This window comes from Sander lucioperca, chromosome 7 (assembly GCF_008315115.2).
Source record: "Sander lucioperca isolate FBNREF2018 chromosome 7, SLUC_FBN_1.2, whole genome shotgun sequence".
In the NCBI taxonomy this organism is placed as follows: domain Eukaryota; kingdom Metazoa; phylum Chordata; class Actinopteri; order Perciformes; family Percidae; genus Sander; species Sander lucioperca.
In genome coordinates this window covers 26,143,333-26,287,511 of record NC_050179.1, presented here as the reverse complement: position 1 = coordinate 26,287,511, position 144,179 = coordinate 26,143,333, and the positions used below count along the sequence as shown (strand labels likewise).

Below are 144,179 nucleotides of genomic sequence, written 5' to 3'. Positions count from 1 at the left end.
TTTATGACGTTACAATTCTATGGTTAAGGTTTCATTAGATTTAGGCACTAAAACAACTTGGTCTAGTGAAACATTATGGTTTGGGTTAAAATTTCATTAAGGTTAGGGGATCTTTGTCGATGTTTCGTTGACCCATCCTATACCCCACCAACCCGGACCTCTGCTATGCAGACTTTGTCACACTTAAAGGGGTGGTTCAGAATTTTGGACATAGGACCTCATTTCCAAGTTAGCCAGTGTGTTATTTATCAGTGGAGACCGTTTTCAACACTTTTCATCCAGTCCTTCCAGTTGCAGGGTTTGCTGGTGCTAGGCTAGCGCAAGTCAACAGCATCTGCCAGTGTGTTACCCACTCCACAGTACACCCGAGGCAAATAAATTATAACGCCAGACTATCGATGTAAATGTCTATGTTGATAAAATAATGTTAGAAATAAAACTACCCTTGCATCTCAATGATCACATTACATTTTGAGTAACTTAGTTTCTCAGCAGTGGCGGAATTTTACTTTGCCGGTTTTTTTTTAGTAGCATTGTGGCGAAAAGTAAACAGAGAAGCGCACTACAGTTGGGACACCTAGTAGTAGCCTAGTACATTGGTATTGAAGCATTGGATCGGAAACTAAAGACTAGGCAACATGGTGATTCAGTGTGCATTTAGAAATTGTAAAAATAAACCAAACAGATGGGCACCACAAAGTTTCCACAAATTTCCATTGGGAGATGCAGAAAGGAACCAACTGTGGCTTCTTGCTGCTGGCTTGGACATTAAGGCGGAGACGCTACTCAAGTGGCAAATGTGTAGTGATCTTTTTAGACCAAGCGACTTTGAAAAACCCTGCAATCTAAAGGACCACAAGCCACTGACAACGAATGTGGTTCCATCTGTCTTTCCAGATGCAGCAACAGCTACTGATGAACAGGTAATAACTTTTGGTAGTCTACTCTAGCTAATAAAGCTAGCCCATTTCATAACGTTAGCCTAGCTGCTACTGATAGATTGAGACTGACAATGTTAGTGGAGATAACGTTACAGTTCAATGCATTGTGGAAAGTGACAACGTTAGCTAACGGTATAGCTACACTCTTGGTAGATACCTGGCTGGGCTAACCGCTAACTTTAGGTAATTGCTGACAGAAAAGTAATGTAAGCTTGGACAGTTTACATGCAAATTGCAACGGCAGGTAAATAAACTTGTGTGATTGTCATGGAAACCGGCTTTCTCAGTAGCCTAGGTAATATCACTGCTGCTGTAGCCTATGCTACCAACTACAGGGAATAAAGTATAACTATTGCAATGCGATGCAAGGGTAATTATTCTATCAACACAGACATTTACATCAATAGTCTGGTGTTATAATTTATTTGCCTCGGGTGTACTGTGGAGTGGGTAAGACTGTTTTTAGTGGAAGGCTTGCAGATACTGTTGTCTTGCGCTAGCCAGGCACCAGCGAACTCTGCAACTGGAAGGACTGGATGAAAAGTGTTGAAAACGGTCTCCACTGATAAATAACACACTGGCTAACTTGGAAGTGAGGTCCTATGTCCAAAATTCAGAACCACCCCTTTAAACATCACCTGACTTCCTCCTTTGCTCCTATAATAATTTCTACAGCGGATAGAGGGCTTCGTCACTTGTAAAAACATGTTGTTTTGGGGTACTTGCTGAAACGACTGTCGTTCTTCCGGGGAGGACAGTCTCAATCCAAAAGTAAGTCTTAATGGAACACAGTACATTAAAAACACATTGTAGCCTGTAACCTAAACAGATATGATGTAGACATGACGTCTGGCATAATTCACTATGTGTGTTGTTAGCTGGCATAGCTTGCATTTAGATAGTGACTGCTGTGAATAGGGCAGCTGACAACATAGGAAAGAGCAAATGCCAGTCTGTGTGTCTGCAGACAGCCTCACTGTGTTGCCTTGAGTTGGATCTTCATCCGATAAGGTTTGGGAGTCAGCGTGACCCCATAGACTGGAGTGTAGTCTGGCTTTCCTGCATCCTCAGGCCAGATGAACTTAAACTTCCTCAGCAGGGTCACCATGATGAGGAAGAGCTCCATACGAGCCAGACCCTCTCCAAGACACATACGAGGACCTGGGACATAAAAAAAGACCTCAAAGTCATCCACAACAGTTTGATTAAACTAACCCTGCCTGTGCATGCCACTTCAGCTGTGATACAACGAGTTCCTTAGCGGTGTTTGTTTTTTATGCTCGTATACCTGCAGAGAAAGGCATGAAGGCCTCTGGTTTAACAAACTCTCCCTGGTCATTGAGGAAGTTTTCAGGGTTGAATTCATTGGGGAATTTCCATTGTCCCTCCTCATTCAGCACTGAGGTCAGGTTAGGGATGATCAATGGGCCCTGAGGAGAAAATGAAGCAAAAGAGCAAAGGGCAGAAACTGTTCACACAATACAGTATGTGAGCTATTTAAATTAGCATGTCTAAACATGATTTGCTCTAATCGCTGCATGTACTTTGTCCATACTTGAACATGTACAAGAACAACCTCCGAGCTAGCAAGCTAACGTAGCTTGCTAGCTCGGAGGTTGTTCTTGTTGTTTCCCGTAGCAAAGGGATTTTGACACACAGTATAGCAGTAGGGGATGGGCTTATCCTGGTAATGTACTTCCGTTGAGCCTAACTAGAAAATCTGTAACCAGCACTGAAAGACACAAAACCTTTTTCTTACAATAACTCAAATCAAATGAGAATTCAAATTTGCAGAAAAGTCATGTTTAACTTTGTTCCCTACAGAGGTTACCATACCTTGCCTCCACAATAAGGTACCGTGCTGATACAGTACAGTGAGGTTTCTTTCCACAACACTTCACTATAGTGTTCACTATACCAGTTGCTTCTTACCCTGGGAATGGAATATCCCATGAGCTCTGTGTCTTTAGTTGTACAGTGAGGGATGCTGAGTGGAGCAGTGTTGGCTATCCTCTGCACTTCATGGATCACAGCCTGGATGAAGAGAGATTTAAACATGTTCTTATGCTTTATGGGACTTTATGGGACAGAAGAAAAACAATTCATGCTCTCAGAAGCTCACCCACAAAACTGCAAGTAGACTTGCAATATGGGAATATGGGAACCTGCCAGCAATATGCTGACAACCAGGCAATAAAGGTAATGATAAATGTGGTTCAAAATCAGTGATTATAATTGATCTACCCCAAGGACCCCAACCTAAACAGATTATCTCATCAGATTTATTGTTAGAAGAGTTTGTGTCTAGCTCTAACAATTACACTCAGACCCAAGTGTACACATACAATAAAAATAAAATTATTAAGTGAAATCTGTCAAATTATTTACCTGCATGTAAGGCATGTTGTGTCTGTCATCAAAACTGGCCTGATCCTTCCCTTCCAACACCTTGTCTATCTCCTGCTGACAACGCTCTGACAGATACAGCAGAGATAACAATAATTTGCAATATAATTTTACTAACATAAATTGGCACACTTCTATGGCACTGTTACCTTCCAAAACGGACCCTAAATCAAAATATAGCCATTATATTACCCCATCAACAATTCAACAATGAATATCACAAACTAAGCATACAGTAGTGCTGTCAAACGATTAAAATATTTAATCGCGATTAATCGCATTAATGTCATAGCAATTAATCGCACATTTTTATATATTCTAAATGTCCCTTGATTTCTTTTTGTCCCATTTTTTTTCCTCATTTTAATACTCTTATCAACATTATACGATACTTTTAAAACGGTGCCTGAACTGAAAGATTTATATATATATATATATTTAAAAATATAAAACAATTTAACTTTGGATGCACCACGAGGCTGGCGAGACGAGGCTGAGTCTGTGTTTTTCAGACAACGGCAGCTACAGTTTGGTGTTAGAAGCCTCTCCAGTGATATACATTCACACTTTACACCGTTTAGCTGTCAGCATTTTAACCGTGTTTACTCCAGCTGCTAGCTAACGGTAGGCTAACGTTACCTGATGTTAAATGTAATGTTGACTAGCGTCCCGTGCGACGATGTTTCAGTTCCCTTTAACGTCCATTTTCGGAGTATCAGAGAGAAGCGCAGGCATTTAAGTGGCACCTAAATAAGGCACCGAAATCCGCGTTGCTATTCGGTCCGGTAGATAACGGTTGTTAAGGCACCGGTGCCGTATTAGCACCGGGTCTCGGACCCCATTCAAAACGGCGATTTTTGCCGAAAAGCGACTAGTTTGCTGGTATGGACTACTCTTCGGCCGGCTCGCAAGCCCAAACAAGTAGTGCAGTGTGCCTGTTGTTTTGTTTCCGGTCTAGCTAGATCCGGTGTGGTGTTGTAGTTTCTCTAACGTTACTAGTTGTTGCAACAGCATGTGAAAAACACTACAAAGTTTGCTAGGCCAGAAAGAACATAAATCTCGTGATAAAAAAATGTACGCCGTTAAAAAGGGTTTGCGTTAACGCCGTTAATAACACAATTAACTGACAGCACTAATATACAGACACTACTCTGACTTACAGGATGTACACTGTTGCACCGTCTCTGCATCCGGGGCTTAGCACCACTAAAGACTATTGTGATTGCTTTAAAGAAATACAAACAAGTCCAGATGTTTTTTCCCCTATCCCAGAATGTTAACTTGTGCAGACAGACGGGTTTGTAAATTGGGTAGTTTGCTTGTCACAAACTGGCTGTATCTCCAGCGGTGCTTGCTTAGCTGCTCCATTGCAGGGTAAATCACTTGAGGAAGTTCACAGTGCCTTGACGCTCGATCAGCAAGAGCTTTGGGGTTAGTTTAAGAATGCCTTCAATAAGCACAGTTCTGAGCACCTCCTCTGTGACTGTTTGTGTACAGACTTGACCAAACAGATTCTCTTTCTCATGCACCACCAAAGTGCTAGCCCCTGTTGTGGAAAATCTCTTTGGTGTTTAGTGATGAAGCTGGAAATTAAGATTGTCTGACACACTGGTTATCTAGGTTATTTTATTTAATCTCTTTTTAGTAGAAGGAGACAATTTAACAGAGTGTCAAGCCATCTGCAGAAGTGGGTCGAGGAAACAAAGGCTTCCACAGAGTTTTTATGGGTGAGCGTGCAGGGGGAGGGACTGTATTCTTGTTGACTCAGCAGTCGTGGTCCAATGGCTCCTTTAAACGTCTCCTGAGGGGCGTACAGATACCTCCTCCTTTGTGGTTCCCTTTTGCTGACTGTAAACTTGTTGATTCTGCTCATTTTCCTGCTGAGCCTGTACTTTTCAGAAGCTCCAAGCTATTGAAATTGGCCTTCTGCTATGTGCTGCAAAGTGTTGTGCAACACGAGAGGGAGGGAGCTGTGTAGACTGGGGCGATGGAGGCAGAAGAAGCTGACAGATAAAACTACACCCCTTTTCATTAGATAGTGCAGATAGACAGGAATGTGGAGGAGAGAGAGGGAACGACACACAGCAAAGGGCTGTGGGTCAGATTCAAACCCGACCACTGCCAAGGACTCAGCCTAGATGAGGCGCACACTCTACCGGGTGAACACTCTAACCCGGCGGGTGGATTAAAGTGGAAAGATATCTGTTGTTTGGCCAGTTAGTCTTTCATCTTGGTCTAGGCTTAGGTTGACTCAGGTTTGTCTCAACTTTTTCTCCCCAGCCTTGAAGATTGTACCCGATCTGAGAACAATCCTGTCGTGGTTCCTCGTGGGCAGTAAATCTCAGAGCTATGAGAAATTAATCCACGTTGATGTTTGTCAGGACATCTAGTTGATCTAGTTAATTTTGATGAAGAATGGCCCGGAGCCCCGAGTGGAAGTGTGGCTTTGAGAGACTGAGCCTTGTAGGTGGTAAATCAGCCATTTTTGGAATTGCCATTGCAATGGTACTGATGTCTTCATATTTCTTCACTGGCACGCAAACTCTACTTACCAAAGTTTAGAGTGTTAATCCTGGAACAGGAGCTCGGGTATTGGATGACAAGAAGGAAGGACTGGATGGACAGCAGACACCTTAGTAAGGTTTTACAGTCAGCACAGAGGGTCTTGAGCATCCCAACCAGGGTTCAAACTTTGAGAGCAAATCTCTTAAAGACCTTGACCTCTGTGGATATCAGAAGCATATATCACTGTAGCCATCTTCTTTAGTGCAAGCTGGTGAGACTGGCCAAATGTATCGTTCAAGGCAGCTTAAGATGGTCTACTAAAAATGGTATTTGAACAACTCAGTCCCAAGACACGAAAAATGCCTTTTCTGTTCATGACTTTCATAGAAATAATTCTAAGCATGAAATGAATATGTATTTTAGATAGAAAGACAATGGTAAAACTATGGAGCCGGTGGCAGAAAAGCAATTTACATGTGCATGCATACCTTGTATGTGTGGGTAGGTCATAAGGTAGAGGAAACCAGTAAGCAGGGTGTTGGAGGTAGTGTCTGTCCCAGCAAAGTGAAGATCTAGAGCGTACATAATCAGTTGCTCTTCTGAAAAGGAAGAACCATCATCGCCTCTCTAAAAAGAGGAGAATGGTTGTTTTAATACAAACAGACATTAAATGCAATTATGCATTACTGATGCACACAAAATCCCACTGTGGGGCATGAAAACTACACAGACTGCGTACACGTGGGCTAAAGATACATGCAGACCATGCATACATTTGGTTGTAAGCTGATATCTTTTGACACGACACACACACACACACACACATACACACACACACACACACACATATACACACACACACACACACACACACACACACACACACACACACAAACACAATAGTCTATATCCTCGTGTTCCACTTCCGGGATTGCTCCGGTGTTGCAGGAAATTCCGCCCGATTATGACGCCCAGCAATGTGACATTATGTGGTTTAATAATGTATAGTTTGAATAGTTGGCATATGTATATTGCTTCATAAGGGTCTCATTTCTTTCATTTGGTGTAAATTCATTGTGTAAGCTGTATTCCAAATTTCCACCATAAGGGGGCCTCGCCTCCCAGCGAGACGGCATATTGTGGCTGTAGCCGACTCTTGTCTTTAGTCTGGTAGAAGCGAGAGAAGGAAAAGCAATACCTGTTGCCGGTCTCATCATTTTCCTGTTCTTTTCAGGTTAGTCGCTAGCAAAAAACACACACATGTGGTCAAAATAATGTCAGTACCCAGTATGAATGCTTTTCCGTGTTTTATACTGGATGAAGATTGTAGTTAGAAGGTATTTAGATGAACACAGAGTAACGTGGTTGGAATGCTACAGCTAAAGCCGAGCAAGCTAGCTTCACTTACAGAACGCGTGTGTCACGTCGGTTACATTGTCCTATTTTGAGGCCCCTATGTGATTTTATTTCGCTAAGCCCTGTCATGTTAAATGCTGTTTAAGCAAGTGTGTGTTTGAAATACTGTTAAGATGTATAGAGTTAACTTTTGCTTGTGTAATGTCTCACGCCAGCTGGACTATTTTGTTAATAGAATTAACAGCATTCTGCTAATATGTTAGTATTCAGCCTGTGCGTCTGGTATGGCGTTATATTAGAGAGAGCTCAGTGAAACATCTTCACGAGCAAATAATATTAATTCACACGCGCAGACACAGCAGCGAGAGAGGAAAAAACAGCAGCAAGAGAGGAACAAACAGCAGCGAGAGAGGAACAAACAGCTGCGAGTGCACATAACAACCACTGGGGGGCATACGCGCTCTCGAAAGTGAGTTCTGCTCCTGTGCTTTTGTTCTGCTCGCTCGGAATGGTGTTTTGCTCGCTCGCGTTAGTCGACCTCCAATTTTGACAGGTTGTGGGAGGGAACAAACGCTGACCCTCTTGTGATTGGTCATTTCCCACACGGAAGCCCAGGAAGGGATGGGCCTTGGTCTTGGTCTTGACTCTTGACCATAGAAAGCCAGGGAAGAAGAGACCTTGACCAAGACAAGACGGTTTATGAGGTAAGTCGCTGTTGGCTAAAGCTAAAGCTGGTCATATCTGCGGAAAAAACACAATTCGTATCAAAGTGTAGCTATATTTAGGAGATATGTTAGTGCAGGTGACAACGACGTTATGTTTTTTGCATGCGCTAGCTAGCTAGCTACCATTAACGTTACCATCGTTATGTTATAAAGTAAACTGCATCTTAATTCGTATCAAAGTATAGCTATATTTCTAAAATATATTAATGTAGGTGACGGTAACGTTACTTATTTTTTAGCTTAACGTAATATTAACTTTAGTTAGCTAACGTTAGCAGGCAGTCAAACGTTAACATCAGTGTTTAAGTAACGTTAACGTTAATTGCCGGTAACGTTAGCTAGCTAGCTCCCTATGTCTGCTGGCTAGTAGCTAAGTTAACCTAACGTTAACGTTATATTAGCTAAGTTTTAAACTGCAGCATTGTTAGGCTAGCATGAATAGTCTAGCTACGCCACAGAATAAAGCAACATTGCTAGACTTTGTACGTATATTGTAAGTATTAACGTTACATTACTTTTTGTTAATGTTAGCCACAAGTTGAAGGTAACGTCAGACCTCCCTATGTCTTCCAGGTAACGTTACGTTATAAAGTTTTTAGCTGCATCAGAAAATGGGGGACCAAAATGAGGTGAGAACCTTATTCTCAATGTTCAAAATGTAGTTTTTCATTTGTTTTAATCGTTAGTTTGTGGCGTTGTTTGTTTCTAATGAGATGTTCTAATTTCTCCCTAATCCTCCAGGACAATTTATACAAGATGGCCAACAATATAGTGGCCATGTTAAGGACCACCTTGGGCGGTAAGTTAACATAACCTGGCTACGTGTGGTCAAGGCATCAGTGAACTTAGATGTTTAGTCGGGCAACATATTTGCATTGTGTAGCATATTAGCTATTCTTGTAAATCATGCGCTGTCATACAGCACATCTATTCATTAGTGTGTATATATATATATATATATATATATATATATATATATATACACTAATGGTGTAAAGTAATAACTCTGAAACAGCTGCTATGTTTTCTACAGAACTAAACCCTGCTAATTACATGGGAATTGTCATATATATATATATATATATATATATATATATATATATATATACATACACAGTGTACGTGCAGTTTAATGCCCCAAGTCCCCCATGTGAAAAAAACGACCACATTCTCCAGAAAATATTGTGAAAATGTATTTCTGACACTGAACTGCACATATACCGATATGCATAACAGTGATGTGAAGTCAGTGAATTAATTAAGTAAAATGTATTGTAACTGAAGTTCAGGGACAGCCAAGGTCAGGTAGTGAGGAGCAGAGACCACAGGGACCACCAGGGACGGCCAGTGTACATGCAGGTTCAGGTTCTTCTGTGCAGCAGAACATGTCCAGGTTTGGATATTTATTAATTCATTTTGGCTGACAATATTTTTACAAAGCAACTAACATATATCAATTATTAGAAGGCCAGTCTCCAGCGAGGGTAAAGGTGCCTTTCAGCCCGGATATATATGTATTTGGCCTAAACCCTCTAAATGTTTAAATGAAATGAATGTGTCTGTCGAAATACACTTTTCCAACTGTTTTGTGCTCATCCCAAAAAAAGAAAAAAATGGGGACAAAAACTAATACAGACATTCAGCAAGAGCCCTGCACACCTCCTCACACAGTTTTATAGCGGAGATCTTAAATAGATTTAACTTTCATCTACACACTTTCTCGCAGGTCTTTCCCAGGACTTTTTAGAGAGAGACAGAATTCCCGTGTCGTACGGACAACAAAAAAAAGGCCTGCCAGCAAAATAAACCCTGTGCATTTTTTCTTGTTGGACCGTCCACGTGATAAAACCCCCAAACAGTCTGAAGAGCTCGCCCTTTTACAGGCCGGGATGGGGAGAAGGACCATTCAGGTCCCTGAGGGTGCTTGCCACAAGGAGGTACTCTATGTGACCTTATTTTACACTGCTGTAGGAAGCAGGCTAATACGTTGTAAAAGAAAACATGTTCTACAATCAATCTTTTATGAATCCTGCAGTCTAATTTGAAGACCTTTTGGCTAGTTTTACTTGAATGCTTGCTTTGAATTCACAGATAACTTATCTTCTTTGTGAAGTCTACTTCAAAATGAATGAGCTGGAGGGGGCATGGATGCTCCATAAAGCCATGGGTAAAAAAGCATTTAATAGCGTTTTTCAAAGCTTAAAAATGTAATGAATTCCTTTTAAATGTCTACTTGAGAATGATGACCAGAGCAACATGGGTAATATCTTCTCCCAAACAGGAGGGTCTGGTCAGAGGCGGTTGACCTTAGTCTCCCCAGATGAGATGGGTTACACAGGGGCTGGGCTGTTCAAGTCCTGGGGAGGCAAGGGCTGTCTATATGTAATGCCTATACAACACCGACTGGACATGTCTCCTCTGCCTTACACTGCACGGGAGTTTGAGGCAATGCCAAAAGTCCGGTGTGTGTCGTGCAGTGAACATGTGCCGTTGCAGCTATTAAGTCTGCATGTGGAGACCTGTACGACGCCGGAAGTTGATGAGGTATGACATCCTGATTCAAAAGGTGTAGTGCTTATTCCTTATATAAACCACATTCAGCCTTCTCTATTCAGTGTACAAGTTGGTATTATCTTTAAAACTGTTAATTATTGAAAGAAAAAAATGTAATTCCTCTGTGTTCATGTTTATGTATTTAATAGATCCACTCTGACAATGATGATGTTGATGAAAGGGTAAGCTATCAAAATCTTTGTCTTCAATCAAGGTCATACATGGCTGTTATTGAGAGACAGATTGATTATTACATTTCTGAAATATGATGTGAACGACACAATGATGTTTTACAGGCTATACTGCAGCAATCTAATTTGGAGAGTATGGTGAGCAGACTGCAATCTCCTCTTCACCAATCCCCCCTTGCGTATTCACATTAAGGGCTACACTAAGTTTCTAACATGTATCCTTTCTTTTCAGGATTCCACAGAGCTTCCATCCTGTTCCCAAGTTCCTGATGTTAAAGTAAGAACAAAACTCTACAAACCTTGAATGCAATTTCCCTTCCTGTAGTAATTCTGTTCTTCAAAATTGCTGTTTGTCATGTCGGTCTATTTTACTTAATTTTAAATTGTTACATTGTGTTTCGTTAGCAGTTATGAGAAGCAATGTTAACCATATTTTGTTTATATCAGACAACCTGTCCAATATGTCAGGAGTGGATTTCCTCTGACATTGTGGAAATCCACGCAAGCATATGTGGTGAAAGGTATTTCTCAATTTGCCTGGACATTTTCTGAAGTACAATTTCTGTATTGCACAGTTCTTTTATCTTGCTATGCAGTTGACTAAGTCTTTGCCTTTAGTATAACCACAATGTGTTGCATATGTTTACACAGAGTTTGTAATGAAACTGAGGAGAGCCAGACACATCCGACTGAAAGGTACATACAAATAAATATTCCCTCTGAAGATATGATAAAGTTCACATGAATTAGAATTATCTGGACTGATCAGTGTTTCGTTTCTCTCTTTTTCCAACATTTTCAGCATTTCTGATGTCAGAGCAGATTCTTTGTGGGAGGGGACAATGGCAAAACCCCCAAGTATTCAATGACCGACATGGACAAACACCACTTCAAGTAGGAGATGTGTGTGTGTGTGTGTGTGTGTGTGTGTGTGTGTGTGTGTGTATGTGTATATATATATATATATATATATATATATATATATATATATATATATATATATATATATATATGTGTATGTATGTATATATATATATGTGTTCACATGCACAAAGGTGCTCACATTGATTGTGCATGAATACTTTTTTATTATTTGTTTTCTGGATGGAATGTAGGACTGTTGGAGAGATATTGGCAGTGAGCATTGCTCAAGGTGGACCACCACCAAATTTCTTCATGGACTGGTGTTACAACTACATGTCCACTGGAGAACTGGACCAGGAAGCGATCACTGAGACGGCTGTTACAGATCCAGAACTCATTGATTTAATACAAGAGGTAAGCATGTCTTTTATGTGTGGGTGGTGTAAATCGTTGAAGTGTTGTCATTATTATTAATTGCACACTTTTCTGACCATTAGGATGCTTAATTTCATTTTTTTTTCCTCTAAGATTCGGGCAGCTGACAACACATCCCTGATGGAGTGCACAGACAGGATTTTGTCATGTGGATATACAGGACCAGTATCCGTTGAAAAAAAGGAAGACATTTTGCGGTAGGATATTTCCTAAAGTTTAATGTAAGGTCAAACTTCAGAATATAATTGGACTTGTTTTTGAACCTCTTTTATTTTACAGATCTATTGTCCTATACTCAACAGTGAGGTTACTTCCTATGCTCCAGCAAATCTGCTCCGGTATGAAGCTGTATGGCCTCCTCAGCTTGGTCCAGAAAGAAAAGGACATCTGCAGACAGCTCTTTGTCCTTGGATCGTTTAGCAGGGTAAGCAATACATATTGAAGAATTCTACACTGAATATTGTCCAAGAATTCTACATTAAGCAATTGTGTTTGTTCTTTTTGGTGAAATTAAGGTGGATGCTGATTTCTTGGTGAAGTCACTATCACCTGTCTTCAGTGAGAAGGGTACAATGAGGCGTCAGAGAGAGTGCAGAGTAGTCAATTTTCTGCAGGACTTCATACAGGACATGGAGGACGAAGGTAAATTTGTAGTAATTGTTAACGTATAACAGAGTAGGTAATAACTTATGTGGCCAATTTTGTTTACTCAATTATACCACTCAATTTATACTTCATTTCCATCTGTTTTCTCAGAAGAAGGAATCAACACGGTTTTGCCTGAAAGCGTTGCCGAGGGTGAAGGTGACAAGGCAGTGCTAATTAATGTGGGCAAGTTCTGTCAGTGGCTGACAGGGCAAGCACACATACCCCTCAGTCACGCAGACCGGGAGGGTTTCAGTATTACAATAGAATTTGATCATGATTGTCAGGTGCGTTTTGGGACCCATAGCATCTGTTATCCAATTGTGAATGCCTGCTCGTGCTCAGTATGGACTCAATATTGAAGTCCAGATTAAAGACATGTTTTAGTAGTATTAATTGAAATTTGTCGTCAAATTGAACATCTTGTATTGGCATTGTCTGTCCAGTCAGAGCTTTTGACTCAGTGCCCAGTAATTGTCCCGTTGAATGTTTTTTGCCATCAGTTCTGTCACAATGTGTTTGGCATGGAAATATTTATTTCCAACAGAATGCAGTTTGTTATTTTCAATATTTGAATGATGTGATGCTACTTGTCAGAAGAATGCTGACTGAAATAAAATAACGTCCTCACGGTGAGTGTAAATGGTTCTGGGTCATTATTCTAATGTTATATTCAAGTTATGCTTAACCCTTTGAACTCCAGCCATTTTTTGCAGGTTTTTGCATTATGTTTTAATAGGTCTCAGGAGAGTGCAATACTGACTCTTGTGTCCTTTTTTCAGGACAACCTATGCAATATTAAAAGTATTGTCATTTCATTTTAACCAACTATATACGCAAAAAAATCTTTTTTTCCGCCCTTAATTGTCTTAAAGCAAAACTCAGGTTTTTTAAAGGCGTGCTGCTGGAGTTCTGAGGGTTAACTATAATAATGATGATTGTAATAATATTATCAAGCTTAGTATAACAATGTCACAATCCACAAATAACCAACTTTGATGTATCCATGATTGTCTTTATTTACAAACCTTTTAAAGTGCCCATATTATTACAAAATCACTTTTTCTGGGATTTGGGGTGTTATGTTGTGTCTCTGGTGCTTCCACAAATATACAAACTTTGAAAAAAAAAAATCTATCCATGCTGTTTAGAGTGAGATACGGTTTCTGAATGTGCCCTGCCTTCAGTCTCTGGGTGAGCTGGTCAAAATCGGCACGGCTTTTTACGTAACTACCCGAAACGAGCTGGTTAACCACAACCTACCTCGTTCTCAATGGCAAATCCACACACACACACACACACACACACACACACACACACACACACAGTGTGCGCCCTCGTTTAGAAGAAATCTCCTGGCTAATCCTGCCTTGTAACTGACCAAAGTTGGAGAAACAGCCTTTCTTTTACTGTCTATGGAGCTAGCTGACATGATCTACAATCTGAGCTACTGCGCATGTGCAAGTGGAATCAAAGATAGTACAGAAGAAAAGATGCCTCATTCTCTAGCTAAAACTGAAACCTGAACACAAGGTGAAAAGAGGAGCTGCAGCAGTAAGAGCTGTGCAGTACAACAAAAATGTTTTTTTTTTTGGAAAATTAAACCATGTAAACCTATTCTAGTACAACCTTAAATACAATTATGAACCTGAAAATGAGCATAATATGGGATCTTTAAGTATTAACCTGTGCCAAACAAATATTCACGGCATAGCAAGTACAGTTCCCTTGCAGGTGTAACTGGGTCATTGTCTTGAATGAGTGACTAAACACCTTCCCTTTGTTCCTCACTCAAAGGACACTCAATTTCAGGAACCACAATCGCCCCTTCCATCTCACCATCGTGGTCTGTGGCAATGTCCCAGTCAATGTCTGGCTCCTCAATGTCCTAGCACAGAACAATATCCAAAGATTAATGAATTACACAATCATTTAGATTCAACTTTATGCAGTTTGCGTCGGTAGGTTAAATTGTCACCGGGATGCAAAGCAAGAGTTCAGTAGGGTGGTATTAGGAGAACATACCTCAATATTTTCAGGCTGTTCAATATCGGTGTTCATCAAACCCAACTGCCATAACTGCTCGGGAGTCCTGTTATTTTCTGTCCGGATTGGATGGTGGTTCCAACCTTCCACAAATTGTTCAAGGTCCATCTCCAATTTTGGGAGGAATACCATGTGGACGCAGAAAAGGTCTTCTGTCAAGTGTAAAGAGGTATGGGTAAGAGTTCAGCAAAGAATAGACTAACCTAATGCGTACTGATTTATTGCTATTTAATATGACTTTTAGTCATATTAAAATCATGCTAAATTTATATTGAAAGGTTAATTTTCCCCATTCTCAATAGCCTTCAGTTATAGTGATTTGAGTTCTAACCTGTGGAGGAAACGTCAAGTAGCTGATCCCACTCCAGACTCCGAAGCGTGTTGTAATACTTTGAGGTGACACAGGTCCTGACATCCCGCCACAGACGTTCAATCCTTATAATGCAGAATAGTTTTAATCTGAATCAATTTTCAAAGTAATGTCACCCAACACAGGGTATGTATTGGTTTCTTTTTCTTTAACACAAATGCGATGACAGTTTGAGTAATGACAAAATAGCCTTCAAATGCCTGTGAAAACATGACGAACCTTTGATTATGAACACTTTTCCCTGACATGAAGCTTCCCCTGTCAGTTCCCCGAACGCTGAACATGAATCTGGCAATGTCAACATTCTCAACGCCTTGATCACCTCTGACTCTAATGCACAAACAAAACACAATGTAATGTAAAGTGACTATCATAATACATTGTGTAGCAATGTGTAAAAACATATTGCAAAATGTTTACCTTGAGGGAATGCCATGCCGCTCAGTAGCCTTCTTGAAGGCAGAAAATGCAGTGGATGCCAGGTTGTTGGTGGCGGCACTCAGGCACATCACCTGTATTATGAAATTACAACAAACAGTCCTTTTAAATAAACAAGTGTCACTAGCTAGTTCACATTATGGTGTGCTGTGCATGACAAGTTATGGAAAGGGGCTCCTCAAGTTTCAAGTCTAGTCTGATGCATTACCAGAATTGAAATTGAACCAATGTAAATGCAATCAAACCAAATAATAACTAACCTTCCTGGAGTACCCGTCCACTGCACCAAACAGTACAATGTTGTACCTTTGGAGCAAACATGAGTTCAATTAACACAATGTAATTACAGTAAAACTAAAATGTACAGCCTATTGATGTTTATCACTATAGACCTCTGAAGTTCTTTGAGATCCGGTATCTTGTGATTTTTCCTATGGGAAAACAACATGGGGAATTTGAATTATCGCAGCTGTTAAACTCTCGCCGGGACGACGAAGTCTAAAATGCAGACGTTTTGCTCAACACACTTTTGTCCTCTGCCTTTGAGTGGGTACTGTGATCTTCGGTACATTAAGACGGCAAACTTAGATTTTTGCTACCCCAGAAGGAACTTGCAATGCAACTTGCCATAGGTAGTTAGCTTCAATTAACACTCAGATATCCTTATATGGGCAAATATGGCAGCTTTGGTTCCTTTTTGTAGGCGAACTTCAGAGGTCTATTTATAATCACTAACCAGATTAATTTGTGGTTTGTGTCCACATGCTACAGAGAAAGGGGTCCTCTGACAGAATAGGTCCTGCGTATGATGCAGCCTAACCCAGCAAGTCTTGAGAGGATGCCCACAGAGTCCACACGGTGTAATGATGCAGCCACTCTCCTCCACTGGACATTGATCCCAATAGATCGTAGCCTCCCCTTGACCATGCGGTAGCCTGCAGTTGGCATTTCATCTTTGATCTGTTGCACAACATTGTCCAAGTCATCATCATCTATAACACTGTATCTCCTAGCTGAAAGTTCAAATTCCTTCAACCTCCTAAATAAGGTTCTCCTCGACACACCCAGCATCTTTGAGATGCAGGGCACAGGCAGGTCCAATTCCAGGAGCTCCTCAATGCTGTCCCTGTCGACATCAAGCATGGGACGCCCCATCGCTCCAGGTACTGTGTTTGGTGTAATATGTACATCAGCCAACTCCAGGCGCTCCTTTACTGCTTTAAAAAACTCATCCAGGGCCTGCAGTATCTCTGCAGGTACATTGAAATGGCGTGACAATGCATTGCAGAGATATAGCTCTTGCCTACATGTAAACTCAAAATAATCAAGGTCTATGGGCTGTCTGGCGAGTCCCATTTCAAATTTGGAAAGCAGCCTCAACAAGACCTGCCTTCTGAGAGTGTCCTGTTGAGACAGAAAAAAAAATAAATTAGAAAAACTCACGTTTAAATCAACTTAATATGCGGCATATGCTAACATTTTCAGTGAAGTATTTTCATAGGTTTTCAAATAAACAAGCTACAAGCTGTAAGCCTAACGTTTGCAGTGTTTACGTTATTCCATTCACATTAACGTTAGCAGCCAGACATAGAGAGCTAACTTAACGTTAGCATAACTAACACATTAGTTGTAAGGCCGACCGCCAGCTGACTAACATTACTTATTAAAAGTGACGTTAGTTAATTAACTACGCTAAAACTGTTTCATAGAGTACAATAGGCATAGACGTTTACGTTAGCCTAATAATGATGCAGCTAAAAACTTTATAACGTAACGTTACCTGGAAGACATAGGGAGGTCTGACGTTACCTTCAACTTGTGGCTAACATTAACAAAAAGTAATGTAACGTTAATACTTACAATATACGTACAAAGTCTAGCAATGTTGCTTTATTCTGTGGCGTAGCTAGACTATTCACGTTAGCCTAACAATGCTGCAGTTTAAAACTTAGCTAATATAACGTTAACGTTAGGTTAACTTAGCTACTAGCCAGCAGACATAGGGAGCTAGCTAGCTAACGTTACCGGCAATTAACGTTAACATTACTTAAACACTGATGTTAACGTTTGACTGCCTGCTAACGTTAGCTAACTAAAGTTAATATTACGTTAAGCTAAAAAATAAGTAACGTTACCGTCACCTACATTAATATATTTTAGAAATATAGCTATACTTTGATACGAATTAAGATGCAGTTTACTTTATAACATAACGACGGTAACGTTAATGGTAGCTAGCTAGCTAGCTAGCGCATGCAAAAAACATAACGTCGTTGTCACCTGCACTAACATATCTCCTAAATATAGCTACACTTTGATACGAATTGTGTTTTTTCCGCAGATATGACCAGCTTTAGCTTTAGCCAACAGCGACTTACCTCATAAACCGTCTTGTCTTGGTCAAGGTCTCTTCTTCCCTGGCTTTCTATGGTCAAGAGTCAAGACCAAGACCAAGGCCCATCCCTTCCTGGGCTTCCGTGTGGGAAATGACCAATCACAAGAGGGTCAGCGTTTGTTCCCTCCCACAACCTGTCAAAATTGGAGGTCGACTAACGCGAGCGAGCAAAACACCATTCCGAGCGAGCAGAACAAAAGCACAGGAGCAGAACTCAATTTCGAGAGCGCGTATGCCCCCCAGTGGTTGTTATGTGCACTCGCAGCTGTTTGTTCCTCTCTCGCTGCTGTTTTTTCCTCTCTCGCTGCTGTGTCTGCGCATGTGAATTAATATTATTTGCTCGTGAAGATGTTTCACTGAGCTCTCGAGATTTGGCACTAATATAACACCATACCATAGTCTGGAATCTTATTGGTAAGGAGTAATGTTGCAGTTATTAGTCATTAGTACAGTTATGAAAGCTGTAAGCAGCAGACCAAAGAAGTTTGGGAAAAAGTGTATTTTACTTTCATTTGGATATGAAGACAAACAGCACCCATGGATTCTGAAAATGATGTTTATTTGGGAAACTGAATTCAAGTTACGTAGTGATGATGGTAATTTCATGACGTTCTTATGAGAAGGAATGTGAAATTGAGAACATATTTAAAGTGAGAAGAAGCGAGAGAAGGAAACGCAATACCTGTTGCCGGTCTCATCATTTTCCTGTTCTTTTCAGAACGACATTTTAATCTGACCACAGGCCTCACGCCTGGGGTCTGTTACACGATGCATGTATTTTCCATCTCCTTCCGCTTTCTATGTGTTGGAATTTTAAATTCTGTGGATTTATAAGGACTATTGTTGACTGCTCCTCAGATCTCTGCATGGTAAATTGAGACATCTAGCTAGAGTTTCGGTCCAATCTGAGTTTTCTCTCGCACAGCTATTTTGCAGTGGCTCTGCGCGGAGTTTAGCACCGCCCATAACGATTCTGATTGGTTTAAAGAAATGCCATTAAACCAGCAGGTTTTCTTCCCATCCCCGAATGCTGTGTGGAGTAGCCAGACTCTCCTTCAGCGCGCTTTGGAGGAGGGTCTGGCAAAGCGAGACTATAAACACACAGACCTTATTCAGTTCATCCAGATAGCAGTCAACAAAGTCTCGTGGTTCTCCATGGACTCTGGTCTTCTTGTGCTCGTTCATCAAACCAATCGCAAGAAGTCTGAAAAGAATTCAAGTCAACATTCATAATTTGTGTTAATTACATGTTTTTCTTCCCACTGATAAATGCCATGTTTAATTCTCAACCCAAAATATTTTTTATATTTTTGTATATTTTTAACATACCTCAATATTCTTAAAGACCTTAGTGAAGGGCAGTGGCAGGCCACGAATAATGGGAAAAGAGTCATACAGCTGTAAAAGAAGATAAATCATTTGTTTATTTCAATCCAAACTGTAGCCTGTATAAAATATTGACGCTAGTCTCCTTGACATCAGCCATAGGTTTCTAAAGAGCCAAGATGAAGCTCAAAGTGTGTGGGTCCTGGTGACTGTGACCATCATTGTTTTGGCAGTGCCTAACTCCCAGCTAATCCAAAAATGGGGAAAGAGGTGGAGCGTGGATGGTACGGTGGCCGACAGGGGCAAACGCCCTGCAACTTAAGAAAACACATGCAAATAGACAAAACACAAGCAAATTAAGAAAACAACTTCATTAATTTGACAACACATGCGCAGCATTCAGCAAACGCGCTGCAAATACACACAACACAACCAAATAGATAAACGCGCTGCAAATATGAAACGATGCAAAAAGAAAAGCACACAAACCCAGAAAACAAATGCAACAAAAAAACGCTGCATCCAGATTACACAACGGAAGTTCTCCAGACCTCTAGAGGGAGCAGCTAAGTGGAACAGCTGGATTTTCGACCGTTATTAACCGATATTAAATTCATATTATTATTATTATTATTAATAACATAATATATTATTAATATACAGTCTATGCTCCCGTCTCATGCCCTCCCGGCTGGTGCTGTCCCCGAGCTTCAGCTTTTCAAAATAAAGGCTCGCGTCTGGTCCGCTATGTGTTTGTACTTTGGTGTGTTGGATGTTTGTGAACTAAACAGTATGGCATCATGCTGATGAATACAATAACTTTTTCAGCAGATGTCTTACTTACAACACGATGGAGTTAGCAAAGCAGTTTTGTGTTTATATGTGCAGGTGGGATTTATTCAGTTTGATAAATCCCACGGTAAATTGGCTGGTTTACTAACAGGGAGGGACTATAAATCCTGTCTGTTTTTTGTATTTCAAGAGCGAATTGCTCCACAATATGAATACAGATTGATCACTTATTTTGTTGGTAACCGTTGTTGTATAATCACAATATTACACTTGAGGAGGCCGACACTTCAGTAATTTCGGACCTCGAAATTAAACCCTCTCATGTGGCTTAAACAAACGTCAACGTTAAACACTGATGCAGTTTTAAATGTTTTATCACCACGAGTTTACAGACGTCTCTGCTGATTGAGTATCACCTGTGACCTGAGCCGAGACACACCCACCAAACGAGAGAAAACATATCTCAAACATAGATTTAATATTTACAGTCTATGCAGTCTATGCAGTTTCTCTCTCTCTCTCTCTCTCTCTCTCTCCCTCCCTCTCTCCCCGTGAGGTCGAAAATCCAGCTGTTCCACTAGCTGCTCCCTCTAGAGGTGTGGAGAACTTCCGTTGTGTAATCTGGATGCAGCGTTTTTTTGTTGCATTTGTTTTCTGGGTTTGTGTGCTTTTCTTTTTGCATCGTTTCATATTTGCAGCGCGTTTATCTATTTGGTTGTGTTGTGTGTATTTGCAGTGCGTTTATGTATTTGGTTGTGTTGTGATATTTGCAGCGCGTTAGCTGAATGCTGCGCATGTGTTGTCAAATTAATGAAGTTGTTTTTCTTTTTGCATCGCTTCTTTTTTCGGGGTTTGTGTGCTTTTCTTTTTGCATCGTTTCATATTTGCAGCGCGTTTATGTATTTGGTTGTGTTGTGTGTATTTGCAGTGCGTTTGCTGAATGCTGCACATGTGTTACAAATTAATGAAGTTGTTTTCTTAATTTGCTTGTGTTTTGTCTATTTGCGTGTGTTTTCTTAAGTTGCAGGGCGTCTGCCCCTGTTGGCCACCGTAGTATTGCCCACTGTAGATTACTGAGTTAGCGTTACGGGGAGGTCATACAGTTGCAATGAATGTTTTGCTCAGACAGAAAATCATTCATTTACAATAAGAGGATAATTTACAGATGCATCGTTGGATTTTAATTGTTGCATACGGTAACTTAGCCTACTTTGGATGTCTCGTGAGATGAAACTGCTATTAGTTGTAGAGGCAGTGCACATTACATGGTTTTGCTCTGTAAGTGAAAATAGGTTAGTTATTCATTTTAGCAATATTTTCCTGATAACCTGAGTAGGCCTACCTCAATATTTGGTCTGTACTGTACTTTATGTTCATGTTACAAGGCAAAATACAGTTATTAACTTGAAAGTAAAGCATTCCTGGTGTTTTTTTGTTGCAATAGCCTGTTTACACTGATTATATACCAAACAACTAATCAAATCTGATACCATCCATCCATCTTCGTCCGCTTATCCGGTCTCGGGTCGCGGGGGTAGCAGCTCCAGCAGGGGACCCCAAACTTCCCTTTCCTGAGCCACATTAACCAGCTCCGACTGGGGGATCCCAAGGCGTTCCCAGGCCAGGTTGGAGATATAATCCCTCCACCTAGTCCTGGGTCTTCCCCGAGGCCTCCTCCCAGCTGGACGTGCCTGGAACACCTCCCTAGGGAGGCGCCCAGGGGGCATCCTTACCAGATGCCCGAACCACCTCAACTGGCTCCTTTCGACGCGAAGGAGCAGCGGCTCTACTCCGAGCTCCTCACGGATGACTGAGCTTCTCACCCTATCTCTAAGGGAGACACCCGCCACCCTCCTGAGGAAACCCATTTCGGCCGCTTGTACCCTGGATCTCGTTCTTTCGGTCATGACCCAGCCTTCATGACCATAGGTGAGGGTAGGAACGAAAACTGACCGGTAGATCGAGAGCTTTGCCTTCTGGCTCAGCTCTCTTTTCGTCACAACGGTGCGATAAATTGAATGTAATACCGCACCCGCTGCGCCGATTCTCCGACCAATCTCCCGCTCCATTGTTCCCTCACTCGCGAACAAGGGTAAGGACTCATTCCCTACCTGGAGAAGGCACTCCATCGGTTTCCTGCTGAGAACCATGGCCTCCGATTTAGAGGTGCTGATCCTCATCCCAGCCGCTTCACACTCGGCTGCGAACCGATCCAGTGAGTGCTGAAGGTCACCGGCCGATGATGCCATCAGGACCACATCATCTGCAAAAAGCAGCGATGAGATCCCCAGCCCACCGAACTGCAACCCCTCTCCACCCCGACTACGCCTCGATATCCTGTCCATAAATACTACAAACAGGATTGGTGACAAAGCGCAGCCCTGGCGGAGGCCAACTCTCACCTGAAACGAGTCCGACTTACTGCCGAGAACCCGGACACAGCTCTCGCTTTGGTTGTACAGAGATTGGATGGCCCTGAGAAGGGACCCCCACACCCCATACTCCCAAAGCACCTCCCACAGTATCTCCCGGGGGACCCGGTCATACGCCTTCTCTAGATCCACAAAGCACATGTAGACCGGTTGGGCATACTCCCAGGCTCCCTCCAGGATCCTTGTGAGAGTAAAGATCTGGTCCGTTGTTCCACGACCAGGACGGAATCCGCATTGTTCCTCTTGAACCTGAGGTTCGACTATCGACCGAACCCTCCTTTCCAGCAGAGAAGTGTGATACCCCTATAATTGGCACAGACCCTCTGGTCCCCCTTTTTGAAAAGGGGAACCACCACCCCGGTCTGCCACTCCTTAGGCACCGTCCCAGACTTCCACGCAATGTTGAAGAGGCGTGTCAACCAAGACAACCCCTCCACACCCAGAGCTTTAAGCATTTCTGGACGGATCTCATCAATCCCTGGGGCTTTGCCACTGTGGAGTTGTTTAACTACCTCAGCAACTTCCACCAGGGAAATTGACGACAATCCCCCATCATCCTCCAACTCTGCCTCTACCATAGAGGGCGTATTAGTCGGATTTAGGAGTTCCTCAAAGTGCTCCTTCCACCGCCCTATTACCTCCTCAGTTGAGGTCAACAGCGTCCCATCCTTACTGTACACAGCTTGGATGGTTCCCCGCTTCCCCATCCTGAGGTGGCGAACGGTTTTCCAGAAGCACCTTGGTGCCGACCGAAAGTCCTTCTCCATGTCTTCTCCGAACTTTTCCCACACCCGCTGCTTTGCCTCTTTCACGGCAGAGGCTGCAGCCCTTCGGGCCCTTCGGTACCTTGCCACTGCCTCCGGAGTCTTCTGGGATAACATATCCCGGAAAGACTCCTTCTTCAGTCGGACGGCTTCCCTGACCACCGGTGTCCACCACGGTGTTCGTGGGTTACCGCCCCTTGAGGCACCTAAGACCCTAAGACCACAGCTCCTCGCCGCAGCTTCAGCAATGGAAACTTTGAACATTGTCCACTCGGGTTCAATGCCCCCAGCCTCCACAGGGATGCACGAAAAGCTCCACCGGAGGTGTGAGTTGAAAGTCTGTCGGACAGGGGCCTCCTCCAGACGTTCCCAATTTACCCGCACTACCCGTTTGGGCTTACCAGGTCTGTCCAGAGTCTTCCCCCACCCCCTGACCCAACTCACCACCAGATGGTGATCAGTTGACAGCTCTGCCCCTCTCTTCACCCGAGTGTCCAAAACATACGGCCTCAGATCAGATGAAACGATTATAAAATCGATCATTGACCTTTGGCCTAGGGTGCTCTGGTACCAAGTACACTTATGAGCATCCCTATGTTCGAACATGGTGTTCGTTATAGACAATCCATGACTAGCACAGAAGTCCAACAACAAACAACCACTCTGGTTTAGATCAGGGAGGCCGTTCCTCCCAATCACGCCTCTCCATGTGTCTCCATCATTGCCCACGTGCGCGTTGAAGTCCCCCAGCAGGACTATGGAGTCCCCCACTGGAGCCCCATATAGGACTCCACTCAAGGTCTCCAAGAAGGCCGAATACTCCAAACTCTTGTTTGGTGCATATGCACAAACAACAGTCAGAGTTTTCCCCCCCACAACCCGCAGGCATAGGGAGGCGACCCTCTCGTCCACCGGGGTAAACTCCAACGTAGCTGCGCTCAGCCGGGGGCTTGTGAGTATCCCCACACCCACCCGGCGCCTCACACCCTGGGCAACTCCGGAGAAGAAAAGAGTCCAACCCCTATCCAGGAGTATGGTTCCAGAACCGAGACTGTGCGTAGAGGTAAGCCCCACCAGATCTAACCGGTAGCGCTCCACCTCCCGCACCAGTTCCGGCTCCTTCCCCCACAGAGAGGTGACATTCCATGTCCCCAGAGCCAGCGTCTGCTGCCCGGGTCTGGTCCGTCGAGGCCCCTGACCTTCACTGCCACCCATGTGGCAGCGCACCCGACCCCAGCGGTTCCTCCCACAGGTGGTGGGCCCATGGGATGGAGAGATGGATGCCACGTAGCTTTTTCGGGCTGTGCCCGGCCGGGCTCCGTGGCAACCCCGGCCACCAGACGCTCGCTGATGAGCCCTCCATCTGGGCCTGGCTCCAGACGGGGGCCCCGGGCTTCCTCCGGGCAGGGTCACTCCATCCCTTCCTCGGTCACTCATAGGGTTTTTGAACCATTCTTTGTCTGGCCCCTCACCTGAGACCACTTTGCCTTGGGAGACCTTACCAGGAGCACAAAGCTCCAGACAACACAGCCCTCAGGTTCATAGGGACACACAAACCTCTCCACCACGATAAGGTGATGGTTCCAGGAGAGGTCTGATACTGTATGGTAATAAATAAATGAGTCATAATAACATATTACTGTACATGCTTGGAATTCCTTATATATAGCTATGCAGTGTTCTGAGCTGCCTGGATGGAATGCAGCAGGTGATACAACACTCATTAGAACCACCAGAGACTTGAGACCCTACTTGGACTCGAGCTCAAAGACTTGAGACTAGACTTGGACTTGAGCTCAAAGACTTGTGAGCATCTCTGCCTGTACTGTCTGCTGAGAGTTGGTTATCACAAGGTGGCTGTGGTTCAGGTGGTAGAGCTGTCGTCTACCAATCAGAAGGTTGGTGGTTTGATCCCTGGCACTGCAGTCCCAAGACGAAGTGTCCTCTGGCAAGACACTGCAACCTGAATTTCTCCTGACGGTGTGTGAATGTTTATCTGATGAGCAGGAGGCAGCCTCGGCCACACTGTATGAATGTGTGTGAATGGTTTCTGTACTATGTTAAAGCTAACCCTAACCCTCAACACAAAAATGTAAACACAGGCATATCTTCATATACAAGGCTTTTTTAGGTCTACTTCAATCCTACCTTCTGACCTATATCAGTGTCGGGACATACAGTCTTCATTCCCAGGGTCTTTTCCTTCTGTCTGTTCCAAAGGTTAGAACTGAACTGGGGAAAAAGGCGTTTAAGTTTGTTGCTTCCCCTACCTGGAACAAGTTACAGACATCCATGAAACTTATTGAGCTGGTCTCATTGGTCGCTTTTTAGAGGATGATTATTGACTTGGAGGCAGCCACATCTGGCTGTAGATGTTTTGCCTGATGTGTTTAGGATTCTGGTTGACTTTGAGGGATTTAATAATTCAGTTGTTTTATGTTTTTTGTGTTCTTGTGTATTTTGTGTTTGTACGTATGTGTGGTTGTACTGCTGCCTGTCTTGGCCTGGAAAATCTTTAAAAAGAGATTTTTAATCTCAATGCATATCATTAAAATGCTATTGCAGTTAATGTTGCACACCAGACTAAAAAGATGATGAATCGGCCAGAATGGCCTTCATCATATCAATCCCAAAGCGTGTCATTCTTGTTCCTCCATGTTGACTCCAACACGTTCCAGATGGATGAAGTAAAAAAAACTTTTGCCCCCCTGATTGGATAGTTTGACTTCTCCTCTGATTGGATGGTCAGTGGGCAATGTGCTGATTGGCTAGTCAGCTCAGGGTCAAATCTTTTGCTTGTAACTTGTAGCTTAGTCTGTAACTTCAGGGCCGCACACACAGATAGCAAATTTGTATGTCCGTCGCTCACACTTTGTGAAATGTCACTGTTGAAAATATTCCTCCACAATTTTTATTTACACATGCACAAAATAATTCTTCAGCTACAAAACATTTTATACATTTGCAAATTACTGTATATCTGTGTGCACAAAACCTTTTCACACATGCACACAATAATTCTACATCATTTCACAAGCTCAAAATATTAAAGACCCTTATTTGATTCCATAGTCATTTGAATACATAGGTAGGCCTGGTGGTAAGGACACATATCAAAGCATGTCATGGAATCAACAAGTTCTCCAAAACAAACAGCAAAAAACATTGTTCATCCAAGCCCTACTCAAACTACTCAGAAGTGTTTTCCTGATCTGATTGGCATGACAACATCATTTGTCTGTTCCTTTAAAGAGGTTACAAATCTCTGTTGGAAAATAAATCGCTTTTATGACTTTACAATGCTATGGTTAAGGTTTGGTTCAATTTAAGCACAAAAAGATCTTGGTTTAGAGAAACATTATGGGTTGGGTTAAAATAAGTACTCTGTTTAGGCTACAGAAACACCATGGTTCTATTAAGGTTAGGGGATCTTTGTCGATGTTTTGTTGACCATGTGGTGTCATAATAATAATATAAAATTATTATTATAAATATAATATATGATAATATGAATCACATTCCAATTCCATTTCCCCCCTTTGATTAATAAGACGATACTAAATACCACTACAAAATCCAAAGAAATGTGAAAAAAGCATACAGTAAACCAAACCCTTAGTTTAAACAATATTTGTAATCATTTTGTAGCATGTAATTACTTGCTTTTTACAAAGTACCACACAAAAGTCTCTCCTCACTGTTTGGTTACCAGATAGTGGGTGTAATAAATCTCCTCATGTCCAACTCTGTCAACCTCATCTATGTGACATTCCTGTTGTAGTATATGACCATTCTATAACTTTCTATAAACTTTGCTTAAAGGTTTGTTATAAGGGAGTCCTATGAACTTTACTCTACATTTACTGAGAACATCTGGAAATTGTTAACATGAGCGGAGGTCCCCCCAAGACAGAAGATACCTTTTTTGGAGTTGTGCCAGATAACAGGCATCGATTGGTCAGTTATCCCTCCAATGGTATACTCACACATATTACGCCCTATGTTGATACAATGCATAGGATATATACGTTGCTCACACAAAGAAAAGTCAGAGCGGCAAATTTTGAAGATTGGGTCGGTCGTCTCTCCAGATATCCATGGGTCTGTTAAATTGATGCTGAATCTTTGTTTGTAATAAACCTTTTTATAATCAAGAACAGTGTCGGCGGATTCCTCTTCATACAACATCACAGCATTACTATTTAAGACACCACACTGTTTAAATTAGACACAAGACAAACCAAGTCTGCTTGCTAATGTAATATGCAGAACAATCGTTCCTCTCCATTAAATTGTTTCTGTAATTGATAAACCAAAATTGTAATCACTATCAAAGTTCAATGAACTACAGAGCTTCACTCTGGAGTTTGTATAAGTTATTATTATTTATTTTTTACCCTTTAACATTTACAAGCTTAAGTGACACCACTGCAACTTATGCAGAATAGTGAAATTCAAATCAGATTTCTAAACCTATATATAAATGACAAAAGACGCTGATCCATTATTGGGTTTATAATAACTGATTTCCATTCGCGAATCTATACTTAGAGAGAAATCATGAACAAATGACTGGTACACTATAAACAACAAATAAACCAATGCAAACAACTTTTAATTTGAGTAGACTATATCTGTGATTGGGAGTTGTCTTATCCTTTCTCACATTACCACTGCTACTGTTTTTATGCATTCTCTATGCATCCCTATTTTACTTATAGTTACACAATTATTCTAAGCTTACTTTTAACCAAATTCTGAGAACAGCACTCTCAATCTGCTGTTTGTAACAACTTTACATCAATCCAATCCAAATTCATACATGAGATTACTTCCCAATAAATTATCTGGGCAACACTCAAATAATAGAAACATCTTCAAAAGTTGTAAACTAAATGTCATTAGAGCACAAAAATAAAACAGTGAAATGTTCTTTTAACATTTCCTGACACAGCAACCAAAGTAGCATATTTGTCACTAGTCTTGTTAGAAGCTGTCACAGGAAAATCATTACAAATTTAACAGAATAGATTTCACCAGATACTGACAAAATATAAGGTTTTCCATACCAATTTGCTTAATTTAGATGTCTTAACCCTTCATATAGGTGTGTTCACATAGGAGTAACTCTATTTTAAAAGTAAAAATAATTACTTCCTTAGAGTATGTGTATTTTCAAATTGTGTTTGTTGGTGCATTACCTCCTTTTTATGTGTTGGTGCGTCAATGCGTCGATGCGTCGATGCGTCAGAGCAAATCCGATCTCTCTCACTCCTCCCTCTTTCTCTGGTCAGACGCTCATCTGTGCAGATCTGTACCAACTTGTGACTGTCCTTGTCCTTGAGCTCAATTGTTGGATCACTTTCCGGTCCTGATGACACCAGCTGACACCCCCCTTTCAGATCTTCTGGGCATCTCTAGAATCTTGGTTCCGGACCCCTATAAGGGTTCACCGGTCCTCCTCTGTAATTTCCTCTGGAGTTTCTTCCTGGTCTATTACACTCACGGGCAAAGTGTCCATCCTGTCCACAATTAAAACACGCTTGTGGTGGTTGCATAGAGTATGAATCAAATCTTCTTCCTCTTCCTCTGCCTAAGCTTCCTCGTCCTCTTCCTCTCCAGTTCTGTATCTGTCCAAAAAATGGCTGTGGATATAAAACAACTGGAACCACGAATGGTGGTTGGAGCAACTGGCTTGACTGGAATTGTGGCGGTAATTGTTGATTTGGTGGGCATTGATTCTGCATAACCAAAACCTGCTTCTTGTCCTTCTTATTCTCCACCAGCTGCATTTGATTGAGTTTTCTGAGAGTATCTCGGTCCTGTTCTTTCTGCTCATTTCTATATAGCTTCACTTGATGGGCTATATGATCTGTATAAGCACCTTTTGCCATGCTTCCAAGTCCAATCACCTCTGCTAGTTTACTCCTTACTGGCAGGGGCAGCCCCTCCTGCAGTTTGGTTCGCAAAATTGACTGTTCCAGTTGGCTCACATCTGGATCATTTCCGGTAATATGTCTCCACACCTGATAAGCTCTTGTCACATAAGCTTTCGGATTTTCTTCTTGTCCCAATGGTTCAATCAGGACGTTATCTGGATGCACATTTGTTGGATACTCATCTCTCAGCGCTCTCCACAGACGACCTCTACTTGCAGCCAACAACTCAGGATCATATACAGAAGTCCCCACATATCGATTAAGTCCTGCTCTCTGGAAGATTTCTCCCATAGCTGGGATCCCAATGAGATTAGCCAAAAGTCTCTTAATATCTCCTATGGCAAACTGTGTTCCCGTCATAATTTCTTCCAACTTTACAATCCAAGGATGTGCTCCCTCTTGAAGAGTAGGCAATTTATGAAGAATATCTGACATATCGGTATTCTGCAAGGGCTTATACTCCAAATCTTGAATGATCACTGGAAGCCTCTTCTTCCTTGTGCCCCTTTTTCTTGTCTGTTCTTGTCTTGTCTTGTCTGTTGTTCTTTCTTTTCCTATCTTGTATACTTCTTCTCCACTTTCTGGGATCCTTTTTTCAGCAATTTGTCCCTCTGTATCTTCAGCTTCTCAAAGTGCTCTTCCAATTGCTCCATGTCTCTTTCAATCTCTTCTATGCTAATCGCTGCAGGATGGAATCCTGTAGTTCCTCTGCTCTCCAAATCTTCATTACTGTCTCCATCTTCACTTTCATCACACTCTTCTGAATCACTCTGATCATCATCATCATCATCATCATCCTCCTTTGTCTTGCTAAACCTCAGTCTGCCCTTAGTTTCCAGATGTTTCATTTTCTTCTTACTTTTGGAGCTTGGATTCATCTTTATGGTTGTTTCAGCTTGTCCTCTCTCAATTATTGTTCATCTGTGAATGTTTCACCAAAGTACTTTGTAGGCATGTGTGATGTTACTTCTTTAATGTCAGTCTCTGGTCATGCCCTGGGAGCCATCTGGGTGTCCAATTCAGTCACTTAACCATGGACAGTTGTAAATCTGTCGCCCCTCCTTCTCTGCTGCTCCAGATGCAGATGCAGTTTCTGGTGCAAGTATGTGGGGGATGGGGCCAAAGTTGACTACCAAATCAGCTTGTAGAGGAGTAAGACAGGTCTGCTCTGACATCCATCGAGGCACACTGAATAAACACAAAACAACACCTCCGAGAAGCATTACTTGTACTTTTAATCATACTCATTTTAGTTTTCTTGCTTCTAACCTATGACCTCATTGATTCAAAATGTTGCTACAAAAATATTACCTAAGTAAGAAAAGTATCATAGAATATGTACTTAAAGTATCAAAAGTAACAACACAGAAAATACCCCACATTTTAAACTGGATCCAAAAGCAATTTGTCTTGAAAATTACTGTTAGTCATTGCTGAAAATTACATAATTTATCTCTTTTCCCTAAGTTTTGTGCTTATGGTATAGCAGTTTTTACTATTTTCATCTAAACATTTACCCTCCTGTAGATTGTAACCCCAATGCTACAGTTGTCTCTGTAACAATAATATTAGTACAAACTCAAGTATCCTAATTCAAAAGTACATTTATCTCTTTCTTTGTCTTTCTGTCACTTTCACAACACTCTCTTTCTGTCTTTATCCACCTTAGTACCTTATTGTACCCTTAACTTTCCCTTAAAGTCATGCCTTTTTTCCATTGTCCCATAAAACTTTCTTTTCCCTTTCTACAGCATACACTTAACATCTTCTCTCAGCTTTCCTGACCATCTTTTGTAACAAAAGACAAAATGTTTGATTAGGATTGAATTACTCGCTGTTTCTTTACAGGAATCAGATTCATTCATTCTGTTTTCCACCTTCACAAATGTCACTCATTTCCTTGGTGCAATGACATAACCACATGTGACAGTGGAGAACTTTAGCAAAATCAAAAACCTTACAGAATTATCAAATTTTGAATTGTTTTATTCAAAGTAAAATCATTTTTTTAGATGTCCCGCCACTCAAAACAAGTGGTCCAACATTTTAAAATGGCAGCGGTGACAATCCTGAAGCCCATCAATCAGTCCTCTCATCTCTTACTTTCAATAGAGGTATAGAGGCTGGACTTTTCTTAATCCAGGGTGATCAATCACTGATTTGAGTTCCAGCAAGTCACCTATGCCAGCTATTAATCTCTCTTTTTCCTTTTTCTTTCAGGCCTGAGCCTTATTATCCTACTTTTATCCTCAAATCTTTCTCCCAAATTTTCTTTTCATGCTACAGAAGCAAGCATAGTTAAGGCTTCCTAATTAGAAGGACATTTCAAATTCTAATGCCATTTCTCTAGGTGTTTATGACATTTTCTCTCTCTTTTTTTATCAACATAACTCTCATTTATAAATTTAATGGATCTTAATCGCATAGTTTCATAGTCAAGCAACAGCCACTTTAATGTTTTACTGAGCTACACTCAACCCCCCTTCTCCTTTAGCCGCTCCGTCTCTGCCCTTTAGTGCAGGCAAGGAGTGGCCTAAACTTTCTGTGAAAACTTGAATTCCTAGCATTCTTGGACATGCGCAGATCAGTCAGCAGTGTGATTTCACAGTGTGAGGAACTCCACTGGAGTTAAGGAACCTAGGCTCACACTCAACCAAAAGAATAACTAAAGAATCACTCAGCTTACTTCAACATAAAATTTCTTAATCTCACTAGTTTCAAAGCGGCAGATAATGCAAATAGCAATATGCTATCATAAAGCAGTTTAAACGATCTCAAAGAAATCAGAGAAAACTTAATGATTCTCAGCAAATTCTCTCAACAGACAGACCTATTGTCTCTCCATTTTTCCCTTCAACAGACCACATTAAAACAACAATGACACAGGACAAAACAAACCAACACAAAACATAAAACACAAATACTACTTTTGAAGCTTCTTATTTTTACTATAGGTTAGCCTAATCTATTTTCACGTCCTCCCAAAGAAGGCTCATACATTTTAACACTTTAAAAACGTTAAAAACGCCATAATGAACAGAATATTTCATATATATCTAATATAGGATATCCTTATCACGCATGCACAGCCTATCACATACAGCAGAAACACCACTGCTCACACACACCACTGTTCACACACACTCTCTCTCATACACACACAAGTCGACATCATTCATGCATGTAATTCCTAAAAAGAGTCTGCTTTCCGCCGTATTGTTTTTTTTTTTGTCTTTTTTTAATTTTTTTTATTTTGCTACCTAGATATAGAAGTCCAATGGAGTCTGCTTCGAACATTATTCGTCAACAATGCATCGATTGGGAAACCTACCATTGAACTGTTAGTCTACACCTCAGTTCTCAGAACTGGCTCAAACTTTTCATCTAATAAAAGTTCAAGACTACGGCCCATCCTGTGATCGCCTTTTTTCAAAGGGCTTTTTTATCAGATTAACGGCGTTATCCTTTATTCTTTGTTTCTGTTGTTTTCTGTATTCTTTTATCTTCTCCTTATTACTTCTTGTTTTTATTTTCTCTTGTTTCCTTTTTCTTTATGTTGTTTAAGCCAAATTGCCCTGGCCAGGGTTAAACTGTTTTCTTTAATCCAATTTGCCTATTCCTTAAAATCTTTTCACATCGTCTATGTGAATATTCCTTAATCCCTTACTTTTTTCTCCCTTTTCTCTATGTCTTTAACTTCCTTAAGCCTTTGCTTCGTTTTCTCCTATTCCTTTTCCTCTGTTTCTCTAGCTTCCTTAAAGCCTTTGCTTTGTTTTCTTCTTATTTCTCATATGTTAACTCACACTTCCCCCTGTCTGCGTTGATTTTAACACAAATAAATTTATAACGGAACTTCCCCCTCACACAGCAATCACTACACAAAATACACACAGATTCGATACGGTGCAATCCCTCATCGCACACACAGAGCCACACATGAACTGACCAGCGCCCAAATAGTGAGAAAGCTCACCTTATAGTCGACCAATGAAGCGGGAGTCAGTCCCTGGTTGCCCATGATGAAACGATGACCTGGGAGATGCAACCGATCCCATCCTCGTCGCCAAAATTGTGGTGTCTTAAATAGTAATGCTGTGATGCTGTATGAAGAGGAATCCGCCGACACTGTTCTTGATTATAAAAAGGTTTATTACAAACAAAGATTCAGCATCAATTTTACAAACTCCTGCAGAGAGCTTGGAGAACGACCAACGCGAATTCTTCCAAAAAGTCGTTCTGCCTTTCTGCTGTTAACACAGGGTATATATTCTATGCATTGTATGACCTAAAGTGGGAGGGTGTATGTGTGTTCCTGGGGCCCCTCTGCTAATGTAATCAACCTCATAGCATAATCTTATAACAAACATGTTCTCATACACTGTTGAACATAGGTTTCCTGTAGGCCTCTCCAAGGTCATTAGTTGACTGTGCCTAAACTGGTTATTCGCTATAGAATGACAGAATACACATTTACCAGGACGTATACTTATCAGGACCCCTTTCCTGTCATTGTTCCAGACCCAGCATCTGCATCCTCTCTTATACATAGGGCCCCAACTCTCTCACCATAACCTCAATAACATAGTACAATATGGAATACATTTGAATTGAATATATGTAGGCATAATTAAACATAAGTCAAAGTTATAAATCATCAGATACAACAACCATTCCACTCACCCGGACCTCTGCTATGCAGACTTAGTCGCTTTAAAACATCACCTGACTTCCTCCTTTGCTCTTATAATAATTTCTACTAGTACTTGCTGAAACGACTGATGCTGTCGTTCTTCCTGGGAGGACAGTCTCAATTCAAAATGACCTAGTAAGTCTTAATGGAACACACAGTACATTAAAAGCACATTGTAGCCTGTAACCTAAACAGATATAATGTAGATATGACGCCTGGCATAATTCACTATGTGTGTTGTTAGCTGTCATAGCTTGCATTTAGATGGTGACTGCTGTGAATAGGGCAGCTGAAAACTAAAGAAAGAGCAAATGCCAGTCGGTGTGTCTGCAGACAGCCTCACTGTGTTGCCCTGAGTTGGATCTTCATGCGATAAGGTTTGGGAGTCAGCGTGACCCCATAGACTGGAGTGTAGTCTGGCTCTCCTGCATCCTCAGGCCAGATGAACTTAAACTTCCTCAGCAGGGTCACCATGATGAGGAAGAGCTCCATACGAGCCAGACCCTCTCCAAGACACATACGAGGACCTGGGACATAAAAAAAGACTTCAAAGTCATCTAATGAAGCTTAGCATTAGTTCAATTCTCATTACCCCCTCTTTCTCTCTCACCCTCTTCTCCCTTTTCCTCTTATCAGCTGATTAGGGGTGTTTTATAAGGCATGGATACCCGACCCGAGCCTGACGGGTCCCGACGGGCCGGGTTCGGACAGATATTTAGAAATTATGGTCGGGTTCGGGTCGGGCTCGATCACATCAGCGCGATAAGGCATTGGTTGTAACATGGTGCTGCGGCTCCTTTTAGAGAGCTCATTTCGTGTGTAAAGTGGGCAGAAGAGAGATAGAGAAAGAGGTAGATGCGACCGGAGCGGAGTTGGTGGAATAAGTTTAAGTTTTGTACACAGTATGTGCGGTGTCCGAGATAAACCCCAGACTGAAAGCCAAATTCATTCATCTGCTCACCAGAAACGGGATTTTAACCCTGACGTTATATAACGTCGGCCCTGGAGGTAACGAGTCTCCCCTGGTTTTCTGACCACGGTCAGAATCGAAGCTAGCAGGAAAGGTTAACACATTGAACATTTTAAATTAAACAGCTTATTAACGTGCGCTTGTTCCCCCGTGTGCGCTGATGCGCTCATCTGTTGACATTTCCGAATGCCTTCCTGTAGTTGCTTAATAAAAGTGGGCTTTCCACACAAACAAACGTACATGTGTCATTAGTATGAAAAAACAAGATTTTAACTGTGTCGGGCTCGGACATAAATATCTTAATGCCTGTCGGGCTCAGGCCGGGTTCGGTCACGGCTCTGTCGGACGCGGGCCGGGTTCGGACGGAAAAATTCGGCCCGATCAGACCTCTAGTGTTTACTCTTTTAGGGCGCTTACACACCTATAGTTCGGTGGACTCAGTGGTGATTCGGGGGTAAAGTTGCAACATTGTTGCATTTTTCATTTGGTTCGGTTTGCTTTTACACTGTACTTTGTCAAACGCACCAAACACTGTAAACACACGTCACACGATTGAGACGGTCGCTTGTTTATTGGACAGAATATCCGAAACTCGCCGATAATTCTGGTCTCAGAAATAATGGAGCAACACCGCATTTATAACATCTTGGGTTTTCTGGTTCTGCTTTAGTGTTTCTAATATTGTATAAGAAGGCGATCAATGTGAGCAGCTGACACACAGCAAGTGAAGGAGAGAGAGATGATGATGTCACACAGACGACCAGCCATGGGGGCTCAAAACAGCTTATGGATATGAAAGTTATCATCCCTTAAATCATATATAAGTACGTAAATTGTGTGCAAGGTTAAAATTGCAAGCTCTGTTTTTGGTTTACTTCCTGTATTTGGGTAAAATCGTGTTCTCACCTGAAGTGAACCGACCTCTAGTTCACTTGGAAACGAACCGAGACCCCCGTTTTCAAGTGGACCAGAGTTTGTTTGTTTGAGCCGCACCATAGTTCGGATGAGCTTTCACACCAGCCCAAACCAACCGGACAATCCGACCAAACGCTCCAGGGTTCGTTTTAAACGGACCAAACGAGGTAGGTGTGAAATCAACCTTAGTTAAACTGCTCAGCTTTAGCCATAGTCTCTATCAGCAAATCATGTCCATGCTGTCAACATTTAACAAACTCCTCTCTATTGCTGTCAGCCATCATTTCAGTGTGAATCGTCACAACCTCTCTCCACCCTGCGTTTAGTACATCATTTCCAGCGTCCAGGTCTGAGATCGCAAAGCCCGCCCCACTTCTCAACCGTCCAGATTTCAGCCTCCTCTTCATTCATCACCACCACCGTCAGTGTCTAGACTCCATCAAGGGTACCTTACACTACTCATGGCTTCTCTAAACCCTTTAAAATATGATTCCGTCACAATGGGGTCTAATCGCCAAAGACTTTTTCAGTTATCATCTATTGTGCATGTGTTAATTAAATAATTGTTCACTTAAACTAGTCTCCTGACTTAACAATGGTTTGATTAAACCCACTGTGTCTGCATGCCACTGAAGGTGTGATACAATTGAGAGTTTTTTTTGGTCATGCGCTCATACCTGCAGAGAAAGGCATGAAGGCCTCTGGTTTAAAGAACTCTCCCTGGTCATTGAGGAAGTTTTCAGGGTTGAATTCATTGGGGAATTTCCATTGTCCCTCCTCATTCAGCACTGAGGTCAGGTTAGGGATGATCAGTGTGCCCTTAGGAGAAAATATCCCTGTTAGATAGAAGGCTAAATGCCGTAAACATATTCTTAGTAAAGCTTTACAATCATGCACTGAAAAAAACCAACAATCAGGCCTGCCTTATTTCACGATTCAAAATGTCGTCAAAACTTACCGTTTACAACATTAGCGTTAGCTTGCTAGTTTTGGGTTGTTCCCTGTAGCGAAGGTGTTTTGACACAAATATAGCAGTAAGCTAGGGGAGGGGCTTATCCTGGTTATGTATTTCCTTGATCCAGACTAGAAAATGTGTTACCAACATTGAAAGACACTTAACTTTTTTCTTACACTTACTGCTGATCCAGTACAGTGAGGTTTCTTTCCACAACACTTCACTATAGTGTTCACTATACCATTTGATTCTTACCCTGGGAATGGAATATCCCATGAGCTCTGTGTCTTTAGTTATACAGTGAGGGACACTGAGTGGAACAGTGTTGGCTATCCTCTGCACTTCATGGATCACAGCCTGGATGAAGAGAAATTTAAACATGTTCTTATGCTTTATGTGACTTGGGGCAGAAGAAAAAAAATGAGACTTTTTTTGTGTAAAAGTAGACCAATAAACTTGCAATATGGGAACCTGCCAGCAATATGCTGACAACCAGGCAAACAAGATCATGATAAATGTGGTTCATTCCCCTACCTACCACTTAGACCCATGTGTAAACATAAAATAAAAGTGAAATTATTATGTCAAATATGCCTGATGATTTACCTGCATGTAAGGCATGTTATGTCTGTCGTCAAAACTGGCCCGATCCTTCCCTTCCAACACCTCGTCTATCTCCTGCTGACAACGCTCTGACAGATACAGCAGAGAGATAACAATAATTAGCAATACAATTGAAATGGAAAGACGATGACACGATAAACATCATGACTGAGTGTGGGTGAATGGTAAACCTGGATGCAGGTGTAGAAGTAAAAAAAAACATTTACTCTTGTTACTGAAATAAAGTCGTTTTTTGGTGTACTTTTGAGTTAGGGTCCACAAGGTTTGTCCATCTTCCCACTAGAAAAAAAAAGTTCCACAACACTCTTTGGCTATCATGTCATAGAAGTCTATCATTGGGCCGCACCGAATCGAACTGAATTGTTCCATATTCAAATGTATTGTCCCTGAACCATATCATAGTCACTGTATCTAGGTACACATTGGGTCGTCTTATATAGAGATGAAAACACCTAATCAATGTAGCTATCTTGTTAAGTGCACATTTTTCATTCAGTGGAGCCATTGTGTGTGTATTGTAGTAGGTGCATTGAAATAGGCATCAGCCACCAGACAACCTCCTCCAACTTTAGATGGTGCACTAATATCTGGTATTTAAATAACTTCGTCCCATCTGGAAGCAGCAGGTTCTCGAAGGTTATTTTCAGACATGAACATTTGCTCAGGTCCGTATGTACAAAGTAAGGAATCAAATGTTTGGGCCCATGATATGAAGCTTCCATGATGGAGGCTTGTTGAGCTGGCACATATTGTGCTTTGGGCGCTGGGACCAGGGGAGGTCTGGTTGTTGTCCCCTGTTGCAGCTGATACCTTGAATGGCTAGAAGGCGGAGCCTCCAGAACATAGATACATTTACATACAACGATTCATTTGTACAGCATAGTGCGTTATTGTGATTAGCGAGCTATGGAATTTAATTAACTATTTCAGAGAGGACACATTTGTGCTAAAGTGTGCCTTTACTGCAGAAATATGGTGTACCTGAGCTGTTGCTGTGATTTACAGTATACTGTCCTTTTATAACTGAGGTGAGAGCTTTGTTCATATTTGCAGCAATAAGTCAAGTGTATTATTGGTTGGTGTTGCATCTTGTCACCGCCTTTTTCATGAAAAACGCCCTTCTGTTTATGACTTTCATACAAATAATTCAAGAGCATGAAATGAATAGATCAACTTTCAGATAGAAAGACAATGGTAGAACTATGGAGCCGATGGCAATTTACATGTGCATGCATACCTTGTACGTGTGGGTAGGTCATAAGGTAGAGGAAACCAGTAAGCAGGGTGTTGGAGGTAGTGTCTGTCCCAGCAAAGTGAAGATCTAGAGCATACATCCTCAGTTGTTCTTCTTCAAAGGAAGAACCATCATCGCCTCTCTTAAAAAGTGGAGAATGATTGTTTTAATACAAACATACATTAAAGGGATACTTCACTGATTTAGCATTAAGCTTTGTATCAGCAGAAACACAGTAGTATTTTTGAATGATCGTGCTTCCCTCCCTCATGTCCCCCTGAGAGGAGAGATCTCTGTATTGTGGGTCTGGAAAAAAACATTTTTGCCCAGAGGCAATGGACTACAGCCAGTAGTAGGAGCTACTTCCGCATGTTTTCAACCAGCCCATAGGGAGTTGGACTGTTGTCTTTTTCCGAAAATTGCCGAGTCAAAAATGAACGTCAGCCATCTTGAATCCTCGCTTACTGCCTCAGCAGAAGACTTTTAGATAGATAGACAGATTTATTCATCCCGAAGCGAATTTGAGAACAACAATTATGTGCATTCAAACTACCGCACACGTGTACCACCGGGATACATTGGTACAGATCGGAGAATATGCAGGAAACTTTATTACGGACAGAATACTCGACACACTACACGAGTTTCGCCCGCCGGCAATGGAAACCAGCTGTGTTGCTCGATGCATCTGGCCGGTAACGGGACATCATCAGCAGGGGCGTAGCAAGCTTTTCAAAAGTGAGGGGGATGGATGTGATTTGTTTATTAACAATAAAAACGATGGATAATCCTACTGTTTGTTAACATGGGCAAACGGAGCATAATCTAATTATGTATGTGCTAATTTGCATAAATAGCACAACAGATCTAAACATTGGGTATAGCCAGGTGAAAATGTCTTGTTGACATATAACAGAAAAATACTTAATATTAAGGTCTGAATGGAACCCATTTAGGCTACCCATGAGCATTAATACATAGAGGCAGGAAGAAGTACTTTAAACCAGGCTTTATTAATTAGCCTATTATTGCAGAGATGGGGTTTGGGGCTGGGTCCGTGGGGTTTCTGGGGGTTCACTTTTATTTTACCTACCTTTTGTCTTCTGCATTCTCCTTACCCTTGTTCTTCAAACCCCATCTCTGCAATAATAATACTGGTTTAATACACTCAATAATCAATCTGGTTTAAAGCACTTCTTCCTGCCTCTATGTATTAATGCTCATTGGTAGCCTAAATGGGTTCCATTCAGACCTTTACATTAAGTCTTTTACGGTTATATGTCAACAAGACATTTTCACCTGGCTATACCCAATGTTTAGATCTGTTGTGCTATTTATGCAAATTAGCACATACGTAATTATATTATGATCCGTTTGTCCGTTTATTATGAATGCTATAACGTAGCTAATGTTACGGAACGTTATACTTCTTACATGGGAAACTACTCGTACATATTAGCTTTCATTTAACGTTGCTAGTGAAGTTAAAAAGGTGCAGATACCTCCCATCCTGTAGTTACAACTGATAAACACACCATTTTCTAAATCTCTGCTAACGTTACGCATATAGCTACAGTAACGGCATATAAAAAGAGATGAAAATGCCACCGGACATTAAACTTTACGAACACAAATGGCAAAAGACAACCTAGCTAGCTAGCTAACAGCCTAATGTTGAATGATAGGTTCAGTTAGCTAACGTTAGCTCGGGTTGTATCTACCTAATTACGATAGCAATTTGTACCAGCAGCATTAAAGAGTTAAAGGAGAACTCCGGGCAATTTTTACGTTAATCTTGATCGCTATAAGTATGTGAGTACTGTCGATAGCAAAAAAAAACGAGCCGAATCGGTGCTAGCTAACTGGAGCTGCTGCAGCTAATGCCGAGAGCTCCCACTTAGCTAGAACGGCAGTTTTGGGGGCATATCATAAAGAGTGCCTTTGTGCCTCTTAACAGACACAAAATGCAATTAAAATGTCTGTGCAACATGAACAGGGTCCTTACATGACAACAAGATGCATTTTCAGCTCAGATATTGTTTAAATTCACCTACCCTGTTAGCTGCGAGCTGCCGTCTGGGATGAGTGAGTGTTCAGCCAGGCTTCGGTAATAATCATCAAGCAGCAGTTCCCTGTGTATTTGTAGCATATATATCCATTTTGTGTGCGATCCATCTGGCGTTGGTGAATAGTAGTCTCTGCAGTGGCGAACTGTGTGTTAGTTGCCTTAGCCAGGCTAGCAGGGCCGACCGGCATCCTTCTAATTCCTCCCTCTCTTCCTCACCTGCCGCGGCCGACAACAATCCACGGGCGCCCGCTGGTCTGGTGGATGTCCTCCAGAGGACAGTTCATGCTTTCGCGGCGAAATTTTTGCGGCGAAAAAAGTTTATTTCCCCCTCAAAAATAGGTAATTGAGCACTGTAGTGGTTATGATCATATCAGTGACTATGTAACTACATGGAAACGGGCCAAATGATGCCTGTTACTTGTACAGTAACAGCGTTACAGAAGGCTGGCTGTAGTCTTGCGCTGAAGTCCCGTGGGATTTCAGTTGTAGCAGGAAAAGGTAAACAGCAGTGTGCAGATCGGAGCGTGGTGTGAGAAGAGTGAAGAGCGGAGGTGTTCACAAGGGAAGAAGCTTGGAGTAACCTATGGAGCTAGAGCTAGCCTTCAGTAACGCTATTACTGTACAAGAAACAGGCATCATTTGGCCCGTTTCCATGTAGTTACATAGTCACTGATATGATCATAACCACTACAGTGCTCAATTGCCTATTTTTGAGGGGGAAATAAACTTTTTTCGCCGCAAAAATTTCGCTGCGAAAGCATGAACTGTCCTCTGGAGGACATCCATCAGACCAGCGGGCGCCCGTGGATTGTTGTCGGCCGCGGCAGGTGAGGAAGGCGGGGAGGAATTAGAAGGATGCCGGTCGGCCCTGCTAGCCTGGCTAAGGCAACTAACACACAGTTCGCCACTGCAGAGACTACTATTCACCAACGCCAGATGGATCACAAACAAAATGGATATATATGCTACAAATACACAGGGAACTGCTGCGTGATGATTATTACCGAAGCCTGGCTGAACACTCACTCATCCCAGACGGCAGCTCGCAGCTAACATGGTAGGTGAATTTAAACAATGTCTGAGTTGAAAACGCATCTTGTTGTCATGTAAGGGCCCTGTTCATGTTGCACAGACATTTTAATTGCATTTTGTGTCTGTTAAGAGGCACAAAGGCACTCTTTATGGTAAGTGGGAGCTCTCGGCATTAGCTGCAGCAGCTCCAGTTAGCTAGCACCGATTCGGCTCGTTTTTTTTTGCTATCGACAGTACTCACATACTTATAGCGATCAAGATTAACGTAAAAATTGCCCGGAGTTCTCCTTTAAGCTTTACATTGATGTAACAAATTAACGGTGATAACAAATGTACGGCAAACACTAAAGATACTTACATTATATTTCTTAAAATTAGTGGACTATTGGTTGAATTCCAATGTCTGTTAAGACCGCTGCGAAGTATAACACACCGTTGCCATGAAAAACAGAGTGTTGCTATGGCCGCAGTTCTGTTCACTCAGGCAATATAATCGCTACACGCAGCCTACGACGTAGCTATGGCGGCAGTTCGACGCAAGGCGTTTGTGCAAAACTGTGGAAAAACTGCAGAAAAAGTGTGGGTGTTGAACCCTCTCACCGGGAAAAGTGTGGGTGTTAAAACACCCACATCCCCCACGGGTGCGACGCCCTTGATCATCAGCGGGGAACGCGGAGCGAGTGCTGGTGCAACGCTAACGCTATCCGGCCACCTGTTCCATTAATCCTGCTTGCAAGTGTCTGCTCATTAGACAAATGAACAAACTGGACTACATCCAACTTCAACGAAACTCCCAACGCGAGTTCAGAGACTGCTGTGTTTTTGTTGTTGTGGAAACATTGCTGTATCGGACTATCCAGCTACCAGGCCGGCTGCTCTGTCACCGGGTAAGACTAGCTAGTGGAGGTGAGCATTCTACGCAAATTTACGGCTGTGTTTATACTCGGTGTTTACAGTCAACCAAGCGCTAATGCTAGTAGCTAAGTGTTAGCTGAACATTACAGAGCATCAGAATCAGATCAGAATCAGAAAAGCTTTATGGCCAAGTACGTTTTTTACACATACAAGGAATTTGTTTTGGTGTTGTAGGAGCATATTCACACATTCTCTAAAATAAGTTAAACAAACAGGTTAAACAGAACAAACAATATAATATAATAATGTGTGCACTAAATGTAGCCTGTTTCGTATGTCATTTTTATATAATGTCGTTTTTATATATTTTAAATGTGTAACCACTTGAGCCATGGTGAAACGTTGTTTCGTGTATATGGTTGAAATGACAATAAAACACACTTGAGTTGACTTGACTGTCTTACTGTCTGTAAACGGTAGGCGTGGCTTGGGAGTAGACTCTAAAGCAGCGAAGCAATTGCATTCTAGGATTTGGTGTCTTTCATCCACATGAGCCAAAAACACATTTTCTGGCTTTTCTCGGCCTAGAATCCACCAATTTCTAAAACATTTCACATTTCTACTACATAAGTGACCCAATTTAAAGATATATTCATCTTTCCAATGGTGAAATATCCCTTTAAATGCAATCATGCCTTACTGATACACACAAATACATACTATGGGGCATGAAAACTACACACGCTTGTGGACACGTTTGTACATATGGTAGTGAGCTGAACTCTTAACATGCCACACACACACACACACACACACACACACACCTTATCCATTTCATCCAGATAGCAGTCAACAAAGTCTCGTGGCTCTCCAGGGACTCGGGTCTTCTTGTGCTCTTTCATCAAACGAATCGCAAGATTCTGACAAGTCTGAAAAACAGAGTTTTCAACATTCATAATTTGTATTAATTTAAATTTATTCCCATTCCACTGTCAAAATGCTTGCAATGTTTTAAATGTTGTCATTGTATATGTGTGTGAGACTAGTAAAAACATCCATTGTACCATTAATGTTTTTCTTTGTTTTATGTTTAATCCTTAATTAATTTTTTTTTAATTTAGACTTTTTTCCATGATTTAATATTTAAGATTAAGATTTATTTATTTTTGATTAGGACAATGCACATTAATCAACATCTCTGTAAATGCGCCAGTGTTAGCCAGTCGGCTAATTTTCAACTGTAGTCCTAGTTGCATGCATGTCTTTATGGTGGGAAGAAACCGGAGCACCCGGAGGAAACCCACGCAAGCACGGGGAGAACATGCAAACTGATATAGCAGATATAGATATTTACATTAAGTTTTAGGTCCAATTAACATACCTCAACATTTTTAAAGGCCTTGGCGAAGGGCAGCGGCAGGCCACGAATAATGGGAAAAGAGTCATAGAGCTGTAAAAGAAGATACATAATTAGTTAATTTCAATCCAAACCATAGCCTGTATAAATCTGGAAGTAGTTTCCATAACGTCAGCCATAGGTTTCTGAAGAGCCAAAATGAAGCTCCAAGTGGGTGACTCCTGTTGGCTCTGACAGTCAAGGTCTTGGTAATGGGTTACGCTGCCTAACTCTCGTCTAATCCAAAAATGGGGAAAGAGGTGGAGCGTGGATTGCTTTTCCTAGGGTTCCCAGATGTTAACACTGAATTTTATACATTACATTTTGCAGCTGAATTTTGCCTATTGAATTTTAAAATATATGAGTTGAATTTTATAAATTGTATTTTGCATCTGAATTTGGTATATTTCATTTTTTAATGTTGAACTTTTGATTCTGAATTTGTGAACTTAGAAAAATAAAAAGGTGAGAATAAGTTCAGAGGCAAAAAATTCAGATACATAATTTCAATGCATAAATATTCAGTGCCAAAAATTCAATGGCTTTTTAATTTCAAAATCCGATGGGTTCCATTCAGACCTTAACATTAAGTCTTTTACTGTAAGATGTCAACAAAATTCAACAAGACCTGGCTATACCCAATGTTTAGATCTGTTGTTGTGCACATATGATATTAGATTATGCACCATTTGCCCATGTTAACAAACAATTTCAAAAAACTTGTAATACATTTTTTGTTTGTCTTGATGTAAATAATGAACTCAGTCATTTTCATGGTGATATCTAAAGGTTAACATTTTTACCCTATTCACGTGAGAAAAAGAATGAATAGGCGTATGAATAGGCTATATTTTTCTAAACTTTCCCCTAATGGGATTCTTCGGGGCTTTTTTTTCCTTACTCAGGACATATTGAGGATGCAAAATCAGTTGTGTTTGCTTCTGTTGCAATTTGTTAGAGGTCGAACGATTCATCGGTTTTGCCGATTAATCGGCACCGATAATTGATTGGTGGAACTATCGTTATCGGCAAAAATCAATACCGATAGTTTTTCCTGGTTGCATCCGTTGCTGGAGCGGCTGAGAAGCGCGCGCTGTCATTCATTACACAGTACGCGAGAGCTGAGAAGGGTCTGCTGGCATCATGCATTACAATAGCGGCCTCTAGAGGCGAAATAAAAACTATCACTGATGCCTCGTGTTGTTTATTTTCGACACGTGTTACTGCGCGCTGCACTGAGAGCACATGCTGTGCGGAGAAGGCTGACATCAGATGCGCGTTTAAAGCATCAACAGCAAAAAGGTATGTATAAAGTTATTCATTTGTTGAATAGATGCTGCATTAGTAGAGAAAGAACAGCACAACAGTATGTTTGTTTGCTTTCGAGGCTGAGATGACGCTAAACATTAGTAGTAGGCTAATTTACCTCAAGCGGTTAAAACACTGACAAAAATAAACGCAAGTCCGACCCAAATGTCAGAATCAGAACCCTAAAGGATCGTCCACGATCCCAAACGGCACCTCTGATTCATATTTAGATAATTTAATAACAGTTAAACGTAGAGACTTACTGATTGCTGCAGCTAAAAGCTAACGAGTTAGCCATCACGGGGGTGTCTTTGGTGTCTTTCTAGCCTTTACAGGTGATTTTCTATCCAGCCTGGAACTTGTGCCTTTTTTCTGGGTTGTTGAGCATTAAATCCAAACTGTTACATCCAAGATTTATCCACTTGGTGTCCATAACTCATCACGTTTTCGGTCATTTCTGCCGCTAACTCCGTACTAACCATAGACAGTAGGTGCTACCAAGGGGGTAAACTTCGCTTCAGAGCTCGAATCTCCTAAGGCGCCATTTTGATGCTACAAAGCGATCACCCCCCCGTTAGCATTCCATTGACTGCCATTCATTTTGACGTCACTTTGACAGCGAATAACTTTACATCTGAAGCGTTTAAAGACTTTATTTGTCCATTGTTTATTTCTAAAGAAACACAACAATGTATAAAAGGCTCCATTACCTTGTACCTCACGTTATGGCTCCGTAGTATACGTTTTTGTAAAAATAGGCTAATGATTGTGTCATAACCACGCAACTTACTGTCGCATAGTAGAGGAATTACCGTATAGTACAGGAGAAGCTCGCAGGCAGTTTGGACTTACATTAGCTGTTTAAGTTTAATTACTTATGTTAACTAGCATTTCAGTTAGCAATAATTAGCCTGTGTCCATGTTATCTCCTTACATATACCTACGCTCTCTTTCTCTGCAAGATTGGGAATTATTGAGATTTCTCTTGGCACAGCTACCAGAAGACTTCCAACTTTCAGACAGGTTGCTCACGTCACATTTACGTTGTTTCTCTCAGTTGGAGGCTGCGTAGTAACGCTCAGCGCTCACCGGAAAAGTGCTTCTAAAGGCCTTCACTGGTCTCCGTCCAGAGCAACGGGAGCTGTTGGTCCATTCTTATATACAGTCTATGGGTGCTACCGACAAGGGAATCTCCCATGATGCCTTTGTTTATGTTTTCAACCAATGGGAAGGCAGGTCCGTCACACATTACGCCTTATATGGTCATCCAAGCGAGAACAAAGAGTATAAAGTGGGAAAGATAGATCCCTCCAGGTCAGAGATCGTCTGTTACCGTTCTAAACCGTTCTACAGAGAAGAATGGCGTCACTGTTTTGAGATTTGGCATACATTTGGGCCTTTTTTGAAGAAATGTAAATAGTTTGTCCTTTATATGAATTACAATGCTCATTATGTTTATTTTTGCACTGGATGACTCCAAATATATAGGAGAACTGTTTAGACAACACACATGCTTGTGTAGCATTGCTGTACAGTTAAACAGTTACATGTTGAGTTTAACTGTTTTTATTTGTTATTTATTACTTTTTGTTTCAGTTTGAATGAATGTCTTATTGACTTCAATATTTATTTATATTTATATATTTATTTCATTTAGCATGTTTTCATGGTTGAATACAGTTTTTTTTATTTTTATAATAAAGTTCAGCACTGTTTTACTTGGAGTGTCATGTTTGTTTTCATCCAGTATCAATTCTAAATACTATCGGACGATTAATCGGTTATTGGTAAATACGGCCCAACCTAGCTATCGCTATCGGCAAAATCCACTATCGGTCAACCTCTACAATTTGTTCTACCTTTTTTCATAAAATGACTGAACTAAATTCCTTTTGTGAATTTGAACATTAATCTTGTTGATATTTCTAAGCCAGGTTGTAAGGCAGAAACATGCTTTGACTCACCATAGCCCATGGTCCATTGGATATCTTGGCATTCTCAGTAAAGCATCGAACAATAACTTTGATGAACTCATCATCATACTCATAGCGTGTACCAAACAGAACCTGGCAGATGATGTTGGAGGCCGCATTATGAAACATAACTTGAGGATTCAAGGATTTGCCTGTAAAGACATAATGTTTACAAAAGTATAACATAGCATTGTACAATAATACAAAAGAAAATTAAACCGCACAATGCAAAATTAATTTATATTAATGAAAATGTATGATCAATGCCCACCTTTTTATATTATCAAACAATATTGGAGTATTTGTGCTGCTCAGATTTCCCTAATTAAAGTTTACCCTCCCATCCGTATGAAGATTGTGTGAACCCTCAGATGACATACCAATGCTCTTTTCCAGTGCATCAATGGTGTAATCAATCTCTCCATGAATCCTCTCCTCCATGGAATTCTTCCCCATACCAAAGTTCCTCAAAGTTGTAAGCGCAAAGCGACGATGCTCCTTCCAACTAGAGCCATAATCTGCCAAAATCACTCCTAGGTATAGTATAGTGACACAAAGAGCATACAGTATGAGCTTACATGTCATCTAATGTCAAATGTTATCAATGTCCAATGTGAGCATTGCTGTTCTATTCCAGAGCATATGTACTTTCCAACCTGTTTTAGTATTAACTCTTCACAGCATATTAACATATATTCTTTTTTTAACTAATTTTTTAACAAACCTGAGACAGCTCTATGAGGGATTCAAGACAAGATTAAGTTAAGTTTATTCATAGTCATTTTCCAGTAAGTTACTAGTAGTAAGTTACTCTTCCACAGCGATCAGCAGATCCACAAAAAGGGTCACGGTGTATCCAGCAAGGCCTACGCGCGTCACATTCACCAGCCAGCTCCAAACAGGTGAACGAGGCCTCTCCACTTCGTCGTTTAAACAAACTGGAATAAACGTATAAAAGTCCAAATCTACACAAAACCCGCAATCAACGTTGCACGGCAAGATGTCCAGACTAGTGCAACATTAATTTTCGTTTTTTGCGTCCTACATATGCGTGGACAATGGTCTCAGGCGAGAGCCAGAGCCCTGAAAAAATATATTTTTTACTAAAGCAGTAGGCCTATATGAAATCAGATGTATTATCTACCACCATTTAGTTGTTTTGTGTTATTTAAAATATTTATAAAATATTTGGTCATGAACAATCATGACCATATGCGCAAACTCCGCATATGCTGCAAACAGTACATGCATAGAAAGAGATACATTACTGTCCTACAGTAAGTCCTCTCTTTTTTAATTAGCTAAGTTTGATAATACATTCCCTGCCCATAATACATTCCCTGCCCTATAACATATCATGACTGTTAACCGCCTGCTTGGACGTGGCTCATAATCAGTCGCTCCGGATCTCATCTCTCTCGGCGGCCTTCCAGGATACCGCGCCATGGGACCCAGCTGCCTGCCCACGCCCATCGTCCTGCTCGACACCGGTTATCAAGCCACCCTGGACTGAGGTGGTTTGCGGCCGAAAGAGAGCCTCGGGTAGGGCTCCATCGCCTCCTGGCCTCAGCCTCTCCAACCGCTTCAACGCCTTGTCTGAGTCGGAGCCGGTGGCGGCCAATGCGGCTCACCGGGCTCGCCCCGCTTCAAAGCAGACTGACCAGCCGTCGTCACGGAAGACGATTGCTACCGCGCGGCGAAAGCTTCTGAGGGATGCGGTAGTCAGACGGTCCGGTGGCCTACACTGCCTGGATCGGCCAAATGACAACGTTCCTCAAAAACAATCCCCACAACCGAACGGTAAGCAATCTTCCTCTTCTTTTCCCTGCCCATCTGAAACCGACACTGACTGTTTTGCTCCCGTCACCGGCTATCCACACCCCCCCCACTCCTCGTCCGCTCTTCCCCCTAACCACAGTAATTATTGGGGACTCCATCACTAGAGACCTACGGTTTCATAATGCTGTCACACACTGTTTTCCCGGAGCCAAAGTTGCAGACATCCTGGCTAAAGTTATGGACCTGATACCCTCATTTCCGATCTCTATCAAACGCATCGTGGTCCATTGTGGACATAACGACATGTCCACTCGGATTCAGGAGTGTGAGCGCACAAGGCGAGACTTTACCACTCTCATTGAGGCTTTAAAAAGCACTGGAAAGTCGGTTTTTATTTCGGGCCCACTTCCATCTCTAGGTCGCGGATCATGCCTCTTTAGTAGACTACTCTCCCTTAACACCTGGCTCCAGCTCACATGCAGCATTCACAAGATAGGCTCCCTGTTCAGCAGGGATGGGATTCATCCCAATACACGCGGAAGCCAGATGCTACGTGGAAATTTGCACCACGCCCTGCATACCCAGACCTCTGATTGACTGTTTACATCCTGTAAACACTCCCACAAGCACACTGACCAGACACACTCCCAAAGTCAATAATCAGAGATACAGCGCTACACGCCCCTCTGTGCTCCCTTCAGAGCAATCACCCATTCATAATCCCATAACCACCGTGTCTGTTCCCCGACTGAGACCGTTTAAACAAAACAGTAACAAAAGAGGTGCTATACTAAACAACCTAATTGGAATTAAAACAACCACTGCAACGATAGAACAGAATAGGAAAATCAAATGTGGACTATTAAATATTAGATCTCTGTCATCGAAAGCATTATTGGTAAACGAATTGATATCAGATAACCACATTGATTTATTCTGCCTCACCGAAACCTGGCTGGGCCATGACGAATATGTTAGTTTAAACGAAGCCACTCCTCCCAGTCATAATAATACCCAAATTCCACGAGGCTCAGGCCGAGGAGGGGGAGTTGCAGCCATATTTGACTCGAGCCTGTTAATTAATCCTAAACCTAAACTAAATTATAACTCGTTTGAAAGCCTTGTTCTTAATCTTCAACACCCAACATGGAAAACAGTACAGCCAATTATATTCGTTGTTGTTTACCGAGCACCAGGTCCATATTCTGAGTTTTTATCTGAATTCTCAGAGTTTTTATCATGCGTAGTCCTTCAATCAGACAAAGTACTTATTGTAGGTGATTTTAATATCCATGTGGACGTTGACAGCAATAGCCTTAGTACTGCTTTCAATTCACTGCTAGATTCTATTGGTTTCAGTCAGAGGGTGCATAAGGCCACGCACTGTTTTAACCACACCCTCGACCTTGTGCTAGAATATGGCATCAAAATTGACGATTTAATAGTATTTCCGCAGAATCCTTTATTATCAGACCATTTTTTAATAACTTTCAAATTCCTACTACCAGACTATATGAAATTAAATAAAAGTTTCTACACTAGATGCTTATCTGACAGTGCTATAGCTAAATTTAAGGAAGATATTCCAACAGCACTTAACTCAATGTCATGCCTTAATATAACAGAGGACCGTTATGTTAACTTTAGTCCCTCCCAACTTGATAACTTTGTAGACGCTGCTACAGCCTGCCTACGGACTACTTTAGACTTGGTTGCTCCTATCAAAAAGAAGATGATGAAGGAAAGGAAACTAGCACCTTGGTATAACTCCCAAACTCGCAAATTAAAACAAATCTCACGAAAACTTGAAAGTAAATGGCGTTCCACCAAACTGGAAGAATCTTGTGTGGATTGGCAAGATAGTCTAAAAAATTATAGTAGGGCCCTCAGAAATGCCTGATCAGACTACTACTCAATACTAATAGAAGAAAATAAGAACAACCCAAGGTTTCTTTTCAGCACTGTAGCCAGGCTGACAAAGAGTCATAGCTCTGTTGAGCCATCTATTCCTATAGCTCTGAGCTGTGATGACTTCATGAGCTTTTTTAATGATAAAATTATAACAATTAGAGAAAAAATTCATCACCTTCTGCCCACAGCTTCTAACGGCTCACCATTGGGCGCAGGAGGGCTAGAGAGAACGATAAGACCTGATACTTACTTAGATGGCTTTTATCCTTTAGACCTCCAACAATTAATGTTAAGGGTCTCTTCAGCTAAGCCAACTACCTGTCTCTTAGACCCCATTCCAACGAGGCTACTTAAAGAAGCACTACCCGTGGTCAATACCACATTACTAGATACGATCAATATGTCCTTATTAACGGGTCACGTACCGCAGTCTTTTAAAGTAGCTGTGATAAAACCTATTCTGAAAAAACCCACCCTCGACCCTGAGGTCTTAGCCAACTATAGACCTATATCTAACCTCCCGTTTCTCTCCAAAATCCTTGAGAAGGTAGTCGCTAATCAATTGTGTGACTTTCTGCATAGAAATAGTCTATTTGAAGACTTTCAGTCAGGATTTAGAAAGCATCATAGCACAGAGACGGCACTGGTGAAAATCACTAACGACCTTCTAACTGCTGCTGACAAAGGACTTGTCTCCATACTTGTCTTATTAGATCTTAGTGCTGCATTCGACACTATTGACCATACCATCCTCTTACAGAGACTGGAACATTTAGTTGGCATTAAAGGAATCACACTAAGCTGGTTTAAGTCCTATTTTTCTGAGCGATCCCAATTTGTTAATATTAACGATAAACCATCCAAATACGCTAAAGTTAGCCATGGCGTTCCTCAAGGCTCAGTGCTTGGACCAATTCTATTCTCTTTATATATGCTTCCTCTAGGCAATATTATTAGGAAACACTCAATTAACTTTCACTGTTACGCAGACGACACCCAATTATATCTGTCAATTAAGCCAGACGAAAGCGGTCAGTTAGCTAAACTTCAAGCGTGCATTAAAGATATAAAATCCTGGATGACCCACAATTTTCTGATGTTAAACTCAAACAAAACGGAAGTTATTGTGCTGGGACCCAAGCACCACCGAACTTCATTATCTAAAGATATAGCTACCCTAGATGGTATTGCCCTGGCCTCCAGCACTACTGTCAGAAATCTAGGAATCATTTTTGACCAGGATCTATCCTTTAACGCCCACTTAAAACAAACCTCAAGAACAGCCTTTTTCCATCTTCGTAACATTGCCAAAATCAGGAACATCCTCTCGCAAAACGATGCTGAAAAACTAGTCCATGCATTCGTTACTTCCCGGCTGGACTACTGTAATTCTTTACTATCAGGCTGCTCAAATAAGTCCCTCAAGACCCTCCAGCTGATCCAGAATGCTGCAGCACGTGTTCTGACAAGAACTAACAAAAGAGATCACATTTCTCCTGTATTAGCTTCTCTGCATTGGCTTCCTGTAAAATCCAGGATTGAATTTAAAATCCTTCTCCTGACCTACAAAGCACTAAATGGTCAAGCACCATCATACATAGAAGAGCTCTTAGTACCTTATTGTCCCACTAGAGCAGTGCGCTCCCAGAACTCAGAGCTACTTGTGGTTCCTAGAGTCTCTAAAAGTAGAATGGGAGCCAGAGCCTTCAGCTACCAGGCTCCTCTCCTGTGGAACCAGCTCCCAACTTGGGTTCGGGGGGCTGACACCGTCGCCACATTTAAGAATAAACTGAAAACCATCATCTTTGATAAAGCTTATAGTTAGGGAGTGACGAGTTGCAGCATAGTAGAGTAGAGTAGTACAAGCCCGTTCCGGCAGGGGAGAGTACGAGCCCGGTCCAGGGCCCCTCTCTTTAGCCTGCCTCTCTTAGTTATGCTATTATAACTCTAGACTGCTGTGGGAAGCTCCTTCCAAGGACACAATGAGCTGCTCCCTCTTCTCTCTTTTCACTTGTCTCCTTTTGTGTGCATCTTAGTCCCAGAAATGCCTGTTACTAACCTAGCTCTGGGGAGTTTTCTCCCCGGAGTCCCTTTGCTTCTTCTTCACCCAGAACATCGCCTTGGAATTGGGTGGCACCTACACCGGGGTCCTGGGTGCAGCTGACGCTATGGACTTACTACACCCTGCTACGCTCTGCGATTCCCCGCAGTGTCCGACTGTGTCCTGCCGCGTCCAACCGCGTCCACCCAGACTGCTGTGCCACACTACACCCCGTAACGCCCTGCTGTACCCTACTATGACATGAACTACTACGACTACCATTGTGATCACTGTTTCACTATCTTTATTATGACTATTGCCACCATTCACCACTCCCCCAACTGGTGCCGTCAGACACCGCCTACCAAGAGTCTGGGTCTGTCCGAGGTTTCTTCCTAACAAAAAAGGGAGTTTTTCCTTGCCACTGTCGCAATAGCTACTGCTAATGCTTGCTCTTGAGGCAACCACTGTAATAGTTGGGGCTTCGTAAACTACAGAGTTTGGTCTAGACCTACTCTATCTGTAAAGTGTCTCGAGATAACTCTTGTTATGATTTGATACTATAAATAAAATTGAATTGAATTGAATTGAATTGAAGGAATAGCTCAGTGCTTAGCGTGTTCTTGAGAGAGTGTGACGGTGAATGTGCTCAGAGCAGACAGCTTGCGGCTATCAGAGCAGAGAATAAATTCAATTCAATTCAATTTTATTCATAGTATCAAATCATTACAAGATTATCTCAAGACACTTTACAGATAGAGTAGGTCCAGACCACACTCTATAATTTACAAAGACCCGACAATTTCCCACGAGCAAGCATGGTGCAACAGTGGCGAGGAAAAACTTCCTTTTAGGCTTTTAAATCAGTTGTTCAGAATCAGAATCAGAAAAGCTTTATTGCCAAGTACGTTTTTTACACTTACAAGGAATTTGTTTTGGTGTTGTAGGTGCCAAAGACTTGAACATTGGTCCGGACCTTGGTTCGGACTTTCAGGTGTGAAAGCCCCCTTAGTCAACATGGCTGAATACCCTGTGCAGTCGCATAGCAGGTTACTACTAGGCAATCGGTACGCACCTTCTGCTTTTCTTAGAGTGGTGAAGAGAAGCCTCCTACAAAGATAAACTAGGCAACATGTGACCGGTAATTTCTACCCCAGGTGTTTGTTTCTCCCTTTTCACCATTTCCCAGCATTTCATTTACTGGGATACAGTAATGATGACAATAAAAATGTAAACTGCACAACCATACATTTTAGCAATATATATAGGATTCATGGTACCTGCCCCATCCCTACATACAGTACATGCTTAGAAAGAGATACATTACTGACATACAGTATGTACTATATGTAAGTTCAATTAAACATGATCTGCCCTATGACATATCATGTCTGTTCTACCTTTCCTTTGGGTGGCGTCATTGACAAACAGGTCTTGGGGTCGTCCAGCAAAATCAGTGCCCTTGGTCACCATAGCCTCCTTCATGGCCTTCATCCCATTGATGATTACAGCTGGTCTGGTACCGAGGAACAGACTGTAGACATTTCCATAAGTATTCCTCAGCTGGGAGAGAACAATATGACAATGTCAATGTTAAAATGCATATATATCACATAACTTCAGATGGATATCACTCACTGAAAGGGCAATTTACTAATAAACACAAACAAAGTTCAGTCTTTTATCATCTGAAAGTGCAATTTAAAAACCAGCAAATGAGAACACGTGGATTGAGATACAGTTGCAGAAATCTCCACACACAAATTTGCAATAACTTTGCTACAATAATGACCCATACCTGTACCACTGGTTGGCTGTTGTCCAAGTGCACAAGCAGTCAACTATGTACAGACAACCTGTTGTGAGTAACCTTTACACTTAGAAGCATATTGTGCAAAGATTGTATTGGCTTTCCCAATTGTTTTTTATTTTACACTTAAAATACAGCAGCCAATAGGTTTTATTCATAGTCAGAAGTGCAGTATGGTCCAGCAATTGCTTAAACTATTACTATTAGGAAAAACACAAGTATTGAACCACTGTAGACATCTTTTAAGTAGCTACTATGATTTATTAGTAACTACATCAATGCCATAACAATTTCAGGCATTGGAAGAGCAAAACATTAATTTCACTGTTTTTTCTTACCCTCTCAAAGTCCTTCAGGGGGTTCTCTAGGCTCAGGTGCAAAATGTTCCCTAGTATCGGCAGGATAGGGGGTCCTGGGGGAAAGTTCTTGGGCCTCTGAGATTTGAGTAGAAGGATGAGGAATACAATGCAGAGCCATATCAAGAAGATTGAGGCAAACATGGTTGATGGACTGGACTGAACTGAAGAGGCAAGCTAATTGACTTGCTTTCAAAGTGTAACTCATCTTAACCCTGCCCCTTCTAGTTGTGTACTTTGCTCCCCTATACAGGGAGCAAAGTAAATAAGCAAAAGGTAAACAGTAACATCAAGCAGAAACAGTGTATAGTGCTGACACACTGAGCAGACATCAAAGAACTAGTGGCTAAATGCCTAATTCTGACATTTCTTCAACTCTCCTCATGTTGCCTGTGTCTTGGCCAAAAAGTTGCACTTGAACACACAGCAACGACTACAGCCGAGTAGCATGTATGTTCTGCGCCTGCATAAGAGGAAAGAGGAAATGGGATATTTCAACCGCTTCACTTCCCACTGGGAGAACAGCAGATACAGTATACTCTGGGGAGCTTATTCCCCAGAGTCCTTATGTTTGTTTTTTTTGCCCAGAAGTTTTCCTTGGATTAGGGTGGCACCTAAATCATGGTTGCATCTGTCGCCGTGGCCCTGCTCCGCGCCCTGCTATGCCCTGCCACACACTGCTACGCTCTACAGTGCCCTGCTACGTCCTGCTATGTCCTGCAGTGCCCTGCTATGTCCTGCAGTGCCCTGCTACGCCCTGCTACGTCCAGCTACGTCCTGCTATGCCCTGCAGTGCCCTGCTATGCCCTGCAGTGCCCTGCTACGCCATGAACTACTACAACTACTATTTCTAATCATAGTTCCATTATCTTTATTGTGACTAGAATGCCACTGTTCATCACTGTTCACCACCTACCAAGACCATGGGTCTGTCAGAGGTTTCTCTCTAAAAGGAAGTTTTCCTCACCACCCGGGGTTCCCCCCAATAGGAAGTTTTTCCTCACCTCTGTCGCACTAAATGCATGCTATTGGGGGAATTACTGGAATTGTTGGGTCTTTGTAAATTATAGAGTTATCTATCTGTAAAGTGTCTTGAGATAACTCTTGTTATGATTTGATACTATAAATAAAATTGAATTGAATTGAATTGAGTATACTGGGAAATGGCTAACCAGATTGTCCGTATCCTGGGCTGTGTATTTACCTCTCTGCAAAGGAGTCTCCCTGCGGTGGGGGAAGCGGATGGACCTAGCAGCCCGCTGCAGATACCTATAAATCTTGCTAGCAAGTCAACATTATCATAGCTATAAGTGTGTGCGGCTTAAAGGTGCACTATGAGTTCCTGCATGACGTCACTTCTGTTGCCGTTCCAAGTAAATACCAAACAAAACAGAGCAAGCTCGCCCCTCCCCCCATGTTTCCGTAATGACAAACTGACTGTCACTAACCCCCATCCCCTCCCCCAACCATCTTGTCGGTGATTGGTTTGTTGTATTTTGGTGCAAAGCCTATGCCGCTAGTGTTTGTTTGACGTTTACGACCCCTGTGTTGTCTTTTCACAATGATTTCGGGGGCAGGCAGCTAGCGTATCAAGGAGAGATGCCTACTATTTGAGACAAAAATGAAATCGCGCTGAAACCATCCAGGAATTCATAGTGCACCTTTAATGTCAGGAAGCACCTGTTAAAAACGGGATTTTACATTATGTTACTTGTTCAAACGGCACAACAACAACAAAAGTTAGCCATCAGAGTCCATCCATCCATCTTCGTCCGCTTATCCGGTCTCGGGTCGCGGGGGTAGCAGCTCCAGCAGGGGACCCCAAACTTCCCTTTCCCGAGCCACATTAACCAGCTCCGACTGGGGGATCCCAAGGCGTTCCCAGGCCAGGTTGGAGATATAATCCCTCCACCTAGTCCTGGGTCTTCCCCGAGGCCTCCTCCCAGCTGGACGTGCCTGGAACACCTCCCTAGGGAGGCGCCCAGGGGGCATCCTTACCAGATGCCCGAACCACCTCAACTGGCTCCTTTCGACGCGAAGGAGCAGCGGCTCTACTCCGAGCTCCTCACGGATGACTGAGCTTCTCACCCTATCTCTAAGGGAGACACCAGCCACCCTCCTGAGGAAACCCATTTCGGCCGCTTGTACCCTGGATCTCGTTCTTTCGGTCATGACCCAGCCTTCATGACCATAGGTGAGGGTAGGAACGAAAACTGACCGGTAGATCGAGAGCTTTCCCTTCTGGCTCAGCTCTCTTTTTGTCACAACGGTACGATAAATTGAATGTAATACCGCACCCGCTGCGCCGATTCTCCGACCAATCTCCCGCTCCATTGTTCCCTCACTCGCGAACAAGACTCCAAGGTACTTGAACTCCTTCACTTGGGGTAAGGACTCATTCCCTACCTGGAGAAGGCACTCCATCGGTTTCCTGCTGAGAACCATGGCCTCCGATTTAGAGGTGCTGATCCTCATCCCAGCCGCTTCACACTCGGCTGCGAACCGATCCAGTGAGTGTTGGAGGTCATAGGCCGATGATGCCATCAGGACCACATCATCCGCAAAAAGCAGCGATGAGACCCCCAGCCCACCGAACTGCAACCCCTCTCCACCCCGACTACGCCTCAATATCCTGTCCATAAATACTACAAACAGGATTGGTGACAAAGCGCAGCCCTGGCGGAGGCCAACTCTCACCTGAAACGAGTCCGACTTACTGCCGAGAACCCGGACACAGCTCTCGCTTTGGTCGTACAGAGATTGGATGGCCCTGAGAAGGGACCCCCTCACCCCATACTCCCGCAGCACCTCCCACAGTATCTCCCGGGGGACCCGGTCATACGCCTTCTCCAGATCCACAAAGCACATGTAGACCGGTTGGGCATACTCCCAGGCTCCCTCCAGGATCCTTGCGAGAGTAAAGATCTGGTCCGTCGTTCCACGACCAGGACGGAATCCGCATTGTTCCTCTTGAACCTGAGGTTCGACTATCGACCGAACCCTCCTTTCCAGCACCTTGGAGAAGACTTTACCAGGGAGGCTGAGAAGTGTGATACCCCTATAATTGGCACACACCCTCTGGTCCCCCCTTTTTGAAAAGGGGAACCACCTTCCGGTCACCCGGTCTGCCACTCCTTAGGCACCGTCCCAGACTTCCACGCAATGTTGAAGAGGCGTGTCAACCAAGACAACCCCTCCACACCCAGAGCTTTAAGCATTTCTGGACCGATCTCATCAATCCCTGGGGCTTTGCCACTGTGGAGTTGTTTAACTACCTCAGCAACTTCCACCAGGGAAATTGACGACAATCCCCCATCATCCTCCAGCTCTGCCTCTACCATAGAGGGCGTATTAGTCGGATTTAGGAGTTCCTCAAAGTGCTCCTTCCACCGCCCTATTACCTCCTCAGTTGAGGTCAACAGCGTCCCATCCTTACTGTCCACAGCTTGGATGGTTCCCCGCTTCCCCCTCCTGAGGTGGCGAACGGTTTTCCAGAAGCACCTTGGTGCCGACCGAAAGTCCTTCTCCATGTCTTCTCCGAACTTCTCCCACACCCGCTGCTTTGCCTCTTTCACGGCAGAGGCTGCAGCCCTTCGGGCCCTTCGGTACCTTGCCACTGCCTCCGGAGTCTTCTGGGATAACATATCCTGGAAAGACTCCTTCTTCAGTCGGACGGCTTCCCTGACCACCGGTGTCCACCACGGTGTTCGTGGGTTACCGCCCCTTGAGGCACCTAAGACCCTAAGACCACAGCTCCTCGCCGCAGCTTCAGCAATGGAAACTTTGAACATTGTCCACTCGGGTTCAATGCCCCCAGCCTCCACAGGGATGCACGAAAAGCTCCACCGGAGGTGTGAGTTGAAAGTCTGTCGGACAGGGGCCTCCTCCAGACATTCACAATTTACCCACACTACCCGTTTGGGCTTACCAGGTCTGTCTAGAGTCTTCCCCCACCCCCTGACCCAACTCACCACCAGATGGTGATCAGTTGACAGCTCTGCCCCTCTCTTCACCCGAGTGTCCAAAACATACGGCCTCAGATCAGATGAAACGATTATAAAATCGATCATTGACCTTTGGCCTAGGGTGCTCTGGTACCAAGTACACTTATGAGCATCCCTATGTTCGAACATGGTGTTCATTATAGACAATCCATGACTAGCACAGAAGTCCAACAACAAACAACCACTCTGGTTTAGATCAGGGAGGCCGTTCCTCCCAATCACGCCTCTCCATGTGTCTCCATCATTGCCCACATGCGCGTTGAAGTCCCCCAGCAGAACTATGGAGTCCCCCACTGGAGCCCCATATAGGACTCCACTCAAGGTCTCCAAGAAGGCCGAATCCTCCGAACTCTTGTTTGGTGCATATGCACAAACAACAGTCAGAGTTTTCCCCCCCACAACCCGCTGGCGTAGGGAGGCGACCCTCTCGTCCACCGGGGTAAACTCCAACGTAGCGGCGCTCAGCCGGGGGCTTGTGAGTATCCCCACACCCGCCCGGCGCCTCACACCCTGGGCAACTCCGGAGAAGAAAAGAGTCCAACCCCTATGGTTCCAGAACCGAGACTGTGCGTAGAGGTAAGCCCCACCAGATCTAACCGGTAGCGCTCCACCTCCCGCACCAGTTCCGGCTCCTTCCCCCACAGAGAGGTGACATTCCACGTCCCCAGAGCCAGCGTCTGCTGCCCGGGTCTGGTCCGTCGAGGCCCCTGACCTTCACTGTCACCCATGTGGCAGCGCACCCGACCCCAGCGGTTCCTCCCACAGGTGGTGGGCCCATGGGATGGAGAGATGGATGCCACGTAGCTTTTTCGGGCTGTGCCCAGCCGGGCTCCGTGGCAAACCCGGCCACCAGACGCTCGCTGATGAGCCCTCCATCTGGGCCTGGCTCCAGACGGGGACCCCGGGCTTCCTCCGGGCAGGGTCACTCCATCTCTTCCTCGGCCACTCATAGGGTTTTTGAACCATTCTTTGTCTGGCCCCTCACCTGAGACCACTTTGCCTTGGGAGACCCTACCAGGAGCACAAAGCTCCAGACAACACAGCCCTCAGGTTCATAGGGACACACAAACCTCTCCACCACGATAAGGTGATGGTTCCAGGAGAGGAGCCATCAGAGTGAAGCTGCTAAAACATTAGCAATGTATCATGAATAGCCTTTTGGTGAATTCCTAAACTCATCTAGAACTGTCTGTTACAGACTTCAAGATGATAGGAATTTTACTTTACAACCTCTTTAACCAACACAGTCTCACTCCCTACTCGTCAAATGTCTGACGCATGGTCAAGGACGGGGGTACCCGTTGTGTTATTTTTCGACGAAGGGGTCCATCAGACAGACATTCATGTTATCCCTTGGATATAGACGAAAGAAAAAACACGCCCCCCTTAACTCAAAATCTGTAGCAGTTTTATTATTGGTATTTTTAACTCAATAACAGCTGTTTTAATCAACATTTATTCACAAGATCTTATCATGGTTAATATATATTTCTTTTAATGTTATTTGTTGGGTCTATTTGGGTCTATTTGGAAGCTGGGTTGCTTTTTTGTTTATATTTTTAAAACTATAACGCTACATCTATCAACATTTATTTAGATGTTATCATGGTATTCATTTCTTTATTTTAATATTATTATTTCGGTCTTATTACCAGTGAAATATTACAGTATGCTGTAATACAGAACATTATGATATGATCCGAGCTAGACGCATTCAAAGCCGATATCCCACAATGCAATGCGGGCATTCATTCACAGAATCGGACAGCGATCAGCGGGTCTTTAACGACAGTATTGCTTCAATGTACATATATACAGTCAGTGGTTTTGTCACCAGCAACAACACGTTGCTCAGCTTTGTTCCAGTAAGTTATGCATCGTAATAACGTTTAAAAAAAATCAGCGGAATTGACGTAGTAATTACCCCTCCTCGTCTGTGAAAGAATGTGCATGTTGTACGTGGAATTTACACAATAAAATACCAATAATGAAAAAAATAGTGTTTTATGCTAAGCACTTTGATTTGCCTTATATATACTATATAAAAAACCTACAGTTGAGCGTTTATAAATACAGCCTAAGTTTGTCTAATTAGCTTTTGTTTTAACTTGTACTGTTGTGAAAAAAATAAACTAGATAGATAGATAGATACTTTATTCATCCCGAAGGAAATATATACAAAAACTATATACAAAGAGATGCATTTTTTCATTTTATTTACCATGCATAGTTATTTAAAAATGCAATTTTCTAATTTTGCAGTTGATGAATATTAATAGCAAAGACTAAAGGGAAAATAAATCTGTATGTGTGGGACTTAGTTTGATTTAAAATCACACTGCATTATTTAGTTGTTTTAAATAAATGACTTTTTTGAAATATCAATTTATGGTAGGCCTAACATATTAATTATTATATTCAGAAGATGATCCTCATATCAATCACTGTGGTTACAGATTGTAGCCATCCTAACCTTTGTAGCCTTTTTCAAGATTAAGAAGTGACTAGGAAGCATTTTCAAGAAATTAAAAGCATAAGCAGATTGTTGCCGAGGTTTTTGTTCACAGAGTAAGATGTACTTTATATAGCTTTGTATATACAATGTGTTTTGGCATTTTTAGCACACTTCTGCCTTAGCCTATATACTGCACACAGACACAACTCACACATCTCATTCAACCATTTCACAAACTGAGGAAAGGGTCTTGACATGGGTCAGAGGGTATCAGAGGTCATAAATGATGAACCAATCAATCGGCTCTGCTCTATAGGCACCTTGGTGTTTATATGGACAACACCTTTGACTGGAAGGCCTGTGTTGAAAGTGTGTGTTATCATTTAGAGCAGACACTCACAGTGAATCAGAGGGTTTATGTTATACAAGGCTGCATTACAGCGCATTTTAATATGACTGTCATGAAGGTTGTGGAGAGGAATAGAAACCACCCCAGTCACCCCAGGCGAGCACAGAGAATATGGTTTGATCTATCTTTATTCTCCATGCCAAGTGTGAGCTCTTATCCTCTGGCAGAATATATGGGTACCCCAATCTAAACTTAACATTTCTATAAACTATAGTCCTATTCGGACCTACCTCAATTAAAACTTTAAGTAATGTTGCTTGAGGCTGCAGGGGTTGTGCAATAGCTTCATGATATAATGCATATGGTTGTGTGTTGCTCTTGTCACTGTTTGTGAAAGATGAGCAATAGATTGTGGCTGTGTGATGTGATTCAGTCTGACTACATATAACTTTGTTTATGTTGTTTTTTATTGTAAGTATATGTCAGCTGTGTGATAAAACAATATGTCAAGTGTTATGTGTAAAGCATTTGAACAACGAAATGAAACACGTTGTCAGAGGACTATAGCAAACACATCATTGGAAAGGTTTCAACCTCGACAGTAACATATGTCAGTCTGAAGAGGATACATTATTCCTGCTTTGAAATATTGACCTCTGAACTTTGAACCCAGTCCATGTTTGAAGGCTTGTCATTTAGCAACAGGAGATGCTAGACCAGGGGTCACCAACACAGTGCCCGCGGGCACCAGGTAGCCCCCAAGGACCACATGAGTAGCCCTCAGGCCTGTTCTAAAAATGAAAATTGAATATTGATATTATCTGTTTCCCACCTTGTTAAGTCATTGTTGATAATTATTGATAATGAGAAATCATTAATGTGATCAGTGTCTTCACATAGATGACATCATTAATCATCATTAATAATCATATATAACTAAAGGCAAACTGAGCAAATTTGTTATTTCAGAAATTTTTATTCAAACTGGTAGCCCTTCATATGACTCAGTACCCATGAAGTAGCTCTCAGTTTCAGAAAGGTTGGTGACCCCTGTGCTAGACACATAGGACCAGCTGTTATAGAAAGCTCTGGACCTCAGCTGTCATGTACATATGGTCACCAAAGTTTACCCACTGTAAGCACTGTGAAATATGGTAATAAGCTATTTTCACCTACTTAACAATTTTTAAAATCTGATGACCCCAGTGTGTTCCCCATCCCAAAAAACCCCAGGGTGTATCCAAAATTCTACACTGCCAACTTCTAATTATGAGAAATATACCAATATACTTTAAAATTACAACTCCCATAAGAGACGCGCAACAGAAGCTGTTACAAAGCTTGTGCACTTGTAGTTCTTCCGGGGTGGGTGGGAGGACTTGTTCGACTCCTGTGTTTCTGCTGTCTGCCGTGAATGGGCTTCATTCCATTTCAGATTGCTGCTGCCCGCCGGCCGACTGAGCAAACAGTACATGAGACAAATACATGAAATTGTATTTTATTATTATTGTTAGCTTTATTGTTTACATCCTCAAATACAACGTTAGCCAAAACATCAATATTATGAATATTATGTATTTTTTATCTTCTTATCCACTGAGCGGCACGTTTACGTCACTTCCGGAGTATTCCGCAGATTTTTTTAAACGTTATTACGAAGCATAACTTACTGGAACAAAGCTGAGCAATGTGTTGTTGCTGGTGACAAAACCACTGACTGTATATATGTACATTGAAGCAATACAGTCGTTAAAGACCCACTGATCGCTGTCCAATTCTGTGAATGAATGCCCGCATTGCATTGTGGGATATCGGCTTTGAATGCGTCTACCTCGGATCATATCGTAATGTTCTGTATTACAGCATACTGTAATATTTCACCGGTAATAAGACCGAGATAATATTATTAAAATAAAGAAATGAATACCACGATAACATCTAAATAAATGTTGATAGATGTAGCGTTATAGTTATAACATGATAACAGGATAACATGAATGTCTATTTGACGTACCCCCTCGTCGAAAAATAACGCAACGGGTGCCCCCCGGGCGTCGAAACTTAACGCCAGGGGGGCACCCGTTGCGTTATTTTTTCCTTGACCATGCGTCAGACATTTGACGAGTAGGGAGTGAGACTGTGTTGCTTTAACACCCAACACCCTGAGAGCAGACGACACAACTGGATATCCTAATCTAGAACAAAATACACTGATGTTTACATTTTAAGTACTTTTCCAAATGCATGAGCTTTGTCTCACAGCACCCCTTCTGTGAAGGTGGAGACTTCAACATGAACCCAAGAAAAGCATGTGATTTCATCAAAGTGTAACCATTTATTTTAATTTTTAAATTGTGCAGACGCACATACTCATATATATGTACAGACATAGGAATGCCTTGATCTTTTGTTAGGTAGTCTATATCGACGACGTTTCATTTCCGGTATTGTTCAGGTGCCGGCGAAAATTCCGCCGGATGTCCCTCATTTCGGCCTTCTACTTTCTTTGTGTTGGTGTTTTAAACTCCAGTCGATTTTTGACGACTATGGTTAACTGCTCCTCAGATCTCTGCAGGGTAAATCCAGACAGCTAGCTAGACTATCTGTCCAATCTTTGTTTTCTGATTAAACTAAACTAATTCGACTAAAACAACCTTTGAACGTACACGTTCCACCAAAACAAGTTCCTTCCCGAGGCTATTTTGCAGAGGCACAGTTGCTATGTCCGGTGCATAGCGCCACCCATGACGATTGTGACTGGTTTAAAGAAATGCCAATAAACCAGAGCACGTTTTCAAAGCTTCGCCTGCTGCTGCAGAGAGACAAAAACAGCCAAGCTGCGCCGAGGGAAATAACCAGCTGAGAAAACCAAGTTCCCGAGTGTCTTTATCTGTCCATCCAGCCACCCATCTGAGTGGGTCAAAACTTTGTTTGCCTGTGAACTGGGATGATGCCTTGGGTTGTGTAGGGAAGATAGGGTGAATATAGGGCCTTCATGGTGTTAATTTCCTTTTAGACTTAAAGCAACACTATGTAACTTTTCCCTCTTCGGTCCCCCTACAGGTTGTCTCATTGGAACTACAGCTCATGCAGGTGTAGTTCCAATGAGATGACCTGTAGACCGAAGCGGCGGGCCGCGCGAGCTGTAGTTCCATTGAGACATCCTGTAGGGGGAACGAAGAGGGAAAAGTTACATAGTGTTGCTTTAAGCCGCTGTCCATTTTGACTGATACTGCATAAACGGTTGCTTCATTCATTGTTTGCCATTCAAACATACATTTAGTAGTGTATATTCTTAAGTAAACATTCTTTATTTATAAGGAACCTGAATACGTGAATTTGTGTTTGAAATCTTATGCCACTGTACACCGATTTATGAACTAACTCTTGTAGCAGACCTCCAGATTATGAGTTTGAAAAGGCATTGTTTATCAGTTTCTCTTTATTGAGATGGTGCTCCAAATGTAATTTTTGTTTAAATTACATTTAACAACTTTTGCCAATAAACAACATAGAGTGCAGGCATTCTGCAATGAATTAAATAATAATTACTGTCAATTAATTAACTACCCATATATACTGCAACAACAACCACATAGACTAATAAATATGCAAAATTAAATAACCCTGGGATGCATGCACAACTGTCTTGATATTTGTAGGTAATTACAATTTTTTTACTTGCGTGTCCTGTGATAACACGTGTAATTAACCCACCTGTGTCCCAGAAGAGTAGGCTCGGGCTCCTCCATGTTGACTCCAGCATGTCAGATGGACAAAGCAAACAGAACCTTTTACCCCCCTATTTGACTTTTCTCCGATTGGATGGTCAGTGGGCAACATGCTCAAGTTCAAGTTCAAACAATTTTATTTACCCCAAAGGGGAATTCAGTTCAACAGTCTGCAGACCAAACAAACCCATTTACACATAAACAGCTGGCAGGGGTATGTCAGAGACAACACACGAGGGCCAAGCAATGAGTATACACAGTTCAGTTCAAGTTAAAAACAATGATAAAATAAATAAATACAAAATAAATAAGATTCCCAGACAAAAGGTACACAAGCAAAATAAGCCTTAGAATAGTAAAATACAGTAAGATGTTCATTCCAAGAGACTATTGTCAAGGTTTTAAAGTCTGATAGCATGAAGGACTTTGCATAGTGGTTTGATTTCCTGAGAGATGCTGAAGGTAAAAAATGTGACCGTTTGACCGTTTCTAGTCACACCTTTAAGATTTAAGTGTCCGTTGACTGGTAGATCAGAAATAAAACTCAGGATTTGCTTAGTTAAAATATAACAAGCTTTAGTGAAATGACATTGCAAGTAAATACATAAGTATATGGACGCAGTTCTCCTTCAAGTCCGTCTCCTTCGCCCTATCAACAGACAGTCTCCCCAGGAACTTGTGCCCGCTACTCAGACCCTCGTACTTTTATACATTTTCTCTGCCCATCCTTGGTGGTGCTGTTATCGGTTGGATATGGTCCAGATCATCTCGGCTCTGCTGTCCGGTCTTTCGGCCCCTTTGGTGATGTCGCGCCATGCATGAAACACATCGACTCTCCCCACTCCAAGGCCAAACAGTTTGTTACTGTCTTGGATCTACAAATTGGATCTACAAAATGTTTTATGATGTTCATATTACTGAAACATCTGTGTCTTATCTTTTCTGCAGACCTAAGAGTGATGAGAGCCAAGTTCACCCTATGACCTGAATCTTACCTTTCAGTTATTTCAGACACAAACCTCACTGTTAAAAATCTTCCTCCACAATTTTTTATTACAAATGCACAAACTAATTCTACAGCTACAAAACGGTTTTACACAAGTGCAAATTATATCTCTGTGCACAAAATGTTTAAACACATGCACAAAATAATTTTAAAGCTGAACATTATTTCACAAGCTCAAAATATTCATGACCCTTAATTGAGTTCATATTTGCCTGAGTAATGCCCAGCACCCCCCTCCACCATCATAAAGTGTTATAAGTGGTTGGTCAAAATCTTCATCGTCGTCTCCCTCCCAGACTTACTGGACCCATTGGAAACTGGAAACGATCTAAGCTATTTTGCAGCGGCACCGAGGCTCTTTCCGGCGCTTAGCACCTCCCATGATGATTGTGATTGGTTTAAAGAAATGCCAATAAAGCAGAGCACATTTTTGTCCACTCCCGGAATGCATTGTGGACTAGCCAGACCCTTCTTTGCAGTACTGTGGACGAAGGTCTGGCAATGTGAGACTAATACCTACCTAACCACTGGGGAGCTATTAACAAGATGTCCTAATGAAATTCTGTTAATGTTGTATACGGGAATCAGAGGCAATGGCGGAAAAGTGTACACAAGCCTATTGGCTCTTGAGACAGAGCATCAAAGTCCATCTTTACATCCATGGTTTTGATTGAGAGACCCCTAGTGGCAGAAAATTACACATTGTATGTTCAAATTAACTTTCTGATCTTCAGTGAGACCTCTGTCACAGTCACTCCATAATGCAATTGTACTGTATTTTTGTATTATATTTTATTTCTTGCCTTTTGGTTGTGTAATGTACAGTCTATCAACCAAACAGAGACACAATGGGAAAACTGAGACAATTTGGTTAATATTGCTATTTATTTTTGTAAATCATAAATGCATATCATTAAAATGCTATTGCAATACATTTTGCACATCAGACTAAAAAGATGACGAATTGGCCAGAATGGCCTCCATCATATCAATCCCATATATATCAATTACATATCAAAGCATGCTATTTGAATACATAGGTAGGCTAAGTGGTAAGTATACATATCAAAGCATGTCATGGAATCAAAAAGTTCTCCAAAATAAACAGCAAAATACTTTGTTTGTCCAAGCCCTACTAAAACTACTCATGAAAGTGTTTTCTGATTTGACGCTCCCATGACAACATTATTTGTCTGTTCCTTTAAAAAACATTACAAACGTTTTATGACGTTACAATTCTATGGTTAAGGTTTGATTAGATTTAGGCACTAAAACAACTTGGTCTAGTGAAACATTATGGTTTGGGTTAAAATTTCATTAAGGTTAGGGGATCTTTGTCGATGTTTCGTTGACCCATCCTATACCCCACCAACCCGGACCTCTGCTATGCAGACTTTGTCACACTTAAAGGGGTGGTTCAGAATTTTGGACATAGGACCTCATTTCCAAGTTAGCCAGTGTGTTATTTATCAGTGGAGACCGTTTTCAACACTTTTCATCCAGTCCTTCCAGTTGCAGGGTTTGCTGGTGCTAGGCTAGCGCAAGTCAACAGCATCTGCCAGTGTGTTACCCACTCCACAGTACACCCGAGGCAAATAAATTATAACGCCAGACTATCGATGTAAATGTCTATGTTGATAAAATAATGTTAGAAATAAAACTACCCTTGCATCTCAATGATCACATTACATTTTGAGTAACTTAGTTTCTCAGCAGTGGCGGAATTTTACTTTGCCGGTTTTTTTTTAGTAGCATTGTGGCGAAAAGTAAACAGAGAAGCGCACTACAGTTGGGACACCTAGTAGTAGCCTAGTACATTGGTATTGAAGCATTGGATTGGAAACTAAAGACTAGGCAACATGGTGATTCAGTGTGCATTTAGAAATTGTAAAAATAAACCAAACAGATGGGCACCACAAAGTTTCCACAAATTTCCATTGGGAGATGCAGAAAGGAACCAACTGTGGCTTCTTGCTGCTGGCTTGGACATTAAGGCGGAGACGCTACTCAAGTGGCAAATGTGTAGTGATCTTTTTAGAGCAAGCGACTTTGAAAAACCCTGCAATCTAAAGGACCACAAGCCACTGACAACGAATGTGGTTCCATCTGTTTTTCCAGATGCAGCAACAGCTACTGATGAACAGGTAATAACTTTTGGTAGTCTACTCTAGCTAATAAAGCTAGCCCATTTCATAACGTTAGCCTAGCTGCTACTGATAGATTGAGACTGACAATGTTAGTGGAGATAACGTTACAGCTCAATGCATTGTGGAAAGTGACAACGTTAGCTAACGGTATAGCTACACTCTTGGTAGATACCTGGCTGGGCTAACCGCTAACTTTAGGTAATTGCTGACAGAAAAGTAATGTAAGCTTGGACAGTTTACATGCAAATTGCAACGGCAGGTAAATAAACTTGTGTGATTGTCATGGAAACCGGCTTTCTCAGTAGCCTAGGTAATATCACTGCTGCTGTAGCCTATGCTACCAACTACAGGGAATAAAGTATAACTATTGCAATGCGATGCAAGGGTAATTATTCTATCAACACAGACATTTACATCAATAGTCTGGTGTTATAATTTATTTGCCTCGGGTGTACTGTGGAGTGGGTAAGACTGTTTTTAGTGGAAGGCTTGCAGATACTGTTGTCTTGCGCTAGCCAGGCACCAGCGAACTCTGCAACTGGAAGGACTGGATGAAAAGTGTTGAAAACGGTCTCCACTGATAAATAACACACTGGCTAACTTGGAAATGAGGTCCTATGTCCAAAATTCAGAACCACCCCTTTAAACATCACCTGACTTCCTCCTTTGCTCCTATAATAATTTCTACAGCGGATAGAGGGCTTCGTCACTTGTAAAAACATGTTGTTTTGGGGTACTTGCTGAAACGACTGTCGTTCTTCCGGGGAGGACAGTCTCAATCCAAAAGTAAGTCTTAATGGAACACAGTACATTAAAAACACACTGTAGCCTGTAACCTAAACAGATATGATGTAGTCATGACGTCTGGCATAATTCACTATGTGTGTTGTTAGCTGGCATAGCTTGCATTTAGATAGTGACTGCTGTGAATAGGGCAGCTAACAACATAGGAAAGAGCAAATGCCAGTCTGTGTGTCTGCAGACAGCCTCACTGTGTTGCCTTGAGTTGGATCTTCATCCGATAAGGTTTGGGAGTCAGCGTGACCCCATAGACTGGAGTGTAGTCTGGCTTTCCTGCATCCTCAGGCCAGATGAACTTAAACTTCCTCAGCAGGGTCACCATGATGAGGAAGAGCTCCATACGAGCCAGACCCTCTCCAAGACACATACGAGGACCTGGGACATAAAAAAAGACCTCAAAGTCATCCACAACAGTTTGACTAAACTAACCCTGCCTGTGCATGCCACTGCAGCTGTGATACAACGAGTTCCTTAGCGGTGTTTGTTTTTTATGCTCTTATACCTGCAGAGAAAGGCATGAAGGCCTCTGGTTTAACAAACTCTCCCTGGTCATTGAGGAAGTTTTCAGGGTTGAATTCATTGGGGAATTTCCATTGTCCCTCCTCATTCAGCACTGAAGTCAGGTTAGGGATGATCAGTGTGCCCTGAGGAGAAAATGAAGCAAAAGAGCAAAGGGCAGGCAAATGGCTCCTTTAAACGTCTCCTGAGGGGCGTACAGATACCTCCTCCTTTGTGGTTCCCTTTTGCTGACTGTACACTTGTTGATTCTGCTCATTTTCCTGCTCAGCCTGTACTTTTCAGAAGCTCCAAGCTATTGAAATTGGCCTTCTGCCAGGTGCTGCAAAGTGTTGTGCAACACGAGAGGGAGGGAGCTGTGTAGACTGGGGCGATGGAGGCAGAAGAAGCTGACAGATAAAACTACACCCCCCCCCTTTTCATTAGATAGTGCAGATAGACAGGAATGTGGAGGAGAGAGAGGGAACGACACACAGCAAAGGGCTGTGGGTCAGATTCAAACCCGACCACTGCCAAGGACTCAGCCTAGATGAGGCGCACACTCTACCGGGTGAACACTCTAACCCGGCAGGTGGATTAAAGTGGAAAGATATCTGTTGTTTGGCCATTTAGTCTTTCATCTTGGTCTAGGCTTAGGTTGACTCAGGTTTGTCTCAACTTTTTCTCCCCAGCCTTGAAGATTGTACCCGATTTGAGAACAATCCTGTCGGGGTTCCTCGGTGGGCAGTAAATCTCAGAGCTATGAGAAATTAATCTACGTTGATGTTTGTCAGGACATCTAGTTGATCTAGTTAATTTTGATGAAGAATGGCCCGGAGCCCTGAGTGGAAGTGTGGCTTTGAGAGACTGAGCCTTGCAGGTGGTAAATCAGCCATTTTTGGAATTGCCATTGCAATGGTACTGATGTCTTCATATTTCTTCACTGGCACGCAAACTCTACTTACCAAAGTTTAGAGTCTTAATCCTGGAATAGGAGCTCAGGTATTGGATGACAAGAAGGAAGGACTGGATGGACAGCAGACACCTTAGTAAGGTTTTACAGTCAGCACAGAGGGTCTTGAGCATCCCAACCAGGGTTCAAACTTTGAGAGCAAATCTCTTAAAGACCTTGACTTTACCTCTGTGGATATCAGAAGCATATATCACTGTAGCTATCTTCTTTAGTGCAAGCTGGTGAGACTGGCCAAATGTATCGTTCAAGGCAGCTTAAGATGGTCTACTAATAATGGTATTTGAACAACTCAGTCCCAAGACACGAAAAATGCCTTTTCTGTTCATGACTTTCATAGAAATAATTCTAAGCATGAAATGAATATGTATTTTAGATAGAAAGACAATGGTAAAACTATGGAGCCGGTGGCAGAAAAGCAATTTACATGTGCATGCATACCTTGTATGTGTGGGTAGGTCATAAGGTAGAGGAAACCAGTAAGCAGGGTGTTGGAGGTAGTGTCTGTCCCAGCTAAGTGAAGATCTAGAGCGTACATAATCAGTTGCTCTTCTGAAAAGGAAGAACCATCATCGCCTCTCTAAAAAGAGGAGAATGGTTGTTTTAATACAAACAGACATTAAATGCAATTATGCATTACTGATGCACACAAAATCCCACTGTGGGGCATGAAAACTACAGACTGCGTACACGTGGGCTAAAGATACATGCAGAACATGCATACATTTGGTTGTAAGCTGATATCTTTTGACACGACACACACACACACACACACACACACACACACACACACACACACACACACACACACACACACACAAACACAATAGTCTATATCCTCGTGTTCCACTTCCGGGATTGCTCCGGTGCTGCAGGAAATTCCGCCCGATTGTGACGCCCAGCAATGTGACATTATGTGGTTTAATAATGTATAGTTTGAATAGTTGGCATATGTATATTGCTTCATAAGGGTCTCATTTCTTTCATTTGGTGTAAATTCATTGTGTAAGCTGTATTCCAAATTTCCACCACAAGGGGGCCTCGCCTCCCAGCGAGACGGCATATTGTGGCTGTAGCCGACTCTTGTCTTTAGTCTGGTAGAAGCGAGAGAAGGAAACGCAATACCTGTTGCCGGTCTCATCATTTTCCTGTTCTTTTCAGGTTAGTCGCTAGCAAAAAACACACACATGTGGTCATAATAATGTCAGTACCCAGTATGAATGCTTTTCCGTGTTTTATACTGGATGAAGATTGTAGTTAGAAGGTATTTAGATGAACACAGAGTAACGTGGTTGGAATGCTACAGCTAAAGCCGAGCAAGCTAGCTTCACTTACAGAACGTGTGTGTCACGTCGGTTACATTGTCCTATTTTGAGGCCCCTATGTGATTTTATTTCGCTAAGCCCTGTCATGTTAAATGCTGTTTAAGCAAGTGTGTGTTTGAAATACTGTTAAGATGTATAGAGTTAACTTTTGCTTGTGTAATGTCTCACGCCAGCTGGACTATTTTGTTAATAGAATTAACAGCATTCTGCTAATATGTTAGCATTCAGCCTGTGCGTCTGGAATCTTATTGGTAAGGAGTAATGTTGCAGTTATTAGTCATTAGTACAGTTATGAAAGCTGTAAGCAGCAGACCAAAGAAGTTTGGGAAAAAGTGTATTTTACTTTCATTTGGATATGAAGACAAACAGCACCCATGGATTCTGAAAATGATGTTTATTTGGGAAACTGAATTCAAGTTACGTAGTGATGATGGTAATTTGATGACGTTCTTATGAGAAGGAATGTGAAATTGAGAACATATTTAAAGTGAGAAGAAGCGAGAGAAGGAAACGCAATACCTGTTGCCGGTCTCATCATTTTCCTGTTCTTTTCAGAACAACATTTTAATCTGACCACAGGCCTCACGCCTGGGGCCTGTTACACGATGCATGTATTTTCCATCTCCTTCCGCTTTCTATGTGTTGGAATTTTAAATTCTGTGGATTTATAAGGACTATTGTTGACTGCTCCTCAGATCTCTGCATGGTAAATTGAGACATCTAGCTAGAGTTTCGGTCCAATCTGAGTTTTCTCTCGCACAGCTATTTTGCAGCGGCTCTGCGCGGAGTTTAGCACCGCCCATAACGATTCTGATTGGTTTAAAGAAATGCCATTAAACCAGCAGGTTTTCTTCCCATCCCCGAATGCTGTGTGGAGTAGCCAGACTCTCCTTCAGCGCGCTTTGGAGGAGGGTCTGGCAAAGCGAGACTATAAACACACAGACCTTATTCAGTTCATCCAGATAGCAGTCAACAAAGTCTCGTGGTTCTCCATGGACTCTGGTCTTCTTGTGCTCGTTCAACAAACCAATCGCAAGATTCTGACAAGTCTGAAAAGATTTCAAGTCAACATTCATAATTTGTGTTAATTACATGTTTTTCTTCCCACTGATAAATGCCATGTTTAATTCTCAACCCAAAATATTTTTTATATTTTTGTATATTTTTAACATACCTCAATATTCTTAAAGACCTTAGTGAAGGGCTGTGGCAGGCCACGAATAATGGGAAAAGAGTCATACAGCTGTAAAAGAAGATAAATCATTTGTTTATTTCAATCCAAACTGTAGCCTGTTTAAAATATTGACGCTAGTCTCCTTGACATCAGCCATAGGTTTCTAAAGAGCCAAGATGAAGCTCAAAGTGTGTGGGTCCTGTTGGCTGTGACCATCATTGTTTTGGCAGTGCCTAACTCCCAGCTAATCCAAAAATGGGGAAAGAGGTGGAGCGTGGATGGAGCTGAGACTGGGCAAATTAAGCCTACTTACTTAACTTTCGTAACAAACATTATGAGAAGCCGCCTAGGCCAGAGTTGAATACTTCACTTGCACATCCATATATACTGTTACTAAACACTTGCACACATACATGCAAACTTCAGTTGTGCATACATATATATTTCACTTGCACATACATATATACTTCACTTGCACATACATGGATACTTCACTTTCTCATAAATATATACTTTGCGTGCGCATACATATATACTTCACTTGCTTATGCATGCATAACATGTGTGAGTTTGTATGTATGTGTGCATGACTATGAACATACATACCGTATGTGAGTGCAAGTGAAGAATATATGTATGCACAATTGAAGTACCCATGTACAGTATGTGCAAGTGAAGTATGTGCAAGTGAAGAATGCAGGTATACAAAAGTGAAGTATGTACGTGTAAGTGAAGTATATATGTATGTGAAAATGAAGTATATATGTATGCGCAAGTGAAGTATATATGTATGCGCAAGTGAAGTATGTATGTATGTGCAAGACTTTAGTACCAGTTTATGTGCACGTGCAAGTGAAGTATATATGTATGTGCAAGTAAAGTATTACATTTTGGCCTAGGTGGCTTCTCTTAGTATTGCCATATTTCCTCAAGCCTAAATACACCTGCTGCAATCACAGAGTATGAATGAACAGATGGATGGACGGACAATCCACAGTTAGGATTCAGATGCAAAGTTTATTTCTTTATTTATCGTATTCGTGCTGAATAGAAGGGCAGTGCAGGATGTAACGCACACTCAAATCTTTCAACTTGAGTGAGACAATTGTCTAATGCTGTGTTGCGAAAGCCTATCAGCTATTGTATACTGTTTTCAGATACATACTTGTATTTTGTGATTCTACTAGAACATGTTTACATGCTTTAATGTTAAAAAAACACTTTTTTTTCTTATACTGCCCATAACTGCTGCTTTTCCTCTTTAAAGGGGTGATATAATGCAAAACTGATTTTACCTTCTCATAAGCTATGTTTCCATCCACATGTTTTTATCCAAATTAAGTGATATCGAATGAAAAATGCCTTATGGAAACAGTAAAATTCGACTGAATATCGACTCAAAGGAAATACGTTCGGTCTCATCGGATTTTATCTTGATCGATATACGGCTTATGCGATAAACGCTGATGGAAACGTTATTTGCCGAATAAATAATGAATTGCGATTAAGTTTTAGGTCATTTTATGGTTGCAACATGGCACAAAACGAAGAAGAAGAAGTTTTAGTTAATTTCCACCCAGTATTTCCGCTCTGTTCGCACACATGGCGGGTGTCAACAAAGACAGATGTAAGTGGACGAACGAGGAGACGCATTACCAGGAGTGCCGACACAAATGTCCCTTATGATGCAACGATCATCTACCACAGCCTGTAATACGACTGATGGCCAGCCCTTTCTATTGACAAAATCCCTGTAGCCTTCAGCAGGGGGTCTAATTGGGACATAAGTCCCGTCTATTGCGCCATACACTTGTGGCACAAGGTGCGCTCTGGAGTTACGCAGCGAGATATCATGCGCCTCATCCACTCCAGGTAGATATATATACCTTCGCATCATCCTCGTTCGTATGGCATTGAACACGGCGTAAACACACCAGTGCATGGTGGCTTTGCTGACTCCAAACATTTCGCCTACCACTCCGTACAATTTGTAGAGCGCAATGGCAATACGCTTCTCGGTTGGAACCAGAGGGCGATAGCTTGCAACATCTGGGGAAAGGAATGGGCCAATAAAATTACACAACAGGTCAAATGTTGTCTTGGTCATCCGAAAATGCTTCAACCAAAGGGTTTCCGTGAAGTGACTCTGAACCACGATCTCCCAGAACTGTTTGGAGCGCTGTCGTTCCCACACCACAGGCCCCCTCCGTTGTCAACGGGCATTATGTGCATCTGCATCATCATAGCAATGTGTTGATAGCGTCGTTGTTTTCTTATTATAGCTTGATATGTCGCTATCAGTTGGCACATAAGCACTATTACAACTATTACAAATGTTGTGCGATTCAGTGCAAAAATGAATGGAAACACCATAAAATGTTTAAAATCAATTTGATATACCAATTTGACTGCAAAACAGCATGTGATGTCATTACGCACAGGTTTTTATTCGCTTTAAAGCCGGTGGATGGAAACACACTTTCACCAGCTTTATTCGCATGAGTTTTTTTTTTTCAGATAATTTGATTGACAAGTGGATGGAAACTTAGCTATAGTTGAATAACAACAGTTTGGTGGGTAAACCTCAAAATCCCATTGACACCTCTTTCCTCTGCAAATCTCACAATTTGAAACTGCCTCTGAAAACGGGAAAATCTCAACAAACCACCAAGTTGACGTCAACTCGGTGGCTGCTCCTTATTTGGCTCTAGTCTCTATCTTTGTCTCGCCCCAACATTTACATAGGCTACACCACTGATCTGAGATCAGGTAGTCTTCTGAATAGGTCGCGCAGATCTCAGAAATTGTATACATTGTTCATCTGCTATTTTACCACTAAATTCACTTCTGAGACTTTTTTATGCGAGAAATCAACTATGTAGAGGTCAAATATGGGCCGTTTTACAAAAATTGATGGCTAATTGCAAATTTTGTCTGACTATGTTTTCTGGGTTACTGGACTACCAAACGCCGCTGCCCTGACAGAGCTCCAAGGCCTGCAGCTCCCCTCTTCCTGCTAAATGGCCAGTGTGTGTGAGTGAGAGTGCGGTCAGTGAGCTTGTTACGCCCACAATCTCTTACCACAGGTTCCAGTTAATCTTATAATGGATATGTGTGTTGAGTTATTTAAACAAACGATTGGGGAAATAAATGCCTCTTGTCCGCGAGTCTCATTGATAGAGCCCGCGGCTGGATGGAGCTCTATCAATGAGTGCTAGCTAGCCTCCTCCTAGACCTCTGAAATTCACAAAAATGCATTAAATTGAAATCGGATAAAAGTGTTAGCTAAGCTTTGTAAGGCCTTAGGGTGGCTGTTATATACATGCCTTGACGGAATTCAAACTGTAAATATACTCTAGTTATGCCAAAAGTGTAGCTAACTAGCCACGATCTTTACCCATAGGATTGAAGGGACACTAGCAGCTAACGAAACCCCTCATATTCACAAAAATGCATTAAATTGAAATTGGACACAAAAGAGAGCTTTGTAAGACCTTGGGGTAGCTGTAACATAAGTGGCGTGACAAAATTCAAACTGTAAATATACTATAGTTATGCCGGCAGCTGGCCAGCGCCGCGAAGCTCCGAGCCCCGGTAGTCCTGTAACCCAGAAACGGTGACTTTGTCCTGGGTATGGAGCCCAGGCTTTCTCGTCAGACTGTGTGGAGCTCCTGAAGTCCGACACATCTTACCAAATTTGCAATTAGCCATCCATTTTTATAAAACAGCCCATATTTGAGCTTTATATAATTGATTTCTCGCATAAAAAAGTCTCAGAAGTGAATTTAATAACAAACTAGCACACAAACAATGTATGTCTGGTCTCCAATGTATGTGTGTATGTGGTTCGCTCAACCAATCACCGCGCAGCTCATCTAAATATTCATGAGCATACCATATTTGGAAGAAAAGCTCTTGTTACAAATAGGGGCATATTCACAGGGTAGTTAAGGGCCCATAAAATAGCAACCGGGCCATTTTCAGCCCAACCAAGGTTACATTCCCTATTAGGAGACCTTAAGGAACAGTGTGAAATACCCTATATAATCATTATATCACCCCTTTAATGTGCTATGAAACCATTTTATAGCTCCATGTGACAGCTCTTTTCAACTCAGCAATGACTTGCTTTTACAGTTTGGATGTGAAATTTTTAACAATGAAAGGGCCCACCTGAAAGAAGAAGAGGACTCTGGGCGCTGAATACACACTAAGATTTTTTTAATTTGCACATTGCGTAAGCCTATATCATGGGTATGATTCAGGCAAGGTATTTAAACATGCCAGAGAGAAAGCATATTTGAGATTTGAATATCCCAGTCTGTCAGTGCTGTTGGTGTTTATCAAAACACACCATCAGACTTAAAAAAAGATGGCATGGTTTGAAGCGGAGGACACACCTAATTAATGAGCTTCATTACCACCAACTCTCTGAAGACGCCAATAATTTCCCTGTAACTGTGTGTGGCTATTAGTGCTAATCTTTGTGAGTTGAACTGTTTTTGCAATGAGGCTCATTTGCATAGAAAGGGGCTATTTTTCCGCCAAATGTATGCAAATTACCTAGGGTTAGGGTTGGATACCGAAACCCGGGTCCACTATGGAATCGGTTGCTACGCAAACGGTAGTATTCGGACCGGATTAGAACGCAAATTTCGGTTCCGACTGAAATATTTTCCCTCTGTCACTCCAGACAGCAGCAGACTCTTTTTTTCTTTCTCCCTTTTACGCCGGGTGGCGCACGTGCCCGCTTGCGGTGTGAAGCGCGTGTCCACGCTATTCCCCCGACGTGCACTCTACAATCACAGCTGATAGACGGCTTTTTGTACACGCTCCGAAACGGACGTAAAAATATCACACTTTCTCTATAATAGTCTACCGTTAGCTAGCTATCGTAAATGTAGGCTACTTTTTAAATGGTATATTTTCCCTCTGGGCTCACCAAAATGGATTACTAGCAAACATATTAAGCTCTGCTAGTCTATCGTTCAGGACAAGACCCTGTAGCCTGGTGCCCTTTCAAACTCATACCTGTGTGTCCAGGCCTCTTGGACACCATCTGAGAAAGTTTTCTCCTGTGCAGGACATGCCATAAGTCAGGAGAGGTGTAGTATCTCACCAGAGAAGGCAAATATGGTCATTTTTCTGCAAAAGAACTGCTAAAGTTTGAAGCTGGTTGGCATACCAACTCAACATTTATTTAGTTCTTTCTTGTTAATAGTGTAACTGTTATTTGTTAAATTATTGTAGTTATGTGTTAGGTAATGTAATTTCCCCTTGTGGGATAAATAAAGTATACATTATTATTATTATTATTATTATTAGGTGACTTAGGTTTACTTATTATATATTTAAGTACTTTAAAACTTTAATATATTGTTAAATTTAAATAATTTTCAATTTTAAAAAAACTCCATAAAAGAGTCTTTCTGTCATTTTTCAGTTTTTCAAGAATCAGTTTAGGAATCGGTTTGGCATCGGAATCATAAAAATCCAAACGGTACCCAACCCTACCTAGGGTGCATGTTAAACTTTGCAGGTGCTTTGGGAATTACACTGTGTCTTTTTGTTTTATTTGTGCAGGTTTAGCTGTAAAAGAGTGCAATCCTTTTGGGAATTTAAACATTATACTTGTTAATATTTCTGAGCCAGGTTTCAAGGCAGAAACATGCTTTCACTCACCACAGTCCATGGTCCATTGGTTATCTTTGTATTTTCAGTAAAGCATTGAACAATCACTTTGATGAACTCATCATCATACTCGTAGCGTGTACCAAACAGAACCTGGCAGATGATGTTGGAGGCCGCATTATGAAACATAACTTGTGGATTCAAGGTATTGCCTGTAAAAGATAATGTTGACATAAAGTATGACACAGCATTGTGCAAAAACAGAAAATAACAATGCAAAATTCATTCACACTAATGAAAATTCATAATCAAAATCCACCTTATATTATATATCAATATTATCAATGATATTAGAGTATTTGTGCTGCTCAGAAAACCCTCCCATCCGTATTAGGATTGTGTGGACCCTCAGATGACATACCAATACTCTTTTCCAGTGTATCAACAGTGTATTGTATCTCTGTCCGAATCCTCTCCTCCATGGAATGTTTCCCCAGACCAAAGTTCCTCAAGGTCGCCAGAGCAAAGCGACGATGGTCCCTCCAACTACAGCCATAATCTGCCAAAACCACTCCTACAACAGGTGTAGTGACACAATGAGTATACAGTATAAGCATGGTTGCACTTGACGACCAGCCATTGTCAGTCGTTAATTATACTAGTAATAATAATAATAATAATAATAATAATACATTTTATTCATGGGTGCCTTTCTTGATACTCAAGACATCTTACATCAAGGGCGGGGCTAGGAGGGGGGCATGAGGTTGCACTGGACCCCCCTGAAACATGATTGGCCTCCCCTGGTGCCCACACACACACCCCCCCCCCACACACACACACACACACACACACACACACACACACACACACACACCCCACACCCCAATCCATTGGGCTAGAGTTCTGTCAATCTGACAGTTGTCATTTCCATTGGATCAGAGCACTGTCATTTGACTGCCTGTTCTGCCAATCTTCCCAGCCCTTGTCACATGACCAATTAATGTTTCCATGACGACTATCCAAAATTCTGATACCATGGATCCAGCACTGGAATCATTTTTTTTAAAAGTGGTAGACTGAGCCTTTAGAAAATGTGGATTGTATTGTACAATTTGTCTCAAATGAAAACAAGTGAAATTAATAATGAATGTGATGTTTTATTTAGTATATTTCAATTCAATTTTATTTATAGTATCAAATCATAACAAGACTTATCTCGAGACACTTTCCAGATAGAGTAGGTCTAGACCACACTCTATAATTTACAAAGCCCCAACAATTCCAGTAATTCCCCCAAGAGCAAGCCTTAGCAGTGGCTAATGTGACAGTGGCAAGGATAAACTCCCTTTTAGGAAGAAACCTCGGCGGACCCAGGCTCTTGGTAGGCAGTGTCTAACGGTGCCAGTTGGGGATGTGATAAACAGTGGCAATAATAGTCACAAAGATAATATAACAGTGACTACAAATGGTAGTCGTAGTAGTTCATGTCACAGCAGGGCACTGAAGGGCGTTACAGGATGTAGCGTGGCACAGCAGAGCATGGGTGGACGTAGCAGGACGCAGTAGGACGCAGCAGGACGCAGCCGGACACTGCAGGGCATCGCAGAGCGTAGGGCCACAATGACAGCTCCAACCAAGATCTTGGTGCAACCCTAATCCAAGGGAATATTCTGGGCGAGAAAGAAACATATGGACTCCAGGGAGTAAACTCCCCAGAGCTAGGTTAGTATAGTAACAAGCATTTCTGGGACAAGGATGCACACAAATGGAAACAAATGGAAAAAGAGAGGAGAGAGCAGCTCAGTGTGTCACAGCAAGGAAGGGACTTCCCCGGCAGTCTAGAACTATAACAGTGTAACTAAGAGAGGCAGGTTAAGGAGAGGAGCCTGGTCGGGCTAGAACTCTCCCCAGCCGGATTGGGCTGTACTGGCCTGCCTCCCTCTACTCTACTCGCTCCCTAACTATAAGCTTTATCAAAGAGGAGTGTTTTCAGTTTATTCTTAAATATGGTGACGGTGTCTGCCCCCCGGACCCAGACTGGGAGCTGGTTCCACAGGAGAGGAGCCTGATAGCTGAAGGCTCTGGCTCCCATTCTACTTTTAGAGACTCTAGGAACCACAAGTAGCTCTGAATTCTGGGAGCGTAGTGCTCTAGTGGGACAATAAGGTACTAGAGCTCTTCAAGATATGAAGGTGCTTGACCGTTTAGAGCTTTGTAGGTCAGGAGAAGGATTTTAAATTCAATCCTGGATTTTACAGGAAGCCAATGCAGAGAAGCTAATACAGGAGAAATATGATCTCTTTTCTTAGTTCTTGTCAGAACACGTGCTGCAGCATTCTGGATCAGCTGGAGAGTCTTAAGGGACTTATTTGAGCATCCTGATAGTAAGGAATTACAGTAGTCCAGCCTGGAAGTAACGAATGCATGGACTAGTTTTTCAGCATCATTTTGCGACAGGATGTTCCTAATTTTGGCAATGTTACGAAGATGAAAAAAGGCTGTTGTTGAGGTTTGTTTTAGATGGGCAAAAAAAACTCCTAGATTTCTGACAGTAGTGCTGGAGGCCAGGGCAATGCCATCCAGAGTATCTATATCTTTAGATAATGAAGTTTGGAGGTTTTTGGAGCCCAACACAATCACTTCAGTTTTGTTTGAGTTTAACATCAGAAAATTGTACGTCATCCAGGTTTTTATATCGTTAATGCACACTTGAAGTTCAGCTAACTGACTGGTTTCGTCTGGCTTGACTGACAAGTATAATTGGGTGTCATCTGCATAGCAGTGAAAGTTCATTGAGTGTTTCCTAATAATATTGGTTACAGTGCTGAAAAGAAACCTTGGGTTGTTCTTATTTTCTTCTATTAGTGATGAGTAATAGTCTGATCTGGCATTTCTGAGGGCCTTCCTATAATCTTTCAGACTGTCTTGCCAATCTAAACGAGATTCTTCCAGTTTGGTCAAACGCCATTTACTTTTAAGTTTTCGTGAGATTTGTTTTAATTTGCAAGTTTGGGAGTTATACCAAGGTGCTAGTTTCCTTTGCTTCGTCATCTTCTTTTTGATAGGAGCAACCAAGTCTAAAGTTGTCCGTAGGCAGGCCGTAGCACCGTCTACAAAATCAATTTGGGAGGGACTAAAGTTAACATAAAGGTCCTCTGTTATATTAAAGCACGACATTGAGTTAAATGCTGTTGGAATATCTTCCTTAAATTTAGCTATAGCACTGTCCGATAGGCATCTAGCGTAGAAGCTTTTATTTAATTTCGTATAGTCACATAGTAAGAATTCGAAAGTTATTAAAAAATGGTCTGATAATAAAGAATTCTGTGGAAATACTATTAAATCTTCAATTTTGATGCCATATACCAGCACAAGGTCGAGGGTGTGGTTAAAATAGTGCGTGGCCTTATGCACACTCTGACTGAAACCAACTGAGTCTAGTAGTGAATTGAAAGCAGTACTAAGGCTATTGCTGTCAATGTCCACATGGATATTAAAATCACCTACAATAAGTATTTTATCTGATTTTAGGACTACACATAAAACTCTGAGAATTCAGATAAAAATTCAGAATACGGGCCTGGAGCTCGGTAAACAACAACAAATATTAATGGCTGTACTGTTTTCCACGTTGGATGTTAAGATTAAGATTAAGAACAAGGCTTTCAAACGAGTTATAATTTAGTTTAGGTTTAGGATTAATTAACAGGCTTGAGTCAAATATGGCTGCAACTCCCCCTCCTTGGTCTGAATCTCTAGGTATTTGAGTATTATTATGACTGGGAGGAGTGGCTTCATTTAGACTAACATATTCATGGCCCAGCCATGTTTCGGTAAGACAGAATAGAGCAATTTGATTATCTGATATCAAATCGTTTACCAATATTGCTTTAGAAGACAGAGATCTAATATTTAATAGTCCACATTTGATTCTCCTATTCTGTTCTATCGTTGCAGTGGTTGTTTTAATTCCAATTAGGTAGTTAAGTATAGCACCACGTTGGTTTACGTTTGATTTAACCGATCTCAGTCAGGGGACAGACACCGTGGTTATGGGATTATGAATGGGTGGCTGCTCCAAATGAAGCACAGAGGAGCGTGTAGCGCTGTACCTCTGATTACTGATATTGATTCTTACTGGAATGATATAGCTGGTCTGTGGGTTAGCAGAGTTATTTGTAAAGGAGTGAGAGCTTATGGGAGAGTGTGACTGGGAAGTGTGCTTGTGCGTGTGTTTACGGGGTGCAAACAGTCAATCAAAGGTTTGAGTCTGCAGGGCGTGCCGCAGATTCCCACGTAGCATCTGGCTGCCGCATGTATTGGGATGTATCCCATCCCTGCTGAACAGGGAGCCATGTTCCCAAAACAGATTCAAATTGTCAACAAAACTATCTTGTGGATGTTGCATGTAAGCTGGAGCCAGGTGTTGAGAATGAGTAGTCTGCTAAAAAGGCATACTCTGCGACCTCGAGATGGAAGTGGGCCCGAAATAAAAATCAACTTCCCAGTGCTTTTTAAAGCTTCAATGAGAGTGTTAAAGTATTTCTTTGTGCGCTCACTCTCCTGATAGGACATGTCATTATGTCCACAATGGACCACGATGCGTTTAATAGAGGTCGGGAGTGAGGGTATCAGGTCCACAGCTTTCGCCAGGATGTCTGCAACTTTGGCTCCAGGAAAGCAGTGTGTGACAGCATTAAAAAAACATATATCCCGGGTGATGGAGTCACCAATAATTATTGTGGTTGGGGGGAAGAGCGGACGAGGAGTGGGGGGGTGTGGATGGCCGGTGACGAGAACAAAACAGTCAGTATCGTTTTCAGATAGACAGGGAAAAGAAGAGGAAGATTGCTTACCGTTCGGTGTGGGAGATTGTTTTTGAGGAACGTTGTCATTTGGCCGGTTCAGGCAGCGGAGGCCACCGGACCGTCTGACTACCGCATCCCTCAGAAGTTCTCGCCGCGAGGCAGTTGTATTTTTTTATGCTGTAATCTGATAAAAAGCAGTAAACTTATCTAAAAAGTCAGTGTTGGTCTTAGGTGGACAATAGACAAGAGTTAAAATACTGGGGACTGGCCCATTTATCTGTAATGCAATGAACTCAAATGAGACATATGCAGGAAAAGACACAGAGGATACTTTCCACTGTAACTTAAAGACACGTGATTTGATCAATTTACAAGATGTATTCTGTCAGTTCAGCAAGGCACAATGACTGATGGGTAACGTTGCTTGTAGTCTATATCCACTTCTGGGATTGTCCCGGTGCTGCCGCAAATTCCGCCGGATCACCCTCTTTTTGCCCGGATGTCCGTAACCTTCTGCTTTCTTTGTGTTGGAATTTTAAACTCCGGTCGATTTATGAGGACTATGGTTAACTGCTCCTCTGATCTCTGCAGGGTGAATCGAGACAGCTAGCTAGACTATCTGTCCAATCTGAGTTTTCTGTTGCACGACTAAAACAACTTTTTAATGTACACACAAACAAACAAGTTCCTTCCCGAGGCTATTTTGCAGCGCCGCCGTGGCTCTCTCCGATGACTATTGTGATTGGTTTAAAGAAATGTCAATAAGCCAGAGCACATTTTTCTCCCATCCCGGAATGCTGTGTGAACTAGCCAGACCCTCCCACGCAGCGCTGTGGAGGAAGGTCTGGCAATGCAAGACTATATTGCTTGTGAACTTCCGGCGAAGTGATGAACCGTTGTTCAGTTCTTCCCTATACAGTTCACAGTTCCCTATAAACTGAAAATGTTTGCTCCCTACAGTTTGGAATGTTAGTTAACATGGCTGAATACCCTGTGCAGTCACTTAGCAGGGAACTACTAGGCAATCGGTACGCATCTTTTGCTTTTCTTAGAGTAGTGAAGAGAAGCCTTCTACAAAGATAAACAAGGCGACATGTGACCTGTAATTTCTGTTTCTCCCTTTTCACTATTTCCCAGCATTTCATTTAGTGTGATACAGTAATGATGGCAATAAAAACTTAAACTGCACAACCATATGTTGTAGCAAGATATATAAGAATCATGGTACTTGACCTATCCCTAAATACAGTACATGCATAGAAAGAGATATTTCTGACATACAGTATGCACTGTGTTTTTTTTAAATTAGTTAAGTTTAATAAAACATTCTCTGCCCTATGACATATCGTGTCTGTTCTACCTTTCCTTTGGGTGGCGTCATTGACAAACAGGTCTTGGGGTCGTCCAGCAAAATCAGTGGCCTTGGTCACCATAGCCTCCTTCATGGCCTTCATCCCATTGATGATTACAGCTGGTCTGGTACCGAGGAACAGACTGTAGACATTTCCATAAGACTTCCTCAGCTGGGAAAGAACAAGATAACATGTCAGTGTTAAAATGCACATATATAACTTAAAATGGATATTACTCTTTGAAAGGGCAATTTACTAAAAAACACAAAAAACATATTTGCCCACTATGTTCAATCTTTTATCATCTGAAAATGCAATTTAAAAACCAGCAAATGAGAACACATATATGTACAGTTGCACAACTCTCCACACAGAAATTTGCAATACTTTTGCTACAATAATGAAAGTCCAAGTGCACAAGCAGTCAACTCTGTACAGACAACCTGTTGTGAGTAACCTTTACACTTAGAAGCATACTGTATTGTGCAAAGATTTAAGTGGCTTTCATACTTGTTTTTTATTTTACACTTACAACAGCCACTAGGTTTCAGACATAATCTAGAAGTGTAGTCCAGCAAATGTTGAAACTATTACTATTAGGAAAAACACAGCGGCTACAAGTTTATTTATTTATTTAATTAGTTTATTTGTCAGGGACAATGTACAAAATACATTAATCTTACGAAAAGATGTTTTGTACCAGAGTTAGCTAATGCTAGTTTCCATCTACAGTCCCCGGGCAGGTGCACACAATAATAAAACATTACAAATAACTGTCAGTAGCACTAACAAATACCTGCAAGATTAGTTAAACACAGATCATATGTTTGAATGAAAAACTAATCAAAAAAACCATCACAGCCTAAAATATATACAACATAGTCAAAAACATTAAGTATTGCACCACTGTAGAGACAATTTAGGTAGCTACTATAGTTTAGTAGTAATTACATCAATGCCATAACAATTTCAGGCATTGGAAGAGCAAAACATTAATTTCAATGTTTTTTCTTACCCTCTCAAAGTCCTTCAGGGGGTTCTCTAGGCTCAGGTGCAAAATGTTCCCTAGTATCGGCAGGATAGGGGGTCCTGGGGGAAAGTTCTTGGGCCTCTGGGATTTGAGTAGAAGTACGAGGAAGACAAGGCAGAGCCATATCAAGAAGATTGAGGCAAACATGTTGATGGACTGGACTGAACTGAAGAGGCAAGGTAATTGACTTGCTTTCAAAGTGTATCTCAGCTCTTAGTCCTGCCCCTTCTAGTTGTGGACTTTGCTCCCCAATATGAATACAGGGGAGTAAAGTAAATAAGCAAAGGTGAATAGTAACATCAAGCAGACATAAAAGAATTAGTGGCTATAAAGCCCAACTCTGACATTGCTTCAACTCACCTCACGTCGCCTGTGTCTTGGCCAAAAGGTGGCACTTGAACACACAGCAAATACTACAGCCGAGTAGCATGTGTTCTGCGTCTGCGTAAGAGGAAATTACTCTCCATGCCAGCATGGAAGACAGGTGATAGTGACTTCACCAATAAAAAAGAACAAACACAATTGCTTAATGTAGAATTCTTGGATAATATTCAGTGTACAATTGTGGAACAATATGTATTGCTTACCTTGCTAAACGATCCAAGTACAAAGAGCTGTCTGTAGATGTCCTTTACACAGGGGACAGGAGTTGGCCGGACCACCGAAAAAATGCGAGGGGCAAGAAACGGTCGGGGCGCCAACGGAACACGGGGCAGAAGTCGGCCGGACAACTTGAGGGACTGAAATCACTCGGAAGCTGGAGACCGGCGAAGTCACTGGGGCGGTCTCAGGGGCGCCGGAGACCGGCAAAGTCACAGGGGCGGGCTCAGGGGCGCCGGAGACCGGCAAAGTCACTAGGGAAGTCTCTGAGGTGCTGACCGGTGGCAAAGTCTCTGGGGTGCTGATCAGTGTAGTCTCTGGGAGATCTGTCAGTGCAGACTCAGGGAGACCGGTCAGCATAGTCTCTTGGAGATCCATTAGCGCAGACTCTGGAAGATCTGTCAGCACAGACTCTGGGAGACCCATCAGCGCAGACTCTGGAAGATCCATCAGCCGGGGTTCAGGGAGGCCGTTAGGCAGCCGGGGTTCAGAGAGGCCGCTAGCCAGCCGGGGATCAGGAGAGCTGCTAGCCAGCACACTAGGGAGCTCGGGGACACACGCTGAGCAGGTGGCATCAGAGCGGTTTAACGCGAGTTCTGGGGAAGCCGGCAAAGGAGCAGGCGGACCGACAAACCATGCACCGATGACCAAGGTGTTTGCCAACTGGGGAGAAGGCAGGCTGGTGGGTGACTCTCTAGGCTCAGGGAGGCAGAGGTCCTGCTCCACCTCCTCCCAGCGAACCATCATGAGGTGCCAGGCAGAGGTGGGATCCATCTTGTAAAGGGAACTGAAAAAAGAACTCATCCGCTCACCATCAGGCTCCAGTGGATGCAGGAGAGGCTTGAATCCTGCTGGGTCCATGTTGGTCAGATAATTCTGTTATGGTACGGGGGTTAAAGAACCCAAATGCAGGGAGAGGCAGGCAGGCAGGAGAAGGGTTGAAGTTGCGGATTTATTGGATTAAACACAAAAAAACAAACCAAGGGAGTCCTGAGGTTTCAGCAGGCAAAATTCCAGAAAGAAGAAGGTAATCCAAAAAACAGAATAATACAAAAAGCCAGGAACTATGGAACTGACACGGGGTAGGCACATGAACACACACAAACGGACACAAACTGACTGGAACGAACACAAAATGATCTGACAAGAGACAAAGGAAACACAGGGGTTAAATAAACTAGGTAACGAACACAGGACAGGTGACACCGGGGCTGGGGAACAGGTGGAACACATTAGACAATCACACAGGCAGGAAAACACAGGACGCAAAACTAGACATGACAAGACCGAAAACAGATATCAAAATAAAACAGGAAATGGTAAAAAACCGACAGAAAACATGAAATCAACTAAACACAGAAACTTGACACAACACTAGACAACACAAGGGAGAACAGAGAACACAGTAACTAACAAAACATACACAATTCAGAATAAACAACAAAAAACAGGAAACAGCAACTTTTTACTTTAACATCAGGGACTTGGGAGCAGGATGGAAGCTCTGTGGAATCTTGCAAATAAAGGATAAATGTTAGAGACTTAGTGTAGCCCTAAATGTGAATACGCAAGGGGGGTTGGTGAAGAGGAGATTGCAGTCTGCTCACCATACTCTCCAAATTAGATTGCTGCAGTAGAGCCTGTAAAACATCATTGGGTCGTTCACATCATATTTCAGAAATGTAATCATCAATCTGTGGCTCAGTAACAGCCATATATGACCTTGATTCAAGACAATGATTTTAATAGCATACCCCTTCATCAACATCATCATTGTCAGAGTGGATCTATTAAATACATTAACATGAACACAGAGGAATTACAATTTTGTCTTTCAATACTTAACTGTTTTAAAGATAATACCAAATTGTACACTGAATAGAGAAGGATGAATATGGTTTATATAAGGATTAAGCACTACACCTTTTGATTCAGGATGTCATACCTCATGAACTTCTGGCTTCGTACAGGTCTCCACATGCAGACTTAATAGCTGCAACGGCACATTTACTGCACGACACACACCGGGCTTTTGGCATTGCCTCAAACTCCTGTGCCGTGTAAGGCAGGGGAGACATGTCCAGTCGGTGTTGTATAGGCATTATATATAGACAGCCCTTACCTCCCCAGGACTTGAACAGCCCAGCCCCCGTGTAACCCATCTCATCTGGGGAGACTAAAGGCCATTTATGGTTGTGTGGAGGCTCCACAGAGAGCTTTCGCCGTAGCCTACCTAAGTGGCCTGATGTTTATACTTGTGCGCTGGTGTGTGCGTCGAGCCGGCATGTGTGTGTGTGTGTGTGTGGGGAGTGTGTTAGAGCAAGGGAGAAGTGAGAGAGTGACGGCGATTAGCTTCGGAGAGAGTACCGACTCTAGAGTCATAGTGAGAGAAACAAAGTGTCTCCCCTGTGTTTTCTGACCAAGGTGGGAAATCTTTAGCAGGAAAAGTTAACCCTCTTCTTGATTTCATGTTGTTTATGGAGAAGGAGAACCAGGAAATGAGTCAGGGGAAATGCAACGCTACCAAGCCACAGCCGAGCGACGTGCGTCGCTGCGATGTGTAGTTACATTTTTCGAGAGGTGCACGTCAGGCTACGGCGTAGGGTCCGGCGTAGACGCAGAGGGGTCTGCGGGGGTACACCATTACACCGATTTGACGCAGAAGCATAAAACGGCCTTACGGTCAACCGCCTCTGACCAGACCCTCCTGTTTGGGAGAATATATTACCCATGTTCCTCTGGTTATCATTCATTCATCAAATGGGAGCGAGGCATTGTAAATTATCAAAAGTGATTTATTTAACAAAAGAATAAAGTAAACATATCTTTTGTAATGTGTGTCTCTGTAACTTAAATAAACTCAAAACAAGATGTGGCAGGCAGGATGATCAGGCCATGGTTGATGTCTGGGTTGCAGTGAAGAGAGAGCCTGTAGTCTGACCAGGTGGAGCTTTATCAGCACACACAGCTCCCAGGTGCACCAGATCTGCAATCAACTCAAAACAAAGATGGGTAAGACCAGAGAGGTATCACTGCTACAGAGAGGCCCCACCAGATCACACAGGGGCCGTCACATCAAGTACATTTAAAGGAATTCATTACATTTTTAAGCTTTGAAAATGCTATTACATGCTTTTTTTACCCATGGCTTTATCCATGCCCCCTCCAGCTCATTCATTTTGAAGTAGACTTCACAAAGAAGATAAGTTATCTGTGAATTCAAAGCAAGCATTCAAGTAAAACTAGCCAAAGGTCTTCAAATTAGACTGCAGGATTCATAAAAGATTGATTGTACAACATGTTTTCTTTTACAAAGTATTAGCCTGCTTCCTACAACTGTGTAAAATCAGGTCACATAGAGTACCTCCTTGTGGCAAGCACCCTCAGGGACCTGAATGGTCCTTCTCCCCATCAAGTATGCAGGGCTCTTGCTGAATGTCTGTTTTAGTCTTTGATGAGCACAAAGTTGGAAAAGTGTATTTTGACAGACACATTCATTTCATTTAAAAATTTAGAGGGTTTAGGCCAAATACATATATATCCGGGCTAAGCTGGTCTAACATGCAGTAGCCACTATAAAGTTGGGGGTTCGATTGCCGGCTACCCTTGTGCCCGTTGTGTCTTTGAGCAAGGCACCTTTACCCTTGCTGGAGACTGGCCTTGTAATATTACCTTGTAATAATTGATATATGTAAGTCACTTTGTGAACCTGGACATGTTCTGCTGCACAAAAGAACCTGCATCTGCATGTACACTGGCCGTCCCTGGTGGTCCCTGTGGTCTCTGCTCCTCACTACCTGACCTTGGCTGTCCCTGAACTTCAGTTACAGTACATTTTATCTAATTAATTCACTGACTTCACATAACTGTTATTCATATTGTTATATGTGCAGTTCAGTGTCAGAAATCATTTTTTTTAATTTGTCATTAATGTAACATATCACAATTAGCTAGCCACAATACTTTCTGGAGAATGTGGTCGTTCTGTCATTTTTTCGCATGGGGGACTTGGGACATTAAACTGCATGTGTATATATATATATATATATATATATATATATATATATCAGACCGGTCTCATGGCAGTTTGTGTAAATGTGACGTTATTTTAATCTATTGATTTGTGTTCACGGGGACGTTTTTGTCGGTTTTTACGTGGTGGACAGCACGAAAATGTGAAGTAATGTATTTCAATGGGAAGCATATTTCGTGGCCACAGCACGAAAATGGTAGGGAGTCATATAAAAAGCCAAAAATCTGCGTAGGTGGGTTGGTCGGGGTGGTGGGTGGGTCAAACAACACAGGACTTTCACCCGGGCAAGCGGGGATCGCGTCCCGCGTGTGGCGCTTTGTTTCCCGGGGATGGCGTCCCTGCGTGTGGCATTTTGTCCCGCGGGTTACTGTGGCACGTTTCCCGGCGTGTAAGGCGCCCTTTCCCCGTAAGGTTTTTCCTAAACCCAACCTCCGCCACCCCGTTATTGTGGCGCTTCTCCCGCGGCCGTCTCCCGGCGTGTTTTCCTAAACCCAACCTCCGCCATCCCGTTATTGTGGCTCGTCCCCAGCGGGCCGCCTCGCGGGCGCCTCCCGGCTTATGAAGCGTCCTTTTCGGCCGCCTCGTCCGGCGCGTCCCCAGCAGGCCGCCACGCGGGCGCCTCCCGGCTTATGGAGCGTCCTTTTCGGCCGCCTCCCGGCGTCCTTTCCCCGAGAAAATAACGTGACATTTACACGTAAAAAACGAGAAAAACGTCTCCATAAACACGTATCAATAGATTAAGAATAACGTGACATTTACACAAACTGCCGTGAGACTGTGTTGTGTATATATATATATATATATATATATATATATATATACACATATATACACATCAAGTTTGTGTTATACCTTTACAGAAAGTGAAGAAAAAGGAATATTAGTTACTAATTACTGGGTTTTGCCTCAGAAACAACATTTTTGATGTCACCCCACAAGTTTTCTATGGGATTGAGGTCTGGGGATTGGGCTGGCCACTCCATAACATCAATCTTGTTCATCTGGAACCAAGACTTTGCTCGCTTACTGGTGTGTTTTGGATCATTGTCTTGTTGAAAGACCCATTTCAAAGGCATTTCCTCTTCAGCATAAGGCAACATGACCTCTTAAAGTATTTTGATGTATTGCAACTGATCCATGATCCCTAGTATGCGATAAATAGGCCCAACACCACAGTATGAGAAACATCCCCATAACATGATTTTTGCACCACCATGCTTTACTGTCTTCACAGTGTACTGTGGCTTGAATTCAGTGCGTGGGGGTCATCGGACAAACTGTCTGCGGCCCCTAGAGCCAAAAAGAAAAATTTTGCTCTCATCAGTACACTGAATGGCTGAGCACACCTCTGCTCCTAGCTACCGCCAGGCAATCCATATATCCAGACAGCTAGCTATCTGTCCAATCTTAGTTTTCTGATGCACGACTAAAACAACCTTTGAACGTACACATGTTCCACCAAAACAAGTTCCTTTTCACCTGCTATGTCCGGTGCATAGCGCCACCCATGACGATTGTGACTGGTTTAAAGAAATGCCAATAAACCAGAGCACGTTTTTCTCCTATCCCGGAATGCTGTGTGGACTAGCCAGACCCTCCTCTGCAGACACCAGGGTCATCATCTGCTGCACCCTGAAGCTACGCCTGCTGCTGCAGAGAGACAGAAACAGTCAAGCTGCGCCGAGGGAAATAACCAGCTGAGAAAACCAAGTCCCAGTGTCTTCATCTATCCAGCCAGCCATCTGAGTGGGTCAAAACTTTGTTTGCCTGTGAACTGGGTTGATGCCTTGGGTTGTGTAGGGAAGATAGGGTGACTATAGGGCCTTCATGGTGTTAATTTCCCTTTAGACTTAAGCTGCTGTCCATTTTGACTGATTCTGCATAAACGGTTGCTTCATTCATTGTGTCATGGTTTTAGTATTTTGTTCCGTGTTTTGTCTTATTGTAGTTCTTGTTTTTCTGTTTTGCTCTGTTTCCTGTTTTATTTTGATAGTCTGGTTTTCTGTCTCTTCTTGTCTGGTTTTACTTCCTGTCTTGTGTTTTCCCATCTTTTTTGATTGTTCTCCCAGCCCTTATGTGTTTCACCTGTTTCCCAGGCTTTGTGTCACCTGCCTCTCGTTCCCTCATTAACTAGTGTATTTAGTCTCTGTTCTGTCTTTGTCTCTTGTTGGATTATTATTTGCTGTTCAGTTTATTCTCATTTGGCTATGTCAGTGGATTGCTTACCGCTGTTCTGTATTTGCCTGTTCCTGTTTTTGGGTTCCTACCTGCTCCTTGTTTTTGTATTTTGCCTGTTCCAGTTTTTGGATTTTGCCATTAAACCTTTGAACACTACACTGCCTGCTGTCTCTGCAATTGGGTCCACCACATTCTTTGGAAGCCTGTAACACATTGTTTGCCATTCATTTGTTAATTCTCTGTTAGTTTCCATTCATTCCTTTTTTTTCAACCATTTTTGCCTTTTCTGATTTAGTACTGTATATTCTTAAGTAAACATTCTTTATTTATAAGGAACCTGAATACGTGAATTTGTGTTTGAAATCTACACCACTGTACACTGAGTTATGATTTAACTCGTGTAGCAGACCTCCAGATTATGAGACTGAAAAGGCATTGTTTATCAGTTTCTCTTTATTAAGATGGTGCCCCAAATGTATTTTTTCTTTTTATTACATTTAACAACTTTTGCCAATAACCAACAGAGTGCAGGCATTCTGCAATGAATTAAATAATAATTATTGTCAATTATTTAACTACCCATATACACTGCAACAACAACCACATAAACTAATAAATATGCAAAATGAAATAACCTTGGGATGCAGGCATAGCTGTCCTGATATTTGTAGGTAATTACATTTTTTTTTTAATTGCGTGTCCTGTGATAACACGTGTAATTAAATCACCTGTGTCCCAGAAGAGTAGGCTCGGGCTCCTCCATGTTGACTCCAGCATGTCAGATGGACAAAGTAAACAGAACCTTTTACCCCCCTATTTGACTTCTCTCTGATTGGATGGTCAGTGGGCAACATGCTCAAGTTCAAGTTCAAACAATTTTATTTACCCCAAATGGCAATTCAGTTCAACAGTCTGCACACCAAACAAATCCATTTGCACATAAACAGCTGGCAGAGACAACACACGAGGGCCAAGCAATGAGTATACACAGTTCAGTTCAAGTTAAGAACAATGATAAAAATAAATAAATACATAAATAAATAAGATTCCCAGACAAATGGTAAACAAAAGTGCAAATTATATCAGTGTGCACAAAACGTTTTTACACATGCACAAAATAATTTTGAAGCTGAGCATTATTTCACCAGCTCAAAATATTCATGACCCTTAATTGATTTCATATTTGCCTGAGTAATGACTGCCCAGCACCCCCCTCCACCATCATAAAGTGTTATAAGTGGTTGGTCAAAATCTTCATCTCCCTCCAGGACTCACTGGACCCATTGGAAAATGGAAACGATCAAAACAGTTCTGTCAGTCAACTAAGTGTTTAATCGGCTAATCATTTCAGCTGTCCATGTAGTTGTATTGTTAGGTAGTTGAAATTAAATAAAACATCGTATTACATTCGTTTTGTATGTAAAACACTTAACTTGCAAAGTAACTAGTAACTAAAACAGATTAGATTAATGTAGTAGAGTAAAAATAACAATATTTCTCTCTGAAATGTAGTGGAGTAGAAGTAAAAAGTGCCATGAAAAGAAAAGACTGAAGTAAAGTCCAAGTACCTCAAATTTGTACTTAAGTACAATACTTGAGTAAATGTACTTAGTTACATTCCACCATTGGTGAGAATACTATTTATAGACTTTAGTTAAAGCTCCATTGTGTAATTTTTTGAGTTGATTCTTAGCAAAAACCCCTTTGTTCTTCCACAAATATGTGCTTATTCATGTGTAATTATGTCCACCAACTAATCAAAGTATTCTCGTAAGTGTAGAATCTGCCATTCAGAATCATTCAGAATGCATACGAGCGAGTCGCTTGAATGACAGCCGCCATGTTGCGCCTCCATCTTTAAAATACATTAGCCAAAGAGGGACATACCTCCGCCTTACATGCTTTTTCACTCAGTGGCACTGTGTTGAATGAATGCCAGAGAGGGGCAGAATATTACTTGCGACTGCCGGCAGATTTCAAAGCCTGTTGAAGGAGGAGGATCACACCTATTCTTAAGGACATGTAACAGAGTCGCCAAGGAAGTTAAAAAGGCTCTTAGGCTCTTGAGACAGAGCATCAAAGTGTTACGGGTTTGGTGTGTTTTGTCTTATTTTGGTAATCTGTTTTTTCTGTTTTGTATTTTTGCCCTGTTTCCTGTTTTATTTTGACGGTCTTGTTTTCTGTCTTGTCTTGTCTTGTTTTACTTCCTTTGTTTTCCACCCTTGTGATTGCCCTTATGTTTTCCACCTGTTTCCCAGCCTTGTGTCACCTGTCTTGTGTTTCCTCGTTACCCGGTGTATTTAGTCTTTGTCTTCCCCGTCCGGTGTCAGATCATTGTTTGTAGCATAAGCGCGAATACCGAGCACCCACTGAGCACCCACGTGTGCCAGACTGCCAGTAGGCTACATACATTTTAAAAATAAACATTGCAGTTGGTGCTAAGTGGAGCGTCTGTCATAGTGTGATTGGTTATGTCGCTGTCAGCCCCCTGCTCCATATCCTATCCACCAATCACAGCGTCTCTCGGATGAAAACGCCTCTTTAGTGACCCCGCTCCATCCCCCCACTATACACAGCGTGTATGAGCGTTCGATAGCACAGTAGCGGTCCGCCACGGTAAAATTTCCAGAGCCACGGTATCAGAAATAGGGCAGACGCACAACAGGTTTCCGCTATGTACACCGCGCACCACCCCTCCTTCAGCTGTTTATGAAAAGTCATAAAGTCGTAGCGCCGTCTGCTCTACTGAACTCAAGCGAACCGTCATCCGCTCTCTCTCCCCCTAGGGTGAGCAGAGCAACTGGAACAGTGACAGGACATCATCACTCGCGAAGTTATGGCAACCAAATAAACAACAGGGCGAGTACTACTTCACTCAATAAGTGATAAACAGCGACGAAATCCGCGACATGAAATCCACACTCACGCCCGTGAAATATGACAGCTACAGTTTATTGGAAAATAGCATTGTGGACACTGAAGTTGATGAATTTACTGTTTATCAGACCCCAGATGAGACAAGAAGCTAATGTTAGCCAGGCTGCTGTGATGGCCCCTCTGCCTCGCCGCTGCAGGAGACTGTGTGTATTCCTCCGACACGCTGTAGTAACGTTACTGATTTAAAACCGTTGTCCAGGTTAGTGGGGGTGCATACGCTCAAAACCAACATGAAAAATGTAGCTAATAATGTCCTCTCTGTCCTTTGTTTTTTCGTATCTTCCAGTTCTCCTTTTTACCTTCGCCCATAAGGGACCGTTCGGTATTTATGGAATGGACCACCGGAGGAAAATAGGGGAGGGTCATGTCTTTTTATTTTTTGCTGAGGGGAGGGTCATCCAACATTTTTTATTCATGAAAAGAGCAAAATTTCAAAGTTGCTTGTTTGGTGCATATTTATCCATGTAGCTCTCAGTCTCGGCACCCTAGCAGATGGGTCTGACCGCATACGCAGAGTTTGCTGGGGGGGCAGGAGGAGCACTGCCCCCTGGTGGCTCAAACAGGTAATTGCATTGTTTAAAAAATTTGTGGAATAATTACATCTGGCATGACCAGATATTTTATAAATATCTTAAATAACACAAAACAACTAAATGGTGATAGGTAATACATCTGATTTCATATACTGCTTTAGTAACAAAAAAATATTACCTGGCTGACGATGGGAGCAGCAGGACGCAAAAACCGAAAGTTACTGTTGCACTAGTCTGGACATCTTGCCGTGCCAACCTTGCAATAAAGGTTTCCTAAATGCCATGTATATAAATGTGATGTCAGCTTACTAATTGATTTTGCGTAGATTTGGACTTTTATAGCCTATGTTTCATTCCACTTTGTTTAAATGGCGAAGTGGAGAGGCCTCGTTCACCTGTTCGGAACTGGCTGGTGAATGTGACGCTCGTATCGGCCTTGCTGGATACACCGTGACTCTGTTTGTGGATCTACTGATCGCTGTGGATTACTTTTTTTTCGTGTCATTGGATTACGGCAAAATAGGGATCTTTTTTTCTCAACGTGTCTTAACGTTTTATGGTATGACTGCGCTTTGTTTCTGCGTTTGGAGAGGCATCTCAACAGACTGTAGGTCGAACACTGATTGTTCACTGTTACATTTTAGTTCAATTTAAGCGTCTGTCTATTGCGTTCCAAAACAGCCGTGCCGCGATTGGATTTCATAAGGGCGAATTGTTAAATTGTTAATTGTTATTGTAAATTGTAACTTAAAATCTGCTTTAAAAATAAACATGTGTTTTGGAATATAGTGTTCAGCTTCGGCAGCATGACCTATGTGCTAAAATATACAATGACGAAGCCTAGTGACAAGTCCATAGCATGTCATGTCATGGCTGTAAAAATCAAATGGCGTCTGTACTTCTTTGATAGGTGCAAACTTGCACGCAAGGAGAGGGTCATGCCTGTTTTTCAAATCGTTTTGGAGGGTTATAAGAAAATTATTATTGACGAGGGGAGGGTCATGTCTTTTTAGGTTCGAGGCCACAAAACTCCTCTGGTGGCCCCTTAATTAAATAACGAACAGTCCCTAAGTACTTTGTTCTTTTTGCCTAATAAAATCCACAAGCTCAACTCTCGCCTATCTGCTCTCTGCTTTTGGGTCCACCATTCCCTGCAACATACGTAACACAAAGTCCTTTTTTACATCCATGGTTTTGATTGAGAGAACTCCAACAGCAGAAAATGACACATTGTACGTTCAAATGAATTTTCTGATCTGACTAAGATGTTGTCTGCCCCCCCCCCTCCACTTCTTCATTGTCCCCCAAACACCATAACAACCAGTGCTATCAAATTTTGAAGATTATGTAAACATCATATATCAGCGTCTTTAATGAATCATTGTGCCATTTATAGTAAAACAGGTTTTTTGATACCACTTTTAGTTTTTGAGCTGAGAGTTTTCATTACCACTGTAACAGAGGTGGGATTTTATGGTTATTTTTTAAGAACATTACCAACTCTTTCATGCTTCAGTGAGACCTCTGTCACAGTCACTCCATAATTCAACTGTACTGTATTTTTTTATTATATTTTACTTCTTGCCTTTTGGTTCTGTAATGTACAGTCTATCAACCAAAACAGAGACACAATGGGGAGACTAAGACGATTTGGTTAATATTGCTATTTATTTTTGTAAATCATAAATGCATATCATTAAAATGCTATTGCAATAAATGTTGCACATCAGACTAAAAAGATGAAGAATTGGCCAGAATGTCCTCCATCATATCAATCCCATATAAATCAATTACATATCAAGGCATGCTATGTGAATACATAGGTAGGCTAAGTGGTAAGTATACATATCAAAGCATGTCATGGAATCAAAAAGTTCTCCAAAATAAACAGCAAAATACTAATAATCAAAAGTAAGTCTATATCTACTTAATGGAACACACAGTACATTAAAAGCACATTATAGCCTGTAACCTAAACAGATATAATGTAGATATGACGCCTGGCATAATTCACTATGTGTGTTGTTAGGTGTCATAGCTAGCATTTAGATAGTGACTGCTGTGAATAGGGCAGCTGAAAACTAAGGAAAAAGCAAATGCCAGTCTGTGTGTCTGCAGACAGCCTCACTGTGTTGCCCTGAGTTGGATCTTCATCCGATAAGGTTTGGGAGTCAGCGTGACCCCATAGACTGGAGTGTAGTCTGGCTCTCCTGCATCCTCAGGCCAGATGAACTTAAACTTCCTCAGCAGGGTCACCATGATGAGGAAGAGCTCCATACGAGCCAGACCCTCTCCGAGACACATACGAGGACCTGGGACATAAAAAAAAAAAGACCTCCAAGTCATCCACAACAGTTTGACTAAACCCACCCTGCCTGTGCTTGCCACTGCAGCTGTGATACAACGAGCTCCTTAGCGGTGTTTATTTTTTAAATTTATACCTGCAGAGAAAGGCATGAAGGCCTCTGGTTTAACAAACTCTCCCTGGTCATTGAGGAAGTTTTCAGGGTTGAATTCATTGGGGAATTTCCATTGTCCCTCCTCATTCAGCACTGAGGTCAGGTTAGGGATGATCAGTGTGCCCTGAGGAGAAAATGAAGCAAATGAGCAAAGGGCAGAAAACGCTCACACAATACAGCATGTAAGAAGTGGCGTTTTTTGGCATGGGCGAACCGGGCAGGCGGCCGGGGCGGCATTTTTTCATGACACATGGGGGGTGGCAAGAGCACAAAAATCCTCTGCTCCGCGAAGCAGTTTTCTATTATCTATCATTTGACTGTGTGGGGAATTGGCAGACTGGCGCCCCCTGAGCCCCCACGAGCAAAAGATAAAGGTATGCAACTGTTTTCTCTCTCTCTGTATAATTATTGCGGTATCCATTTCATGAATGAAGGGCTAATGTTAATTGGTGGGTAACTCTTTCGTTTGTTAGCCTTTTTGCTATGTTGCTTGCTATGCTTATACAACAATAATTCGGTTTTAACTCAACAAACACGAGATTTGTAATTTCACCACAATATTGTGCTTTGCAACAAAACTGTTACAAGTTCAGTTATTATTTATTTCCATCATTTGGGTTAACGTTAGGTCCTGTCATTAACCAACGGAATTTTCAAATCTGTAGGTAGTTTTAAAGACGAACATTTGCTATTTGCTACTACTCTATTTCGTGACAAAGTATAGTTTAACAGTCATAACTAAAAGTGTGCCATGCATAGAATTTGAAGCAGTAAGGAGCTAATGGTTCCTCCCTAAAAGTTAGATTAATATAGCATGTAATGACAGACATTTAGCGTAAGGGCATGTTTATTTAACCCTACCATTATGGTTGGGGTCAATTTGACCCCAGACTGTTTTAGCTGTATAAAACAGAGCCTGCAGGTGGGTTTTTTTGTGTGTGTGGGTGTGTGTGTTTGTGTGGAGGGGGTATGCCTAGGCTACAACACAACTTGACAACTGCAATTTAATGTAATTTTAAAGCAGCCATATTATGCTCATTTTCAGGTTCATAATTGCATTTTAAGGTTGTACCAGAATAGGTTTACATGGTTTAATTTTCAAAAAACACCATATTTTTGTTGTACTGCAGTGCTCTCTCTCACTGCTGCAGATCCTCTTTTCACCTGGTCTCTGTTTTAGCTACAGAGTGAGACCTCTTTTCTTCTTCTGTACTATCTTTGATTGCACTGCACATGCTCAGTAGCTCAGATGTAGATCATGTCAGCTAGCTAGCTCCATAGACAGTAAAAGAAAGGCTGTTTCTACAACTTTGGTCAGTTACTAGGCAGGATTAGCTGGGAGACTTCTAAATGAGGGTGCACATGTAAGTAGTTCTTTTGTAGATTATGGTGAACTTGTGTGTGTTGTAGCAGTGCTTTGCTATTGAGAATGAGGTAGCATGCTAGCGTTAGCATGCTAACGTTAGCATGCTAACGCTACGAGCTAATGGTTGCGGTTAGCCTGCTCGTTTCGGCTTGTGACGTCACAAGCCGTGCCAATTTTGAACAGCTCACCCAGAGACTGAAGGCAGGACACATTCAGAAACTGTATCTCACTCTAAACAGCATGGATGGATTTTTTTCAAAGTTTGTATATGTGTGGAAGCACCAGAGACACAACATAACACCCCAAATCCCAGAAAAAGTGATTTTTTCATAATATGGGCACTTTAATATATCTGATAATTTCTGAGTAGGCTTTTGTGTTATGTTCCACTTCTATGTGCTTTGAGTAATGTGCCAATATGCTGTCTGATAGAAATGCCTTGAGCTGAACCCCCACTTTTTTTTTTTGGGCGGGGGGGGCGCTCAAAGGGGGTCTCGCCCTGGGTGTAATTCAATGTAGAACCGCCACTGTGTGTGAGCTATTTAAATTAGCTTGATTCATGTCTAAACATGATTTGCTTTAATCGTTGCATATACTTTGTCCATAGCAAACCCCGCCAATCGTTGCCGAAACATCACAGTAAGATAGTAAATGCAGTAAACATATTCTTTATTCTTTCTCTTCAAAGTCATTCCCTAAAAAGAACCAAGCAGGCCTGCTTTATTGCACAATTTAAAATTTCGTCAAAACCAGCCATTTTGAACATGTAACATTGGCTTCCTAGCTCAGAGGTTGTTCTTGTTATTTCCCGTAGCAAAGGGATTTTGACACACAGATAGCAGTAGGGGATGGGCTTATCCTGGTAATGTACTTCCGTTGATTCTAACTAGAAAATCTGTAACCAACATTAAAAGACACTAAAAAATGTTCTTACAATAACTCAAATCAAATGAGAATTAAAATTAGCAGAAAAGTCATGTTTAACTTTGTTCCCTACAGAGGTTACCATACCTTGCCTCCACAATAAGGTACCGTGCTGATACAGTACAGTGAGGTTTCTTTCCACAACACTTCACTATAGTGTTCACTATACCAGTTGATTCTTACCCTGGGAATGGAATATCCCATGAGCTCTGTGTCTTTAGTTGTACAGTGAGGGACGCTGAGTGGAACAGTGTTGGCTATCCTCTGCACTTCATGGATCACAGCCTGGATGAAGAGAGATTTAAACAACATGTTCTTATGCTTTTTTGTGATTTTATGGGGCAGAAGAAAAACAATGCAGGCTCCCAGAAGCTCAGCCACAAAACAGTAGACCAATAAACTTGCAATATGGGAACCTGCCAGCAATGTGCTGACAACCAGGCAAAAAAGGTCATGATCAATGTGGTTCAAAAGCAGTGATTCTAATTGATCTACCCTAAGGACCCCACCTAAACAGATTATCTCACCAGATTTATTGTTAGCAGAGTTTGTATCAAGCTCTAACAATTAAACTCAGACCCAAGTGTACACATACAATAAAAATAAAATTAAGTGAAATGTGTATGATTATTTACCTGCATGTAAGGCATGTTGTGTCTGTCATCAAAACTGGCCTGATCCTTCCCTTCCAACACCTCGTCTATCTCCTGCTGACAACGCTCTGACAGATACAGCAGAGAGATAACAATAATTAGCAATATAATTTAACTAACATAAATTGGCACACTTCTATTGCACTGTTACCTTCCAAAACGGACCCTAAATTAAAATATAGCCATTAAAATACCCCATCATCAATTCAACAATGAATATCACAAACTAAGCAAACTTACTCTGGGAAATATTAAGATATATACAGACACTACTCTGACTCACAGGATGTACACTGTTGCACCGTCTCTGCATCCGGGGCTTAGCACCACCAAAGACTATTGTGATTGGTTTAAAGAAATACAAACAAGTCTGGATGTTTTTTCCCCTATACCAGAATGTTAACTTGTGCAGACAGACGGGTTTGTAAATTGGGTAGTTTGCTTCTCACAAACTGGCTGTTACTCCAGTGGTGCTTGCTTAGCTGCTCCATTGCAGGGTAAATCACTTGAGGAAGTTCACAGTGCCTTGACGCTCGATCAGCAAGAGCTTTGGGGTTAGTTTAAGAATGCCTTCCACAAGCACAGTTCGGAGCACCTCCTCTGTGACTGTTTGTGTACAGACTTGACCAAACCCGATCTGAGAACAATCCTGGAGGGGTTCCTCAGTGGGCAGTAAATCTCAGCGCCATGAGAAATGAATCCACGTTGATGTTTGTCAGGACATCTAGGTGCACAATACTTGCATAGGCACCTAAAACAATTCCCTATCTTTTCATTGTGTCTGCCAATTCTGATGAAGGCCTAGAGGGTCTTCAGCATCCCAACCAGGGTTCAAACTTTGAGAGCAAATCTCTTAAAGGCCTTGACTTTACCTCTGTGGATATCAGAAGCATACATTACTGTAGCTATCTTCTTAAGTGCAAGCTGGTGAAACTGGCCAAATGTATCGGTCAAGGCAGCCATGGTGTCTGTATAGGGGGTTGGAGAGACAACCACTACACAGGCGTCTTCCAGCTTAAGATGGTCTACTAATAATGGTATTTGAATAACTCGAAAAATGCCTTTTCTGAATACATATTTTAAATAGAAAGACAATGGTAAAACTATGGAGCCGGTGGCAGAAAAGCAATTTACATGTGCATGCATACCTTGTATGTGTGGGTAGTTCATAAGGTAGAGGAAACCAGTAAGCAGGGTGTTGGAGGTAGTGTCTGTCCCAGCTACGTGAAGATCTAGAGCGTACATAATCAGTTGCTCTTCTGAAAAGGAAGAACCATCATCTCCTCTCTAAAAAAAGGAGAATGGTTGTTTTAATACAAAGAAACATTAAATGCAATTATGCATTACTGATGCACACAAAACCCACCCACTATGGGGCATGAAAACTACACAGACTGTGCACACGTGGGCTAAAGATACATGCAGAACATGCATACATTTGGTTGTAAGCTGATATCTTTTGACACGGCACACACACACACGCAAACACACACAAACACACTAGTCTATACCCTCGCGTTCCACTTCTAGGATTGCTCCGGTGCTGCAGGAAATTCTGCCCGATGCATGTATTTCCTTCTGCTTTCTTTGTGTTGGAATTTTAAATTCTGTGGATTTATGAGGACTATTGTTGACTGCTCCTCAGATCTCTGCAGGGTAAATTAAGATCGGTCCAATCTGAGTTTTCTCTCGCACAACTATTTTGCAGCGGCTCTGTGCGGAGTTTAGCACCGCCCATGACGATTCTGATTCCTCGAATGCTGTGTGGAGTAGCCAGACTCTCCTTCAGCGCGCTTTGGAGGAGGGTCTGGCAAAGCGAGACTACAAACACACAGACCTTATTCAGTTCATCCAGATAGCAGTCAACAAAGTCTCGTGGTTCTCCATGGACTCTGGTCTTCTTGTGCTCGTTCATCAAACCAATCACAAGATTCTGACAAGTCTGAAAAGAATTCAAGTCAACATTAATTACATGTTTTTCTTCTCACTGATAAATGCCATGTTTAATTCTCAACCCAAGATATTTATTATATTTTTGTATATTTTTAACATACCTCAATATTCTTGAAGACCTTAGTGAAGGGCAGCGGCAAGCCATGAATAATGGGAAAAGAGTCATACAGCTGTAAAAGAAGATAAATCATTTGTTTATTTCAATCCAAACTGTAGCCTGTTTAAAATATTGACGCTAGTCTCCTTGACATCAGCCATAGGTTTCTAAAGAGCCAAGATGAAGCTCAAAGTGTGTGGGTCCTGGTGACTGTGACCATTGTTGTTTTAGCAGTGCCTAACTCCAACTTATCCAAAAACAGGGAAAGAGGTGGAGCGTCGATGGAGCTGAGACTGGGCAAATGAAGCCTATTTACTTAACTTTCGTAACAAACATTATGAGAAGCCGCCTAGGCCAGAGTTGAATACTTCACTTGCACATCCATATATACTGTTACTAAACACTTGCACATACATATATACTTCACTTCCACATACATATATACTGGTACTAACCACTTGCACACATACATGCATACTTCAGTTGAACATACATATATATTATACTTGCACATACATATATACTTCACTTGCACATAGATGGATACTTCACTTTCTCATAAATATATACTTTGCGTGCACATACATATATACTTCACTTCCACATACATATATACTTGTATTAACCACTTGCACACATACATGCATACTTCAGTTGTGCATGCATGGATACTTCACTTGCGCATACATGCATAACGTGTGAGTTTGTATGTATGTGTGCATGAGTATGAACATACAGTAGTGAGTGCAAGTGAAGAATATATGTATGCACAATAGAAGTACCCATGTACAGTATGTGCAAGTGAAGTATGTGCAAATGAAGAATGCATGTATACGCAAGTGAAGTATGTACATGTAAGTGTATATAAATATAAGTATATATGTATGTGCAAATGAAGTATATAGTATGTATGTGCAAGTGAAGTATATATATGTATGCGAGAGTGAAGTATTTATGTATGCGCAAGTGAAGTATGTATGTATGCGCAAGTGAAGTATATATGTATGTGCAAGTAAAGTATTCAATTTTGGCCTAGGCGGCTTCTCATAGTATTGCCATCTTTCCTCAAGCCTAAATACACCTGCTGCAATCACAGAGTATGAATGAACAGATGGATGGACGGACAATCCACAGTTAGGATTCAGATGCAAAGTTTATTCTGACCTCGTATTCGTGCTGAATAGTAGGGCAGTGCAGGATGTAACGCACACTCAAATCTTTCAACTTGAGTGAGACATGTCTAATGCTGTGTTGCGAAAGCCTATCAGTTTTTAAAGTAGGCCTATTATATACTGTTTTCAGATACATACTTGTATTTTGTGATTTTACTAGAACATGTTTACATGCTTTAATGTTCAAAAAACACTTTTTTTCTTATACTGCCCATGGCTGCTGCTCCTCTTTAATGTGCTATGAAACCGTTTTATAGCTCGCTGTGACTGCTTTTTTCAACTCAGCAATGACTTATACAGTTTGGATGTGAAATTTCTAACAGTGAAAGGGCCCACCTGAAAGAAGAAGAGGACTCTGGGCGCTGTATACAGACTCCGATTTTTTTAATTTGCACATTGCGTAAGCCTATATCATAGGTATGATTCAGGCAAGGTATTTAAACGTGCCAGAGAGAAAGCGTATTTGGGATTTGAATATCCCAGTCTGTCAGTGCTGTTGGTGTTTTCCAAAACACACCATCAGACTTAGAGAGGTTACACACCAACAAGACGGCCGACCGTCGGCAGAAAAGGCAGTCGGACTGATCAGTTGGGTCCCCGAGGTCCAAAAAAATGCCTCAAAACACACTGAGGCGATGCCGACTTCAGCGTACGCTCTGCGTGTGCGCGAAACGTAATACGTCTCCATAGCAGCAGGCGGCGCTACTCTGTATTGTTTCCCAGAAAATGAAAACCGGCAGCTGATAGGACGAAAGCGTTACGTGGGTCTTTTTTCTCCGGAAATTCAAAGACAGACTGTCATGGCGGCTTGTTCAGCATACAATCTCATATTGTACTAAAATAGTTCACCGAAACGTGTTTCTGAAAACATTTTAAGCGGCCATGCAGTTGCTGAATCTGTCTTCATTTTAGATCGACAAAGGTCAGTTTAAAAGATTTCCTTCAGATTTTGAGGGGCTCATCCGCTCGCCATTTCCGGGTGAGTCCCGACTGCCCTGTCTCCAACTGAACATGTCAGGTCGGACCAAATGAAGGCCGACAGCTCCTCCGACGGACAACGGCACGGAACACAACGAACAGACTCGAGTCACTGACCTCGCCAGACTGTCCGACGGCCGATAATCGGCTCTGTGTGTCAGCGCCTTTAAAGAATAGATGGCATGGTTTGAAGCGGAGGACACACCTAATTAATGAGCTTCATTACCACCAACTCTCTGAAGACGGCAATCATTTCCCTGTAACTGTGTGTGGCTATTAGTGCTAATCTTTGTGAGTTGAACTGTTTTTGCAATGAGGCTCATTTGCATAGAAAGGGGCTAATTTTGCGCCAAAATTACCTAGGGTGCATGTTAAACTTTGCAGGTGCTTTGGGAATTACACTGTGGCTTTTTGTTTTATTTGAGCAGGTTTAGCTGTAAAAGAGTATGGAATGCCGTTTTATTCAATATTAAATAAATGAATAAATACATAAATACATGAATAAATAAATATTCCTTTGAAATACATCATGACATAAATAAATGAGGCAATAAATACATAATTAAATAAATGTAAATATTCATGTAAAATATAAAGTAAAAGGTTTTACTTTTAATTATTTCATGTTACTTTTATTTCATAAGTCCACATTTATTTATTTCAAGAGACTTTTATTTATAAATCCACATTTATTTATTTCTGTGGACTTTTATTTCCTAATGCCACATTTATTTATTTCCCTCTCTATTTATTTACAGTTCTTATATGCAAATCACGGGGCGTGGTTATCTCTAACATTCAGAACAGAGCCGTGTGCACCATGACCGAAGCAGCGGTGCTCTGTACCCAGCACACAATCACCTATTCTGGGGGTAACTGAACCTTTTATAAATTTTATATAACATTGTGTTTACATGTGTGTCAACGCAGCGAGTCGGGTATGGCTGCAGCCTGGAGACCTCAGTCTCATGCCTCCTAGCTGGTGCTGTCCCTGAGCTTTGACTTTTCAAAATAAAAGCTTGCGTCTGGTCTGCTATGTTTTCGTACTTTGGTGTTTTGGATGTTTTTGAACTAAACAGTACGGCAATCATGCTAATGAATACAATTATTTTTTCAGCAGATTTTTTTAGTTACAACACGATGGAGCAAGCAAAGCAGTTTTGTGTTTATATGTGCGGGCAGGATTTATTCAGTTTGGGAAATCCCACGAATCTCTACAAAGTTTCAAAGCTATAGCTCAAATTTTCTGGCTGACTAAACAGGGAGGGACTAGAAATCCTGTGCAGCCATACACTCTTGACTGCAGCGGGCAGCTGTGCAAGAAGGAAACGAGATGAATGAGGACAGACACGTACGCGTAAATAGCCGGTGTGGTGCTCCGTCAGGTCAGCAGTAGTTGGTGGTTCAGTTACCGCCGAATAGGTGACTGGGCTTGGGTACAGAGCCCCACGAGCTGCCGGTCGTGGTGCTCCGTCAGTTGAGCGGTAGTTGGTGGTCTAGTTACCCCCAGAATAGGTGACACCGCTTCTGGGGGCAGCAGCACCGCTGCTGCCGTCGTGGTGCACACGGCTCTGTTCTGAATGTTAGATATAGCCACGCCCCCTGATTTGCATATAAGAACAGGAAATAGAGAGGGAAATAAATAAATGTGGCATTAGGAAATAAAAGTCAACGTAAATAAATAAATGTGGATTTATGAAATAAAAGTCAATGTAAATAAATAAATGTGGATTTATGAAATAAAAGTCGACTGAAATAAATAAACATGGAATTATGAAATAAAAGTACCATGAAATAATTAAAAGTAAAACCTTTTAATATATTTATTTAACTAATTGATTCATTTTTATATGAATGTTTACATTTATTTAATTATTTATGTATTTATTGCCTCATTTATTTATTTCATGATGTATTTCAAAGGCATATTTATTTATTTATTCATGTATTTATTCATTTATTTAATATAGAATAAAACGGCATTCCATAAAAGAGTGCAATCCTTTTGGGAATTTAAACGTTATACTTGTTAATATTTCTGAGCCAGGGTTGAAGGCAGAAACATGCTTTCACTCACCACAGTCCATGGTCCATTAATTATTTTGGTAATCTCAGTAAAGCATTGAACAATCACTTTGATGAACTCATCATCATACTCGTAGCGTGTACCAAACAGAACCTGGCAGATGATGTTGGAGGCCGCATTATGAAACATAACTTGAGGATTCAAGGTATTGCCTGTAAAAGACGATGTTGACATAAAGTATGACACAGCATTGTGCAAGAACACAAAATAACATTAAACATAGCACAATGCAAAATACATTCACATTAATGAAAATTCATAATCAAAATCCACCTTGTAATATTATCAGTGATATTAGAGTATTTGCGCTGCTCAGAAAACCCTCCCATCCGTATTAGAATTGTGTGGACCCTCAGATGACATACCAATACTCTTTTCCAGTGTATCAACAGTGTATTGTATCTCTGTCCGAATCCTCTCCTCCATGGAATGTTTCCCCAGACCTAAGTTCCTCAAGGTCGCCAGAGCAAAGCGACGATGGTCCCTCCAACTAGAGCCATAATCTGCCAAAACCACTCCTACAACAGGTGTAGTGACATAGTGAGTATACAGTATAAGCATGGTTGCACTTGATGACCAGTGATTGTCAGTCATTAATTATACTAGTAACAATAATAATAATACATTTTATTTATGGGTGCCCTTCTTGATATTCAACACACCTTACATCAGGGGCGGGGCTAGAAGGGGGGCATGAGGTGGCACCGGACCCCCCTGAAATATGATTGGCCTCCCCTGGTGCCCCCACCCACCCCCATACCATGGATCCAGCACAGGAATCGTTTTTTTTTTTTTTTTTTAAAGTGGTAGACTGAGCCTTTAGAAAATGTGTATTGTATTCGGATGTACAATTTGTTTGAAATGAAAACAAGTGAAATTAATAATGATTGTGATGTTTTATTTAGTATAATTACATTGTGTTGTTCTATCCTATCCAATAATCGTTATAGCTATAAGAAGATTTTTTCATGCTGTAATCTGATAAAAGGCAGTAAACTCATCTAAAAGTCAGTGTAGGTCTGGCAATGCGAGACTATATTGCTTGTGAACTTCCGGCGAAGTGATGAACCGATGTTCAGTTCTTCCCTATACAGTTCACAGTTCCCTATAAACTGAACATTTTTGCTCCCTACAGTTTGGAATCTTAGTTAACATGGCTGAATACCCTGTGCAGTCACTTAGCAGGGAACCACTAGGCAATCGGTACGTATTTTTTGCTTTTCTTAGAGTAGTGAAGAGAAGCCTTCTACAAAGATAAACTAGGCAACATGTGACCTGTAAATTCTGTTTCTCCCTTTTCACCATTTCCCAGCATTTCATTTAGTGTGATACAGTAATGATGGCAATAAAAACTTAAACTGCACAACCATATGTTGTAGCAAGATATATAAGAATCATGGTACTTGACCTATCCCTAAATACAGTAGACGCATATAAAGAGATATTTCTGACATACAGTATGCACTATATGTTTTTTTTAAATTAGTTAAGTTTAATAAAACATTCTATGCCCTACGACATATCGTGTCTGTTCTACCTTTCCTTTGGGTGGCGTCATTGACAAACATGTCTTGGGGTCGTCCAGCAAAATCAGTGGCCTTGGTCACCATAGCCTCCTTCATCGCCTTCATCCCATTGATGATTACAGCTGGTCTGGTACCGAGGAACAGACTGTAGACATTTCCATAAGACTTCCTCAGCTGGAAAGTGCAAGATAACATGTCAGTGTTAAAATGCATATATATCATATAACTTCAGATGGATATTACTCTTTGAAAGGGCAATTTACTAAAAAACACAAAAAACATATTTGCCCACTAAGCTCAATCTTTTATCATCTGACAATGCAATTTAAATACAAGTAAATGAGAACACATGGATTGAGATACAGTTGCACAACTTTCCACACACAGATTTCTAATAATGTTGCTACAATAATGACCCCATGCCTGTACCACTGTTTAGCTATAGTCCAAGTGCACAAGCAGTCAACTCTGTACAGACAACCTGTTGTGAGTAACCTTTACACTTAAAAGCATACTGTATTGTGCAAAGATTTAAGCAGTGTGTTCCAGCAAATGTTGAAACTATTACTATTAGGAAAACCCAGTGGCCACAAGTGTAAGTATTACACCATTGTAGACACAATTTAGGTAGCTACTATAGTTTAGTAGTAATTACATCAATGCCATAACAATTTCAGGCATTGGAAGAGCAAACATTAATTTCAATGTTTTTTCTTACCCTCTCAAAGTCCTTCAGGGGGTTCTCTAGGCTCAGGTGCAAAATGTTCCCTAGTATCGGCAGGATAGGGGGTCCTGGGGGAAAGTTCTTGGGCCTCCGGGATTTGAGTAGAAGGACGAGGAAGACAAGGCAGAGCAATATCAGGAAGATTGAGGCAAACATGTTAATGGACTGGACTGAACTGAAGAGGCAAGCTAATTGACTTGCTTTCAAAGTGTATCTCAGCTTAGTCCTGCCCCTTCTAGTTGTGGACTTTGCTCCCCAATATTAATACAGGGGAGCAAAGTAAATAAGCAAAGGTGAATAGTAACATCAAGCAAACATCAAAGAATTAGTGGCTATAAAGCCCAACTCCTCACGTCGCCTGTGTCTTGGCCAAAAGGTGGCACTTGAACACACAGCAAAGACTACAGCAGAGTAGCATGTATGTTCTGCGTCTGCGTAGGAGGAAATTACTCGCCATGCCAGCAGGTGGTGGTAATCTATTCGTCATTTAAAAAGGCAAATGGGACATATCAACTGCTTTACTCCCCACTATGAGGACAGCAGATATACTGGGAAATGGCTAACCAGATTGTCCATCTCCTGGGCTGTAAATTGTTCTCTTGGCAAAGAAGTCTCCCTGCGGTGGGGGAAGTGGATGGACCTTGCAGCCCACTGCAGATACTTTTAAATCTTGCTAGCATTTCAACCTTACCATAGCTAGAAGTGCCCGCGGCTTTATGTCGTGAAGCACCTATTAAAAATTTGATTTAACAATAACGATACTTGTTCAAACGGCACAACAACAAAAGTTAGCCAACAGACTGAAGCTGCTAAAAAATTAGCAATGTAGCATGAATAGGCTTTTGCTGAATTCCTAAACTCATCTAGAACTGAGCAAGTCTGTTACAGTGTTCTCAGATTACAGGAATTTCACTTTACAATACGGCGTTATAGTGCCAAATGTCTAGAGCTCAGTGAAACATATTCACGAGCAAATAATATTAATTAACACGCGCAGACACAGCTGCGAGCGAGGAAAAAACAGCAGCCGAGCTAGGAACAAACAAAAAACAGCTGCGAGTGCACAAAACAACCACTGGGGGGCATACGCGCTCTCGAAAGTGAGTTCTGTTCCTGTGCTTTTATTCTGCTCGCTCGGAATGGTGTTTTGCTCGCTCGCGTTAGTCCATGGATGTATTAAGAGAATGATATCGTTAGTCGACCTCCAATTTTGACAGGTTGTGGGAGGGAACAAAAGCTTGCCCTCTTGTGATTGGTCATTTCCCACACGGAAGCCCAGGAAGGATGGACCTTGGTCTTGATCATAGAAAGCCAAGGAAAAAGAGGCCTAGACGAAAACAAGAGGAGGACGGTTTATGAGGTAAGTAGCTGTTGGCTAAAGCCAAAGCTAAAGTTGGTCATATGTGCGGAAAAAACACTATCTTGTGTCAATTCGCATCAAAGTGTATATTTAGGAGATATGTTAGTGCAGGTGACAGCAACGTTATGTTTTTAGCATGTTAACGTGTATTGTTATGTTAACGTTAGTCAGCAGTCAATAACATTAGTTAAGATTAACATTAGTGTTTAAATAACTACCATTAACGTTACTGTTAGCTCCCTATGTCTTGCAGGTAACGTTACGTTATAAAGTTTTTAGCTGAAGCATTATTAGGCTAGCATGAATAGTCTATGCCTATTGTACTCTATGAAAGTCTTAGCATAGTTAATTAACTAATGTCACTTGTAATAAGTAATGTTAGTCAGCTGGCGGTCGGCCTTACAACTAATGTTGTGTTAGTTTTGCTAACGTTAAGTTAGCTCTCTGTCTGGCTGCTAACGTTAATGTTAATAGAATAACATAAACACTGTGTAAGGGGCACTTATAAAGTAGAGTAAAGTGCTGCCTTTCTAAGGAACTTTTCAAAAGAGGAGAAGACACCAAAATAGTTTACTCAGAACATATAGCCGGCATTTATTAAACATCAATTATCCAACAGTATGACCTTGTTTCTCTTTTCTTTTGTAATGTCCTTTTAGTTGTGAAAATCAGTATTTCTCTTAGTTTTCAACCCTTTTTCCACATCAGTTGAGAAAAAAAACACAAAAAAATAAAATGTCCTCAGAGCTCTGATGAAATAACCCCAAAATAATAAACCAAAGTCCATCTACCCGGGTAGTATGTTTTTTTTTTTTTAAAGTGTGGTGAGATCTCACGCTTATCTGTACGATGCAAAGAAGAAACGATGAGTAGAAGCAGTCCGTGTTGCAGGCAATATGATCATCCACGCCCTCTGCTCCTCTGCCTCAGGTGTCCAATGGCGAACCCGTCCAATGGAACTCTCTCTCTCTCTCTCTCTCTCTCTCTCTCTCAAATCATGCATAAAAAAAAACCAACCTGCAGGGCAATATTCAATTACTCAATAACTACCAGAGCTGGGAATATAACTCTTATTCATTAATTGTAGTAGCTTAAATTCTTATTTTCACTACACACATGAAACTCAAGCACTAGCATACCAAGTAGTAACATAGCTTCAACATAGCATGGAATAACACTTCAAATCATTAAACTCGTGTTCAACCCCGATTGGTTTCTTAACTTACGCAGTACACTTATCAATACATTTTCACACAATGCATTAAACAACTGAATTAACAGCAAAAAATAGAAAAATAGAGATAACTTTGCGTGCTTGACTCACATCTATCACGCTATGTCTGCTAGTAACACAACTGACGAACACGTGTAAAACACTCACCGGAGAAAGAGAATAGAAGTAAATAAACTTGTCATAAGTTCGACCCTTTTTCTCTGCTTTTCCTTCCTTAGAAGTAGATTTGGTGGGAAAAACGTTTTTTTTTAACTAGCTCTTAAGTGTTATTTCTAACTTTTTTTCACTCAGTGTGGAAAATCCAAACATGGCTTCAGCTCACTATCGTTCCGTTGCTTTTTTTTCCTTCTTCTCTCTAAAAATCAATGTAGCAGTTTTCCTCCCTATGCAGCACCACCACTGCCACCTACTGGACAAATATGGTGTGCAAAGAAAAAATAACTACAAGTAATCAAGAATACATTAATATAATATAATATTAAACTAGAAATAACCTAATCCTGTTTGTAGGCTATTTTCGAGTGGGTTACAACTGCAAACGTTAGGCTTACAGCTTGTAGTTATATATATAGTTTTTATCCTATTCCAGACAGAATTGCAGCAGCAATTTTCCTGCTACAACTGAATTCCCACGGGACTTAGCGAGACTACAGCTAGCCGTCTAAAACACTATTTTACTGTACAGGACCCAAACATAATTTGGTCCGTTTCCATGTAGCATAGTCACTAATATGGTCATAACCACTACAGTGCTCAATTACCTATTTTTGAGGGGGAAATAAAATAAAATTTTTCGCGGCGAAGGCTTGAATGGTCTTCTGGAAGACATCCACCAGACCAGCGGGCGCTCGTTGGATTGTTGTCGGCCGCATGAAGCCAGGAGGGCGGGGAGGAAGCAGAGGCAGGGACGCCGGCCGGGCATGCTAGTCCGGCTAAGGAAACCACAACGATTGACACGGACAAGACTCCTACTCACCAACGGCAGATGGATTGCACACTAAATGGATATTTATGTTACAAATACACACGGGACTGCAGCGTGATGATTATTACCGAAGCCTGGCTGAACACACTCACTCATCCCAGACGGCAGCTAGCAGCTAACAGGGTATGTGAATTTCAACAATGGCTAAGTTGCTAAACGCATCTTGTTGTCATGTAAGGGCCCTGTTCATGTTGCACAGACATTTTAATAGCATTTTGAGTCTGTTAAGAGGCACAAAGGCACTCTTTAGCTTATGCCCCCATAACTGCCGTTTTAGCTAACGGGAGCTCTGGGCATTAGCTACAGAAGCTCCATGTTGCTAGCACCAACTCGGCTCATGGTTTTTGCTATAGACAGTACTCAAAAAAGTATAGCGATCAAGATTAACGTAAAAATTGCCCGGAGTTCTCCTTTAAATAACGAACAGTCCCTTACTGGTTATTCCACAGATCCCAGCAGAATATGTCCCAGACCCTGAGTTTGACTTCAATCAATCAATCTAGAAGTAGAGTGGGCGCCTTACATGTAGAAAAATATAGGACACCAATCTCCCAATAGAATCAATATCTTTCTATAACCAGAAAAATAGATCAACTTACCTCCAAATTGTCTTTGCTGAATAACTTCGGAATGTGACATAGGATAGGATGTTGGTTGGTTAGTGCAGTGATGTAGTCTACGTGATACGCAGGTATACGCAGTATACCCACTAAGAAATCTCCTGGATTTCCATATACCCGTGCACTTAAAAATATGCAATGATACGCAACAACATATATTTTTGTGACAGAACTTTCAATTCAGATATTTGTATTCACAAATACAGGGTTGAGTAATGTGACAGCAAACAAAACCAACACTGCAGAACATGCAGAGACTTTTCTCGTCTTTCACTGACCCGCTCCTCGCTGAGGGCAGTGGCAGTGTGTAGTGCGTAGTGCGTAGTGCATAGTGTGTACGTAGCGACCGGGCCCAAATGCTCCGCCTACACTAACGCCAGTATCCTCCCTACACCACATTTAAGACAAATATAAGTAGCCTATTTTATTTTGTCCTTGTTGCTTTGGGGTCAACTTTTGTGATCCAGGCTCAGGTCCCTGATCTGAAAGCCCTCTTACTGCTTCATATTCCATTATATTTTTGATATTTTTTTAATATCATCTGTGTTTTTCTTCTCATAGGATAAATAAAGGTATTCCCACCATAAATTGGTGCATGGAAGTTTATCAGAATGCAGGATATTAGTCTTTGGTGGACAGTAGTGTAGTGGGTTAGTGTGTTGGTTGGTTCGTGTGTTTATGTGGTTACCATTGTTTTATCTTACACCCTGACCCCAGTCCACCTAGGGGCTTGATATTATTCACTTGTAAAGTAATTCACATTATATAGTATAGCAGTACATAAATCAAATCTCAACTCTTGTTTAAGATATTGTTCATGTGCAAAAAATATGCTTAATCCCATATGGAGTGGTAATGCTTGAAAGTTATGTTTTCTCCGATTTGAGGTACAATGGAGAACTTTAGTTATACCAGCTGTAATCCTCTAGCTAGAAAGGTCATATTGGACTTAAATTGAAGCTTATAAACTTGGGAAGTTTTTCATGTACACTTGAGGCAGTGATATCTGTAATAAAATGCTTGAAAATTATCACTTTTGATGACAATTTGTCAGGCAGACAGACATTGTTTTGTCTTTTGGGTATGTTGAGGGTGATATTTGACAGCAAAAGGCAGCAATCTCCAGAATCATTTTCTGCTAGTTTCCCCTATGTGTCAGGATACACCATGCAAAATATTAGGTTTATATGACCATTTATGTAGTTGCAGTACCTTAATATTCACAATTACATCATTCCGCCAAAAGGGTGTTGATTGTTCCCTGAGACCAAACGGGGCCAAGTTGGGGGTGGTCGTTATCAACTTGTGATGGCCCAAGGTATAAGATAATAGGAAAAAAGAGTGAAAAAAAGTTAGCAAAAAACACCATAGCAACCAGTGCTATCAAATTTTGAAGATTATGTAAACATCACATATCAGCGTCTTTAATGACTCATTGTGCCATTTATAGTAAAACAGGTTTGTTGATACCAATTTTAGTTTTTGAGCTGAGAGAGTATTTTCTTTACCACTGTAACAGGGGTGGGATTTTATGGTCATTTTTAAGAACATTACCAACTCTTTCATGCTTCAGTGAGACCTCTGTCACAGTCACTCCATAATGCAACTGTACTGTATTTTTTTATTATATTTTACTTCTTGCCTTTTGGTTCTGTAATGTACAGTCTATCAACCAAAACAGAGACACAATGGGGAGACTGAAACGATTTGGTTAATATTGCTATTTATTTTTGTAAATCATAAATGCATATCATTAAAATGCTATTGCAATAAATGTTGCACATCAGACTAAAAAGATGACGAATTGGCCAGAATGGCCTCCATCTTATCAATCCCATATATATCAATTAGATATCAAAGCATGCTATTTGAATACTGTACATAGGTAGGCTAAGTGGTAAGTATACATATCAAAGTATGTCATAGAATCAAAAAGTTCTCCAAAATAATAATATAATAATAATTTGTCGATGTTTCGTTGACCCATCCTATGCCCCACCGACCCGGACCTCTGCTATGCAGACTTAGTCACTTTAAAACATCACCTGACTTCCTCCTTTGCTCCTATAATAATTTCTACAGTTGACAGTTGACGACTGATGCTGTCGTTCTTCCTGGGAGGACAGTCTCAATTCAAAAGTAAATCTATATCTACTTAATGGAACACACAGTACATTAAAAGCACATTGTAGCCTGTAACCTAAACAGATATGATGTAGACATGACGTCTGGCATAATTCACTATGTGTGTTGTTAGCTGTCATAGCTTGCATTTAGATAGTGACTGCTGTGAATAGGGCAGCTGAAAACTAAGGAAAGAGCAAATGCCAGTCTGTGTGTCTGCAGACAGCCTCACTGTGTTGCCCTGAGTTGGATCTTCATCCGATAAGGTTTGGGAGTCAGCGTGACCCCATAGACTGGAGTGTAGTCTGGCTCTCCTGCATCCTCAGGCCAGATGAACTTAAACTTCCTCAGCAGGGTCACCATGATGAGGAAGAGCTCCATACGAGCCAGACCCTCTCCAAGACACATACGAGGACCTGGGACATAAAAAAAAGACCTCAAAGTCATCCACAACAGTTTGACTAGACCCACCCTGCCTGTGCATGCCACTGCAGCTGTGATACAACGAGTTCCTTAGCGGTGTTTTTTTTTTTTTAATTTATACCTGCAGAGAAAGGCATGAAGGCCTCTGGTTTAACAAACTCTCCGTGGTCATTGAGGAAGTTTTCAGGGTTGAATTCATTGGGGAATTTCCATTGTCCCTCCTCATTCAGCACTGAGGTCAGGTTAGGGATGATCAGTGTGCCCTGAGGAGAAAATGAAGCAAATGAGCAAAGGGCAGAAACCGGTCACACAATACACTATGTGAACTATTTAAATTAGCATGTCTAAACATGATTTGCTCTAATCGCTGCATGTACGTTGATTCTAAATAGAAAATCTGACCAACATTGAAAGACACTAAACCTTTTTCTTACAATAACTCAAATCAAATGAGAATTAAAATTAGCAGAAAAGTCATGTTTAACTTTGTTCCCAACAGAGGTTACCATACCTTGCCTCCACAATAAGGTACTGTGCTGATACAGTACAGTGAGGTTTCTTTCCACAACACTTCACTATAGTGTTCACTACAGTTGATTCTTACCCTGGGAATGGAATATCCCATGAGCTCTGTGTCTTTAGTTGTACAGTGAGGGGCGCTGAGTGGAGCAGTGTTGGCTATCCTCTGCACTTCATGGATCACAGCCTGGATGAAGAGAGATTTAAACAACATGTTCTTATGCTTTTTGTGATTTTATGGGGCAGAAGAAAAACAATGCAGGCTCCCAGAAGCTCAGCCACAAAACAGTAGACCAATAAACTTGCAATATGGGAACCTGCCAGCAATGTGCTGACAACCAGGCAAAAAAGGTCATGATAAATGTGGTTCAAAAGCAGTGATTCTAATTGATCTACCCCAAGAACCCCAACCTAAACAGATTATTTTACCAGATTTATTGTTAGTAGAGTTTGTATCAAGCTCTAACAATTAAACTCAGACCCATGTGTACACATACAATAAAAATAAAATTATTAAGTGAAATCTGTCTAATTATTTACCTGCATGTAAGGCATGTTGTGTCTGTCATCAAAACTGGCCTGATCCTTCCCTTCCAACACCTCGTCTATCTCCTGCTGACAACGCTCTGACAGATACAGCAGAGAGATAACAATAATTTGAAAGATAATTTTACTAACATAAATTGGCACACTTCTATTGCACTGTTACCTTCCAAAACGGACCCTAAATTAAAATATAGCCATTAAAATACCCCATCATCAATTCAACAATGAATATCACAAACTAAGCAAACTGACTCTGGGAAATATTAAGATATATACAGACACTACTCTGACTCACAGGATGTACACTGTTGCACTGTCTCTGCATCCAGGGCTTAGCACCACCAAAGACTATTGTGATTGGTTTAAAGAAATACAAACAAGTCTGGATGTTTTTTCCCCTATGCCAGAATGTTAACTTGTGCAGACAGACGGGTTTGTAAATTGGGTAGTTTTCTTCTCACAAACTGGCTGTATCTCCTTGCTTAGCTGCTCCATTGCAGGGTAAATCACTTGAGGAAGTTCACAGTGCCTTGACGCTCGATCAGCAAGAGCTTTGGGGTTAGTTTAAGAATGCCTTCCACAAGCACAGTTCTGAGCACCTCCTCTGTGACTGTTTGTGTACAGACTTGACCAAACAGATTCTCTTTCTCATGCACCACCAAAGTGCTAGCCCCCCCTGTTGTGGAAAATCTCTTTGGTGTTTAGTGATGAAGCTGGAAATTAAGATTGTCTGACACACTGGAGTTATCTATGTTATTTTATTTAATCTCTTTTTAGTAGAAGGAGACAATTTAACAGAGTGTCAAGCAGTCTGCAAAAGTGTGTCGAGGAAACAAAGGCTTTCACAGAGTTTTTATGGGTGAGCATGCACTGTATTCTTGTCGACTCATGCATGCTCTTGGGGGAATCACTGGAATTGTTGGGTCTTTGTAAATTATAAAGTGTGGTCTAGACCTACTCTATCTTTAAAGTGTCTTGAGATAACTCTTGTTATGATTTGATACTATAAATAAAATTGAATTGAATTGAAAATTGAATTGACTCAGCGATCCTGGTCCAATGGCTCCTTTAGACGTCTCTTAAGGGGCGTACAGACACATCCTCCTCTGTGGTTCCCTCCCCCCGCCCCCTTTTATCAGTGTAGATAGACAAGAATGGGGAGGAGAGAGAGGGAACGACACACAAAGGGCTGTGGGTGAGATTCAAACTGCACACTCTACCGGGTGAGCACTCTAACCCGGCGGGTGGATTAAAGTGGAAAGATATCTGTTGTTTGGCCATTTAGTCTTTCATCTTGGTCTAGGCTTAGGTTGACTCAGGTTTGTCTCAACTTTTTCTCCCCAGCCTTGAAGATTGTACCCGATCTGAGAACAATCCTGCAGGGGTTCCTCGGTGGGCAGTAAATCTCAGCGCTATGAGAAATTAATCCACGTTGATGTTTGTCAGGACATCTAGGTGCACAATACTTGCATAAGCACCTAAAACAATTCCCCATCTTTTCATTGTGTCTGCCAATTTTGATGAAGAATGGCAATTCCGAAGCAATCTATTTCTTTGGAGTGGAAGTGTGGCTTTGAGAGACTGAGCCTTGCAGGTGGTAAATCAGCCATTTTTGGAATTGCCATTGCAATGTTACTGATGTCTTCATATTGCTTCACTGGCACGCAAACTCCACTTACCAAAACACTCTTTCTGGGCCCAGATGGCATAGTTTAGAGTCTTAATCCTGGAATAGGAGCTTGGTTATTGGATGAGCAGAATGAAGGACTGGATGGACGAGAGACACCTTAGTAAGGTTTTACAGTGAGCACCGAGGGTCTTGAGCATCCCAGCCAGAGTTCAAACTTTGAGAGCAAATCTCTTAAAGGCCTTGACCTTACCTCTGTGGATATCAGAAGCATACATCACTGTAGCTATCTTGTTAAGTGCTGGTGAGACTGGCCAAATGTATCATTCAAGGCAGCCATGGTGTCTGTATAGGGGGTTGGAGAGACAACCACTACACAGGCGTCTTCCAGCTTAAGATGGTCTACTAATAATGGTATTTGAACAACTCAGTCCCAAGACACGAAAAATGCCTTTTCTGTTCATGTCTTTCACATAAAAATAATTCTAAGCATGAAATGAATACATATTTTAGATAGAAAGACAATGGTAAAACTATGGAGCCGGTGGCAGAAAAGCAATTTACATGTGCATGCATACCTTGTATGTGTGGGTAGTTCATAAGGTAGAGGAAACCAGTAAGCAGGGTGTTGGAGGTAGTGTCTGTCCCAGCTAAGTGAAGATCTAGAGCGTACATAATCAGTTGCTCTTCTGAAAAGGAAGAACCATCATCGCCTCTCTAAAAAGAGGAAAATGGTGGTTTTAATACAAACAGACATTAAATGCAATTATGCATTACTGATGCACACAAAAACCCACCCACTGTGGGGCATGAAAACTACACAGACTGTGCACACGTGGGCTAAAGATACATGCAGAACGTGCATACATTTGGTTGTAAGCTTATATGTTTTGACACGGCACACACACGCAAACACACACAAACACACTAGTCTATATCCTTGTGTTCCATCATAATGTAAATTAGTGAGCCACTGGTAAAGCTCATCTGCTAACCCTGACAGCCACACACCCCCCAAAATATGAACTAAGCTCAACACACTTACCTGAGACTCTACACCTGACTGTCCCTGGTCTCCCTGTTCCTCAGTTCTTTCTGTCTCCTTTGCCTGTGACATAGTGACGTTAGTATTTCCATAAGCACCCATTCTTATAAAGATGTTTCCAAATTGTCTTGATATGAGGACTTATTGTACTTACTTGGGGTTTTGGTGTAAGCCTACTGAAAAGGGATCTTATGCCTGTTTTTCATTTCTCTGTCATTTTATCTGAGCAACAACAACACAAATCTTTAACGGCAAATGTCTAAATATGAGTTAGGTTTATGAAATGATCTTGCGTCCTCCACATAAATATTAGAGTTCTTCTGGGACAGAGGATATATATTTAACTGATCAGCCACTTAACTTCATATTGAGCAAAACACAACTGTAGATCTTCAATATTAACCCTAATGTTAGTTCATACACATAACGTTAGGCTTATCGCTGTGGTAACGTTAGTTGTAGTGGGTGCATTTCTATCCAACAAGCTGTTAAACAAGCTAGGCTACATTATATTACACTAACATAGCGAACATTTTGTCATGACTAATTAATTAATTACTCAGCATAATTTCTATTTGAGAAAAGAAAAACTTCATCCGATGTTTAATGTGAATAAAATAGCCTTGAACCGCCTACTTACTACATACCTGTCACTACCCGATGTGACTGTGAGTCTAGTGCAGATCCTAACGTACAGCATGCAGTGGACCAAACCACTGTGAGGCAAGGGAGGGGGAAATCAAACTGTTTCTAAACTTAAAAAGCATTTTTTGGGGTTTGTATTGTTTTACTACTTACACAGATATTTTAAGTATACATCATTATGTTATTTACAATACACAGTATTGTTTTAATGATATTTCTAGGGGGGGACAACCCTTAGATGGGGGGGGGGGTCCTGACCCCCCCGACCCCCCTGGGATTTACGCCCTTGATTCCGCCCGATGCATGTATTTTCTGTTTCCTTCCGCTTTCTTTGTGTTGGAATTTGAAATTCTGTGGATTATTGTTGACTGCTCCTCAGATCTCTGCAGGGTAAATTGAGACAGCTAGCTAGACTATCTGTCCAATCTCAGTTTTCTGTCGCACGACTATTTTGCAGCGGCTCTGTGCGGAGTTTAGCACCGCCCATGACAATTCTGATTGGTTTAAAGAAATGCCATTAAACCAGCAGGTTTTCCTCCCATCCCCAAATGCTGTGTGGAGTAGCCAGACTCTCCTTCAGCGCGCTTTGGAGGAGGGTCTGGCAAAGCAAGACTACAAACACACAGACCTTATTCAGTTCATCCAGATAGCAGTCAACAAAGTCTCGTGGTTCTCCATGGACTCTGGTCTTCTTGTGCTCGTTCATCAAACCAATCGCAAGATTCCGACAAGTCTGAAAAGAATTCAAGTCAACATTCATAATTTGTATTAATTACATGTTTTTCTTCTCACTGATAAATGCCATGTTTAATTCTCAACCCAAGATATTTATTATATTTCTGTATATTTTTAACATACCTCATAATTCTTAAAGCCCTTAGTGAAGGGCAGTGGCAGGCCACGAATAATGGGAAAAGAGTCATACAGCTGTAAAAGAAGATAAATCATTTGTTTATTTCAATATTCATAGTATTGCCATCTTTCCTCAAGCCTAAATACACCTGCTGCAATCACAGAGTATGAATGAACAGATGGATGGACGGACAATCCACAGTTAGGATTTAGATGCAAAGTTTATTCTGACCTTGTATTCGTGCTGAATAGTAGTGCAGGATGTAACGCACACTCAAATCTTTCAACTTGAGTGAGACATGTCTAATGCTGTTTTGCGAAAACCTATCAGTTTTTAAAGTAGGCCTATTATATACTGTTTTCAGTTACATACTTGTATTTTGTGATTTTACTATAACATGTTTATATGCTTTAATGTTCAAAAAACACTTTTTTTTCTTATACTGCCCATGGCTGCTCCTCTTTAATGTGCTATGAAACCGTTTTATAGCTCCCTGTGACTGCTCTTTTCAACTCAGCAATGACTTGCTTATACAGTTTGGATGTGAAATTTTTAACTAGTACAGTGCCCGTTGAAAATGTATGGGGTGCCGTTTGTAAAGCGGCTCACGCTGAAAATAACAGCAACACACATTTAGCTTAAAACAATGTTTAAAAAACTGGTATGAATTTTTGAGGGTCACTTTTTTGCACATTTACAACAATATTTGTCAACTTAGAGATATTTTAAATAGTTAAATCCAAATATTAAATGTTACACCTATTACACTAATGTTAAATTTAAATCTAAATCTAAATATTAAATCTAAATATTGAATCTAAATCTAAATGTTAAATCTAAATGTTAAATCTAAATCTAAATGTTGAATCTAAATGTTAAATCTAAATTTAAATGTTAAATCTAATCTAATGCATATTAGTTAAATATTTAGTTTCACCCGAAACACTTAGATTTAACATTTAACATTTAGATTCAACATTTAGATTTAGATTTAACATTTAAATTTAGATTTAGATTTAACATTTAGATTTAACAATTAGATTTAGATTTAACATTTAGATTTAGTATTTAGATTTAGATTTAACATTTAGGTTTAGATTTAATATTTAGATTTAACATTTAGATTTAGATTGAAATGTAACATTTAGATTTAGCATTTAGATTTAACATTTAACAGTTGACAAATATTGTTTTAAATGTGAAAAAAAGTGACGCTCAAAAATTCATACCAGTTTTTTAAACATTGTTTGAAGCTAAATGTGACAAAATGTTGCTGTTATTTTCAGCGTGAGCCGCTTTACAAACGACGCCCCATAGAAAATGTGCCTGTTTGGAACGAGCCGATTGCTTGGCCTGTGGTACAGCTGCTTGAAGCTTTCTCCAAAACCAAATGTACCCCAAAATTACTTACTGAAGGACCTCAAACCACTTAATATGCAATTCCACTGTATAGCCTACTACTGATTTACAGTATACTTCTACATCAGAGGAAGACATTGTACTACTAAATTTACCTGAAAGAGAACGTAGCAGATTCAGAATTTAATCACAAAATATCACAATTAAAATGTGGAATAATCAGACAGTAGCCTCATGGACTCATGGCGGTGCGCTACCCACCCAGCCCGTTATGAAGGCTAAACAGCATATATCTGCGTTAATCAACCACCAGAAACGGACTCTTTGTGTGTGTGTGTGTGTGTGTGTGCGTGGAGAGAGAGAGAGAGAGAGAGCTTTAGTGTCCTGTCTCGTCATTATCGTTAACGAAGTTAACACTTCGTGTTTATTTCCATATATGCTTAGAGGATTGACGAGTAACCTTGAAGTATTGATTTGATTTGCAGCGTTATTTTGCCGATGGTAATCTTATTACTATTATAACTTGATGATACAGAAGACAAGCCATTTTGTGGAATGATGCATCATCATGTGATATTTGCAACAATGTGACTCAAAAACAGTGTCTGGTAGCCTGCAGTGGTGGAATGTAACGAAGTACAAATACTTCGTTACATTACTTATTTACTTACTTACGTTACTTACTTAAGTAAATGTTTCAAGTATCTGTACTTTACTTAAGTAGAATCAATAGTGCATACTTTTGACTTTTACTTTGTTACATTTTGCAGCAATTATTTATACTTTCTACTCCGCTACATTTCTACAATGTTCCGTTACATTTTCGTTACATTGTCTGATCAGTTTTTCTCCCTGCTAAAATTTCTTCCGGACCGTCACACGTTTGCAGTCCGCAGGGAAGCCTTCAGCAGCGGCTACTGCACCGGCGGCAGTCCGTCCAGCTCCCGGTACCGCTCCCGGTACTACCGCTGCTCCCATTACTGCTGCTGCTCCCAATACTCTGCTTCCGGCACCGTTCACATATGGTTAATATACAACCCGTATATTTATCGTAAAAACACTCCTGGTCCTCCTCAGCTGTGAAGCCATGTACTTGTTGTCCAAGCCCGTGTGTTCTCGGGAAATAAATGTGTGCAGCATTTACTGTCCCGTGGGAAATTATGCAAAGTCGAGCTTCATGCAGATCACCCTGATAGATAACCAGAATTGTAAGTCAGAATATAAACTGGGCCACAGATGGTAAGCACAATTACATTAACCTAAAACTAACTTAATTCAAATGCCACAGCCCATACTGTTTTTTTTTTATTATTATAATATAGACATTAAGAGATTAAATCTTTATGCAAGTACTTTTACTTTAAATACTTAAAGTACATTTAAAATCAGGTACTTTTTATTTTTACTTAAGCAGGGTTGTCATTGTGGTACTTTTACTAAAGTAAATATGTCTCTGGTTATTTGTACTTTTACTTAAGTACTGAGATTCAGTACTTCACCACTGGTAGCCTGCCTATAAGTGCCATCACATTCTGTCTGCAACTTGTTGTCTGTAGCTGGTTGTGCTTTGCATATGTGGGATTCTGAAACGTCCTTAAATTCAGGAATTGCCGTTTGTTTATTCAAAGTCAAAGACTACCTAGGGTGCATGTTAAACTTTGCAGGTGCTTTGGGAATTACACTGTGTCTTTTTGTGTTATTTGTGCAGGTTTAGCTGTAAAAGAGTGCAATCCTTTTGGGAGTTTAAACATCATACTTGTTAATATTTCTGAGCCAGGTTTGAAGGCAGAAACATGCTTTCACTCACCACAGTCCATGGTCCATTAATTATCTTGGTAATCTCAGCAAAGCATTGAACAATAACTTTGATGAACTCATCATCATACTCGTAGCGTGTACCAAACAGAACCTGGCAGATGATGTTGGAGGCTGCATTATGAAACATAACTTGTGGATTCAAGGTATTGCCTGTAAAAGATGATGTTGACATAAAGTATGACACAGCATTGTGCAAGAACACAAAATAACAATGCAAAATTCATTCACATTAATGAAAATTCATAATCAAAATCCATCTTGTAATATTATCAATGATAATAGAGTATTTCTGCTGCTCAGAAAACCCTCCCATCCGTATTAGGATTGTGTGGACCCTCAGATGACATACCAATACTCTTTTCCAGTGTATCAACAGTGTATTGTATCTCTGTCCGAATCCTCTCCTCCATGGAATGTTTCCCCAGACCAAAGTTCCTCAAGGTCGCCAGAGCAAAGCGACGATGGTCCCTCCAACTAGAGCCATAATCTGCAAAAATCACTCCTACAACAGGTGTAATGACACAATGAGTATATAGTATAAGCATGGTTGCACTTGACGACCAGCCATTGTCAGCCGTTAATTATACTAGTAATAATAATAATAATAATAATAATAATAATAATAAATGTTATTTATGGGTGCCTTTCTTGATACTCAAGACACCTTACATCAGGGGCGGGGCTAGATGGGGGGCATGAGGTGGCACCGGACCCCCCTGAAATATGATTGGCCTCCCCTGGTGCCCCCCTCCCCTACACACACACACCCCACACCCCAATCCATTTGGCTAGAGTTCTATCAATCTGACAGTTGTCATTTCAATTGGATCAGAGCACTGTCATTAGGCTGCCTGTTCTGCCAATCTTCCCAGCCCTTGTAACATGACCAATTAATGTTTCCATGACAACTATCCAAAATTATGATACCATGGATCCAGCACTGGAATTGTTTTTTTAAAAAGTGGTAGACTGAGCCTTTAGAAAATGTGGATTGTTTTATTTAGCATAATAACGTGTTGTTCTATCCTATCCAATAATCCTTATATTTATAAGCAGATTTTTTTAGGCTGTAATCTGATAAAAGGCAGTAAACGACGACGACAACAGTTAAAATACTGTGGATTGGCCCATTTATCTGTAATGCAATGAACTCAATTTAGACATATGCAGGAAAAGACACAGAGGATACTTTCCACTGTAACTTAAGACATGTGATTTGATCAATTTACAAGATGTATGCTGTCAATTCAGCAAGGCACAATGACTGATGGGTAATATTGCTTGTAGTCTATATCCACGACATTCCACTTCCGGGATTGCTCTGGTGCTGCCGGAAATTCCGCCGGATCACAATTCACAGTTCCCTATAAACTGAACATGTTTGCTCCCTACAGTTTGGAATCTTAGTTAATATGGCTGAATACCCTGTGCAGTCACTTAGCAGGGAACTACTATGCAATCAGTACACATCTTTTGCTTTTCCTAGAGTAGTGAAGGGAAGCCTTCTACAAAGATAAACTAGGCAACATGTGACCCATTGGCGATTAGAGTTTGCAAACTTGTCTGTTAGTGACAGAGGACAAGCAATTACAGGTTCAAAGGGCTTGAAACAAGTTTAATATCCTGTGTGTCTGTCGCCGATGCTATCCACCTGTAACCCAGTCAAGGAAAGGGTTAACAGAAACCTAGTGTTGGCCAATCGGAGGTGGTTGTGCCTTTGGCTGAGTCTCTATCTAATCTGTCAGAGGGAGGGCAGGAGTGCGGTTGTAGTCCCCAGAGAAAGAGAAGTTGGTAATTTCATGGCGCAGATTAGAACCCAAATTGAAACATAATCAACTAAAATGGCTGAATGTTAGAACATTGTGTCAAATTGGTCGTTATTACTGTGACTTATAAAGTGTCAGGTTTAGTTCCATGATAGTGTCAAAAAACGTTGACGTTGTTCAGTAGCTGGCTCAGAGATTATCAGTTATTGAAATGACTGATTTAGCAGGAGGGGGGTTTGCATGCACTATATCCGTGTCACATTCGCATTAGGCGCTGAGCCCCCCTAAAGGTCTGATCCTAGAATTGCCCCTGATGTGACATTTCATTTCTGTTTCTCCCTTTTCACCATTTCCCAGCACTTCATTTAGTGTGATACAGTAATGATGGCAATAAAAACTTAAACTGCACAACCATATGTTGTAGCAAGATATATAGGAATCATGGTACTTGACCCATCCCTACATACAGTACACGCATAGAAAGAGATATTTCTGACATACAGTATGCACTATATCTTTTTTTTAATAAGTTAAGTTTATTAAAACATTCTCTGCCCTATGACATATCGTGTCTGTTCTACCTTTCCTTTGGGTGGCATCATTGACAAACAGGTCTTGGGGTCGTCCAGCAAAATCAGTGCCCTTGGTCACCATAGCCTCCTTCATGGCCTTCATCCCATTGATGATTACAGCTGGTCTGGTACCGAGGAACAGACTGTAGACATTCCCATAAGACTTCCTCAACTGGGAAAGAACAAGATAACAAGTCAGTGTTAAAATGCATATATATTATATAACTTCAGATATTACTCTTTGAAAGGGCAATTTACTAAAAAACACAAAAAACATATTTGCCCACTAAGCTCAATCTTTTATCATCTGACAAAGCAATTTAAAAACAAGCAAATGAGAACACATGGATTGAGATACAGTTTCACAACTCTCCACACACAAATTTGCAATAATTTTGCTACAATAATGACCCCATGCCTGTACCTATGGTTTTGATGTTGTGTCTGTCATTTTTTGTAGCCTGGTTTTCTGTCATGTCTTGTTTCCTTCTGTTTGTGTGATTTTCGGTCTTGCCTTGTTTTATTTTCTGTTTCCTGTTTTATTTTGATAGTCTGTTCTCTGTCTTGTCTTGTCTAGTTTTACTCTCTGTTTTCCCGCCCTTGTGATTGCCCTAATGTGTTTCACCTGTTTCCCAGCCTTGTGTCACCTGTCTTGTGTTTCCTCGTTACCCTGTGTATTTAGTCTTTGTCTTTCCTCTGTTCAGTGTCAGATCATTGTGTTTGTTTGTTGTGGTCGTTCCGGTCAGTTTGTGTGTCTTTGCTCCTGGACTTTGTCAAGCAGGTCAGTTTTCCAACCGGGTTCACTCCAGGCTTCTCGTCTGTGAGTTTTTGTTTTGCCTGCTGCATTTTTGTTCTCCTTTTGTTGTATATATTTTTGTTGAAATAAATCCTCGAGCTCTACCTGCTGCCTGCCTACCTGCCTGCTCTCTGCATTTTGGGTCCACCTAATCTATGCGAACGTAACAGTACCACTGTTTAGCTATAGTCCAAGTGCACAAGCATTCAACTCTGTACAAGCTGTTGTGAGTAACTTCTACTCTTAGAAGCATACTGTATTGTGCGAAGATTTAAGTGACTTTCATACTTTTTTATTTTACACTTAAAGCAGCCAATATGTTTCATTCATAGTCTAGAAGTGCAGTGTGTTCCAGAAAATGTTGAAACTATTACTATTAGGAATAACACAGTGGCCACAAGTGTAAGTATTGCACCATTGTTGACACATTATAGATAGCTAATATAGTTTAGTAGTAATTACATCAATGCCATAACAATGTCAGGCATTGGAAGAGCAAAACATTAACACATTTTTTATGTTAACACATTAACATTCTTACCCTCTCAAAGTCCTTCAGGGGGTTCTCTAGGCTCAGGTGCAAAATGTTCCCTAGTATCGGCAGGATAGGGGGTCCTGGGGGAAAGTTCTTGGGCCTTTGGGATTTGAGTAGAAGGACGAGGAAGACAAGGCAGAGCCATATCAAGAAGATTGAGGCAAACATGGTTGATGGACTGGACTGAACTGAAGAGGCAAGCTAATTGACTTGCTTTCAAAGTGTAGCTCAGCTCTTAGTCCTGCCCCTTCTAGTTGTGTGGAATGGGAACATCTTACAGAAACGGCACATACTTTTAGAGGCACAAGTCAAGGGCGTAAATCCCAGGGGGTTCAGGACCCCTTCTAAGGGTTGTCCCCCCCTAGAAATATTAAAACAATGCTGTGTACTTAAAATAGCTGTAAATAGTAAAACAATACAAACCCCAAAAAATGCTTTTTAAGTTTAGAAACATTTTTAGTCCCCCCTCCCTTGCCTCACAGTGGTTTGGTCCACTGCATGCTGTAGTTAGGAATCGGATCTGCACTAGACTCAGTCACATTGGTAGTGACAGGTATGTTGTAAGGAGGTTCAAGGCTATTTTATTCACATTAAACATTGGATGAAGTTGTTCTTTTCTCAAATAGAAATGATGCTGAGTAATTAATGAATTAGTTATGACAAAAAGTTCTCTATGTTAGTGTAATATAATGCAACGTTAGCTAGCTTGTTTAATAGCTTGTTGGATTAGCAGGGTTAATATTGAAGATGTTACTACTACAGTTGTGTTTGAAGTGGCTGATCAGTGGGTTTGCTGCAGTTAAATATATATCCTCAGTCCCAGACGAAACCTAATATTTATGCGGAGGACGCAAGATCATTTTATAATTATAATATGACCGCGTGGTGAACCTATGAACCTAATTCATATTTGATGAGCTTTACTAGTGGCTCACTAATTTACATTATGATCAGCTAATTTAACAAGTGTACAAAAGTATTGTATTTCTTTTATATGGGGACACTTTTTCAAAATAAGTCATATGTTTTAAGGTATTTTTGTGTCCCCTTCAAAAATTGCTCTTCAGAAATTTTATGTTTATTGTTAGACTGTTAGATCAGATTTACGCCCATGGCACAAGTTGACACAGACTTTGTTTTTTAATCATCCACTATAAACTACGGTGGCCCTGATGTGCAAATCACAACAGTAAATAGAAAAACGCAACAGCAAATCATAAAACACAACGGCAAATAGGAAAACACAACGGCAAATAGGAAAACACGACAGCAAATATAGAAACACAACAGCAAATAGGAAAACACGACAGCAAATATGAAAACACCGGTTTTCCAATAACTATGAAAAACATCAGTCGCAACTTTACAATAGCCGTCCAGATAATGTGTAGATGGTTTACAAAGTATTTTTTAACTACTTAACAAGGTATTATAGTCATCTGTTGCAACTTTATAATAACCAGCCAGACACTGTTTATAGATGGTTTACAAACCAACTAGTAACCCTTAAAGTGTTGGGAATATCTGGTCTATCTATGTAATGTTTATAGATGTTTTAAAAATGGTTTCTTAAAGGTTTACAAACATTTTTTTAATCATTACCAGATACCTAATATAGTATATGAGGGATATAATGTGTGTAATAATAAACTGTTAATTTACAGCACAACTAATAATTAGTAAACATTATTAATTATAATTTAATTGTTTGTTAACAGTAAAATGGTTGTTTGCTAACAGTTAAATGACAATTAACTAAAGATTATCAATTTACCATCTATTAATGATGGCTATTATAAAGTGTTACCCAGTTTCTATCGTACTTTATTAATGTTTAGAACATTATTGTACTTGGGTAACTCAAATACATCTTCTAACAAATGTTTTCTGCCTTCCTCTATGCTCTTTTCTCTTTTGCTTCTGATCATCCCTAACCTGACCTCAGTGCTGAATGAGGAGGGACAATGGAAATTCCCCAATGAATTCAACCCTGAAAACTTCCTCAATGACCAGGGAGAGTTTGTTAAACCAGAGAACTTCATGCCTTTCTCTGCAGGTACGATAGCATAAAAACAAACACCGCTAAGGCTCTCATTGTATCAAATCTGCAGTTGTATGCACAGACAGGGTGGGTTTAGTCAAACTGACTTTGAGGTCTTTTTTTAGGTCCCAGGTCCTCGTATGTGTCTCGGAGAGGGTCTGGCTCATATGGAGCTCTTCCTCATCATGGTGACCTGCTGAGGAAGTTTAAGTTAATCTGGCCTGAGGATGCAGGAGAGTTAGACTATACTCCAGTCTATGGGGTCACGCTGACTCCCAAACCTTATCGCATGAAGCTCCAACTCAGGGCATAAGTCCCAGAATGAATGCTAAATGTCGTTTTGACCTATCATTAGGCAACAGACAACAACCAGCCAACAACATGTTGAGCTACCTAAAATGTGGCCCCAGTACCTCGCCAAGACAGGAATAAGCTGCTTTCTTCATGCTAACCTAGGAAACCTCCACACAAAAATGCAACACATCTGGAGCATTTTTGTACAGCCTATAGCAGGGGTGTCAAACTCATTTTAGTTCATGGGCCACATACTCCTAATTTGATCTCAAGTGGGCCAGACCAGTAAACTACTCCAGAAAGATCAGAAACTTTATCTGCCACAGAGTTTCTTGTCATCTTGATGTTGGCAAACGCAAGTTGTTTCTGCTACGACAGCATACTAAGGCCATTTTAGGAAAAAATAATGTTATGGACCCGGGAGAGAGTGGTAATATTCCGAGAAAAAACAAAACACCATTAGGCCCACGGGCTGAACTTGCTCGCCGAAACTACCATTTCCACCTCTTCCAAGTAGGAGCTCTCTGGTTTTGTACCCCAATGGTTGGCTTGTCTAGTAATAATCCTAAATCCCTGTCTATCCTTGCTGTCTTTATCTCGATGCATCGTAAGCCTCTAACTCTTCAGGGTTCAACGTTGAGTTTTTTTTTTTTTTTTTCAATTGCCTGGTCGGGCAAATAAAATTATTCTACTTGCCCAAAGTAAATTTTTACTAACCTCTGTACAAATAGCTTTTTTTAATTAGTGGTTATTAAATGACAACAAAGACTCAAGTACATTTTTATATTTAGAAGTTTCATCGTCATCGTCCAGGAGAAAACTCCTTCTTCCAGGATGCTTGAAACAGTCTCTTTCGCTTTAGCTTGTACGCAGCCGTCATCATCATCATCTTCTAACAAGAGAGCCACCAGTTACGCGTCACTAACGGCAACTCAATTCTTGATTGGCCAATGGCACATTCAAATCAAACCATTCAACAAGCATTCTCCGACATGGGCAAGGGGAGAGGGGCAAGAGAAAGATAACGTAATTTATAATTTAAAGATAATTGCGGAAAAAAATGATTAAAACTTGTTATGGTTGCTATATTTACTTGCCCTGCGGGGCGTTTAACTTGCCCCAGGCCATTGGGCAACCCTTATTGTTGAACCATGCTCTTTCTTAGTAAGACAATTACAAAGTCAGCCTACTATCACCTCAAGACTATATCTAGAGCTAAATTGCATAGGATTTGGAAAAACTTCTCCACGCATTTATCTTCAGTAGACTCTAGGGCTGGGTACCGAATTCAAGACTTTTTAAGCACCGACCGAATTGCCTCTAAAGCATCAAGTATCGAAAAATGCCTTGTCATTCAATACCCAATTTCAATACATAAGGAGTAAATCTCATCAGCGTCAGTAAGCCAATCAGCATGCAGCATGCTTCTACCAAGATCTAATAATGTCTGTGATTGGCAGTCTAACGTTGCACGTCTCAGAGGCAGGCTCACATAGTAGGAGCTGAAAAATAAAAAGATTTGTGTAATTTATATTTGTTTTATGAAATTGGTAACAAAATAAATATCGTTTAGGAACCGTATCGAAGTCACGGTATTGGTATCGCTACCGGTATCGAATATTTTGTAACGATACCCAGCCCTAGTAGACAAGACTACTGTAATTTGTCTTTACAGGTCTGCTTAAAAAATCAATTAGACAGCTGCATTTGATTCAGAACTCAAGTCACTAAGACCAGGAAAGTGGATCACATCCCTCCAGTTCTGAGGTATTTTACACTGGCTTCCTGTCCCTCAAAGAATTGATTTCAAATTACTACTATTGGTTTAAAAAGCACTGACCGGTTTAGGGGCAAAATACATTTCTGATCTGCTGCTAGATTATGACCTCCAGGTGGTCTGGGACAGCTCTTCTCTCTGTCCCCCGAGTCAGAACTAAACACGGAGAAGCAGCGTTCAGCTTTTATGCACCACATATCTGGAATAAACTCCCAGAAAACTGCAGGTGCGCTGCTACTCTCGGTTCTTTTAAACCAAAGCTGAAAACTTTTCTTTTTCGTTTAGTAAGGCTAGTGTAAAAGAATGTTCTGCCTCATTATTTGGGACAGGCTGTGGCTGATGAGGAATGGATGCTAAATTTGCTAAGTTTGCATTTAAGTGCTTCTTCTTACTTAGCGGATTCACCATTCTTTTTCTATTACCTATTACAAGATTAAATTGAGGTAGAATTTAATACACAAGGCCTGGGTTTGTCCTGGAAAGAGTCATGAGTGCCACTATGTGTGCAGCTTGGACCCGGCACATATCAGTTAAAGCTTGCTGCATTTTGTACACAAGCATCCTTATCAGTCTGGGGAGAAGGAGTTAGCTGCCATCCTAGCAGAGGTGCCTGGTGTTTTACTTTTGGCCAGGGGTGAATGATGGGGAGTATGGGGGGGTAAATTTGGCTCCAGCATCTACCAACTGCTTCATCTTGTCAGTGAACTCCAACATGGGGCAGGGGGAAAGAGGGGAAACGGTGAGTGGAGAGAGCGATGGCATGGGCGGGGTATCAGGGTTGGTGAGGGGGTTTGAGGGGTGTTGGATGGGTGAAGAGTGGGGTTGAGATTTCTGTGTCCGATGGTCAAATCTCTGCTCAGGTGGGGGCTGTGGTGGATCACTGCCGCCCTTTGTTATGTCTTCCTCGTTTAGATTCGTCTTGTCTCGTGTCCTTGGCCGAGGGAGCAGATGTGTGGGGCAGAAAGTAAAGTAGGTTAGAGGTGAACAGCTTTACTCCTGGCTTGTTAAGGAAAAGTCCATCTGCTTTAAAAAGATGTCTGCGTTCCCAGAAAAAGTTAAAATTATCAATGAACTGCAGAGAATGGACGGTACATGCAGTTGAAAGCCATGTGTTCAGTGCCAACAGTCTGCTGAATCTCTCAACTCCTCTTCTGACAAGCTGTAGAGGGCCACTGATAAACACCTCCGCGTTTAGGGAGCTGACTGTGTTCAGCAGATCCATAAAGTCCAGTTTCAGCAATTCAGACTGTTGCTTTACAACATCATGTGACCCTATATGCAGTATAATGTTCTTCACAGTTGGGTGTGCTGCCACCATATCTGGGATTCTTTGGGCCAAGTCAGACACCATGTCTTTAGGAGTATTTTGGTGTTTTAACTGCTTTTTACATCTTTTACAGCAGAGTCACCCACAATCAGAGTTTGAGGCCCAGTCGTTAGCTTTCCCTGTAGCTTTTTACTTTTTGAATTACTCTCAGTCCTTACCCTGCTGTGTGACAATGAGACGCAATCCAGGTCATCAGATGGAGGTCCAGGGTCCTGCAGCAGTGGAGCAAATCTGTTATCCAGTTGCACACTCGGTTGTTGGGGAAGCATTTTGTTGCTAATTCTCCCTTTTGCAGCTGCCCACGGCTGTGTCCTACTAAGTACAGGGGTTGAAGAGGCGCTCTGCCAGGGTGATAATGCAGGCCAGCCAGTCATATCACAAATCTCAGGGCGCTGTGCCCTGCCCATTAGTCGTCCTCCCATTTCCCAGGAAAATGATTTACTCTTAGGCTTTGCACCAAAAGAGTTCCAGGGATGACTACCACTTGTTGATTTATTACCCGTTCCACAGCCCTCCTGTTTCTTTGTAGGCTTGTTGGTGCTAATTAGCCATGTGTTAGCATGCTTTTGTCCATTGTTTTGGGTCCATGGTAAAGTGGTGTCATTCCCGGGGTGGCCTCTAGCTCACCCAGTAAGAGCGTTAGCCCCATGTTGGCTGAGTCCTGCAGCGGACCGGGTTCACTACAATAAAGGGAAAAAGCCCCAAAAAAAAATCTTTAAGTGGTGTCATTCCCACATGGTCCGTTTACTTCTAACCGGTGAATGTTGGTTTCCAGAACTGCAATCTTCTGAAGGAGTTTGTAGTAGTCATCCACGGAGAAGGAAGGCATCCTGATGCTAATTAGCTTTAGCTAAGTACCATGTTTCCAGTCACTGTAGGACAGGCTTGAGCTATTGGTAGGCCACGCTCACACAGAAAAATGTTGAAATATGGCAATGAAAAAATGTCTACAAAAAATGTATAGTCCAGTGATTTATAAGTATCCAGGAGCTGCTGCTCATAGTTTCTCAGAGGAAAAGCAAGATTATCAGCAGAAATATGCAAGCAGAGGCAGGAGCAAGCAGCAAAGCGTCTGCACTGTAAGAAGCAGGAACACAGTACTATGATGTTGCCTTAAAACTATCCAAACCTTCAAGGATACTTCACCCCCAAAATTAATATTTGTTTATAAATTATTTAGCCTGTATTCCCTTAAATTTGTGAAGAAAACTTTTTCTCGCATGCCTCGTCAATACTGGCTATGTACCCGTCAGCTGAGTATAGCGTTCAAGCATGCAATATCCATGTTTATGTGGAAGTGTTAGCCTAAATAATAAGGTTCTTGCAAAAATGCATGTTTTGGAAGTACTGAGCATACAGCTGGATAAATGAGACTTGGATTATATTGCACAAATTGTGTGAGAGTTTGTAATCAGATGTTTGGATATAGTTTTGCTGTTGTTAAACGTGGCCCCCTGTTTTTTGCATCTTCTTTGTTCACCGTGGAGGCATGCGAGAAAACAAGTTTTCTTTACGAATTCAAGGTAAACCAGGGTGAGGAATTGATATACAAATTATTATTATTTTTTATTTTTTATTTTTTATTTTTTTTGGGGGGGGGCATACCATTGTGACATCATAAAACTGATTTATTTTTCAAAAGTGGTTTGTAAAGGTTTTGGAAGGAACAGAAAAACGATGCTGTCATGGCGTTTCTTTTTGTCGTTGAATTTGGAGGACTTCATTAGTTGATTCCATGACATGCTTTGATATGTGTACTTCCACTTGTGTATGCAATGACATGCTTTGATGTAATGTAACTGATTTCTATGAGATTGATATGATGGAGGCCATTCTGGCCAATTTGTCATGTTTTTAGTCTTGTGTGTAACATTTCTATCAAGAGCATTTTAATCCTATGCATCCATGAGTTAAAAATAAATAAACTGCAATATTAACAAAATCTTACCTGTCTTGTGTCTCTGTTTTGGTTGATAGACTGTACATTAAACACCAAATGGCAAGAAGTAAAATAAATAAATACAGTACTAATGAGATCTGTTAGAATCACACCTCTCTGTCACAGTGGCAGTGAAAACCATATCAACTTTGTTTAGTACAAAAATGCAAACTTACTAACATAAAGGTACTGTAGTTTTGCTATGTGGCTGTTCCATTGGGTTACATTATGTTGCATATCTAATGAATGTAATTCCGTACATTTTAAACAATTAAATGTGTATTTTTGAGCCAACCACAAAGGTCAGCAATAAGTGTAATATTTTTTTTCTGTTATTTTGTTTTTCTTTAAAAAAAAAAAAAAAAAAAAAAAAACTATAAATTATATAAAGACTACACTTATGCTGGTTTAACCATACATAGCCTGTACAAAGTAAGCAGTATAGTAAAACAAATTCTAAGGGTGTCAGAAAATGTTACAGTTACAAAAGTCTCACTAGAAAGCTACAGTAACAACCATGTGTTAAGGTAAACTTCTCCAACCTCTAAACTAATACGGTCACATACATTATCCTGCACTGCAGAGTGACACCACTCCCCTCAGTGTTACCTGTGTTTCTGGGATGTATATGTGAACTGAAGCAGTTTTGGGTGTGGACAGATAGTCCTTGCTATCCTTTCATGAGTACTTCTGTCTTGCATCTATTCACCCTTATTGTATGGGTATTTAGAATGGTTTTGTCAGTCTTAGCACAATATCAATATATTCCTCAGCTCATTTAAATGTCAACACAGTTCGGCTACTGCAGTGTCTTTAATCTGAGGTAAAAAAGACAAGACAACAGATAGTGAATGGCTCCCTCAAGTGGACAGCATTGGGTAATGGATTTAACGTTCAGTGTGATTTTGAAAATGAAAAAATGAAATTCACATAGGCCTATATGTAGATGTAGGCCTATATAAAATAGATCAGTTTGTTTCGTTTTCCAGAATAAGATCGAGGAGAAGGCATCCATATCTCTGACTGAAGATCCTTATTTTGGCTACTCAAAGGCAACTCTTACTGTAGGTAAGTGTTAGACTTCCTACGTTGGTATGTGAATGATTAAATAAAAATAAAAAATAAGAACAAAGATTGGGCTGATCAATAAAGAAAAAACAACAATAAAGAAAAAACACACACACACACACACACACACAAAAAAAACACCTCACCAACATAATGGCAGAGCCAGAGTAAAAAGGACTCGATCAGAATCACAACTTCATCATGTTTGCATCTGTGGTTCTACTCTTGGCGGCTGTTTTGCTCCTCGTGCTTCTCTTTCAGACCCACAGGTCCAAACATTTCTCTCCAGGCTTTCGACCCATCCCCATCTTTTCAAACGTGGAGAGGGTAAAGTTAAATAATCAACGTTGCCAAGAAAACCTACTTGCTTACTACATTCAGTGTTGGGAGTAACGCGTTATAAAAGTAACGCAATTACAGTAATGTATTCCTTTTTGCTGTAACGCAGTAATATAACACATTACTAATTACATTCCGGTAATATTATACCTGTTACAATCTTAGTAATGCATTTTAACGCAACAGTTAGTGACTTTAGAGCGATATTTAATTTAAATAGTTTAAGTTGAGTCAGCTACAGTCCTGTTGAGACTAACTAAAGAGTGGTGTTGACAAGCCTGGACCACAGCGAGACTCTTCTGTCTCAGTCAGATGGAAGAAGAGCTCCTGGAAGAGCTGGACAAAGAAAGGTGTCTTTCCCAGCTGTTCTGCAGGAAGGTCACACTGGAGGGCCTTCTCCAGAAAAGAAAAGGATGCACAAACCTACCTTTCAGCCCTGCACAGCAAGCTGCTGCGAATCTTTGGTGGCATTCAGATCGCCAGCGGCCCGCTCTCTGCAAGGGAAGCAAAACCAGCAGAGCTCTTGGAGCTCGAACAGAGTGCTGCGGTGCTGGTACCAGAGGTGGTGGACACTGCTCTTAAGTTCCTCCTGGAAGATCCAGATCGGGAAAACAAGAGTGAAGGCGCCAGTGCTGAGATTGGCAAGCTGCTGACTAACTCAGCATTTCCCTGCCTCTCTCGGTTTGGAAGAGTTTCTGAAACTCTTCTGCTCTGTGTCTGCACCAAAGAAGTCCAATCCATGGTTGAAGCCATCTATAACAGGTTTGACAGGTGCTCCAAGTCCTTCAAGCTGATGGACTATGATGAAAGCTATTACAATGCTAGAGAGGGCATCATCTCTGCCATCCAGGATATGGACCATTAAGTGCAGACTGATGCATCCAGCAAGGCTCAACTTCAACTGAAAGAGAGACTCGTGGATGAGAGGGAGGCTTCTCCACGAGTCACTCTGGATGAAGAGGTGGACACTTTCCCAAATGATGTGACTGAGGACACATACAGAAAAGAGGAAACCCTGGACTCAGGACTCTGCCGTTGAGGATATGGACCATCAAGTGCAGTTTGGTGCATCCAGCCAGCCTCACATTAAACTGGAAGAGGGACTCATAGCGGAGAGGGAGGCTTCTCTATATTTCACTTCCTCGGAGGAGCTGGAAAAGGGAGTCGTGGAGCAGAGGGAGGATTCCCCACGAGTCGCTCTGGATGAAGAGGTGAACACTTTGCCAAATAATGTCGTCGAAAATATGGACTATGTAGAGCAGCTGGATGCATCCAGCCAGGCTCCCCTTCAGCTGGAAGAGGGACTCCTAGAGGAGAGGGAGGCTTCTCCACGAGTCTCTCTGGATGAAGAGGTGGACACTGTTTCAAATGCTGTGACAGAGGAAACCCTGGTTCAATACTCTGCCATCCAGGATATGGACCATGAAAGGGAGTTTGGTGCATCCAGCCAGGCTCACCTTCAACTGGAAGAGGGACTTCTCGAGGAAAGGGAGGCTTGTCTTGAGATCACTTCCTCAGAGGAGCTGGACATGGGAATCATGGAAGAGAGTAAAACTTCTGCACAAGTCTCTCTGGATGAAGAGGTTGACACGTTGCCAAAAGATGTGATTGAGGACACATACAGAAAAGAGGAAACCCTGGTTCAAGTCTCTGCTATCCAGAATATGGACCACAAAGTGCAGTTTGGTGCAACCAGCCAGGCTCACATTCAGCTGGAAGAGGGACTTCTAAAGAAGAGGAAGGCTTCTCTTCAGGTCTTTTTCTCAGAGGAACTTGAAGAGAGACTCGTGGAGGAGAGGAAGGCAGTACTGTGATAAGAAGAAGAAGAAGAAGAAGAAGAGATTGCGTGCCTTTTTCTGTAGTTTCCGGAAGATGATAACATGTTGCTTTTGTGTTTCCATCAAGCAATAAATCACAGCACTCCCTCTGCAATAATGTTGTTAAATATATTCAATAAAAACTATTAATTCTAAGCAATTAACCATTCTCTCTGTAGTTATTGTTTATGTACTGCTTTTGCATTGGTGTCAATTTTGAGTAATAATCCATTCAACATGCCTCATGAATGCACATGAAAGTTAAATGTTACACAAATGGACATCAGTGTCCAAAAAAATTCCCTAATATTCAACATGAATTCCAAAAACCTCAATATACATGAGACATATATACAGTTGGTTTGATTCAGGTAGCATCTTTAAAAATAATTTCTTACGACTTGTCAGTCAGCATTTCTTTCCCTTGCTTACATACAGTATATGCAACTAAAAATTCAGCGGACTGCACTGGACAGGATATATATTTATGGTTCATATTTTTAACATTTTAGCTTTGTATTTTAGTCACCTAAACACTTCTCTGGTTCGAATGGCCACAAGGTTTGGATTATATAAGACTTCCTACTGTTTGTGCGTGTGTCCGGGTAGGGTCACAGGTTGGGATCTTCTATCACAGTTTGGAGTCAACAATTTTCTTTGCCATATATCGACTTAAAAGATGATGATGATGATATGTCAATGTGTTTACAATTTGGTTTAAAAAAACTGATTAATGCAGCTTTAAACATCATAAAGGCCTAAATATAGCCTTGAATATAAACTACTGTGACCTTTATTGAATGCAACAACATTGCTAATTGTAGCCTAGTCACAGTGTAGTTTACAGTTTGTAAGTCCTACAGTAGTATTATATCAGTTGAAACTATAAACACTGAATCCTAAGATATTTTCACTTATAAATGGCTTTCAGCCAGCTGTTATGATTATCATAATATAAATACATTTTTAATTTTAATTTCATCATTTAATAAATAGGTTGAAAAAGGATGTATATAATGGAATTTTTTCCATTATTGAGATTATCTGAGGAGCATTCATTTGTTAAATGAATTCAATAGGAATCTACCTCTTAGACTAGATAGAAGTGGAAATTTTCACTAAAGGAAATGTCATGGAGTCACCACAATCAGCAGGATTCAATTTCTGGGACTATAAATATCCACAGCAGGAAATCCAACCAGTTGTTAAGATGTCTTAATTGTTGTAGACCAGTGGTTTTTATAACTTTTTTCAATAATTTACCCCTTTTGAACTATTTTTTTCAGCCAAGTACCCACTGAACAGCACAAAACATTTTTGGTCGAAAGAAAAACCTATAAACCTATAAGAGGTACAACACTGTGCCTGTTTAGGCTTAACAACAAACGTGTAACTGAAAAACACTAGTCTAGCCTACACTTCAAATGTTTAGAATCCATCAATAAATTCATTTGTTATTATAGTATAATTATTTTAGAAATTATGCATAAAAAAATCTCACGTGCCCCTTGCAGTTATCCAAAGTACCCCTAGGGGTATTAGTACCCCCATTTGAGAAACACTGTTCTAGACTAAAGTCAGTGGGGAGAAGTAATGAATACATGTACTCAAATGCTATGTGGTACATGAAGTATTTCCATTTTATGATATACTTCTACTCAGGGAAATATATATATTATTACATCGGCAGTCATTTTGCAGATTAGGATTTTACATACAAAACCTGTGATGACCTTCTAAAATATGATGCCTTGTGTATATGAAGTAGTTAAAATCAGCTCACATGACCTTCTACAAAATAAGAATACTGCTCACATGTTACTGCATCTGTAATGACAGTAAAGTGTCATAATATTATAACACGGACAGAAGTATTTTAGATATTTATTATTTTTATATATATATGTATTTTATTGATAATACTGTCCTTTTAACCAAGATAAAAGATTTTGAATGCAGGACTTTTACTTGTAATTGAGTTGTATTAATACTCTAATGAATATAGGATCTGAATACTTAACACACGCTTAATAACAACGTCGTTGTGAAAATTGTCAGAAATGATAAGGGACCTTTTCTACCTGGCATACAGGTACCCTGAACCCTGCACTATTCAGTTTAACCAGTAGCATTTTGATGGTTGGACACTGGTGCATTATTGAAGCTTTTGTGTGGATGCTGTATTGTTTCACTGGGCGGTCTCTTGATTGTCAGTGGGAGGCCGGTGGTAGGGGGGGGGGCTTGAATGGTGTGTGTGTGTGTGTGTGTGTGTGTGTGTGTGTGTGTGTGCTGACATGGACCTTCTGTGATGACATTCAGTTGGATGACTGGTGTGGCAGGGAGGACAGAGAGAGGGGAGCGAAAGAGAAAAGAAACAGAGAAAAAAAAGAAACCGTAAGAGCAACAAAGATAGTTTAAGGGAGGATATATTAAACAGACAAGTCAAGGAAAGAGAAAGTGAAAATCGTAGAGAAGGTGAGTTGTGTGAACAAAGGATGTACAGAGGCAGTTTGACCGAGTGAAATGGAATCGAAGAGACTGAGACAAACTTGGGATTATCAGTAACGGATCATTAGAAGTGGAGTTTCTCCAACATGGACTAGTCTGGGAGTCTGAACACATACATACACACGCGCACGCACGCACCCACGTACGTACGCACGCACGCACGCACGCACACACACACACACACACACACACACACACACACACACACACACACGCACACACACGCACACACACACACACACACACACACACACACACACACACACACACACACATTTGGTTTCCTGTTGTGAGCCATCTTGGCAGTGGACAGGTGACAGTATGCAGGAGTCTCCAGGTGCCATGGGTGTAGATGGCAGCTACGCCAGCAATGTTCCAGCCTTTCTCACCAAGCTGTGGACCCTGGTGGAGGATCCAGATACCAACCACCTCATTTGCTGGAGCGCTGTGAGTCAGTCCTCAAAACTTACTAACTTACTGTACATGATACTGTAGAAACTCTAGAAACTCTGTGAGGAATGTAATTTTCACTTTACAAAAAAAAAAGATTATAACGTAACTCTTAACCATCAACGTCTTCGTAAACACACTTTTGTGTCCATCATCTGCCTTCTGTTCTCTGATAAGCAACAGCACATTTAAATCAAATGATCAGCAAGTGTTAGCTACTGTATCACACAAGGCATATAATAAGTTGTGACTAGGCACCAAAATGCCATTTTCATGTGACATGAGTACAACATCTTTAATGAAAATTATACACATTATTACCAGGGCTCGTTTCAGCAACAACAAGCCAACAACAAACTTTTTAGGGATAATAAACTTGAACAAAAGAACAATGCATTTACCGTTAAGCCTAGCTAACGTTACTTGTTTAACCTTGCTAACAAAACTGCTAAAACTGCTACTAAAACGTTACTTCCATAATTCAGCTTGCTAACTAGCTGTATTTAACTTGACCCTAGCTAATGACTAGTTGTTTAACCGGTGCCATGTCATTTCTCTAACGCTCCATTTTTCTAACCTCGCAATAACCCGAAAAATTCCCTTTGGTCCTACAGCCCACTAGTCCGACGTCCACCAGTGATATTACGAATCCCACTATGGCCACGCCAAGACCCAACCTTCAATAGCATTTATTGGCCAGGCGTCCATGCTTACGCAAGGTAATGTAACCCCATTTGTACAGGTCCTATGACCTGACCAATCAGTTATCCTAATCTTAACTACTCTAGGTCAAATGCCTAACCCCAACCAATCAAGCTGCTTCGTAGGGCGTAGTGGGATTCGTAATTTCGCCACCAGCGGGACGTCGGACTAGTGGGCTGTAGGACCAAAGGGAATTTTTCGGGTTATTGAGAGGTCTGAACAATGGAGCGTCGGAGAAATGGGCAGTCCCTGTTTAACCTTGCTAACAAAACTGCTGCTTCCATAGCTGTTCAGTTTGCTAACTAGCTGCATTTACCATTGAGCCTAGCTAATAGATACTTGTTTAACCTTGCTAACAAAACTGTTACTTCCATACCTGTTTAGCTTGCTAACAAGTCACTTGTTTAGCATGTTAACTCAAGAAGCAGAATAGCCCCAGAGACAAAGAAAAGCTGTACCCACGGGTTTAATTTGTATTTTATAATATTCTAATATGAATATAGTTTATCATATAAACAATATAAATCAATTACACAAAAGCCAGTTGATA

General features: G+C 41.3%; 4 protein-coding genes, 1 long non-coding RNA gene and 2 pseudogenes across 6 annotated transcripts in view; 2 read left to right on the top strand and 5 right to left on the bottom strand.

Moving 5' to 3' along the window:
- Window positions 1–11,506: 11,506 nt before the first annotated feature.
- Window positions 11,507–14,375, top strand: LOC116046504. Of its 2 annotated transcripts, XR_004897904.1 has the most exons (7): window positions 11,507–11,571; window positions 11,793–11,955; window positions 12,070–12,173; window positions 12,279–12,400; window positions 12,492–12,618; window positions 12,733–13,657; window positions 14,301–14,375. XR_004897904.1 is itself a non-coding variant. In XM_031294858.2 (6 exons), exons 1-6 carry the CDS (start codon window positions 11,543–11,545, stop codon window positions 12,981–12,983), a joined length of 819 nt encoding a protein of 272 aa, XP_031150718.1. In that variant the 5' UTR covers window positions 11,513–11,542; the 3' UTR covers window positions 12,984–13,269. The 2 variants fall into 2 exon arrangements, 1 of the variants encoding a protein (XP_031150718.1); XM_031294858.2 differs by lacking the exon at window positions 14,301–14,375 and having other exon boundaries at window positions 11,513–11,571; window positions 12,256–12,400; window positions 12,733–13,269.
- Window positions 14,376–33,794: 19,419 nt separating this feature from the next.
- LOC116046496 lies at window positions 33,795–55,263 on the bottom strand (annotated as a pseudogene).
- A 14,122-nt stretch (window positions 55,264–69,385) lies between these two features.
- LOC116046513 lies at window positions 69,386–86,553 on the bottom strand (annotated as a pseudogene).
- A 1,872-nt stretch (window positions 86,554–88,425) lies between these two features.
- On the bottom strand, window positions 88,426–88,928 carry LOC118495470. Its single transcript, XR_004897908.1, has 3 exons — window positions 88,867–88,928; window positions 88,676–88,708; window positions 88,426–88,561 (listed from the first exon to the last, which is right to left on the bottom strand). It is a non-coding gene; the product is annotated as an uncharacterized LOC118495470 (long non-coding RNA).
- A 9,350-nt stretch (window positions 88,929–98,278) lies between these two features.
- Window positions 98,279–110,754, bottom strand: LOC116046497 (cytochrome P450 2F2-like). The gene is made up of 11 exons (XM_031294844.2): window positions 110,535–110,754; window positions 109,828–109,990; window positions 108,656–108,808; window positions 108,282–108,442; window positions 104,059–104,127; window positions 103,842–103,946; window positions 103,153–103,291; window positions 101,987–102,072; window positions 101,535–101,636; window positions 99,044–99,185; window positions 98,279–98,914 (listed from the first exon to the last, which is right to left on the bottom strand). The coding sequence occupies exons 1-11, from the start codon at window positions 110,694–110,696 to the stop codon at window positions 98,727–98,729; spliced, it is 1,470 nt and encodes a 489-aa protein (XP_031150704.1). The 5' UTR covers window positions 110,697–110,754; the 3' UTR covers window positions 98,279–98,726.
- Window positions 110,755–116,445: 5,691 nt separating this feature from the next.
- LOC116046498 (cytochrome P450 2F2-like) lies at window positions 116,446–129,557 on the bottom strand. Its single transcript, XM_036003380.1, has 11 exons — window positions 129,374–129,557; window positions 128,046–128,208; window positions 126,048–126,200; window positions 125,688–125,848; window positions 122,527–122,595; window positions 122,297–122,401; window positions 120,557–120,695; window positions 118,346–118,431; window positions 117,891–117,992; window positions 117,408–117,549; window positions 116,446–117,279 (listed from the first exon to the last, which is right to left on the bottom strand). Exons 1-11 carry the CDS (start codon window positions 129,533–129,535, stop codon window positions 117,092–117,094), a joined length of 1,470 nt encoding a protein of 489 aa, XP_035859273.1. The 5' UTR covers window positions 129,536–129,557; the 3' UTR covers window positions 116,446–117,091.
- Window positions 129,558–142,281: 12,724 nt separating this feature from the next.
- hsf4 (heat shock transcription factor 4) overlaps window positions 142,282–144,179 on the top strand; it is a 30,436-nt gene continuing 28,538 nt past the window's right edge. Inside the window, exon 1 of the mRNA XM_031294848.2 lies at window positions 142,282–142,924. Within this exon, the coding sequence (XP_031150708.1) occupies window positions 142,799–142,924 (126 nt within the window). The 5' untranslated portion in view covers window positions 142,282–142,798. The remainder of the gene's footprint in view (window positions 142,925–144,179) is intronic.

Coding starts and splice junctions, on each gene's coding strand:
- LOC116046504 (XM_031294858.2), top strand. CDS start 11,543: ATGACCGACATGGACAAACACCACTTCAA. Junction 12,401..12,491: donor TCCTTGGATCGTTTAGCAGG/GTAAGCAATACA, acceptor GGTGAAATTAAG/GTGGATGCTGATTTCTTGGT. Junction 12,619..12,732: donor ACAGGACATGGAGGACGAAG/GTAAATTTGTAG, acceptor CTGTTTTCTCAG/AAGAAGGAATCAACACGGTT.
- LOC116046498 (XM_036003380.1), bottom strand. CDS start 129,535: ATGTTTGCCTCAATCTTCTTGATATGGCTCTGCCTTGTCTTCCTCGTC. Junction 126,201..128,045: donor TGATGCCACCCAAAGGAAAG/GTAGAACAGACA, acceptor CACCTGTTGTAG/GAGTGATTTTTGCAGATTAT. Junction 122,596..125,687: donor TTAATGGACCATGGACTGTG/GTGAGTGAAAGC, acceptor CTTCTTTTACAG/CTGTATGACTCTTTTCCCAT.
- LOC116046497 (XM_031294844.2), bottom strand. CDS start 110,696: ATGTTTGCCTCAATCTTCCTGATATTGCTCTGCCTTGTCTTCCTCGTC. Junction 102,073..103,152: donor GAACTACCCACACATACAAG/GTATGCATGCAC, acceptor TGTATCTGTCAG/AGCGTTGTCAGCAGGAGATA. Junction 99,186..101,534: donor TGGGATATTCCATTCCCAGG/GTAAGAATCAAC, acceptor TTTTCTCCTCAG/GGCACACTGATCATCCCTAA.